This window comes from Meles meles, chromosome 9, assembly GCF_922984935.1.
Source record: "Meles meles chromosome 9, mMelMel3.1 paternal haplotype, whole genome shotgun sequence".
Lineage (NCBI taxonomy): Eukaryota > Metazoa > Chordata > Mammalia > Carnivora > Mustelidae > Meles > Meles meles.
Genome location: NC_060074.1, coordinates 72,427,383 through 72,565,483, shown reverse-complemented (window position 1 = coordinate 72,565,483; position 138,101 = coordinate 72,427,383). Strand labels below are relative to the sequence as shown.

Below are 138,101 nucleotides of genomic sequence, written 5' to 3'. Positions count from 1 at the left end.
GGCAGAAATTCTTTGGAACTTGTTTTCATGAAATGCTTATGGATCTTTTTACTCCGAACAGTCCCCAATTACGTAATATTTATCTATTCCTCAACATCTATTCTTTCCTTCTTCTTGGCAGTGACAGGCCTCGTTTTTAGCTGAGCACAGGGCCACCTGGTATAAAACCATTTCCCCGCTTCCTTAGCTACTAGGAATGGCCATATGACAGTTATTTCATCTAATGTGATAAAAGCAAGATATATGTATATAATATCCTCCTTTCCTGTTGGCTGGAACGCAAATGTGACAGCTGGGGGCTTAGCATTCACTTTGGACCAGGAAAGGGAACATTAAAGACAGTAAAACAGAAAGACAGGAAGAACGCAGGCACTGCTTATTTCTAGACTTTTACATGGAGAGGAATAAAGCTCTATCTTGTTAAAGCCACCATTATTTTGGGTTTCTGTTACTTGCCACTAGATCTAATCCTAACCGATAGATTTTCTTCTAGATGCTTGTTTCATCTGTCTTAGGTGAACCCAGTCTATTTATACTTATAGTTTTTTTCTACCTTGAAAATGATTGCTCCTTCTGCTAGAGATTCCTTCAGGAGAGTTACGCTTCTCACAACTCCAGTTAAGTCTAGTTTTAAAAAGGACTCAAAGAGCATAACAGCTGCAGTGGCTACAAACACGGGTTATGGTCTTCTGCCGGTGCATATTCTAATTCTGCTAAAGAATTCCATCTAGTCTATATTATAATTCTATCTAAAGCACTCGGTTCTAAGACCACCTTTACCTTAGTTTCTCTTTCTATCCATCCCACCAGCTTCCACAATTTGACATTCAATTAGCAATAATAATAATAATAATAATAATAATAATAGGGGCGGCTGCGTGGCTCAGATGGCTAAGCATCTGCCTTCAGCTCAGGTCATGATCCCGGGGCCCTGGGTTCAAGCCCCACGTCGGGCTCCCTGCTCGGTGGGGAGCCTGCTTCTCCCTCTCACTCTACTGTTCCCCTGCTTGTGCTCTCTCAGTCTCTCTGCCAAGCAAATAAATAGAATCTTAAAAAATAAAATAAAATAAAAGTTACCAATAAAACAATAATAATATTGTTTTTGATACGATATGAATGATATGATAATGTTTTTTAAGAATTAGTGCATCTAGATTCCACTTCAAGACCGGACTAAGTCTGATAGAAGCATCATTTCCCATCCTGGAGGTCGGAAGAACATTTCCTGTGGCAGCCACTGAAGCTGTTGCTGGAATTGGGGAGTCCGCAGATGCCAAAGTTGTGAACCAGGAGACAAGTGGTATGCTTCCAATCCAAAGGACAAGGTGAGAACCAGACGGATAATACAGTAGATGGGTAAATTAGTTATGGAATCCCTAGTGGAGAAAGTCTCAATGAGCGGGGCAGAAGGGGGCAGGGGACCCCACTGGGTCTGAAAGAGCAGTTTAAGATTTAGTTCTGTGGCAGAGTAAGCAATAGGGAATCCCTTTACCCAGTTCCCTGCAGACACAAGTGAGAGAAGTTCCAATGGCCTTAAAATTCAAAATAGAATTTAAAATCATAAGGAAATTACTATAAATAAGAGCTGGGCATGATGGCAGGTTAAGGTGACAATCTTAAGGAAAAGTCATAACTGTGGTTAAGATAAATGAAAATTAAGGTACCTAAATAGATAACTGCATAAAAATTAAAAATTGGAAGAAATGTATGACTGCAATTATGATTCCAGAATTGATTTAACTCTTAAATTTGAATTTTGGGGGAGTCTAGACAGAAGAGGTGCTATTAATACCAAATGATCATCACCAGCGGGAGAGCTACTATTCATTTTAAGCTACTCAGTTTCCTGACGAAGAGTCATTTCAAACGTCATGCAAATCCTGATGCATTCAACAAATGAAATTCATTTTAGCTGAAAGTGAAAAAACACCAAGAATTTTAGAACAAACCATTCCCAGACCATCTCAGAATATACTGGTTTGAATAATTGGGCACTTTAGTCCCTAAAAAAAAGCAAGAGCAAAAGATATCAGCCAGTAGCAATAAATATCCAGAATTTAGCAAGAAAACTAAAGAAATGGGTTGTGACGGTACATCAGTGATCCTCAGATAGAGTCTTTCCTTTCCTGTTCCCTTTAATGAGGTGATCTGGAGAACGATTCCTTACCCCTGAGGGCCAAAGCTGGTTTGGTCACAGAGCTTTCTGTTCTTTCCTCTTCGTTCTGTTCTTTACTGGGAAGTGGTTCTTAGCGGTGGGCCAGGGAGGCTCATCAGTGAGGCACACAGCTATGTCTCCCAGAAAGAGGACTGCGATGAGGGAAGTAGCCCAATCTATTGGACATCTGGAGCTATCTAGTCTGATATGACAGCGTCCCAGTGTAGAGAGAGAAACAAGCATCAGTTTCCAATCTGATTTCCATCCTTGCCTCACGGCCAGTTCTGACACCGTTGACACAGAGGCAGGCAGAGTAAGAAACACTGAACTATTAGCAGAAAATGTATAAAATCAAGTTCCTACTGCGTGTCACCTGTGTGGTGCTTGGATACTCCATGGATACAAACCAGAAGAGATGAATTCTGTCTTCCACTCACATGAAATTACAAGACAAGGAGCGACCGTGGGTAATTATCTTTTTGTGTATCTCTATCTTCCACTAGACTAGGCTCTGTGACAGTAGGGACTAACTATATTCATCATATGCACAGCTGCCCATTATTGATTGTCCGGTCCCTGGGCAATAAATACTTGAACAAATGAAAGAACATACACTATCGAAGTAACAACAAAAGGCAGCCTCCACATAACCACGTACCAAAGGGTGGGGTACGGGAGAAATATGCAAGAATCAGTTAGAAAAGAGAAGATAGCTAAGTGAACAGGCAAGGGGTTTGGAGGTTATCACTGTGTGCAGGATAAAAGAAGCTCTCCCAGCTAACTAGAACCTGGCAGTTCTGGGGCTCTGGGTCCTATCAAATGTATAAAGCATTCTCAAGGGGTGCCTGGGTGGCTCAGTGGGTTAAAGTCTCTGCCTTCCGCTCAGGTCATGATCCCAGGGTTCTGGGATCGAGCCCCGCATAAGGCTCTCTGCTCAGTGGGGAGCCTGCTTCCTTCTCTCTCTCTGCCTGCCTCTCTGCCTACTTGTGATCTGTCTGTCAAATAAATAAAATCTTAAAAAAAAAAAAAGCATTCTCAAGAGACGACATAACACGGCAAGTGCCCCAACTTCAATGTCAAAACTGTCTACCCCATATGGGACAATAAAAAATGGTGGTATCTTACCTAACACCAGTTAGAATGGCCAAAATTAGCAAGACAGGAAACAACGTGTGTTGGAGAGAATGTGGAGAAAGGGGAACCCTCTTACACTGTTGGTGGGAATGCAAGTTAGTGCAGCCACTTTGGAGAACAGTGTGGAGATTCCTGAAGAAATTAAAAATAGAGCTTCCCTATGACCCTGCAATTGCACTGCTGGGTATTTACCCCAAAGATACAGATGTAGTGAAAAGAAGGGCCATTTGTACCCCAATGTTTATTGCAGCAATGGCTACGGTCGCCAAACTGTGGAAAGAACCAAGATGCCCTTCAACGGATGAATGGATAAAGAAGATGTGGTCCATATACACAATGGAGTATTATGCCTCCATCAGAAAGGACGAATACCCAACTTTTGTAGCAACATGGACGGGACTGGAAGAAATTATGCTGAGCGAAATAAGTCAAGCAGAGAGAGTCAAGTATCATATGGTCTCACTTATTTGTGGAGCATAACAAATAACATGGAGGACATGGGGAGATGGAGAGGAGAGGGAGTTGAGAGAAACTGGAAGGGGAGATGAACCGTGAGAGACTATGGACTCTGAAAAACAACCAGAGGGTTATGAAGGGGTGGCGGGGGGTGGGGGGGTGGGGGGGTGGGGGGGGTGGGAGGTTGAGGAACCAGGTGGTGAGTAATAGGGAGGTCACGTACTGCATGGAGCACTGGGTGTGATGCCAAAACAATGAACACTGTTATGCTGTAAATAAACAAATAAAAATAAATAAATAAATAAAATTTTTAAAAAAATGGTGGTATCTTGGTACAAGTTTCTAGAACAACCTCTTCTCTGGAGTCCAGAGACCTTCAAACAAATGACACTTGCTCATGAGGCTTTCTTTGATCGCTAGACTATTCTTTAAAGTACCCAAAGCCTGAAACCTTGGGTATAAAGCTTAATTACAATACCATAATTTAGATGCCAGTGATGGTTCTGAAATGTGAGGATTTGGTTGCTTTTAACTCTAAGACTTTTGAGAATTGGTAGGTAGATGGCTGGGCAGCTCAGCCCTGGATGGCCTGACTACTCTTGGCAAGAGGCCAGGCCACACCCAGAGGTAGAACATAACCGCCATCTCTCCAGAATGGCCCAAGACAACAGGACATCACTTCAGTCTGGGACTCTCTTCTCAACCTGGTGAGACCGCACTGAGGGAAATGTCATCTCACCTTCAACTAGGAGAGGAAGGAGCCAGTTTTCTTGAGGATTCAGATACTGAAATAACCCCACTCACCTTCCTTTGCCATCTTCATAGGCCATCCACAGTCTGAAGTGGTGAGAAGTCAGATCCTTCTCTGGTCTAGTCACCTCCTCTTTCTTCCCCAAAAGTTCTGCTTAGTGGCCATAAAGCTTGTGTGTCAGTCAGAGGCTCATTAGAAAACAGATGGTACACTTGAAGTGGGATAATTTGGGGAGAGTTTGGTAAAGGGCCTATTTACAAAGATGTGAGCAGGATACAGACAATCAACAAGGCATAGTACTGTAGTGCCCAGGCACTGTTACCACCCTGCAATAACAAGGGTATAGAGAGAAGTTACTGGAAACCTGAAGACTCTGTACAGAGGGACGCCAGACAGGAGCCAGGACACAGCCAGCGTAATGAAACCCCTCAGGGAGGAAACCATAAATACTCTCTTTCCTCTAATCTCCTTTGCCAATACCAACAGGAAGCTGGGGGCAAGCTCAAGCGCACTCCAAGCCAGCCCTTTGATGCACTCTCTACAGGTCAGTTCTGATGCAGACAGCAGGATGGAGAAGCCCAGGCACGGATCTCTGGGGGCAAACCGAAGCTCTCCGGCACAGCTGCGCTTTACTCATTCTCCATGGGTCTGTGTCTGGGTAAAGACTCATTCCTTTCAAATAGAAAAAACCTACTTCTAGAATTAGTCCTTAATCACACGAATGCAGTGAGCCACAGACCAAAAAAATCATGGAATCCAGAGCCTAAACTGCAATCCCACGTCTGCTAATCACTGGCTGTGTGACGTTCGGGACGTTAGTTTTCTGTACTTAGGCTTTCTCGTTTGTCTCCTCGTTACTATCTCACGAGAATATTGGGAGGATATCAGCAGCACCTGACTCTCTGTTGACCACAATCGCTTCCCTCAATTGCTCAATAACCAGGAGCTTCCCCGTGTCTTTCTACTCATTTCTTCAAAATCTCAGTACCTCTCTCCACCCCACCTCTCCCATCATCGCTTTACATTCTTTCCCCCTGCATTTCATCCGATATCAAAACCTGCTCTGTGGTGATGTACTATGAATACTGCTGTGGTTTGATTCCACGTTCGTCGCATCTGTTGTTGAATTCTGTAAAAAGCTGATCCATCAGGTTTAAGGAGAGCCACACCGATAGCATCTTTTATAATCCTGATAGTATCCCAACTTGTTCAAAACACAAGTACTGTTCGCAGATATTGTTGAAAATCTTCTTCCAGAAGCAGCAAAATGCCAGAAGCCACGTATATAAAGAATAACTGATTCTACGGGGTCATGAATATGACGATGATAATGATCATAAATAACAAGAGTTTCCATTTATGTAGGTTTACATATTGCAAAGGAAATCATGGACGTTCTGTGCCAGGCATCATCCTAAGTATTTTAGATATACAATATCATACCAATTATTATTTGGTGTTATTGGGTTCCACTTTGTAGAAGAGGAACATGAGACTTGGAAAAAGTAGATTCTTTCCCTGGGTGCCTGGCTGGCTCAGTCGGTAGAGCATGGGACTCTTGGTCTCAGGGTTGTGAGTTTAAGCCCCATGTTGGATGTGGAGATTACTTAAAAAATAAAATCTCTGGAGTGCATGGGTGGCTCAGTCATTAAGCATCTGCCTTAGGCTCCCCAGAGTCCTGGGACAGAGCCCTGCATCGGGCTCCCTGCTCGATAGGAAGCCTGCTTCTCCCTCTCCCACTCCCCCTGCTTGTTTTCCCTCTCTCGCTGTGTCTCTCACTCTCTGTCAAATAAATAAATAAATAAAATCTTTAAAAAACAAAAAAAATAAAAGAAAAATTAGATTACTTCCCAAAAGTTGTCAAGTATTACTCAGATTCAGGATTCAAATCCAGTTTGAATCTATAGCCCATGTTCTTAGACACTACAATATAATTGAATTTCATAAAAGGCACACCGGGTACCTGGGTGGCTCAGTCTGTTGGGGGTCTGCTTTCAGCTCAGGTCATGATCCCAGAGTCCTGAGATTGAGCCTGAGTAAGGAGCCTGCCTCTCCCTCTCCTTCTGCTGCTCGCCCTGCTGGTTCTCTCTCTCTCTCTCTCTCTCATCCAACTAAATAAATAAATTAAATCTTTAAAAATAAATCAATTAGGGGCGCCTGGGTGGCTCAGTGGGTTAAGCCTCTGCCTTCAGCTCAGGTCATGATCTCAGGGTCTCTGGGATCGAGCCCCGTATCGGGCTCTCTGCTTGGCAGGGAGCCTGCTTCCTCCCCTCTCTGGCTGCTGCTCTGCCTACTTGTAATCTCTCTCTCTCTCTCTCTCAATCTGTAAAAAAGAAAAAAAAAATAAATAAATCAATTAAAAAACAAGCAAAAAAAAAAGGACATGTAATTCAAACTCTCTGACCCAGTAATCTCACTTACAAGAAGTTTTCCTGCTCCAAAAGAATATCATTCTAGAAATGGAGAGTGGTGGTAGTTGCACAACATAAACGTACTTAATGTTACTAAATTGTACACTTACAAATTATCAAAATGGCAAATTTTATGTTATGTGTATTCTACCACAATAAAAAAATATTTAAGAATTCAACCAGAAAAAAAGAAGGCAGTAAATCAAAATTTTAAAAAGTGATTTTTGTAATATGTTGATTTAAATGCTTGTGTGACAAAATTTAATTATAAATATATATTACCTATATTGTTTCCATGTCTAAAATAGCCTGCTCAAGCTGGCTAAAAACTTTGAAGTTATATTTTTATTGGAGAGGTGGGATTTTTCTTAGGTTTGATATTGCCATATATTTGGGTATGGCAATATTCAACCAAAAATCAATAGCCATCTAAATTAATATTTAATGAACAGAAAAACAAAGACAGCTTTAGCATGAAGTGACTCAGAAATTTTGCCATCCACCAACCACTGAGAATACTCTGAAGAGCTACTATAGCAAACTGAGAAATGTACAAGAAAGAGAAAGACCTGGGAAAAATTAAAGTGGTAAGAGGAAAAAAAAAAAAGAACCACATCCACAAGATGATTGTTGTCACATTATTTTTAATTGCAAATTAAATAGGAAGTAATGGAAATGCCCAAAGAGAATGAGGGAATTAGCTAAATTATGAATTATGGTACTCCCTCTTGAATGAATATTATGTAGCCATTAAAAATTGTAAGTACAGGGGCGCCTGGATGGCTCAGTGGGTTAAAGTCTCTGCCTTCAGCTCAGGTCATGATCTCAGGGTCCTGGGATCGAGCCCCAAATCAGGCTCTCTGCTCAGCAAGGAGCCTGCCTCCCCCTCTCTCTCTGCCTGTCTCTCTGCCTACTTGTGATCTGTGTCAAATAAATAAATAAATTCTTTAAAAAAATAAATAAAAATAAAAAATAAAAATTGTAAGTACAGAAATTCTTCTTATTTTTAATTTTTATTTATTTATTTTAAGTAATCTCTATGTCCAATGTGGCGTTCAAACTCATGACCCCAAGATTAAGAATTGCATGCTCTGCTGACTGAGCCAGCGAGGCACCCCTTAAGTACAAAAATTCTTATAACAACACAGAAATACTTATGGTTTAAGTGTTAAATGAAAAAAATAGAATGCAATATCTGATTCACATTATGCTCATCAGCAATAGAAATGTATGTTTATGTGTGCAGATTGAAATGAAATATGCAAAAGTAAAGCCAGAGTTGTGACTGAGCGTAGAATTATGGGTGACTCCCCACCCCCACCATTTCCTAAACTTTATGTAATGCCATTTCATTGTTGTATCAGTTATCCATTGTTATGACACAAATTATCCCCAAATTTAAAGGCTTATGACAACAAGCATTTGTTTCCCCACAGTTCTTGTGAATCAGAAATCCAGGCACAGCTTTCCCAGATGCCTCAGCCTCTAGGACAGCAGCCGCCTCGAGGCCTGAGCAAGGAAAGATCCACCTCCAAGCGCACTCAAGCAATTGTTAACAGGATTCGGTTCCTCTGAGGTCCTGGCATTGCGCGCCTAGGTTTCAAACTCTCTGCCTGTGCCCCGAAAGCTGTCTTTAGTTCCTTGCCATGAGGCCCCTCTGTAGGGCAGCTCAAAACATGGCAGCTGATTTTCATCAGAGCAAACACATGCGGGCAAGTATGATGGAAGCCAGAGACTTCCTGTGGCCTAATCTCAGAACCAAATCTCATTGTCTTTGTCAAAAATTTTGTTGGTTGGAAGCAAAAAGTCACTAGGTCTAGCTCACATTCAAGGAACTGGAATGCTTGTGGCCATCTTAAAGGCTGCCTACCACATTGGTCACCAAAATAAAAGACTCGAGGGGCGCCTGGGTGGCTCAGTGGGTTAAGCCTCTGCCTTCAGCTCGGGTCATGATCCCAGGGTTCTGGGATTGAGCCCGGCATTGGCATCGGGCTCTCTGCTCAGCGGGGAGCCTGCTCCCCCCCCCCCCCCCCGTTTGCCTCTCTGCCTACTTGTGGTCTCTTTCTGTGTCAAATAAATAAATAAATAAATAAATAAAATCTTTCTAAAATAATAAATAAATAAAAATAAAAGACTTGTGAGATAGAGCTCTTCTTTTCTTTTTGTCATCCATGACCCATTATTTTTGGGGAATAGAATTCAGTAACTTCTTTTAACACACATGCCTCTAGAAACTGGAAATGCCAGCAAACCTGCTTTCCCCTCAGGTCTCTAGAAAGGACCATACCCCTGCCAACACCTTAGTTTTAGGCCAGTGAGACCTGCATCAGATTTCCGCCTCCGGCACTACAAGATGATAAATTTGGGTTGTTTGAAACCACAAAGTTTGGGATAATTTGCTAAGGCAGGAATAGAAAAGCAGTAGAAGCCACAAGCCAAACGAATCACAGAAGTGTAGCTTATTCAGTCTCCGTTAGATTGAATGCTATTTTCCTTGAAGGGGTTACGTGGAAACATAAGAATTCTTCGGGGCCTGGCTCACAGGACTCCTGTGAAAGCAGTTTAAGCCTGTCATTGCAGTCATTAGAAGGAGTCACAGAAACAGTGGTCTTCAATTTCCCATTGACTTTTCACACTGAGTCGTGATAGTTAACTTTCATCCAGCACAGAAATTGATTTTACTTAGTGAAGAAATTGGAAAATATATGCTTGTTTATTTCAATAGAAATGAATGAAAAAATAAAGACATTTAACTTCTTCTGCTACTCTAGGAATACAAAGCCTGTTCTTGGCTTTAAGTCCAAGAATGCAAGGACATTTTGGCAAAGGCAAGGGCAGGCAGGCAGGAAGGAAGGAAGGAAGGAAAGAAGAGAAAAGGCTATAATGTCCATGTAAGGAAGAGGGATCTGGCCTATAAACTATAAACTATAGATGGAATCCCATTAACCTATATATTCTAGAAAGATAAAGAAGCAAGTCCATCCTCCAGGGATGGGAACACATGATTCCAAATAGTTTACCCATTTTATTTTTAAGATTTTACTTATTTGACAGAGAGAGACACAGTGAGAGAGGGAACGCAAACAGGGGAGAGGCAGAGGGAGAGGAAGAAGCAGGCTTCCTACTGAGTAGGAAGCCTGATTCGGAGCTTGATCCCAGGATCCTGAGATCATGACCTGAGCTGAAGGCAGATGCTTAACTGACTGAGCCACCCAGGAGCCCCTTGGTTTGGCCATTTTAAAGCCAAGGCTGTAGTGTGGTTGAACGGGTAAGTGCAAAGAGATAGACTTCTCTTCCTTGAAAATTCCATGGGATTTTTTTTCCTTTCCACTCCATGTCAAGGGTCTGTGAATGGAGACTGACAGATGAACTGGGATGTTAAGAGGTAGATTTGCCTGCTGATGGACTTGCTGAGCTTCCATTAACACTTCAGGGAATTATGTGGAACTATCAGTGGGTGAATATACCCCTAATACTCTATTTCTATTTTTTTTTTTCAATGAACAATTATGTTTAGTGAATTCCCAGCAGGATTTGTTGGTTAGAGTGCTGGTTTCCTTTTTTTTTTTTTTTTTTAAAGATTTTTATTTATTTATTTGACGGAGAGAGAGATCACAAGCAGGCAGAGAGGCAGGCAGAGAGAGAGGAGGAAGCAGGCTCCCTGTGGAGCAGAGAGCCTGATGCGGGGCTCGATCCCAGGACCCTGAGATCATGACCTGGGCCGAAGGCAGCGGCTTAATCCACTGAGCCACCCAGGCGCCCCGAGTGCTGGTTTCCTAATGCAAGTTTCTTTTCAGTTAGTCAAGCTAATGCTGATGACCTGTGTTCACTTGGTGATGTACTGTTAGATACAGTCAGTGTCTACCTAAATGCATTGTTGAATTAAATCTTGTCTGGGAAGATTTGCTCATTCAACCTAGGGATTAGAAATTATATTGACCCAAGAAGCAAGACTTGCTATATTTAGTCTGGGATCTGTGCCAAACATGCATAGCCAAACCAAGGGATTGGGGAACCCTGACATCATTTTTACTCCAACCCCTTATAAAACATCAAGGTTAGCAATTATGTTACAGCATCTGAAAGATACAATTCCCAAGTTTCAAATTATTTTAAAATTTTTTTTTGTGTGGTGCCTCATACTCAGATCGATAATATTCAGCGCAGGAAGGGAAAAGAAGGGCCTAGAAGGAGAAAGAAACTGCCTTTAGAAGGTGCTTACTCCCCTTCTGTGATGAGAAAAGCAATACACGGAGAGGCTAATTATGTAAATGATAGAAAGGTACAATCGAATTGGTAGCAGGGTTAGTATTCCAGCCCATCCCTATCTGGCTCCAGAGCCCATGCTCTTATCTTGTTTCCATTCATTCTATCTTTGTGGGAGACAAAGGGGGTGTGTATGTTTCATTTCAGTTGGAGAAGTAAGTGAGAACTTTATAATAATGGAATGAATTCAGAATCTCCCAAGAAAAGCTGAATAATAACTTCTGACTCAAACTCCCATCCCTTTTTTAGACAGTCATTTCCCTCCTCTTCTGCCTTTCCTTCCTAATAAAAGCACGAATGAAATTAAACATTAAAACTCCAGGAGGAAAAATATCTCCAGGAGGGCACAGATTGTCATTTATCTTTGTATTTCCAGCGCCTTGTACTTACCTGGCCCAGATTAGGTGCTTGTCACCAGCCTGTCATAGGAAAAAGAGAATGAATTAATAAACCGGGGAAGATTGTTCTATTTATAATGCTTATTGGAACTGCTGTTTCACTTTCAAATGTAGGTAAGTATTTTGTTATTATTTTAAGCCAGCTGTTTTAAATATGTTAAATACTCCAAATTTCTGAAATGTGTTACTAAAGACTGATTCTGGACATGGGATTTTTTTTTCCTCCCTCACTACACACAGACACAGAGACACATTTATCTGTTTTATATTTTTATTATGCTCCCCAAAATCATTTAATTCAGTTTATATTCAGAGGTATAAACACTCTGAGCTCCAAGTAACATTCTCAGAAAGGGGCTTTTTAAGTTTCATTAATCAAAAAGATTTTCAAAACGGGAGCCTTCATAGGTCTCTAACCGTAGGTAACTCTTAGGAACGATTTATAAACTGTCCGATTGTAATGTAAAACACAGTTGAAATTGTGGATAGATGTGACAGATATTACCATTAACAAGGAAAAAGGAAAAAACAGTAGTTTCTATTTAAAATCTGGTTGTATTTGAAGCAGCTAGATATATACAACCCGAGACAACAGTCAAAACCTTTCAAAGTAATATGTAATGATGGGCTGAGATTCTACCCCAAATACACACCTAAGGTTTCCTGCATTAAACTTTTATTTAGAAGCAAGTATGGCACCTTAAGTGTCTTCTAGCAAAAAGCAAACAAATTTTAGAATTTTTCTTGTAAAGCATTCCATGAAGTGCCTGGTTTCCAAGTGAAAAAATCCCCAAGGAATTGTAATTACAGGTAAGTCTTGCTTCAGTGAAAAAGCCCATTTCCAGAACATTCGTTCTACCAAAAGTGGAACTTTTCTATGCAAGACTTCAGTTTATATCCTTGAGAGTAGAGATTTTGTCTCATAATTCCACCTTTGGAGGATGCATTGGTATAAAGAATGTCAATGCACGTAGGTCACACAGGAGGTGTGTTTGGATGGATTATATATTCCAACTGTACTTCCCACAACACGCTCGCTCTCAACCTAAATGAAGAGCATTTTTAATAAGAAGGTAATAAGACTATAGAGATCTTTGTATGGCATAAAAATACATGAGGAGGTGTATTGTAATGTGAATAAGACTAATTGATCATCTTATTGGAGAAACACTTATCTCAAGATGAAAAATGGCCACATTGTTGTTTGACATTTGGATTGTCGATGACTTGACCAGAAGAAACCTTAGTCAAACACTCCAGAGACACGAACAGTTCAAGAGAGCAGCTGCTTGCCAAAGGTCACTGAGAGAATAATAGGGTTTTTCCTTCATGATCTGGAGAAAGGCCGGTGTTGCTTATATCCCAGGGAAGGGGAAATAAAATGATGGCCAAAAGTCATGCTTTTATTTAAAATACTACCACTCATGTAGCAATAGAAAAACTCTAAAATTTCTCTGTAATAGAATCCCTAGATAGTATACATAGGCATGTAACTTATTCTCTGCTCATCTGATATACAACGAAAGTAAAACATTCAATTCTTTTTTGAGAGAATAGAAACTAAGAAAATACCAAGTTGATTCACTAGTCATCAAGCTTGAAAATCATTCAAATGAATAGAATTCCTCTTCTGTTTTGTTTATTTATTTATTGACATTTTACTTAAATTCAATTAACTAACATATAATGTATTATTAGTTTCAAAGGTAGAGTTTAGTGATTCATCATTTGCGTACAACACCCAGTGCTCATTACATCAAGTGCCTCCTTAATGCCCATCACCCTGTTACCTCCAGCAACCCTCAGTTTGTTTCCTAGAGTTAAGAGTGTCTTATGCTTTGTCTCCCTCTCTGATTTTGCCTTATCTTATTTCATTAATTCTTAAGTTTAAAAGCCAAACTGTTTCTAACTTCCCATAATAAAAACAGACTTTAGGTAGGCATAAAAGTATTTTTAAAAAGAGACAAAGAGCTCCAATGGGTCTCTCTTCTCTCCCATAGCAGTTTTAAGGTCGTCTGATAGAAGGGTTGGTGGATGTTCTGAGTCATTCCATGAACCTTTGCTAATTTCAGCATTTCCCATCTGCTAAAGCTGTTCACGTGAAGAATTTTAATTTTTAAAACTGTTCAGTGTGCTCTCTCTGTCTCTCTCTCGAATGAATTTAAAAAAAAATCTTTAAAAAAGGGAAGGCGGGGCGCCTGGGTGGCTCAGTGGATTAAAACCTCTGCCTTCTGCTCAGGTCATGATCCCAGGGTCCTGGGATCAAGCCCTGCATCGGGTTCTCTGCTCAGCAGGGAGTCTGCTTCCCTTCCTCTCTTTCTGCCTGCCTCTCTGCCTACTTGTGATCTCTGTCAAATAAATAAATCTAAAAATTAAAAAAAAAAAAAGGGCGGGGGGAGGCACATGAGTGGCTCAGGTTATGATCTCTGGGTCCTGGGACAAGACCACGTCAGGCTCCCAGCTCAGTGGGGAGCCTGCTTCACCCTCTCCCTTTGCCTCTCCCCCGCTTGTGCTCTCTCTGTCTCTCTGTCTCTCTCTTTCAAATGAATAATAATTTTTAAAAAAACTAAAACTGTTAGAGATTTCAATATCACATTAGCAAATACAACGCAACTAAATTAATTCACACGATGTTGGCGACAATGCTAAGATGACTGGTAGACATGAGGTACTCCTAAACCTTGGCCTTCTCACTCCTTACCAAGGAAAAGGTTTCACAAAACTACAAATTTTAACCAGTGTAGTGAGAGATACAAAACCAAGGACCATATCATGGGAGGTTAAAATTTACCCCACTACATGCCTACCCCAGAATTTTTGCACTGTGGATTCAAGTTAAAATATATAGCATGGGCAGGGGCGCCTGGGTGGCTCAGTGGGTTAAAGCCTCTGCCTTCGGCTCAGGTCATGATCCCGGGGTCCTGGGATCGAGCCCCGCATCGGGCTCTCTGCTCAGCAGGGAGCCTGCTTCCTCCTCTCTCTCTGCCTGCCTCTCTGCCTAGTTGTGATTTCTCTCTGTCAAATAAATAAAAAATTAAAAAATAAAAAAATAAATTAAAAAATATATATATAGCATGGGCAGACTTGAAAGCAAAAAGAAGTCAAAACAATTTAATACAAGGCCTGAATTGCATGTACGGGAAGGAGGAAAGGCAGAACCATTGCCCTTTAACCTTGTTAATGTCAGGCTTCTTACCCGAACACTCCTCCCACACAAAAGATGTACAGACTGTCCTTGCCTATCTTGATCACACTAGCAACCAAGGACTTTCCAAACAATGGTACTCCAACTCATGCTACCCTCATAGACTGTTCTGAAACTTACCTGCTGATGCTTGTAATGGATGACAGAATTTTGGGGGGACCACACCAGTGTGAAATAAATTTTGAGTCCTTTTAGGTATGAACAGCCTCATCTTTTTAACTTAATGGCATTATTTATCAGTAGGCTCTGAAAAGTACAGTATACTGTGGGTAGAGACAAAGACTGACCTAATAACCAAATCACCGTAAGATTCAATTTCTCCCTAGCACTTCATCCCCAGGGCCTAGGTGACCCCCACATAGCTTGAAGACCATGGAAGAAGCTCAAAAACATCTCACCTGTCCTATTCAATGGGGGAAATCCATGTTTTCAAGTCCCTGGGGAAAAGGCATGGATTCCGAGAAATCACTAACATTTCCCAGGTGACTACCAGTTCCACGAATTGAGTAATACTAGGTTTTCGCCACCATTTCTTTTACAAGATTCTCTGCAGATGGATATACTACTTGCCCTCAAAGATTGTCAAGATTCCAAAGCTTCTTATGATCTATATGGGGCGTGACTATAGGATCCTCTGCCACAGAAACAGACTTGAGTCTGGAGAGCCAACCACCTTTGAAAAGCTGCAGGATTACTTGAAAACAAAGAGTCCTATAATACCAGCTTGTCTACAGAAAGGTGGTAGCATCCATTCTTCTATCTGATTTTGAGGCTGGGTCGCATCCTCGTCAAATCCTTCAAGCGCTTTCATAGTCGCATCCTTGCCATCTCTGAATCCTAAATGTTAAGCTAAAAGTGGTGACTCAGAGCTCCCAGAAGACACCCTTGTCCACCAGCGTGGCTTTTATCATTAGTTTCCGTATTGCTTTTGACTACTTCTTAAGAAGTCCATGTAAATATTCCCAAATGCCCCCTCCTCTTTCTCTTGTCCCCTACCTGTTAAAGCTTACAATAAATACACTATTTAATAATCAAGTCCTCAATAACAGAAATTTTGTTAAGAATAAAGAAGTGTTCTTGAACCTTCCATTACCTAACTGTGTGATACTGGGAAAATAATCTAACCTCTCTCAGCCTGTTTGATCCATCTGTAAAATGGAGATAATAATACCACCCTCCCCAGGGATATTGTAAGGATTAAATGAGATATAAAATAACTAGAATGTCATAGGCGCATAAGAGATGTTAGTCTTTTTAACAAAAGTCCAAATTTATTTACATAGAAACTTGTAAATGGATGTGTTTTTCTTGTGCCAGCAATGTCTTTACGGTTAAATTATCTCTTCACCATTTCATTATCAAGCTTATTTACAATCTGGGATATTAAGGATGGATTTAAAGTGTTTTGCATATTAAGAACTGATTTAAAATGTTTATACAATATTACATTCTGCTGCTACTGTCCAGTTAGCTTTATATTTTTACAAATTTTATATAATTGCATTGTCTTTATAATATTCATTTTGTGCATTCTCTAGAGTGATGTACCGTAATTACTTATTTCTATCTTGGGACTTCTGGTTTGTTTGCATTTCTTCAGTAATATCATCAAATAGGGTTGGAAGGGAGGGAAAATTTTGTGCACAAGAGCTTTTTCTAATTTGCTAGTGTTAATGGTTTAGGATACAGTTCTAGAAATGGTATTACTGGGTTGAAGTTTTCATGGTTTTGATTTGCTTTTGTTTTAAGTGTAGGGAAAGAAGCTACCATGAGGTAGGATTATCAGAGGTCTGAATATGGAGATTTGAAAGGTAGGAAAAGAAATATTTCAGGAAGAAAAAAAAAAGAAACATAAGCAAGTAAGAACCTAATATGGGCGGGGGTTGGGGGGGGGAGGAAAAAAGACCCAAGGAAATTAACCTGATTGAAGTAGAAGGGTTTTTTGGCAATAGTGGGAAATCAGGCCGGATGAGTAGATTCTTTATAGAGGCAGCCCTTGACCTTGAGAGTGAGATAAAATAGTTAAAGCTTGCCGTCGATGCCTAGAGCCCAGGACAGCAGCACAACAGAGAGGGAGAGGGTTCCTGAAGAATTGCTGGACAGGACTGAGGCTGAGCTAGATGGGAAGAACACTGGAGAACAACTAGAATCAAAGCTTCCTATGTGATGTCAAAGGAGAGGAATATGGAAAGCGAATCCAAGTGCTTGAAGAGAAAAATGAATAAAGGGACTTAGAAAGAGGTTAGTGTAAGAGAATGCACAAAATTGTACTTCCCCCAAATTCTCAGATACCTGAGTGACTGGAAATGAGAAGTTGGTGTCACTAAACTGGCAGCAGTCAGGTAACCAGGAAGGAGAACCAGTTTGCTGGAGGGGTGGACTGGGCAGGGGATACTGATTTTGAGTTGACAGTAGGATATTCAAGTGGAAATGTCGCATAGAAACAGTTGGAAGCCCTTATATTCTTTAGGACTTTAGTGGTTGAAGCTGGATATTTACAAAACAAGGAGTTTGTCTTGCAGCGTAGGACATTTTACCAGAAGATGGAAAAGGCACTGAGGAGCTTCTGAGATGGTCATATTAGCCATGGCCTTGGACCAAGGCAGCAGGTCATCCTGAGATCTGCCCCTGGCCTCCCAGGACCCCAATGTGAGAGTCAAAATTTCATCAGAAACCATGTTCCCTTCTCTATTTCCATGATCAAATATGTGGTAAAAACACATTTGTGGTGAAACATCAGAGCAAAAAGGAATGGAATTTAGAATTATTTCATTTACGGTACTGTAGGCACAAAACTGGCAATGTTATTATAGGGCTCAACCCATTTCACTTGGGGGCCAATAACATAGCTTTCTTAATTTTTTACTTCACAAGATACCTGTGTGAAAAGACTCCTCTAAAATACATGGCAGAGAACCTGAAACTCAGAAAATCTCTGAAGAGCAGTATGAATACCTTTCAAGAAACTACATGATACTGAAAATTTGGCAGGCCTCACACCTGCAAAATCTTACAGATGAGCTCCAAGGTCCGCACCAAACATGCAGAATTCCGGATTCATCTTTCAACTGTAGAAAATTCCACAAGAAGAACCTAATAATCCCCTGGGTCATCCAGAACCACTGAACACATACCCTGTATTCTAAATATAATCCTTTGCATTTTTCCTTAGAGGAATACTAATCACATGTGTGGGCCATATGTTGCAGTTTAATATCTCCCCAATCAGCAAGAAATTTCCTTAGATTTTTCACAGGATCCCTGAAGAACCCGAAATAGACAGCAGGAGAATCCAGTTTGAAGTAATCATCTTAGATTGAATTAAATATAATCATGTATGTAATGGTACCAGGATCTGCTGGAAGAATTTGAGTGTACTAAGTTTTCCTGAACTTGTGTGTTATCAATTATTAATTATCGCTTTTAAATTTCTGGAGAAAATTTTCCATCAAAACAGTTTATAATTCAAGAATCATAAGTAAGACTGTTGGTGTAAGGCCATAGTTAATCACCTCAAAAAATGCTCATGCTGTCTGCAAGGTAAGTAGAGAAGGCACCAGAATAGCTCATAGATAGTGAGACTGGCTGTGGCCCAAGAGTCCCCCAACACAATCTGTCTGCTGAGCATTCTCAGTCTGATGAGAAGGAAGGCTCTGGAAATCACTGGTGGTGAGCCACCCTAAAGCCCTGTATCAGAATCAAACCTGGAGCATGTTCAATACATCTGTCTCCCTAAAGTCCTGAGCCATGGGTCTCCAAGGCCTTCTAGGGATAGATGCCCTGGATTTCCTGCTTTCTCAACGTCTGTGAAGTCGGAGTGAATGAGGATGGAGGGGTGTGGTAGAGGACAGTGAGAACAACGGTTTTGATTCTTTTGAACTGACAGACGTTCACAGAATTACCTATTTTTTCTTTTTGGTAACTTCACTAAATTTGTTCGCTGCAATCGAATAAGATTTTGCAGTCCATTACCCTGTAATGGATGTAGCCTTTGGGTATTTTTGAAAACTAAAATTAGAAGAAAAATGAGCAAGTAAATGTGTTGATTAATGCATTTATGAGGATCTTTATGCTCTCTTTTAAACAAACTAATGAACATGTTAAAGCAAAATTATAACATGAAAATAAATATGCTTCATATTTGTAATGACAAACCTGGTTTTCAGAACAACCACCAATGAATTAGTATCGTCAAACCCATTTCAGAGATGGGAGACAGTAAGACCTAAAGAGATGGACTTGTGTCCCACACACTCAGTATGTTGGCTAGAGCAGTAGTGGTTGTCTAAAACCCTAGCCCGGGTGCCTGGGGGGCTCAGTCAGTTAAGCGTCTGCCTCAGGATCCTGAGATCATGACCTGATCTTTCCTTTGGCAGAAAGTCTGCTTCTCCCTCTGCCTGCCACTCCTCCTGCTTGTGCTTGCTCTCTCTCTCTCTGTGTCAAATACAGAAAATCCTAAAAATAAATAAATAAAACCAGTGGCCCAGCCAGGGGTTAGGGATAGGACATTTGTCAAAAGTTTCAAAGTTGCACCCGATTTGCTTGAAAGAGGAATCATTTTATCAGTATTTTCCAGGCACGAGCATGTTCCTGAGGTCTGTAGCTCCCTTCAGGGGCTGCACCTTCTGGACTCAAGCTGCGTCCCGGACCCTCTGTTGGGGCAGGCAAAGGTGGATGAGGCTCACTTCCATGTCTGCCAGCCTCCCCACTCAGGGCCAATTTCAGGCCTCCCTCCAGACCTCACTCCACCCCCATGCTTCTCCGATTCCTGAGGTAATTCATAACTGGAATTGGAGCTGAGGATGGGCATGGTGGTCAGCCTCCAAGGTCCTCCCTTCCTGCTCGTCACATCTTTGTGGAGTCTCCTCCCACACTGGATCAGGGCAGGCTTGTGTGTCTAGTAGAAAATTCCACAGTGTAGTGTGTCATTTCAGGTGTGTTAGGGGATTGGGGTTTTACCTTGCTGTCTTGAACTGTTTGTTTTGGAGGGGGCCAGTAGCCATGTCATGAAGGCACTCAAGCTGGCCCACAGAGAGACCCGCATGGAGAGCCCTGACCAGGCAAAACTGAGAGGCAGCCATGGTAGGAGTGAATCCTTCAGGCCCAGCCAAGCCATCAGACGACTACAGTGCAGCTGACATCTGGCTGTACCCTTGGGAGAACTCCAGAGCCAGAACGACCCAGCCAAACCACTGCAGAATTCCTGACCCACAGAAATGGTAATGTTATGGATGATGACGTTGCTCTAAGCTACTAAGTTTCTAAATACAGAAATGCTTTTTACACATTGTTTTATTTAATCCTTACCATGATCTTACGAGGTAGATACCATTTTGTTCATTCCCCCAAAAGGAAAGTGAAGCACAGAGGAGGTCAAATGGCTAGCCCAAGGTCAAATAGTGAAGAGTGAAGTCCAAACTTGAACCCAGGTCCTCTGATTTTCAAGCCCATGTTTTGGGACTGGAGTGGAAAATCGTTAAGGCTCTTTCCAGCCCAAACAGAGAGGATTCTATGCTGTGAAAAGCTCCTTCTCTCCTCCTTGCTTAATGCCACCCAAAGCACCATTCACCTTTATTGGCCTTTGCTGGGACTATACAGCCATCCTATCTGCACGAAAGATTTGGGAGGGTCCCAAGCCTGCCCTGGCCAAAGTCTCACATCCTCTCTCTTGAAGTTTCCATTTCTGCATTGTCTCTAGGACTCACTAGGGTCCAGTAAAAAAAAAAAAAAAAAAAAAAAAATCCCTGATTAAAACCTAAATATGTTACCTGGGAAATGTACACCAACCCGTCGTCATCATTTGACCTATTAGCAAAGAACAGAGCCTGAAGGAAATAGGAGACCTGGCAGATATATTGGCGCTTAGGGAGAATTTGAGAAAGATCTGAAACTGCCGCATTTGCAGGCGTTGGAAGGCCTCTGAGAAGCTGAATACCTAGAAGGTGAAGCAAGAGTAACTCCTACACACACATCCCACTCGCGTCCCAGACGTAGAAAGAGAGAAAAGTTCAGCTTCAATTATCCAAAATTTGCAATCAGAAAACCCAGAGATAGGCTTTCTTAAATATAAGCATATGTATAATTCAGTGTCATTTTGAAAAACACAATTTTATCTTAAATGACTTGTAATGGAGGTGAGGCACAACAAAATCATTTCTGTTTTGAAAACATTATGCTAATTTAAATAAGTCAGACACAAAAAGATAAATGTGATATGATTCCACTTATGTAACATATCAAGAATAGGCAAATTCATAGAGACAGAAATGAGAATGGTGGTTTACCAGGGGCCCGGGGGAGGAGGGACTGGGGAGTTAGTGTTGAATGGGTACAGAGTTTCAGTTTGGAGGGATGAAAAAGTTCTGATGATGGACAATAATGATGTTTGCCCAACAATGTGAATGCACTTCATGCCTCAGAATTGTACATTTAAAAGTGGGTAAAATGATGAATTTTTTGTTTTTAAGATTTTATCTATTTATTTTTTTGACAGACAGACATCACAAGCAGGCAGAGAGAGAGAGAGAGGGGGAAGCAGTCTCCCCGCTGAGCAGAGAGCCTGATGTGGGCCTCAGTCCCAGGACCCTGAGATCATGACCTGAGCTGAAGGCAGAGGCTTTAACCCACTGAGCCACCCAGGCACCCCGATGAATTTTAATTTATATATATTTTATCGTATTAAAAAAAATTTCCCCTATCTTTTCTATTGCTAGAGCTCCAAGGTCTGTATCTGGTCTAACTCCTTCCCATTTTTAACTCCAAAATGTCTGTCTAACGTTCTTCCTCTTCTTCCTTGCCTCAAGCCTTCATCATTTCTCGCAAAGCCTATTGGAACAAGCTCTTAAATGGCCTTGCTGATTCCGCCTCTTCCTATCCAATGCTTTTCTGTCATCCCAGAGTTAAAAGTTTCTCAGGGCCTCTTGCCTTTACAGGAAGTTTCACAGATATTAAAAATCAGTTTTCTCGCTTACTCAGTGGGAAACCCAGGCTGGACGCCTGTTTCCAATGAGCATTGTTCCACTTATTTTTTGAAATCGCATTTTAGGTAAATTCCATGCCACACACGGGATTAGAACTCACCACCCTGAGATTAACAGTCGCACACTCTACTAACTGAGCCAGCCAGGGGCCCCTCACTTATCTTGATGGCGAAGTTCCGCCTCCGTGCAGAAGGGTACATTAAACTTTCGTGTAGGGTTTCAACTGCTCATGTAACCAGGTTTAGAGAGGACATTGACAGTTGGTGCTTAGAGCTGACTGGACAGTATGAGTAGATGAAGGAGTAGCAAAACATGCTTCAAAAAGAAGATATAGAGACAAATTTCTCTGTTTTTTATCACCTTAAACCCAAGCATGTGAGGCAGTACATTCCAGCAGGATCAGAGTGGGGCCCATGGACTATTCCTTAAAAAAAAATCTGTTCAGGGGCACCTGGGTGGCTCAGTTGGTTGGACAGCTGCCTTCAGCTCAGATCGTGATCCTGTAGTCCTGGGATTGAGTCTCACATCGGGCTCCCGGCTCCGTGGGGAGCCTGCTTCTCCCTCTGACTTCCCCTCTCATGCTCTCTCACTCTCTCTCTCTCTCTCTCTCTCAAATAAATAAATAAATAAATAAATAAATAAATAAATAAATAATTTTTTAAAAATCTGTTCAGGGGTGCCTGGGTGGCCCAGTAGGTTAAAGCTTCTGCCTTCGGCTTGGGTCATGGCCCCAGGGTCCTGGGATCGAGTCCCACATCAGGTTTTCTGCTCAACAGGGAGCCTGCTTCCCCCTCTCTCTGCCTGCTTGTGGTCTCTGTCTGTCAAATAAATAAAAATCTTAAAAAAAATAATAAAATAAAAATTAAAAATTTTTTAAAAATCTGTTCAGTAATGATGGTGTAGGAAACCAGTGTAACACTAAACAGCTCTGGTTAGGGAGTCCCGAATTAGGAAGGTGAACAGTACAGCTCCTTTCCTGGAGGGGACAGACATGGATGCTGTCAACAGCAGTTGTTTTATAATAAAGGTGTGTACAAAATGCAAAGTGGAGTGAAGAAAGGTTTAGAAGCGGAGAGAATTAAAATGAACCAAACTACGAAACAAAGCAAAGCAATTGATAGTGGGATCTTTGTTATCATTTCATTCCCAGTTCCTACTAGGAGCTGAGAAAGTTCTGGAAACCCAAAGAGACGGAAGGAGAAAACCTACTCCATGTCCCTGATGCCTGTCTAGGAAGCAACTCACAGTGCGTTTCCCGTGGAAGCTGTGGAAGCCCTTCTCCGGAGATCTTCTGCTGGACTTGGAAGTCTCACGTATCCGTCCAGCTGCCAAGTTTGTTAAAGCAAGCGGGATGCATGCCAGATTGCCACTTCCTTTTGTGCTGTGTAGACACAGTCCGAAGCAGGTGAAGCTCCCCTAAAGCACTTAAAGTTATTTTTGGGCTTGTCTGATCTCCCTTACTGGTGAGTTTTTAAGTTCCTTGAGGGCAGTGCGTCCCACAGGGTTCTGAGAGGCAAACATGGGCCCCACGCAAGCTGGCTGAAACAGGGGGCGGAAATGACTGGATTTGGGTAATCCCAGGAGGACCACGGATCTCCACTCAGACAAGGCGCTACCACTCAGACAAGGCGCTACAGGAACACCTCCCTCCGGGTAAGCCAGCACAGGTCCCGGAGCCGGCCTTGCTGCCCTGGGCCCGGGAATCAGCCATTCCTTTACCTCCAGAAAAGGTGAGAAGCTGTTAGAGGAAGAAGGAGTAGGCACTAGGGCGGCAGAAACAACCAGACCAAGGCCGGAAGCAAAGTAGATGCTCACAGAATTTTACTAATTCAGCCACGTGAAAGTACCTGGTACAGTTAGAAAGAACACATCTCTATTTTAAATTTTCTCACACATACTTAGAGGTATCAAGCTGCTCTTCCAGTAAGCCAACTTTGAAATCCAGCCGACGAAAGAACTAGCATTTTCTCATGGTGGTTATCTAACCTTTCGCCAGCCTCCTCTAGGCTTAACAGGACCTGTGTTTTTGGTGTGTTTCTCTCATAGACCACCATGGAATTTCCTAGGTCTTTCTACAGCATAAATGAACGATAGATATCAAAGGATATTTTGGTGCTCTCCAGAAAAAAGTGCGAAGGATATTAAGAATATTCATTCTTGGGGTGCCTGAGAGGACCAGTCAGTTAAGCGGCCAACTCTTGATTTGGGCTCAGGTCATGATTTTGGGATCCTGGGATGGAGCCCTGCGTTGGACTGTATCCTCAGCGGGTAGTTGGCGTAAGGATTCTCTCCCTCTCCCTTTGTCCCTCCCCCTGCCCGCTCACGCACATGCTCTCTCTCCAAAATAAATAAATCTTTAAAAAAAGAGAATACTCATTCTTATAAAAAGTTTGCTTGTATCTTTAGAAACTTGCTTTTAATATAAAAAGCAGCATTTCTTGACTTTTGCTTTGTAAGTATGGAAAAATGAAAAGTCTAGCTTAAGAGGGGTGGGGGATGGGCAAAAAGTGTACAGGGGATGGGAGATACAAACCTCCAGTTTTAAAATGGGTAAGTCATGGGAATAAAAGGTATAACATAGGGAATACAGTCAGTGGGATTGTAATAGTGTGCTGTGGTGATAGATGGCATAACGCAGACTTGTCTGTTACTGTTGTACACCTGAAACTAATGAAACATTGTGTCTCAACCATACTCCAGTTAAAAAAATAAGTTCCATAAAAAAGTATCATTTTCCATATTTCTTGGTTCTCCATTTTCCTTAAGCTAAAGATATTATTTTCTTTTTCTTCTGCTCTTCATGAATTCTGCTTTTATCAGCACAATTCAGAGCTTATTTCCAACTGGTAGGATGAAAATTGAACATATGTGACACGGGAGTGCTGAATTCCCTGTTGAAGAAATGAACGATAGGCCTTATCTATCATTTATTTGACTCATGTGTACACCCATGTATATTATAGACATTTTTATTTAATTATTCAGGAATTGGCACATGAGATGCATTATCTAATTCCTCTGGGGTCTTCCACTGGCAAAAAATAAATGCAAAGACTGTGACTATCAAATGCAATTTTCCCTTTTTCATATATTTTGGGGTAATGACTTTATTATCTCTACATTTAATGATTCATTATTTGAAGATTTTAAGCAATATAGAAAAGTACTACAAGTGAAAAAATCAACAAAAGCCCACCATGTAGAAAAAAAAATCATCATTAACATTAGGTGAAGATCTGTTTTGACATCTCTCTATGTAGACATGCAGATAGGAGGAATGGTAGATGAATACATGGAGAGATAGTTCGGTACACAGAAATAATTGTTTAAAACTGGGTACCTACCATGCACATTATTTTTTAAATTTAAAAATAATTAAATTTAACAAAAAAGAGAAGCAGATGAAACTAACAGGTAACTATATCTTCTTCACTGGAAGAGTAGCCTCCAGAAGAGACTTCTGACAATAAGGGGGGAAAATATTTAAAAGTTTGGACTTTTTAGTGACCCAAATGTGTTCTTCAATTTTGTTAAAGTGTCCCTGGAGCACCTGGCTGGCTCAGTCAGGGGAACGTTCAACTCCTGATCTTGGGCTTGTGGGTTCAAGCCCCATGTCAGATGTAGAGAGTGCTTAAAGTCAGAAAACTTAAACAAAGAAACAAAACTAGGGCACCTGGGTGGCTCAGTTGGTTGAGCATCTGCTTTGGGCTGAGGTCATCCGTGGGTCTGGTGATTGAGTCCCTCATCACACTCCCTGCTCAGCAGGGAATCTGCTTCTCCTCTCCCTCTGCCCCTCCCCGCTGCTCGTGCTCTCCCTCTCTCTTTCAAATAAATAAATAAATAAGACTAAAGTGTCCCTGATACTACATAATCTTAATTGAGAAAGCTTTAAGCTAACTCTATTTGTTCTGAGTTCAAAATGGCAATTATATTTTACAACTAAAATTGGAGGGGAACAGAATTGGAAAATCTGCAACTTTTATTTACAAATAATCTGGGGCTAGCTTGCTTTGTCTTTGTGATGCTTATGAAGTTAGGGAGAGGTATTAAGTAATATCTTTATTCATCTTTGATCGATTAGACTGAAATTCAGTCCATTGGTATCATAAAATACATCACTTATAATAGTTTTTTTATATGAGATCAGTTAAGAAATCCATAGTACTTTCTTGTAAACTATATAATTTTCAGAATTCAGGGCCAACCAAAAATCACAAACTTTCAATAAAAGTAAATTTGGACTTTTCTTAGGTAGTATCACCTTGGAACAAATTCCAAAGCTTCTTCAGAGACACAAACACAGCTGTTTTTGAAGTTTCCAAAGGAGCCATATGCTGCTAGAAAAATAGATTATTCTGGTTGCATGTGGGCTTTTATTTGTAGTCAAAAGAGAAGAATAAAGTGGGCTTCTTGGCAGGTTCACCTAAGGAAGTTTTTTTCTAAGATTTTATTTATTTATTTATATATTTAAGAGTGAGAGAGAGTGCAAGTGGGGAGAGAGACAGGGGGAGAGAGAATACCAAGCAGATTCCTCTTTGAGCGTAACGCCCGGTGCAACGCTCAACTCAGGGCTCGATCTCATGACCCTGAGATCATGACTCTGAGATCCTGACCTGAGCTGAAACCAAGAGTCAGGAGCTTAATGGACTAGGTAGTTTAAATTGTTTTTAAAGTCAATTAAAGATTTTTAGAGACAAATAGTATGCTGTCCTTGTCTGAATAAGAAATATTATACTTTTAACTTGTCCTTTGTAGCTCATTATATTTATTTACTGGGAACTTATCTTTTCTACAATTCCTTTATAAGCTAGTAATTTCTTTTCTTGCCCCCTATAGTAAAGCCAAAACACTTCACAAATTTGAAACGAAGCCCAAGTTTCAAATGTAAGAGGAGATATAAACATTTATATATGATAGAGTAATTATTCATACAAGCAATTGAATACTAACACTATTTTGACTATTAGGTCACAGGCATTTAGGAAAAATAAAATACTTTCTATTTACATAGGACTGTCTTACCATTAATTAAAGCTCAAAATGTCCCTCTGCAGCAAGCCTTTTTTCTTTTTTTTCCCCCCCAGCTTAAGGGCAGGCTTTCATAAACCTACAATGGAAATAGTTACAGGTTTATGCACAGTTAAGAAAATTCGTGATTCCTCACTGCCAGAGTAAGTAGAGGGAGGAATTTCTTCTTTCTGCAGCAACAGAGTCAAGAATGTGGTTGATTGTACTTTAACTTTGATGTCAACAGAACATAGTAACCAGAATCTCTATTTTTAAGGATGATAAATTCAAGCCAGGGGAAGTGCCACAATGTAGGAAACTCATGTAACTCATCACTGCAATCTAATTATGACACTGTCAAAATGCCTTGCATGTGAATTCACATGTCCTTTCAGATAGGGAAAAATTAGGTGGATGTGTAGTGGATTTAAGTTTTCTGCATTGCCTGGTCAGTAAACTGGAAACAATGGTCAGTGGTCCAATGCCTCTCTCATCCTTATTTCTTCCAGATTGGATCTTCTAAAGTCTTGGGCTCTTAATTCAGTGCATGCTTAGCCATTGCTCTCATCAAGTATTCATTAACTACTATGTTACTTTAGTCTTTTATCATGTACCACCTATATTTTGCTAATTTTATCAATAACCCTAGAGCTTTACTTATTCTCTCCAACCTGATTCCCCGTGATTCTTGTTTCCTTCTCAATATCACTCCAATTCTAGTGTTTAATAGTCTTTCTGGTACCTAATAGCTTAATAAATATTTGTTTTATGTCTATATATGAATATTTCTCTCCCTTAGCCTGTGTCTTTCTGCCCTAACTACCCATTAGACCTCTCATCCCGTATTCATAATTTGTGAATGATTATTAAGCATCAGGCGTTGTGCTAAGCAATCTGCATGTATTACTTCTGTTCGTCTGCACAAGTCAATGAAATAAAGATGTTATTATTCCCATTTTTAAGGGAGGAATGTAGAGCTAAGTGACATTGCATTGTCCATTTTAGGATTTGCTCCCAAGCCTGTCTGCCTCCAAGATGCACTCTTGTAACCACTACATTTATTGTCTCCAGACCCTTCTTGAGAAACCCCAACACTAGACGTTATTTCGTTTCAAAAATCCCCTTCCAGTAGCTCTACTCCCATAAGGTACTCAAGTTCACATAAGGTACTCAAACGATTACGGTAAGTAATGAATGCAATACAATATATTACAAAGCCTCGAACAACAACCAAAGTGCATTGTACATTATATTCTATAAAGAGGTTCACATAACATTCCCACTCTCCATTGGTTTACAAGTAAAGAAGGAAAGTCTGTGGTTCCTCCATTGCCTCTCAGCCTCCTTTTCGTATTTTACTGTGTGGTCAAGAATAGCTTATGTTCTACTATAAATAATGAAATATAAAGAATACTTAGTAAAAGGAGCCTGGCTGACTCGGTGGGTAGAGCTCGTGACTTTTGATTTTGGGATTGTGAGTTCCAGCCCCCGCTGGGCGTAGAGATTATTATTAAAACAAAACAAAACAAAACAAACAAACAAACAAAAACTTAGCAAATAAATTGTTATAATGTTCTTCACCTGGTAGAAGAGGTGCTTAATGAGTAGCTGTGACTGTGACGATTTAATAACACTGCATTCAACATTCAGCAAAGGATATAGAATCGCTATTAGGTATAAGGCACTCAGTGAAAGATGAAATATACACCAGTGGTGAGAAAACTAACGGAGAACAGGGACGAGGGAGACAGTGGCTGGGAAGGAGACCAGAGGCCAGATCAGCAGGGTCCCTCCATCGCATAGCTGAATGGGAGATGGTTAAGCCTGAGTCAACGGAGAAAGGAAAAAGGCATGAGACATCCTGAAGAAAAAATAAGCAGGGCTTGGAAACTAATGGAAAGCAGGAGCAAGTTGGATATTTGTATCTCTTTTCTGTAACAGAACAGAGTATTTACTTTGGAATCCCACATATCTTCAAGGAAAAGAAATTCCAAATTATTTCTCTATTCTGAAACCTGTCAACTTAGAATTAAGAACAAAGAGATTGAGAACCAGAACCTGAAGCACTGACACCTACTTAGAAAGTTTCTTATTCGACCCTAATTTATCTGTTCAGAGGGAAGTGGTAACTTCGGGGGAGATTATCACCATTGTTAGCTCTTTTGTTCAAGTCAAGACCAATGAGAAACATCACCTAGTTCATACTTACACACACACACACACAAACACACATTCTTTTCTTTTTTTTTTTTTAAAGATTTTATTTAGGGTGCCTAGGTGACTCAGTTGGTTAAGTGTCTGCTTCTGCTCAGGTCTTGATCCCAGGGTCCTGGGATTGAGCCCTACATCGGGCTCCTCGTTTAGTCGGAGAGGGTCTGGTTCTCCCTCGCCCTCTGCCACTCCCCCTGCTTGTGCTCTCTCTCTCAAATTTTATTTAAGATTTTAATTTGAGAGAGAGAGAGCTGAGAGAGAGCACAAGCCAAGGGGAAAGGCAGAGGGAGAAGCAAACTCCCTCTTGAGCAGGGACTCCCTCCACCCCTCCCATGTGGGACTTGATTCCAGGACCCTGGGATCATGACCTGAGCCCAAGGCAGAAGTTTAATAGACTGAGCCACTCAGGTGCCCCTATACACACACAAGCTAAGGACAGATAGCTTAAAATGTAAAGACCTTTTGTTGATGCTGATCTTACACAGCTAATTATTATTAAGTAAAATTTTCAGTAATAACCAACAAAGTAAGGGATTGTGGCAGAATACTAGGGTGAAAAGGAAACTTAATGATCATCCAGACCAAACCCCTCTGTTTTATAGAAGAGACTGAGACCAGGGAAGTTATGTTCCCTTTTCATTGGAAATCACAACTGGGGGACGCCTGGGTGGCTCAGTCGGTGAAGCATCTGCCTTCTGCTCAGGTAATGATCCCAGGGTCCTGAGATCAAGCCCCACATCGAGTCCCACATCCGGCTCCTTGCTCAGGAGGGAGCCTTCTTCTCTCTCCGCCTCTGCCTGCCACTCTGCCTGCTTGTGCGCTTGCTCTCTTTCTCTCTCTGACAAATAAATAAATAAATAAAAATCTTAAAAAAAAAATTCACAACTGATGCTAAAATCCACATCTCCTTCCTTAAGGATAGTGTTCTTCTTTTTTTTTTCCCCACAGCCCTTTCCTCAGTCTCAGTGATTCCATCCTTCTGGGAAAAACTTAGAAGTCAGCAGCGTAGCTGTCATCTCTGGTTCTAAGTTTGTATCCCTGAGAAGGAAATACAACAGAAAAGAACCGCTGGGATGAAACAGAGCCCCATTACCAGAAAGTGAAACAGTTCAGCCAGCCAGTAGCCCAGAAAAGGAGAGTGGGATTGAGAGGCTCGGAGTGTAGACCAAAGCCCCAACCTGCCTTTGTCCACATTATCTAATATTTGATGCCTTTAAGAGGTGCAAACAGTAATTCTGGTTCCAAGATCCTGGGAAAAAGCAGTCACTGCTATCATCTTACAAATAATGACTAGGTATTGGGAATGGAGCAACAGTTTCAGAAGGGGCAGATAGGGTTTTATGATGAACCAAAGACACTTGGGGTGCCTGCCCAGCTCAGTCAGTAAAGCATGAAACTCTTGATCTCCAGGTTGTGAGTTTAAGCCCCACATTGGGTGTAGAGACTACTTAAAATAAAACATTAAAAAAAAAAAAGAACTAAAGAAACTTGATCTCCACTCACTTGGGCTCTTCCAGATCCTGGAAGATACTCTAGCAGTTTTGTATTCACGATTTTTTTTCTTAAAGGTGTTCCTCAAACTGTAGTTTAGGTTCAACAAACCCTGAGGAATGGGATGCACTAAATAGTCTAGCGCCCTTTGAAATCCCTCGAAGGTGTCAGTGACTTGTTCTATTAGCTACTTATGAGTCCAAATGACTACTCTGTGGCCATTCTTTATATTTATTAAATTATATCAGTAGGGGGCACCTGGGTGGCTCAGTTGTTATGAGTCTGCCTTCGGCTCAGGTCATGAGCCCAGGGTCCTGGGATCAAGCCCCACTTTGGGCTGCCTGCTCAGTAGAAAGCCTGCTTCTCCCGCTCCCACTCCCCCTCCTTGTGTTCCCTTCTCTCTGTGTCTCTCTCTCTCTCTACCAAATAAATAAATAAATAATTTTTTAAAATTATATCAGTAAGACTAGCACAAGTGGAACAGATAATGTTTAGGGCTTTTTTTTTAAGATTTTATTTTTTTTTAAGACTTTATTTATTTGTCAGAAAGAGAGCAGTAGCACTGAGAGCTACAGGAAGAACAGGCAGAGCAGGCAGAAGGAGAAGCAGGCTCCCTGCTGAATAAGGAGCCCAATATGCGGCTCCATCCCAGGACCCTGGAATCATGACCTGAGCCAAAGGCGGACGCTTAACCGACTGAGCCACACAGGCATCCCATGCTTAAGTCTTTACAATCTAAGTAATAGACCTTCCTTTCATGCCAATATTCAGGAATTCTTTCCTCTTGGTTCACAATTGAATTTAAAAAGTTTCTATTTAATTTATAGTTGCATAACAATTAGAACGTCAGAAGCAGTTATAAGATGTTAAATAGAATCCTTTTCATATCTGTTGCATGTTCATACTCTGGAAATATGCTTTAAAGGACAAAAACATGAAAATCTTTATTTCTATTCAGGTGGAGATTTATCATTATTTGTGAGATATGTTCAGTATGGTTTCACTTTAAAACCACAAATAAAGTTTTAACAATCGGCATTTTTCTTGTCAAGAGGTCTGTGGCCAGACTCAACATTTCTCTGAACTTGATTAGGTCCTGAGGTTTTTCAATTCAATATTCACCAAATATAGAGCATGTGTTTGGCCATAAGAAATAATTAAGAAGTCCGGAGCTGATACAACTCTCCTGAGTCTGTCCGTCTTTTCTGATGACATGGTAATCGGACACAACCTCTCCAGTCTCAGTCCTCACCATATAGGAGACTGGGGCAGAATGCATACAATTGGTCTTTTGAGGATTTAGGTGACATTGCTTTAGGTTTTTACATTAGCAACTCTTTTGGTTGCTAGGACTCAAGTAATGGAAATTTAAATATTATTAAATGCTTTATTTCTTCTTCCTCACTCCCAACTATCCTGAATCCAGAAAAATAGACACATGGTCATTCTGTGAAGACAAAGGAACATTGAGCAGTAAATTATACAACAGCCAGAACTGTCCACTGTGTATTCATTCTTGAAACGGACCACTGGAGGGGAAATTAGCATATTTAGTTTGAATTCTTATAAAATAGACAAGGGTGGTTTTAACAGTTTCACAGTTTGCATAGTAACCATCATACTTCATGGATGATCTCACTCAAAATAACACAAGGCTCTGAACAATGGGAAGGGGAATGTTCTATAAACAATCCAGATGGGTTAGGCACCTCCACGGACAAGATGTATTTAATGAAGTCTAAAATCCATTTTTCCTGTACAAACACGTGGACTGCATCCCATGGACTGCATTTACTTTCTTGGGGCTGAACTCTCTTTTTTTTCCCAATGATAGGCCTAAAATAAAACATGCAGAAGTCATTGAATCATTTCTGTAGCCTCTTCATTGCTGAAAGGGACCTCCAGAGGTCACCTCGTTCATCCCCATCTCCAGTCAGGACTCTCCCTAATACTGAATATAGCTGTATAGTGATCTACATTAAGAAGGCTTTTTTTTTTTTTTTTAAATTTGACTTTTTTTTTTTTTTAATATTTATTTGACAGAGAGAAATCACAACTAGGCAGAGAGGCAGGCAGAGAGAGAGGAGGAAGCAGGCTCCCTGTGGAGCAGAGAGCCGGATGTGGGGCTCGATCCCAGGACCCTGAGATCATGACCTGAGTCGAAGGCAGAGGCTTTAACCCACTGAGCCACCCAGGCGCCCCTACATTAAGAAGGCTTTTAAAGATCCCTGGGGTTGGTCAAAAAATAGCTAATATTGGCCTGATTCACAGAACAACATTATACATATATCAAAATAGCCACCTTCATCAAGGAAGACATCCATCAGGGTTAAGTGCTAGCAGGAGCTTCAAAAGGAAATCTTTATTTTCTCAGAGAAAAGGATGGTAGATTAAGGAAATGACCCAGCGTGTTGGCATTTTGTTTGTTTGTTTGTTTGCTTAGGTGTACACTTAATGCTTATCAAAAAGGAAACATTGTCTTGTCAAAGACCACTGCAGGGGAAGGAAGCAAGCAGATGAGGACAACTCCTGCAACAAGTCCTTTCAAATAGCTACCAGGATGGGGTAGGGGTGGGTGGGGGAGGGTACTGTTGTTTCAACCCAGATCTGACTAGCTTCAAGTCCAGGAAGTGCAGATGGTGAAATGTAAGCATAATATTGACAACCTGAAATGACTACTATACTGTATGTTAACACATTGGAATTTAAATAAAAACCTTAAAGAAAAAAGAGAGTGAAACTGTGAAAAACAAACAAACAAAAAAGAATAATATTGACAGACCTGCTTTTTAAGTGATATCTTTTCCCCTAATTGGCTGAGTTTGTTAGAGCTTATCATTTTATTTCTCCAACTCCATTAAACTTTGAGTGCGAAGGACAGGAATTTAAGTGTAATTCCAGTCTTCTAAGACAATTAATCATATCGTGGATAGTAAGCCTCCACAACTGTTAGACTTCCAAATACTTGGATTTAAAGCACTACACTAGAATCTAAAAGTCTAGTTAAAAGGAGAGCTGAGGTTCATATCTGGATTATTTGAGCCTTGAAACCCTTTGGTTGAACTACAGAGAGATTTTAAAGATGAAGTTCTAGCTATTCATAAAGGGAGGGAAAGGAACTGCCCTGATAATTGTCCCAAGTATCTACTTGGCTTTGTGTATTCATGTTGCATTTTTTCACATAGTATTTCTGTAAGGTTGCCTAAAAGCCTGGCCAACCACGCGTGTTTCCAGGGTTAGGAGCTGGGGGGCTGGGTGGAAACAAACTTAGAGGCTTTTTACCACAAACCCTCCTGCCATCCTTCAAATTTTGTGCTTTGAAACTTCTTTGAAAGAAGTCACTTGAATGTATTTCGTTTTTAAAAACAGAAAGTTACCTCTATGCTCTCTTATTAGGCCAGATGTCAGTCTGGGTTACAGGAAGTGGAAAGCTCTGACGACTGGCCCTGCTTGACTTTGGGAAAGGGAAGTCCGCCATTGAGAACTTTTGGATGTGCAGCTGCCTTTCTCAGAGAACACTAACCAACTAACAAAACCTTCAGGTTGCCTTTTCTTGTCATGAGAGCAAGAGACAAAAGAATAAGGAGCACTCTCTACAGTGTCTTCTTGGCTTTACAACATTACACAGTGGACACCTAACCTTTGAGTTAATGGGCAGTCTACAGTCACCCAAAAACGTGCAGACTTTAAGTACAGCAACTCCTTAGTTAACTTGAGTATTTGGCAGAGTAGTTCTTCTTCTCCCTTAAACTGCTCAGATTATTGTCCATTACCTATAGTTGGTATAGACAAACTATAAAATGTGTTATTTTTTAGAGTTATTAATCTAAACAAATTCCCAGAGCAGAATCAAGAAATTAGAAGAAACCTAATTAGCTTTTAAGAAAGATCATGAAAATGAAAGGAGTGTAAGGAAAAACAGAGAGTAGCAGATTCTGTAATTTTTATTACAAAAAAAAGTTCAAACCCTTTACATGCTGACATTAAATGTCATATAGAAGTTCATTGCAAGCAAACCTGTTTAAAAATATACATACTGTATATATTTACATTCCAGTCTGAGTAACTGGTGTCAAGGTGTAGTTCAGGTTCTAGTGTTCACCCACCCTGTGGATTTGTTCCGCTACTAACTAGACAGCCAGTGATTGTATCTTCACTCAGGCACATGAAGAGGTAGAAACTGCTTTTAAAAGAAAAGGAAAAAAAAAAAAAAAAAAAAGCAAGTGGAGTGCAAACGTGAAGATCACCTTTGAAGCAGCTTAGCTAGATCAAGAAGGTCCTAACTAGCTTTGGTCATCTCGAGCTGAATACAGGTAGCCTGTCCTTTAAGTAAAAATGAGAAAAACTTTGGGTAGACGTTCTTCTGAGCATATCCGGGGTCGGCAGAGATCAGCAACGAGTGCTCTTGTCACTCTGCACCGAAGTACTGCATAGGACTAAGTTAGGCAACACAGCAGCAGGGCTGGGCTGGCACTTGGATACCTTTTCCCTGATAAGACACAAATAATACACAAACGAGTGGCTTAAGCGACTTCAAATTGACATCTGTACACCTAAGCCTGGAACTCAGAAGCCCACTAAGATACTTCCTTTCCTGAGAGAAACCTCTGTTAATTTCGGCCCACGCCCACCTCCATCCCAAACTGAGCATACCAAGTCTAGACAGGGGTGAGGCAGCCTATGACTTCTGCAGGCCAAGGTTTCTCAGCCTCAAGACTAACCCTCATGAGGGCTTTTGGGCCTGAGAAGGGCTCCCTGGCTTCTTGCCAGACTTGGCGGTGCTCGTTCCTGAGAGGGGGAGTTGGAGGGAAGCCATAGGGGTGGCCGAGGGCAGAAGCCCTTCCCGTTCTCTTTTCTTCTGTTTCATCCTGCGGTTCTGGAACCAGATTTTGACCTGGGTATCATTCAGCTGCAAGGAGTTGGCTATCTCGATGCGTCGGGCTCGAGTTAAGTACTTATTGAAATGAAACTCCTTCTCCAGTTCTGTCAGTTGCTTGGTGCTGAAATTCGTGCGGATCGCGCTGGAGGGGCTAGCGGCTCCATATTCGGCGAGTTTGCCTGCAATGTAAAGACAAGGCATCAGTGGGGCGAGAGGACGCGGGCACACTGGTTAGAATCAAAGTTACAAAGCAGTTCTCCTGGTTCTCTGTAAACCCAGAGCTCCACGGAGAGCTCCCTCCTAAAATTTCCTCAATGCCTGGCCCATTTTCGAAGCATCTACTTGGGACACGCTCAATGGAGTGCGCCCACTTTAATAATGCATCGGAACGCATTTCCCCCATAAAGCTAAATGGCCGTCAAGAGGGGCAGCTACCATGCGCTCCCAGCGTAATTCTTCGGAGGGGGGCTCCGACCCCAGTAGCTCGGTCCGAGGCCCAAGCACTTACTTTTCCTAGGGGCGTTCCTCTTCACTTTCATCCACTCGAAGGTGCTGAAGGCGGCGGGGAGGCCGGAGGCGGGCGAGGCCGACTTGGGGTAGGCACCAGGGGCGGGGGACGCGGTCTGGAAGGTCCCAGGGTGGCCGTCGGCTGGCTCCTTCAGACACGCCGGCAAGGGGCTGGGCTCGCCGAAGGCCGCATAGTCCACCTGGCCGCTGAGCAGAAAGGAGCCCCCGCCCGAGAAGACCGCTGAGGTCGCGTAGTGGACGTGAGCCCCGCAGTCGTCCGCCGGCCGCCCGAGCGCGCACGGGAAATCGTAGGCCGACCCCGGCCCCAGGAAGCCGTAGTCTGCACCCCCTGCCACCGCAGGTGCGGCGCCCGGCTGGTAGGCACCCTCCAGGGTGCACGGCGCGAAGGAGGGCGCGGCCGGGGGCGGCGCGGGAGGCTGCGCGGGCGCGGCTGGGGGCAAAGGCGCAGGCCGGGCGGCGGTCAGGGACAGGCAGCTGACGAAGGCGCCGTCGCCGCTGCCCAAGGAGAAGGCGGGCTGCAGGGCCACGGGCCGGGCGTCGGCGCGGCAGAACTTGGGCGCGAAGCTGAGCACGTCGCCGCCGCCGCCCGCCCCGCTGCCGCACGACACATACTCCAGGTAGGAGCTCATGGTTCCGGCCCACCGCCTCCGCGCGCAGGCCGGGGCCAGAGTGCGGGGCCGGGCAGGACCGCCGCGGGCTGCGCCGCTCCACCTCTGCTCCCTATCCGAGCTGCCTTCGCCGAGCCACGGCGAGCGAACCGGTGGTAAATAGTGGCCTAATATAGCAGCGGGGGTGGCCACGTGGCGCTGGCCGGCCAATGGGCGCCTGCCCCGCACGGCCGGGGTCCCGACTGGCGCGCGGCTCCACGCGCCTGCCCCGCCGCCAACTTTGCCAAGCCCGCGGGTGGCCGCCGTCCAGCAACCCCCGGGCCGGGTAGAGAGCCGGCGCGACCCAGGGGCGGCCTGGGGAAGGGCGGGGCGAGAGCGCCGACGCCTGCTACCCGGACAGGTACTGGACGGACCGGGAACAGAAAGGCAGGACGGGCGTCTCCGGTGAGGACAGAGGGGGAGAAGCTTGCTCTTCTGGATCGGTGGGTGGCTGACCCCTCGGTTGCGGATCGTGGGCACTAAGGTGGGGAAAGGGTTAAAAAGGAGTGTGGACTTCAGCCCTTGGGGACTGCTCATAGCCTCCCCCCACCCCCAACCCCGGGAAGGTCAAGTATTCCTCCCCAACCCCCCCACTCTGAGTCCTATGCGCTTTCGGTTTTCCTGGCACTGGTGTTATTCCTCTCCTAAACCTAGGGTACGGATTTAATTTTCCCTCGTTTTCTCCCTCCTTCCGATTCCCGGGACTAAATTGTATGCCCTGGGTGCTGTGTACCTGGGGCGGCAACGTCTTCACGGTTAGATTTTCACGTTACTTCGCAGCATCCCTTCAGTTGGCCTTCCTTCCATTTGTGGCGGCGGTGCGATGGGGGTACGCGTTGGGACGCCAGAGGTTTCTGCCTTGTGGGAAAGTCTACCAGATTTCCCCTTCTAACTAGGATGTCCAAAAAGACTCTGCCCTTGCGGTGGAACGCCGGTGGGAGGCTGGCACCCGCATCCGGACTGCGCACGTTTTCTCTGAGGGGCTTGGCTCCAGGGCGCAAAGGCTTCCCAGGGACCGGTCAGATCTCAGAGGTTTGGACGGGCTTGTACCTCGAAGCAATTAAAGCTTCTGTTCCATCAGATAAGTGCTGCGTCGTCTCTTGCGAGTGAAATCTGAGGGCTCACAATGTTAATGGGCTCACATCTTTCCCTTGATAATATGGTTTTGTTTACTGAGCGCAGAGAGACGGGAAATAAAAGTGCAACTGGCACAGGAAACGAAGAGAAGAGTTACAGAGACAAGCCTCCCATTGACAAACTTTCCAACTTCCTTGAACATTTCTTATAATGTTTTCCTCTTTGGGGCTGTAGGAAAATAACAAATTAAATATATAAATGTTATTTACACACGGCAGTCTTGAAAGAGAGTGGCTTCCTAAAACTATGTGAATAGGGTCTACTCTTGGCTTATTCAAGTGCCCTTGAGAATTTGATCTAGTATAGCCTCTTAGTTATGGTGACAGAAGTTTTATTATTGTTTTACTGATCCACTTGTCATGAAAGAGCGATTGAGTCCTTGCCTAAAATTCTGCTCTCAGGAAGCCTGGAAAGTAGGAGCCACCACAGTCAAGGCAGCCAGTCCCTACTGGGATGTGAACTTGTGAATAAACAAAGTCACACCAAACGTGTTGCTGGTGAAGCTGAAGTTGAGCCAAGGTGGGGAGGGGTAGGTAGAGAGTACACACCTAGGAATAAGCACAAAATCTAAGAGGTCTGGGGTTCCGACACCTCTGGAGTTCTTGGATTTGATTGGGAAACAGAATCCTGTGCTGAAAATCGCCCTTCAACCTTGATGTTGCTACTTCAGTTCTCTCCTAAAGTCAATCAGATGACAACGGTCCTAAACAGTCTTAAAAGGGAAAAATAGAGGCTCTTTTTTTTTAGCTCCCTGATCAGGAAATGATAGAGCCCTTCAGAGCTAGCTCAGGCTTCATATGAAGAAGTATTTCTTTGCTGTCCCTCACTCTGGGCTCTTAATACAAAAATACCAGCAACTCAAATGCTGCTGAGGTCACATAACACTTCATTCACAACTGCCTAAACTTTAATAGCCAGGTTTTATCAGCATAATGATCCAGTGTGCACACTCCTATCTCAAAACTATAAGTCTTTCTCTCAAAAAGTACTTGTTTAATCACAGCTCCAAGGCCCAGAGGCTATACTTGCTAAGACCAAGTCAAGAAGGAGGATAGACTTGCAAAACTTTCTGGAGAAGACATCCAGCCGGCTGCAACTCAGGATGTAGGACAGAAAATCTGGCCTGATTGTCTGGCCAGTCTGACCAAAGCCTGTCATATTAAGCACCTTTGCTCTAACGTTTCAGGAAAAACAGGCAGCCTAGGCACCTTGGCAAACCTCATTGCAACAGGGACCAGGTTTCTGCTGTTACGCACTGGGGGCAAAAGTTGGGTCCTCACTGTCACAAATAAGCATTGACTTTGATGCCCCCATAAACTGTCCACACTATTTCCCTGAAGCAAAATTTTAGAGATTGAACTTTTGCTGATGGAAGAACATGCCCTAAAAGAGAATGAGATTTTTTTTTAATCGCATTGTTTTGTTTCCAAAACTATGAGTGAATGTGGGTGGGTGAGATGTTTAATATTCGTCCAGACCCAATTGCTGTTATCTGGTAATTGCTCACAGAGAGCTACAGTCTGTCCATCCTCTCTACTCCCTTTAATCTCTCAGGCTTTGGTATGTCCTACACCTGGGGGCCCAGAGTTGCCATCTCCACTCCTTGACTGGTTCTTGACTCGTTCTGTTTGGAGTCAAGACTCTGATTATCTCAGACTCAGATTCAACATTTGCCAAGAACCTACTGTGTAAGAACGTTTTGTTAGGGAAGATCTGGGCTGGGGAAAAAAAAAAATATTCTCAAGCCAAAGGAACAAGAGATTCATTACTGGCACAAGTCTCAGATATATTATAAACCTACTCCAGAAGAATCTGAATCTATAGTTTTCTATGGAGAGATAGGAAGATATCATTGGAGAAAATGTATGTAGAAAGATGTGAACCTAGGATAAGGTTTGTCTCCTAGGTGTTCACAGGGTATGAGAGAAATGTCTTACTAATTTTATTGCTTGTTCGAGTCATGAATTCCCAAGGGTCACTTGCCCTGCTAGGTCCTGGTGCTGTGAGTTCTCAGCGGGAGGCGACAGCAGAGGAGCCTGATTGCCAGGTTGTGTTTGATGTAGGAATGCTTTGAAATCTCTCCCATACTGCTAACCGAGACAGCCACCCCCCACCCCCACCCCCATGACAGCCTTTGTCTCCCATCTGAACAACAAGTTTTTTTTCTCGCAGACAGAAGACAGAAGTGTTGGAGGGTGGCACTCTGGTCTTCTGTGTGTTTACAGTTGTTCCTAAGAAGTCTCTTACAACCCCTCTCCACAAGCCTCATCCTCTTACCCCTTGGAGATGCCTTGAGCACATGCAAACTCTTGGCTTCACCGCCCCAAAGGATAGAAAGGCCCTGGATTGTTGGGGTGAAAAACAGATGAGGAGGTGGGCTTTTCTCTTAAGCAAGATTTGTAGTTCTCTGCAGCAGACTTCAGTCCTCCCATGATGGAAGGGATCCTAAGGATAGGAATTCTAAACCTATCAGAAGATTGTTAACATGACTCTCCTTGAGGAAGACAGTTTAGAGTGCTGTGCCTTTCCCTGGGAGCTTTGTGAATGAAAGGCTCGTGGGTCAAGCCCTTGCCTGGCACACAGTAAACATCCAAGAAATGTTTGTTGGACAGAAATAAAAATGGACAGGATGATGTGTTTTCACCATGACTAATATTGGCTAAAGGATGTCCTTAGATTATTGGCTCCCAAAACTGCTTCGTGTGGGTAGGAATCATCACAGAAGCTTCTTTAAAAGTGTAGGTTCCTGGGGTGCCTGGGTGGCTCAGTGGGTTAAGCCTCTGCCTTCGGCTCAGGTCATGATCCCAGAGTCCTAGGATCAAGTCCCACATTGGGATCTCTGCTCAGCAGGGAGCCTGCTTTCCCCCTCTCTCTCTGCTTGCCTCTCTGCCTACCTGTGATCTATCTCTGTCAAATAAATAAATAAAATCTTTAAAAAAAAAAAAAGTGTAGGTTCCTGAGCCCACCCAAGAGATTTTAATCCAATATATCTGACTCCAGTAGGAGTTTTAATAAGCCTCTTGGGTGATTCTAGAGTGAGGTTCCTTGGAATCATACTTCGAGAATTTCTGCTTCAGGAGCTGGGTTGGGGTGGGTATTGTTGGGAGAGAGGCGTGATTCTGTGGGAGAGGCCCTTGACTAGCACCAGGAGAGCTCATGGCTAGCTGGAACATGAGAATACCTGAACAATGTTAAGAACCCGTGGTAGGGGTGAGAATGTTGAGGCCAAACCTGAGTCTAGTTGGGGCGAAGTTTCCTAAAATAACCTTAAGCAGTAGTCAGTAGGAGTTTGCCAAGTTTTGCTGACAAAGTAGTGTTTTGCAGAGACCTGGCTTCTGCTCCTTGCCACTTTCCTAACTTGGCTTTGGGGATGCTAGTAAGGTAGGAAGTGAAAGGGTTTTGTCCCTCCCAGTGTCCTCAGGGAAACTTTCAAGTGGTTTTGAGGTAATGGAAAGAAGGAAGGTGTAGGAATGTTCTCAAGAGGGAGGAGCCAACCCTTCCTTCCTTCCACCTCTCCCAAATTGGAATGAGCATTAGAGCTCCGGGGATCCAAAAGGGATTAAATGTCTGTTGGCCTAAGCTGTAACTCTCCTTTTGGTTAAAGATGGACCTTTCATGTCATAAAATGTCAGTGCAAGAAGGCTCCTTAGAGGGGGCCTGGGTGGCTCAGTGGGTTAAAGCCTCTGCCTTCGGCTCAGGTCATGGTCCCAGGGTCCTAGGATGGAGCCCCGCATCAGGCTCTCTGCTCAGCAGGGAGCCTGCTTCTTCCTCTTTCTCTCTGCCTGCCTCTCAGCCTACCTGTGATATCTCTGTCAAATAAATAAAATCTTTAAAAAAACAAAACAAAACAAAAAAAAAAACAAAAAAAAAACCGAAGGCTCCTTAGAGATAAGTGACATTGAACCTCTCATTCTAGAAAGGAAATCACTTTATTCAAAGGTTGAAAGACAAAATCGTCCTGCAAAAAATGACAGTCAGGTCTCCTGACCACAGTCAGCTTCCTGTCCACAGTTTACGAAGAGGGATGAGTAAAGCAGCCCCTCCTTCACGCCATGGCAGCCTCAGTGCTGAGCCACAGAGCAGTGTTCAAGGAGACACCCTGGTTTCTGAGAGACCTTACAGCCAATGTGGCTGACTGGGAGGCTTGCCACCCCCCCCCCCCATTTGTAATTTGTTTCCGAAATTTGTGCTCCAGACTTCTGAGGCCCCACAAGAGATACTCCTGCAAGAGAAGGCAGAGAGGATCTGGCTCCCCACCCCCTCCACAAAGCAAGGGTAAAGGATCCCCTCTTCTCCTGCTGAGCTTGATACCTGGGGGAGCAAACAAGAAGTGTCCTTGGGTTAATATAACTGGACAGTTCAGATTGAGGACATGTGTGAACACATACAGGTGTACCCAGGTCAGTTACAGTCGTACTAATCTTTTTTTTTTTTTGCTCCTTTATTTTTTAAATAGTTAATTTAAATTTACCTCCTTCAAGATTCAAAGTGTACACTGTGGTATGCAGTGAGAATCTTTCTCTTACCCCGTCCTCAGCCACCTAGTTCCCCTTCACATAAACACCAATAATTGGTTTCTTGTGTGTCTTTCCAAAGATACTTTAAACATCATCTATCTATAAATTCCCCACATTTTTTGCATAAATGATAGCATATTAGATGACTCTTTTGCCCCATGCTTTTCCCCCATTGTATATTTTTTTAACATTTTATTTATTTAGGGGCACCTGGGTGGCTCAGTCAGTTATGCATCTGCCTTGGGATGGAGCCCTACATTGGGCTCCCCACTCGGCGGGGAGCCTGTTTCTCCCTCTCCCTCTGTCTCCCTCTCCCTCTGCCTGCCACTCCCCCTACTTATATGCTCTCTCTCTGTCAAGTAAATAAATTTTTTAAAAAAGATTTTATTTATTTGTCAGAGAAAGAGAGAGCTAGCACAAGCAGGGGAGAGCAGAAGGCAGGAGGAGAAGCAGGCTCCCCATTGCACAAGGACCCTGATGTGGGACTTGATCCCAGGACCCTGGGATCATGACCTGAGCTGAAGGCAGATGCTCAACTGACTAAGCCACCCAGGTGCCCTCCCCTATTGTATCTTGAAGATCATTTCATATACATGCATACAGAACTTCCTAGTTTGTTTTTACAATTTCATGCTGTTCTACTCTACCTACCTACCACAATTTATTTAACTAATCCCCTATTAATGGGGAGAGAAAAGTTCTTGCTTATTTTCAGCCTCTTGCTATTATAAACACATGTTCAAATTTTTGACTTATTAGATAAATTCCCGGACATGAAATAACTTAGAAGTATGTGCACCGGCAATTTTGATACAAAATGCCAAATTGCTCTCCTTAGAAGTGAATCAGTTTACCCTTCTACTAGAAACATAAGAGAATTTCTGTTACCCCATACCCTTGCCACATCAATGGGATAGTAAAATTTTTTATTTTTGCCAGTCCAATAAGTAAAACACAGTGCCTCTTACTTAACCTTAGAGCATCTCCAAAAATGCCGTTCTTCCTTATCTTGTTTGATCCTTTCATAATTCTGTTTTACAAATGGTAATACTGACACCGAAAAGATAAACTACTTGTTGTCATCACACCCAATGTAAATGGCCAAGGTCAGATGTTCCTACACTGCACTGTGCCACATGGAAGCCTAAAGAGGTTCAAAGAGAGTGGGTGGCTTCAAGCATTCTGTGAAAGACACATGATATAAAAAAGCTTTCCGACATCTGCTAAGAGGCCTCCTCTTTAGTGGTCTGATACCAGGACCACATTTCTGCATGTGTCCCTGGAGAGTACCCTCCAGAAGCAGAGGAGCTCTAATTAGCAATATGATCTGACCTAGTCCTAAACATTAGCTTGGATTCAATATCTGGGAAGCAGGAGGGTGTTGTTTGTAATTTTCCTGAGGCATATTTCTCACTAGCCACCCAGGATCTAAGTATTGATTAGCATGGTGTGGGTAAGAGGATGTTTTCCCTAGGTTTTAGCTTTGCATACAACACTCCCTTGGACCTGGTAAAGGTAATACCCAAAGTGGATGTGTGCACGCGCGCGCGCGCACACACACACGATAAACTTCTGAGGTAGATATCTATTGACTGTTTGTTATATTGGTGATGAGACTGAAAGCCAGAAAGATTAAGTGAATTGTTTAGGGTCATACAGTGTGTCAGTTAGCAAAACAGAAAACACAATGTAGACCTAAAACGGAATTCTTTAGTTTCCTCTGCAAAGTCTTCTCTTCTCCTCCTGTATTCATTTTGGTGCATGACCTGAGTACTCACTCAGGCCCTCTAAACAGAAACCTAGGGATTAATATCTGTAACTTCTCCTCACTCATCCAGTTATCACCAAGTCCTGTGAATTTGTCCTCCTAAATGTCTTTCCTCTTCATTGCCATGTCCTTAGTTCCTCTCTATGCTGGATTATTGCAACCTCCTTTTTTTCTTCTTGTCTCCTATCTCTGCTTTCTCCAGTCAGACAGTTTCCCAAAGAGCAGTCTTTCCAAATATACAACCTCACATCCCAGCTTAAAACCTTCGGTGGCTTCCCACTGCCTATGGGTGAGGTCCACACTCCTTTACATGAACTCCATACAACCTCTTTTTCCAGCCAGATGTTCTACTCCAAGGTACTGTTCTTGTTCCAGGGCCAGACTTTGCTCTTTCTTTCCTTCTTGTTTTGCATGTGCTGGTCTCTCTGCCTGGCAGAGAGCTCCCTCCTTCCTTCCTAAGAAACTCTAAGAACCCAAATTCATTTCCCCTGAGAAACCTTTTTTTTTTTTTGACACTACAGTGGTGTTAGCGGCCCCTTCTCTTTATTCCAGGAACATCTTGGCCACACCTGTGTTATAACATCTGTTACACTGTTTCAGCATTATTTTCCTCCCCTAGTAGATGAAAAGGTGCACACTATTAGTGACTACTTTTTATATCTCAGAGCCCGACACAATACCCACAGGAACTGTTCAGTGGGTCTTGCTGAAAGGCAAGGAGAGAGGGAGACACTCTGAGCCAAGGAAAAGACCAGTATTTCAGTTGCTTAATGAGTTCAGAACACTGTGCAAGGCTTAATGCTTCAGGTTATATCTATCTAAAGCAAAACGATAGTAGAACATCTCTCCAAAGCAAGTTAATTTCCACCCAAGAGGATGCTGAAAGAGAAGAGTGGAGGGGGGAGCTGGGATTTTCTGTCTTTCAGGGGCTCTTTCCTATAGGCTGAGGCAAGACTTAAGGAACTCCAGAAACTTCTCAGCTGACGTCACTTAGAAAAACAGTAAAAGGGGTGGGAGTAGCCCGGAACTTTCTTAGATTTTACAAAGAGAAGTACAAGCACCACTCAAGAAGGGCTATACGAATGCTTCACCACCCACTTACCCAAGCCCTCCCGCGGCAAACAGCTCTAATGCTAATGACCCCCGCCCCCGCTACGCGCCGTTTTCAGTCTATCCCTTAGTCTATCCCTTTATGGTATTTCTAAAATGAACCCCCAAAAGAGCTGATGTAAAATAGTTCAGTCCTTCCTTCACACCAGAAAAGAGGAGAGGCTTATCATTGTGGTTGGTATTTTTATTGTTCTTTTTATATGGCACTCAAGTTTAGTTCCAAGTTCAACCCGGGTGTTACCCTGCTTCTTCCCACACAAATCACTCCTCCAGGTAAATAAGAGAACGAAACTAGCTCAGTCTCTTCCTTGAAGTCTAGTCCCTTGGGAATCTTTTTAAAATTCTTAGTGTCTGCAAAAACCTTCTGACCCATTGGGATTTTTCTTGTTCTGCCTTGGGAGAGATGGAGTTGCCCGTTTCTAGGCGTAGAGTGGCGTTGAGGGTGACTGGATAGGGAGGAAGCAGGAGATGTCGGTGGCGGGGGTTGGGAGGATGGATACCGAGTCACGGTGCGTCCGGGACGGGCGCTGCCGGCCTCTTGGAAGGGCCGCGGGCCGCAAGTGGTCGGAGGGCGGGCGGGCAGGCGACAGGAGGGACCCGGAGCGAGGGGGTGACCGGCCTCGCACAGCAGAGCCTGGGGCGGCGGGTCGCACCCTCCGTGAGCGCTCACCCCTCGTGCCTGCGTCTCCTCTGCTTGCGGTTTCTGGTCGGCTCCCAGCTGGCCTGGACTTGCTCTGAAGTAGGAGGAACCGCTGTCGAGCGAAAAGTGCACACCGGGTGATTGATGAATTCTTAATAGGACTAACCTCTCCCGCCACCCCCTCCCCAGCCCGCGACACACACAGAGTAATCCTCCTCCCCAGCCCCCTCCCCAGGCCGCCTCGCTGGCGAGAAGGGACGCGGCCGCCAGCCTGTTGGGTGATTAACTCACCGTTTGTCTCTCCGAAAGCGTGCCAGGTGGATTTCGGCAGCCCAGCCGCGGCCCCGCGGCTCCCGCGCTCTGCTGGCTGCGCCCTGCCGCGGGCCGGGGGAGCGCGGAGCGAGCGCGCGCGTCACATGGTGGCGCGGCCCCAAGGCGGCCTTTGTGCCGCGCGACCGCCGGGCCGCCCGGGGGAGGCGGCGGCTATTGTTCCCCGCAGGGGAGGGAGGTGCTTAGACTCGGGGTCCAAGCCAGCCTCCTCCCCAGAGTGTCCCCACGTCTGAGGACGGGTGGGGGCTTCCTTTGTGTGTTCTGTGCCTGCGACAGGAATGGCGCGGCGTCGCTGCCCCAAGGGGCAGCAGAGATGCTGAGGAAGGTTGGTGCCGGCTCTGCCACTACCTCGAGCTCTGCTCAGTCGACCCAGTTTCCCGCTTGGCCCTTGCGGAGGAGGCAGAGAGGCGTGTGGTATTTGTAGGCAGCGCTTGGAACAATAGAGCCATCAAAGGGCCTTCTTCCCCTCTCCTCAGAAGTCAGCAACGCTCTTCTTCCCTCCTTCACAAAGGCCCTGGCCCAACAAGTCCTCTTGGCCTGGTTTTAGGCCTGCTTTCCCAATAAAAACATTTCATCTGTTCCACCAGGGTTCTCCATGAATCCTGATTTAAATTAAAGTCTCCTCCTTGGGCTCTTACTAATGTTAAAATCCCATTTTCATTATTTTCCAGATATTACTCTTCCATAAAAATGATCCAGACTAGCTATCGGAACCAGTCCAGATGTTTTGCCACCCATAGGGACCTTTTGGGGTCCCTGGGTGGCTCAGGCAGTTGGGCATCTGCCTTCAGCTCAGGTCATGGGATTGAGCCCCACATTAAGCTCTCTGCTTAGTGGGAAGTCTGCTTCTCTCTCTCATTCCCCCTCTGTGCTCCCTCTCTCAAATTAATAAAATCTTTAAAAAACAACAACAACAAAACACCATTAGGGACCTTTCACCTGCTTCTGCTACTGCAAATGATTGGACATCCATTTACATTTCCTCTTCCTTCATGTGGGGAAACCTTTTGTTCACTATGATTGCTTCAGGCTAGACCTGGCTTGAAAGTGCGTCCTTGAATTACCTTTGTACTATTCCAACTTGCCAAGTGGTTATGGGATCTGAGGGAAGTGTTCAGGCATGGGCTGTAGGCCAGGTATATATAATCCATTTGGAACCAACTTTGAGCCCCAAAGATAAGGGCATTTGTAGCTGGACCAGAGACAAGGGAACAATGAAAACTAAGATTTCACCCTCTGTGATGATCTTCACCTCCAGCACCACCAATGCGGTGAGTACAGAGGATTCAACTACCCCGCCTTTTTTTCTCTCCATCCAGGCTCTCTGCAAGAGAAATCTAAGTGAGCTAGTCCTCACAGCTGGTGAGGGTATGGCTGGCTCTCAGTCTTAGCTCTCTTTGCCCAGAGTGTCCAGGGCTAAGTCTGTTCACCCAGGCCATAGCTCTGTCCTCTCTGGGAAGTTGCAGTGCCCCGAAATGGTAAGGCTATAGGCCTGTGGGGACTGAGGCCTTCTGCCCCTCTTTGTATTTTTATTTAATACTCACAAAGTTCTGTTCATCCTACATTTTTTCCCTTACAGTTTCTGAAAGAAGGACCAAATTCATGCCAAGAACACCCAGATGAAGAGGACCTTCCTGGATCTGTAACTGGGATTAACCAATTCTTTACTTTAAGAGAAAGGTGCAATGAATTCTGAGGATAAAGCCGATCAGGCTTGTGGCTGTTCCTTGAGTACTGACAGCGTAAACAAGCTTCTGGCTCCTCCAGGTCAAGCGAGAAACACGTTTCATTAGGATGTTGGGTTTCTTCTTTGTTATTCAAACATACACCCACACATATCCTCTTCACCCTCCCTAATGAAAAACCTCAGCAGATGGAGAGCCTAAGCTCCCAAGACTTATGGCTGAGGAGATGCGCTTCACTCTGGGGTGGGTTGGCTGGTGCAGAATGGGGGAGGGAGAAATGAATAGCTAGGGTAGGTAATCACTATCTTTTAATACTCCTTACAGATAGAAATTCGAAAAATCCTGTTCAGCAAGGTTAGCAGCCTCTGGGGCCTAGGAAACCAATTTGGCTGATGTGTCTGTGATAGGGACTCGGCCTGGGGCTGCACCAGGGGGAAAGTACTCACTCTATATTCTCTCTCTCTCTCTCATTTGAAAGCCTGTATAAAGAAATGGTACAAATGGATGGTTAACTTAATGATTCATCAGAGGCGGATTTTTCTCTGTCAGGTCCGTGGATGAGGCTGAGGTCTGAAAGCCAGGAGGCAGAACATTTACTTAATCGCCCTTTCTTACCACCTTTCCAGGGGCCAGGACTACTCTTCAGACGTTTCCTCTGCAACTGCCCCACACCCCTGGCTAGCTCAGTGGGGTCTCTTTACTCCACTCCAGGCTGGATCCTGAGTTTCTCCTGGAAGCCAGGGCAAGCTCTCCCTCTGCCTAAATCTCTTTCCCCACCCACACCTCCCAGTCAGCAGTGGGCCCTCTGGGCAGCCTCCTCTCCACCCTGCTTTAATTCACGTTTGATTGCCTGGACAGAACAACCAGGGACTCCCAGACGGCTGCTACCCCCATCCATGGGCCTGGGTTTTTTACTCTGAGCCCTTTCTTCAAGCCTCAGGGGGATCCCCCACAACCTCCCTGACCCCTCCCCTCCCCCCACTTCACCCTTCAGGGGTCTCTGTAGGAAAAAAATAAAATAAAAAAAAGAGCTGATCAAGGCCTGAGCCAAAGAGCCACTTCCTCTCCTGGAGCAGCAAACGAGGTACACATCCCAGAGACCAAGGCTCAAAGCCGGCCCAGCCCTTCCTCAGCGCCAGGCGCAGGCCCAGCGGTGCCATTGTGAGGCCTTCCTTACCCGACGCTGAGACCCTGGAGAAGCCTCGCACACAAAGGCACGGGGCTCCCGGAAGCCCTGGCTGCTGCGAGCGCCCGCAACCCCGCGCCGGACAGTGAGGGACCAGCAGCCTCGAGGCCTGGGTGCGTTCACCCTTGCCCCCGGTGAGCCTGTCTCGGGCCCAAGTCACGGGCTAGGCTGGAGGTTTCCTTATCCTGCCAACTTGCCCCTTCCCGCTGCAAGACACACACTCCCCCACTTCCCCGGGGATGGAGAAGCCTGGGCTTAGGGCGCCATTGCCCAGTGCAGGCTCCCCTCCCCCACTCTCTCCTTTCTCTGCTTCTCCGAGACCCGGGAGGGAGGAGGCGGGTGCCTCCGCCGATAGAGCAGCTATTGTGACCTTCCCTCGCGGAGCGGGAACCCAACCGAGAGTGTACCGCCGGCGGGGGAGGAGGCGACTGTGTGTGCAGACCTCGGGGTGCGGAGGCGGTGGGACTGGGAAATAAATAAAGGTTTGCAACCTTGGGCAGTTGGGCCCTTCAGAGGGCGTTTGGTTGTGTTTAGACTCCAGTGCTTCCTAACACTAATTGCAGGCTCAAAAGGAGCAGAATTTATGGCGAAGGCCAAGGCGGCTTGTTTATAATTTATGAAGTTTTAAATGGCTGTGCGCAGACCCCCCTCTCGCTCGGCCACCCCCCCCCCCCCCCCCCCGGTCCCCCGGGAGCGACCTAGTGCGCCCATCACATAACACTCAGGTCAATGGCAGGAAAGAATCCGAGCATCCGAGCAATTCTCAGAAGCCTCGGGGAAGCTTTCTCCAAAGGTGAGAGAAAGCCGATTTGTCCAAAGCGAACTCCCCCACCCCATGAGAAAGGGGCGCCTCCGGGCCCCCAGCCCCGCACTTCTTTGGAGCCTCGGTGTGAGAGGAAGCTGATGTCAGCCGGCCCAGACACCGTTTAAAGTCTAATCCATGAAACCCTAAGCCGCAGATGACACTTGGGGCCTTCGCAGACACCCGCAGACTCAGCAGATACTCCTGCGGTAACACACCAAGCTGGAAAACGCCTGGAGCCATAATGCATTATGTATTTTTATTATTATTTATGGTAGGAAGAGGAGATGAGGGAAAACCGGGCTAAATCTAAACAGCCTGATAATTCATCTATTTAATATTTAGCCAGTTAAGAAAGGTTGTTTTAATCCCTGCAAGGCAGCAAGCTCTTCTTTGACTTCCCTAATAGCTTAAAAAATAATTTCTTACAAGACAATTAGAAATTCTGCCTATGGATGCAAATCTCATAGAAAACAATTTTAAGCCTTGAAAGTGGGTAAAATATCCCTTCAGTTGAAGTCATTTATTCTGTTGATACACTTCTACAACATGGATACTCTAAACCTGCTCAGATAAAGTGAAATTGAGCAAAAGAATAGTCCCCTCCCACCCCCAATCTAACATGCCATTTTAAAAACAGCACAAAGGAACAAGGAAACTAAATATTATTTGAGCCTTCATTTAGCGAAACACAAACATCCAAATAGAAATGATTGTTGTTCCACCAGAAGATTAGAAGTTAAATTATTTGCACACAATGGGAATTTCACCTCGTGTCACGGGGATGTAGTAGGAGTTGCATTATTTGTCAAACCAAATAGAGATGCGTGGGCCGACGTTGCTGAAATACAAAAGAATTGAACCTTATCTGAAGGCGCTTTCCAAGTGTCTCCTTATAGAGAAGCGGGTGGACGTTGTCCGCCCCTGGCTAAAGCCATGCTAATATTTACAAAATAGATATAAATCCTTGAAGACATTTTTGCCCGTTTTGTACAAAGAAACAGGAATAAACAAGGTGTTTATACTTGTTATGTTCCATTAATGAAACTTTTATTACTTTACATCGTGGGGCAACGTTTGTTTACTTTAGAAATGAACCACCAACCATTAAAAAGGAAAACGCCCTGACAGCATTTCCTAGAGAAAAAGCTTAGGTGCGCGTCTCCAAATGACCGTTTCTTTTTGTGCACCTTAGCTTTTTCATAGCTCAGATCTTCCTACAACTTCATTTGTGTCTTTTCTTTGATTGTCAGTTTTCTTTTAAAGTTTATTTTGTTATTAGCGCAGAAAAGTGAGTGCTGGCCTCCCCAATGTAAATGCAATCTTAAAAAAAGTTGATTTGTGTCTAAAAAGAGGGTGATGGAAACAGCACAGCAGGCAGAGCAAAAAACCCTACCCAAATTATCCCGTCCAGGATGTTTCTAGGCTTGCATCCTCAGATTCCCGCCCCCAACCCTCAGGTCAATGCTGCAGTGTAATCAAGTATCCCCAGAACCAGCTCATGTACCAGATTCCAAATAAATGGAAAAAAATATATATATATATATCAAAGAGTCAGCCTATTTGGGGGCCTTCTACTGGGATTCTACTGGGATTGTGCGAAAGATAAAAAGGCAGAGTGATCTACTTCCAAGTGTGCGTGATTAACACAGATACACTTCGGACTGAGAAATTTTTTTATTCTAAATATTTGTTCAAATAGTACCAGACAATTTGAAATCAATAAACTGTGTCGAGTGGTGAGGGCTGCGGCTGTTCAGAAATGAGTAACTGGTGTGATGCCACGCCGCGGGGCCGCCTGACTCTACCCATGAAGGACAATTTGCGGTCTTAATCCTTTACATCAACTACAAACACCAGCCACGGTTACAACTGTTCAAAAACTACTCTCTCAACTAGTTCAGACCAAGGGGACTACAGAGGTGAAACGTGGCCCCCGCGGCCTGGGAGCGCGTTCCTAAGCTTGGCTGGAGAATTCTACAATTATACACATAAATACATTAAGACGAGGATAAATAATCAGGGAAACGAAATGACTCGCTTCAAATAATAAATACAGATCGTTGAGTCCGTTGCAATCCTTAAGGGACGGAAGGAGCATATAAATTAAGGTCTCCGCAACTAAGCTAGACTCGGGCCAGGCCCGGGGCTGTCCGGGCGCTGGTCCCTCTGCAGAGCGCGCCGCCGATGAATCTCAGACTTACCTTCGGGACACCATTACCAGATTAGAGTCCCTCGGTCCGCAGTATATGGCACTGTCAGGGTTACAGAGGAGAATCCGTGCGGCTGATTTATGGCGAGTCACCCAAAGGAGGGCGCGCCTGGAGGGGAGGCCCAGTCGCCTGCGTCTCGGCCGCTGTTGGCCCGAGACCCGGGAGGCGGCGACCGGGCCAGGGCGAGGGAGGGGGTCACCGAGCTGCCCCGCGGGCCCCGCCCGCCACCCCCGCCACCAAAGCAAAAGAGGTAATCGCGCCGCGAGTTCCGGCCGGTGGCGGCCGCTACAGATGCGTCAGTTTGGGGGCCTCGGGCAGGCGTCCCTGAGACGAGTGGTGGGCCGAGAGATCTGTGTAGGTGGGATGAGGGTCGCACGGTCCATGGTGATGGTTGCCGGGAATCTGCGCGGCGCAGCTGTAGTCCACGCTGGCCGAAGACGGGTGCGAGAGGTGGCCCAGGTTGAAGACCGGCCCCGACGCGGGCGCCATGGAGTCGACGAAGTTGCCACCCACGTACACCGGGCTGCCCTGCAGGTTGGCGCTGGCGAAGCCGCCGCCGTTGCTGGCCATGGGGTGGGGCTCGAACTCGGGCGCCGCGTAGCGCTTCTGCTGTGGCAGGCAGCTGCTGAGCGGCGCCGTGTAGGCGGCCAGGCCGTACATGTTGGGTTGAGATTTGGCGAAGGCGGGCGGCGAGGGCGCGTCGTAGGCCAGGCCGGGCACGGGCGGGAGCTGGCCGGAGTAGGCCACGTGGCCGGCGGCGCTGCCCAGCGGCGGGCTGCGCTCCGGGGACTGACCTGCGGGCGAATGCAGGATGCCCTTGGCCTTCTGGTCCTTCTTGTACTTCATGCGCCGGTTCTGGAACCAGATCTTGATCTGGCGCTCCGTGAGGTTCAGCAGGTTGGCCATCTCCACGCGGCGCGGCCGGCACAAGTAGCGGTTGAAGTGGAATTCCTTCTCCAGCTCCACCAGCTGTGCACTGGTGTATGCCGTGCGCACCCGCTTGGACGCGGGGCCCGGCGGGCTCTTATCCTCGCAGCTCTCTCCTGGGCAGGAAGGAAGATAGAGGAGATGCTGAGCGGGAGAGGGGGGTTGGGCACCCAGGGCCGGAGCAGGGTGCTTCCCTGGCTCCCTTTTCTTCTTCCATCGGTCCCCCAACCTTAATGCTGGCTGGCTGGAGTGGGGGAGGGGCGTCTGAGAGGTGAGGCTCCTAGCGGGACCTCACATGCCCCGGTCCTACCTATGAGTTGCACCTGAAACTCCCCCCCCCCCATAATCTGCCTTCTGAGGTCCGATTCACTCTGCCGCCTCTTCCCCTCCAGCCTAGTCCATCATCCTGTCCCTAAGGCTAAGGCTGTGGAGGAGTTTAATGAGAGACTAGTAGCCGCTGGTAAGGCCTAGCCCCCACTCCCAGCCCCCATTAAATAAGGGCCAGACTCCTTTGACCACTCTTCCCAACCTCTGCTGGGGGGTAAGGGACGAAGACACCCTCCTCCGCCCCCTTGCTCTGGGGCTGGCTCCTGGGCAAAGCACTCCAGGAAGCACAGAATGAGGGTGGAGATATGGGCACCTCACTCCTGCTCAGCTGCACCGAAGGGCTCTGCACCCCAAATCAGGGAACTAATAAACCATAAAAATACCGCCCCACAGTTTCCGGGGCTCCAAGGCCAGCCTGGGTGCGTTTTGAGTATTTCAGGGCTAGAAGCAGCAGTCTCAACCTGGGTTTCCATTACCCACCTCCCTCAGCAGCTTGTCCCTCCCTCCCTGGTTGTACAAATGGATTTCTCCTGGGAAGGAGGGGCCGGGCTCGTAGCTGGGAAGGAGGGTCCGAAGAAGTTTACAAGCTAGAAGGCACTTTCCCCCTAGGAGCTGCAGCCCCAGAGATATCCTGGCTAACCAGAGACTTGATAGCAAGCTAGCTACATCTGAGGCCTCAAACTAGCCCTAGACCTGGAACCAAATTCATCTACCTGAAGATAAACTGCATCAAAGGACACAAGACCAGAAAATTTTAGGAACCAAGAAAGGCTGCAGGCCTTAGAGCAGCAGTGAAGAGAGGCAGCAGGCCTTAGAGCTCCTGGGCCTGCCCATCTTCCACATATCCTGAATGGATCCACAGAAGATCTCAACTCTAGGATCTCCCTTTTCAGGAAGAGAACCCCAAGGCTGCTCCCATTTCAGAGCACTTCCTTTTCCCCTAGGATATGCCCCTTCCCATTATGGATTTGCTGGGATGGAGAGAACTGAGCTGGGGTAGACCAAGTAGAGACCATGGCTAGGTCTTGGAGGCTCTGGTTGGATTCAAGTGCGCCATTCTGTGGCTTTGAGATCTTGGGCAACTCACAGTTTCCTTATCTCTAAAATGGAGCTGTTATATACCTACTTCAAAGGGGTTTTTTTGAAAATTAAATTAGATAATGCTTATAAAGCATTTAGCCTGGTTGTTAACATGGAACCAGATTAGCACTCCACAGACTTTAGTTTTTATTAATTAAAGGGAGTGGGATTCCTGTGATTTAGGCTACATAAGAACCCATGCTTGGAGAATCATAATACCTGACTTCAAGTTTTGAGGAGCCGTCAGACGGAAGAAGGAGTTAAGTCATGACCAGCAGCCCAAGAAAGCAGATAGAAGGTCAATATAAGAAAAAGGCCACCTAGTCATAACTGTGGGAGTTGTCCAGCAATGGCACCAGCAGCCTGGAAGGGAGCGCCCTGTCCCTGTAAGGGTGTGGCTCCTATCGGGGACACTAAGAAGAAAGGCCATTTCTGCATGAGTACAAGTGTAGACCTATGGCCTCCAAAGCTGCACTTGCAGCCCCAAGTCTCTTGCTTCCTAGGTGAGCTAGCTTCTTGGGGTCATTCTGGGGGGACTTAGCCTAGGAGGAGCCCCCTCAGAGAGCTACCTGCAGTGGCACAGCTGTTCTTCTGCTTGGAGTTCTGTCGGGACTCTTTCATCCAGGGGAAGATCTGCTTGCTGATGGTGGCTGAGGAGCCAGAAGCATTGGGCCCACCCTTGGCCTTCTTGGCAGGCACTCCACCTCCAGGATTGGTGGGCGAGGATGGGGGCAGGGTTGGTGGCGGAGGAGGGGGTTGTGGTGGTTGCTGCTCTGAGTTCAGGCCAGGAGGCTGGCTACCACCACCCCCACCCTGGCTGTTCCCAGTGCCAGGCCTCATACAGCTGCCATTGAGTTCAGTTCCTTTGTGGGCTGGGGCTCTCAGAGGTGCAGAACTCTGGATGGAACAGGCAGAGCCCGGGTAATCAGTGTCCAGGGAGCTGGCAGCAGCAGGGGGTGGGTAAGGCTGATGGGGGGTGCCATAGCCATAGGTGTCCTTGCTGTAGCCATAGCCTCCGAAGAGTCCTGGGTTTTCATAGTAAGCAGCCTTCTGCATCGTGCACTCAGGAAGTTCCAGGGCCTGTTGACCCGGCTCAAATAACATTGACCACCACTGTCTCTTTCACCGCCAGTTCCAAGGTCTGCCGAATCCTGAGAGGGCTGGGGTAGCCCCGGGCTCCAGGTGACCTGTGGAGAAGAAAAGTGAAAGGCCCCAGAGGGACTGTAAATGACAAGATAGTCAATATAGAAGGACTAGCCTGTGCTCTCCGCTGCCTACCCACTTCCTAGGGGGAGCATCTGAGATTTTATGAAGTTCAGCTTTTTGAACCTTGCAAAAGTTAGAAGGAATTTCCCATAAACATAAGGAAAGACCTTTCCTTCTCTTGAGCTCAACTCTATCCAAGAGAAGGGGCTTCCTCTCCATCCAGAAACTATTTTCTTTCTTCAAGATCGTCAATTTAGTTTTAAGAAAAGCACTTACGGCCTTATACATTTTAATGGCTGAGTCTCCCGCTGTACTTTGAGCTCCTTTCAGGCAAGAACTGTGTCTTATTCATCTATATATATTCCTAACACCCAGCCTAGTGCCCTGTCTGTAGTAAGTGCAGTAAATGCTGTTGAATGAGTGAATGTATGGGTCAATCAGTCAATCACTGGCACACCCGAGGGCGTTGATGAAAAAAGAAAGCTCTATAACACACTCAGAACAGCCAGAACTCTCAAAAAAACAAACAAACAAAAAAGAAGAAGAAGAAGAGGAGGACGAGGAGGAAGAAAAAGAAGAAAAAGTATCTCCCCCACCTGATTTCAAAATCACAGCATCTTTCATGAAGACCCAGATAGTCCACTTTCTGGTGACAGGGTGCGAATCCGCCCAGTGAACTCTGTGGGTCAGCCCTGTGAAATGGACTAGGAGATAAAAACCAAGAACACTTAGACTCCCAAACTTATTTTGAGGTTAGAAAATGTTCCTTCTCTTTCATCTACATTTTTCTAGTCTTTACTTTGTCCTCTACTACTTTTAAATGGATACTGGAAAGGGTGAAGAGGTTTAAAATTTGAAATGCATGAAGCATGGGAGAACATAGGATGCTTTATAATATAACTATATCATTTTTATCTTGCATCTATTGTGTAAATATATATTATTATTGACCTCTGCGGCCCAACTCCACCCACTCTACAACCAATGAGAGAACTTCTCATGCCATGATGAATGGACCCAGAATTAGAAGAAGAAGGAAAAAAAAACTAAGAAAAATTCTATCCCTTTTGTGTCCTCTGATTCTTAATGGGGGTTTCCCTTCTCACCCACTCCACCCCCTTCTCCAGACTCCTAAGGAGTTAAAGTATAACTAATACCATTCAACCACTTTTGTCTGCTTGATAAAGAAAACTCATAGGTCAGCTCCCTGGTCTTCATTCTTGATCTCCTCTTTCAGGCACCTTTCCTTCCTCAAAACTCCCCAGGCTTCCATCATGGTCATCATGATGGACCACATTGTCTAGACAACTTATGTGGCCTAATGGATTTGACCACTGGGATCAAAACCACTCTTCCATTCACTCATTTCTCCTCCACTTTCACCAAAGAGCCCAATTTTAATAATTCTTCAGATTAGCCTTTGTTTGGTAGTATTGTTGCCCTTTTTGTTTTAAAATATAAGGGAATCTGGCATTTATCTTGTAAAGACACAGGCCCTTTTCAATGGGATAACAGAATACTAGGATGTGTTTTAGGAATTATTTCTTTTATTGTTCTTAAATGTATTCAGTTAAGATATCTACCTAGCAAAGCTGGTCTTAATCTTTCTTTCATTCATTTTCTAGATCATCCTCTGACTATTAAAGTTACTGAATATCAAATGGAAAGTTACATCCCCATCCTGTGACTAATATTGATGTGTTTGTCCCCAAGCCAAAGAACTGGGTATTCCAGCTTTATTTGTTTCTGGAGTTTTCTTGGATCCCAGTTCTAGTCTTAATCCATGGGCTCTCTGGATGTCAAAATGGTCACATCTGACACTCAGACCGCCAGAACTCACTGCTGCTTCTGTCATTTCATTTACAACAGTGGAAGCAAAATACATGCCCCCCCCCCTTTCCTCCCAGGTTGACTAAGTTTATCTCAATAGGTGGACAAATCACATTAAAGTAGCTTCTTTGGCTACTGACCAGGTCTTTGAAACAGATGGTTTACATATATATTTGTTCCTATGGCATATTCCTGAAGAAGCTCTGTGTACTGGGCCTCAAAAGTGTAAATACTTGGCAGCTTCATGAATAACCTCAGCGCCTGTTCTCCTGCATCTGTTTTCATTGTCTTAAGGAATTTCCAGGCCTATTCGATGACACCCCAATGTCTATTGCCCCAGAAGCAAGGGGAGCAGCCCTCTCCTCACCAGGAAGGGCTTTGCAGCCTTCCCCCACATCCATATTATAATGTCCCAAAGAAACCAACTGTCCTAAAACAGAACCGGAGAATATTGTTACAAAATTGGTTTAAAAAAAAAAAAAAAAGGCTTATTTCTTTCCAGAAATCCCTACTCCTTGTGAACTCTGCTTGAACCTAAAAAGCAGGAATGGGTCATAAATCACTTGGACAATGGTCAACTGTTCAGTGGCTCATCTTTTCGATCACCCCCCCCCTTTTTTTAAAGGCTTTCTTTTTTCCGCCCTTTGGTACCTCTGCTCATTTTTGCTCCGGGACCCAAATGCCTTGGGGTGAAGACTAGCCCCTGTAGGGGGAGGGGTTGTTCTGCGAAGTCCTCGCTGCCCTTTTCTCTCATTCCTCTTCCCCTCAACCTCCCCCCCCCCTCCGGCCTGGGCATCCTCCCCAGAACCCCGCCGGCACAACCCCTGGTCCCTTCTAGGGTACGGACACTAAACTGGGATCCGGCTTGACCTTTCTCGCGGTCCCGGGAGCTTGCCCAGCTCAGCTCGGAGGCCCAACCGCAGGCTGGGAGTGCAGGGCCGGCCGAAGGGTCCCCAGCCAGAAGGAAGGCGGCCTCAAAGCGACCACCCTCGGCCGCCTGGGCCGCGCTGGACCGCCGCACCCGCCGAGCGTCTGAAGCCGCTGAGCCCTGATACTTCCTCACTGCACTTAATTCTGCCCGGGATCAATACCTAATATGATACCGAATAAATAAAAGGCGCTCACAGCGGCCAGGGGACGGGGTTATTAAGCAGCTGGAGCTCTCACGGTGCATATCAATGCACCTGTCATTGTGGTTTGTAACAAAATTTATGACTGCAAGCAAGGCGGCAGTAAACGCTTCAGTAAGGAATGAAAAGAAAAACACTTCCCAAGGCCCGGCACTTTTCAGAAGTGGAAAACAGGCTCCGCGTAGGAGGAAGAGCAGCAAAAGAATTCCCTACTCCGCACTTTGGCCGGCCCCGCGCCCCGCGAGCAGGGGGACTATATAAAGTGGCCACTGCCCGCCTCTCGGAGCAGCTCTGCCGGGACGGGACGCGCGCTGCCTCGCTGGGGGCCGAAGACCTGCTGCCCGCCGCTGCCTGGGGACGCCGGGAGGCTCGCTGGATGCGAGGAGGCCCGCCCGGCGCTCGCTCGCCCGCCGGGGCCGTGAACACACCGAAGGGCTTGGGGAGGGAAGGGGCGGCAGTCGCCGGGCTGGGACTTGGTCTGTGGTCGCAGTAAATTATGGACTGGTAGAGTCAGGGCAAGTTGAAAGAGAAGGGGGAGGCGATGGTTTGCCGGTTGTTTCTGTTGTCTCAAACGTTTCTAAGGTTCCAGTTGGCCTTGGTTCCTCTCCCCGTTTCTTCCTAAGCCAGGGGCCTCGGAAGCCCACAGATCTCTTTTTGGCGGACCAGACTCTTGCTGGGCATCCCCGTTAATGCGCTGGAACATAGCAACGATTCTTGCTCCCTGTTGGCTTTGCTACTTCGGGATTCCGAAACCACCCCTTTTCGGGTTTGCTCCGTGGGGCTATATTTGCTGCAGAGCTGGGACAGCTTTCTGCCCGAGTTCTTTCCAGCTCTCAGCCTGAGCCTCTTCTGCCCTATGGGAAGTTCTGAGCGCGCCTTCTAAATCATTCTTATTTAGCCCAGATAACTCAATACGTAATACACCCTGCATTTAAGGCACTGGGTTCACCCCATTAAAGGACCATAAATTTGAAGGCCGATGATCGGTTATCATGTAACGGGCAGCAGTTCACACTGAGGTGATCCACTTCAAAGCCGCCCTTTGTTTTATGTCTTGATGTATGAATCCTGAGATGGCTACCTTGAGTTGTAGGACAGATGGAAATGTAGTGGAAATTATTATTTTTTTTTTAAATCACACTACTCACCACAATTTGTGTGTGTGTGTGTGTGTGTGTGTGTGTGTGTGTGTGTGTGTGTTCTCAAATTTTGTCGGTAACTCTTTTTAGGTTCTTCGGGTTCCTTTTGATATTCTGTTGAGGCAGATCTGGAACAAAATGGAAAACTCTCAGTGGCAGTTGCTTCTTTCTTACCCAAACATGTTGAGAGGCTTTACCCCTTTTAAGGGTGTCTTAATCAATGTGACTATTATATATGTTACCCACAGTCATTCCAGGCACCTTCTCCCAGGCAGAAAGGAGACTTGATTGGCTTCTAGAGAATGAGTGGACTTTAACACAAAGTCTTTGGCGGGATGAGGGAAGGAAGAGCTCTGACCTGAGGAAAATGCCAGATCCTCAGGCAGGGGATGGGATAAGTGAGTCAAAGGCACAAGGTGAATTAATTCTCTCCTCCTGTGTCAACCAGGCTCTAAGTACGCTATGTGCCCTAATCCCCCAGGCCAAGCCCACCCTCCTAGGAGTGAAAGAGAATTTGCAGAATTAGGGCGTGAGGAAGGCTACCGAATAGGGCCCCAGAAAGAAGAGGAGGAATATGTGGATGGGCCTGGGTAGGTCCTAGTCAATGGCTGTCCTACTCAGCCCCAGCGGAAAGGGAGCTGGGCACTATTTCCTGGTTTGTACGTTGTATCTTGAATGGTTCCCCTGAATTTATTTTATTACAGTAGGTACCCACCATATTCCTGGCCTGGGCTGCTCACCCACTCCTGGGTAGGGATTAGGCTGCAAACCATCCAAGAAACAAACATCCCTTCCACCTTCACCCAGAAGCAGACCCAAGCTGCCCACCACTGTGGGTGCCTAATGGGTGCCTGTTCAGGTCAGGCCAAAGGAGAGTCACAATCCCCCCTCTTGCATCTGCCCTGTGCAATTTGTCGACTCAGTAGTTTGCAAACACTAAACCATGCAGGAGAAAGCCCCACACAAAGCGATCTGGTCCCTTCTAAAGACCAGAGCACGAAGCCATAAGCCTTTGAAGTGACCTTTGGCTCACACGGCAATAACTCACCCCTTAATGAACACCCAACGGAAGCGCCTCAGAGAGATCCCGGCCTGGTAGGGCTCCTAATATCGCGCCGGGGGCTTGAGCTTCCAAGCCAGTCTCAGGCCCGGGGCGGGGTGGGGGGGGCGGCCCGGAGGGCTGTGCAGCAGGGACACACTTTACCCAGGTCCTAGAACCTGACTGGTGGACCCCGAAGCCACTTTATATGATACATTCATGGGATCGGACATCAACTTCTGCCGCTTGACTGTTTTATTTTATTTTATTTTTAAAAGAGGGTTCTTTGAAAGTAGGATCTTCCCCTCAGAAGAGAGCTAAATTGGGAGGCCACCAGGGCCAGCCCTGTGCTGCCTGTAGCTTTTGTTTTCCCAGCCATGGAGGAACAGGGTAAGTGTGCTCCTGGGTGCTCTGAGATGCCCCATGCACCCTGTGCTCTGGTGCAGGAGGCTTGGGAAGGGAAAAAGAAAAAGGACCCCAAGGGGGACAAAGTTGGGCCACCCAGAATCCCCGCTGCCTTCTCAAGCTGTTTCCTGCTCAGCCCACCCACTGTCCAGCCCAGGCCCAATATCAGCCTCCTGCTTGCCCAGAATCGCAGGCTGAACCCGGCTGGCTCTGGTCCACCAGCTCAAGTACCCTTTCCACAGCCAGAAACTGGGGGAGCAGGAGGTAGCCCTATCTGTGAGCTGTCAGTGAAGAGCTGGTCTGAGGCAGACCCAGCCCTATACCCCAACCCCCACCAGCATCCCCCCCCCCAAAAAGTCTTTAGGATAGGGAGCCTTGGTGCGGATTATTGAAATTTTCGGGGAAGTTATAAGTGAGTGCTCCATGGGGCCAAATGAAATGCTGCTCGCAGTAATTGGATTCAGCTGACTAAGTTGGCAGGCACGCTGCTCCAAGGCAGCAGGCGAAGAAAAATGTCCAGCGACTTTAAGTTCTGATGGAGCCAAGAGCAGGCGATTGACAAAACAACTTTCCTGCTCTCCTTTAATGGCGATGCCCTTGGAAGTCAGTCCCTCTCTAGCTGGGGCCTGTCCCAACTTAGGCTAAAGGTCTGCTCCTTGCTTTTTGGGACCCTTCCCTACAGAGGCCCAGTCTGGCCCGGCTGTGTGGCATTCTCCTGAGCCCGGAGCTGCTCACTTGGACTCATGGAGCTGCTTACTTGGGCACTGGACCCGGGAAAAACCCCAGGATGAATTGTCCTGTTCTCCTCCAGCCAGGAGCCACAGGATCCAGTAAACAAAAGGATGCGAGGAATTTAGAAGCCAAAATATGATTTAGCTTTCATCCTAGGTTCTTCCGGGAGAAGAACTCAGGAGCCCTGAATCTTTTCTCTGACACTATGGAAGTCAAAACCTAGATTAGTGAGGGGGCATGTGGAGGAGCCTCTCAAACTCTTCTAAGTAGTTTAGGGGTTCTCTTGAATTTGGGGGAGAAAGCCTGAGTAGCACTTTAATCTCTAAAGGAAAAAAAATATTAAGCCAGCAGCAAGAGATAAAGGCGTGCGTATGTGGAGCTAGCTCCCAGAACAATGCAGGGAGCTGGCTGGTCACAGAGTTTATTTTAAATACATATAAATCAACCTGCCTGTGCCCAGCCAGGCAGCCCAAGACACGGAATTAATATGATGCTCCATCTTACTTTGGCAGTGACAGTGTAAAAAAGTTTCTTTTTATTCATTTCATTTTCCAGCCCATTCTCATAACTGCACATTTACCCCCAAAATACTTCCTCCAGCCCCCGACCCCCTCGCCAACCCTCTCCTCAAACTGCCACCTCCTCCCTCTCCAACCCTACCATCAGCCACCCCCCAAACCTGGCAAGGTAGTGTGTCCTCCTAACCTTTGGGTAGGCGGGGAGCACCCCCACAAAGCGCACCTCCTTACGATTAATCACCGTCCTCCATGTATATGTAGAAGTGTATCTAGGTCTACGCGGACTGCCTCACCAATTGGCAATAATCAAGATCACAGATTACACAAAATAAATCATATTTAGTATCCCATTCAGGGCAGCAAGCAGCCCGGCGCCCGAAGATTTCCATTTTGTCATGCAATTGCTTACCTGGATCCCAATTTATCATAAACCTGGTGTCCTCGGCCTCAGAGGGGGCGCCAGTGGGGGGCAGAGCTAGCCTTCCCCCTTTGTCTGCAGACAACACTGTCCCAACCCTGGTCTTGCGCGCTCGCAGACGCGGCCATATACCCGAGCACACAGAATTCCCGGTAGAACGGAACCAGGCTGAGGTTCAACTACCAATAAACGCAGGAGGAACGAGTTCGTAGTCCCCGAGCTGGCTTCGCCCGCGCTGCGCGCCGTCGGTCCACCCGCCCGCCTGTCCGCTCTCAGGCCCAGAGCGGCGGCCACCCGAGCCCCCACCCTCTCCTGGGTTCCTGCCCAGCCCTCCCAGACCCCCCAGAGCTCGGGGTTTGTTTTGCTTTCGGAATGTGGCCCTTTCTGGATTTGGAGAGAGCCCCGGAAACCCCCTCATAGTCGGGAAATACAGACGCTGCCTTCAAATGCGAGCATATTTGTTCACGTGACCCCGAGGGAAGAGTGTACTGATTGAGGCTGAAACTTTCACGCCATCCAGCCCCGGAGCGCAGCCAGGCCTGGGGGCTTGGAGGAGGGGCAGGAAGCGTGGGATCTGGGCCCATTCCCCGGAGCAGACACGGGTGGGCATGGAGCGGAAATAAAGTCCCCGTCTCGCTGGGGACCAACCCAGCCCCAGCCTGGCCGCTGGCAGTGGGATGGGGGCGCTGGAGTCTCTCCCCCCACGACCTCTGACCCTGGCCCGGCCTTCCACCGGACTGGCCCACGGAATGGAAATTTTAGTGGCTGCCTCTCAGAGCCGTCTCCGGAGGCGGCTGTGGAGCATCAGACGCCCAGGCTTCCCTTAGCAGCTCCCCAGCCAGCCAAGCCCGGTACCTCGCATCCGCACGCACCCAGGCAAGGCTCTTGCCTAGGCAGACGCGCTGCTCTCCCCTTCCCGGAACGAGACAATTAGTTGTGGCACAGCGGAGGCTCCGGCCCTAAGGTGGGTGACTCCAGCTCCCAGACCAGGCCAGACACCCCGGGGGAACCCCACTCCCCACTCCCATCCCCCACCCTCACCACTGCTGGGTCCTCGGCTCGTTCAGCAGACGCGGCGGCGGGGCCACCACTCCCGAGAGCCAGAAAAGGCGCCTAAGCAGCAGGCCAGGCCGGTAGCGGTCTCCCTCTCCGCGCCTTGCGCACTCCACTCGGGCGCCGCGTGGCCTGGAGCCGCCGAGGTGCAGAGCGGCTGTTTGCCGAGACCTGCGCGCCTCCCAACCTGGGCTGGGCCCACGGAATCCGCAGGCCCCGCGACTGACAGGCCGCGGCTTCCCGCTTCCTGCGGCGCCTCCCAGAAGGCGAGCAGCCTGCGGTATCAGTCCTGGTCGGGCTGATCTGGGAGTCAAGGGAGCTTCTGTTTAGAAACAGCACGTCGGGACCTGTTCCCAGCACTCTCCAAGTGGTCGGGCGGAATTTACAGTCACAATTCTACGTGTGAGAAAGAGTTAAGCTCCCAGCCAGGGTGAGCGACCAGCCTCCAGGTCTGAGCCTGCCAAGAGCCACCCTCTTCCCATGGCCCTCTCCCGGCCGACCTGCACCCCGGAATCCCGCACCACGCGGGAGTCTCCACCCCATCCCCGAAGTATCGTTGTCATGGCCAGTTCTGCTTCTCAGTAGCATCGGGCATGGAGCAGATGCCCTGTCACCGCTTGCAAAGTGTCCGACAGGCGAAAGAGAGCATGAATGTGCTCGGCAGCCCCAGAAGAGCCAGGGAGAAGGGGGTAAAGTCCTCCTCATCCCCCCTTCAGAAGCACAGAAGTCCCCGAGGACAGGTCACAAGCTCGAGCCCCTAGACCTGTCAGGAGGCTCCTCCTTTTGTTCACCTGGCCGGGCCTGGCTGGAGGCCCACTCAGGACGCCTCTTGAGGCTGGGCTGTAGGTGCCCCCAGCTCACCCCCACCTGGAGGATCCTGCCCCCCAGCCTCCCTCCAGGGGCCGAGCAACGGGCCCGCAGCAAGTGTTAATCTCCTGCCAAAGAGGGGGGCCGATTTGCGGGAATTTGTCTCGAGGAAAGGATCTAAGCCTTCTTCAATCGGAGCATATGTTCATAGAGCAATAAACCGGAAAGATTTACAGTCCTCGCCCGGCCCCCAACAGCCTCGCACCCTTTCAGGAATTACTTACGATGATTTATCACATCAACCCGGGCAATTGTCACACTGATAAAATAGCCCGGGCCGGTGCCCGCCAAGCCCAGGACTTGGGAGACTGCTGGCTGCCGGACTGCCAGTGGGGCTGGGCAGGCTTTTGTGGGTTCCTCTCTGGGCCTACCTGGGGATGTTGAGGTGGGTCGGGGTGGGTGGGGTTGGGGAGGGAGGGGAGCAATTCTCATTGAGAAAAACGCAAGCAGCTCAGAGAAAGCACCCGGAATCTGTGTCGGAGTCGCTTGCAAAGCACATAAACATTTGTCATCTTTGAATAATTGAATTAATGTATTATTGTTTGAATGTATAATTCATAGCGGAGGAAACTTTGTCTCTATCCTGACGGGGAAATATACACAAACCAAAAAAGAAATCAAAACATACACACAATCCCCAAACAACTACCAAACACTGCCAACTCCAGCTAGCTAGCGGAAACCATCCTCAAAGCCAACGGGAGCGAAGGAGGCGAATGGAGGCTCTCCTCCCCGGAACCGGCCCTGAGCTGCGAGTTGGAGGAGAAAGTCCGCTGCTGTCCCAACCCAGAGCCCCCGGCGAGCTGGGGGTGGAGTGGGTGGGGTGGGAGCCTAGGGGCTAGAGGGACCTCAGGGCTCCTTGGAGGGTGGGAGAAAAAAGGCTAAAATGGGAGGCGACAGGACAGATAGCCTTTGCACCACGACTTGGCCGCTCCCGCATATTCCTGCCCCAGGCTTCCTTTCGCCCCCGGGGTCTCCCACTCCCGCGGCGGGGACTTCTAACCCGCGCCTTTATTTTAGATCTTCGCCCAAATTAAAAATACAAAAATAAAGGGGAAGAAGGGGAAACTCTTTGCGGGGGTGACAGAAGCAGCAGAGCTTGGGTGGGAACGGAGGGGAGTGGGAGAAGCAACTCGGAAATCATTATCTGTTGGTTAAAACCTGCCTGGGGTAAAATTTCAACTCGATTTTATAGCCTTCTATTATGACGCAAAGAAAAATTTACGACCCTCGCTTGAAAAGAGGGCCGGGGCCTTTTCTCACCGGTTTAAGAATAGGCAGCAGATGCCGTGACAGCGACCATTGTTCCCGGTAGACACAGGCGACCGGGCAACCTCGGCCCGCGTGCGCCAGGCGCGTCCCCCAGCCGGGCGGGTTTTAACAACTCCTGTTGTTTCGGAGCAGCTCGCGCGCACCCTCGCCCCTCGCCCCTCGCCCCTCGCACACCCCCACATGCTCACACACACCCTCTCGCGCGCTCGCAGACACACACTCGGCCGCTCTCAGTAATTTTTCATAAGTGCAAAGCTTTGCTGAACCAAAGGTCACCATCCAAGCCACTAACAACTTCTCGCCGGCGCGCGGTTCCAAATCAGGAAGCAAAGGGAACTATTTGTCAGCGGCCCTGACAGCTAAGTTCATTAAGGGTTTAAATCTGAAGAAATAAAAGTCGCCAAAATATTTACCTGCTGGCCGCGCTCCCGCGCCCGCCACTGGGGGCCCGAGGGTGGAGGGCTTGGGGGCGCCGCGCGGCCCCCCTCGGCGGGTGATATTCTTGGGATCCCTGCACTTTCCAAGTCGGAGAGAGCCCTTTGCGTGGCAGATTAATGACGACTCCGTGTTTCTTAAGGGACGTGCTGAATTAATTATTTCGCCAATCACGTGGTCGGGACTTGTAGAAATCTATTCTTATCATCTTCCTCGCACTTTGAAAATTCTCCGGGTTATGAAAGGCCCTCCCCCGGCTGCCGGCGAGCCCCGGCCGCCCAGCCAGGCGCGGGGGGCAGGGAGGGCTCCCCAACATGGCGGGCGGGCGGGAAGCGCCGTCTGCCGAGGGTCCCGATTTACTGTACTGTACTCAAGCGGGCTCGGCTATGGACTCGCTTCCTGCTCGTCCCCGCCGGTGATTCAATACACACCACGGTATTGATGTATTGGTGGGCACAGGAGGAGCCATTAACCAGAAGACGGGCAGAGGACAATCATAAAATGTGTCTGAATATTTAAACTTCTGTCTGCACACTTATAAATACACATGTCCACGCGTCTGAGGCGAGCCCTTCCATATATTAAGGACACATGTCTGATTTTATGCATTCTGCTCATTTCCTGTCGCGAGCAAGCCCCCCCTTCCCAGCTATTTTGGGACTCCTGTCTTGGCCCACTCTTCCAGGCCAGGCAAAGACCAGAGAAAGCCCTCGTGGGAAAAAAAAAAAAAAAATAGCGCACGCCACTTTTTATAGTGGGGGGTGTTTATTGTCGTCTCAAGGGCGGAGGGGGCTCCAGGGGAAGGAGGGGCGGGTGCTGGAGGCCTCAGTGGGGCTGAACAGCACAGGAAAAGTAGGAGTCCAAGACTGGAGGCCAGAGGGGTCTGGTCCCAGTAGCCACTGGCCAGTCCCAGCTTGGCCCAGAACCCAGCACTCTTCCAGAGTTGGGGGGGGGTGGGGAGTCGTGCAGGGAAGTCTCTCTCCCACCACAAAACAAAGAGAGACTGAAGGGTTCTAGGGCTAACCTGGGCCACACAGAGAGCCAACCTGGAGCCTCTTTTTAGCCTAGGAAGTTACTTATTTTCCTTCCAAAATAATAATAATAATAATAATAATAATAATAATAATAATGCCCTGCAGCCTGAATCCAAGCTTAGGCGTCTCGACGCCCACAAAATATGGTGGCCAAATGGGAGTGTGTACTTGTGGGGGAGAGGTCAATGACAGATCTGCTAACCCTTACACAGTTTAACCTTCACATGTCAGGCACAATGCAGAAAATAATAAAATAAATTGTTTATATCGAATGTTAGCTTTTAGAAGACTTAATGAAGAATGCTTCTGTGGAGGCACCAAACAGGATGGAAGTTTCGCTACACCTTTTTATTATTTCAAATATAGATCAATGAATTACATCAAAACTACAGGCAACAATTAGTATAAATAATACTTTAATCAGTGGTAGCAGAACAGTGGTCAATTCTATTAAAAAAGCATCTTGTGTGAACAGACACCATGGGGCTGACTGACAATGTCATCTCCCAACAAAAGGCTCCAATGGACAAAGTGAGATGGGAGTCTGAGGAGCAATGTCTTCAGTAAACACTTCACTCCTCCCCAGTCACGACCCCAACACAGTTTAAAAAAAAACAACCACCAAAACAAACACTTCTGGCTCATATTTGGGGGAACAAACTGGAAACAAATAAAAGCAAATGGGCACTGTGCCTTTCCACATCTAGGTTTCTCCAGAGTACGTTCCCAGATGGAAACTCATTTCCTTCCCTTCCCTGGGTGGTGGTAGTTGCGGGGGAGACACTGCTTCTTCCCTGCCCCACTCCTGTGGGCCCAAATGGACGCTGGGGTCCAATTGGGACCACAGGGTTGAGGGCTGCCCCCTGGGCCATCCAGGCTCCATTAACATTTCAAAAGACAATCCCTGGAAACTGAGGAGAACTGGGACTTATAAACAAAGAAGTTGTTTCTCTGACTAAGTTACTTTTCAAAGTAGCGGGGCTATGTTTGAGAAGAAGCTCGGGTTTTCTTCATCAAAACATGCCTCTTGGCTTTCCTGTGGGGTATAAATGAGGGCAGCTATGCAGTTTTGGCATTTGGTCTAAAGCTGGAGTGAATAACCTGAACTTCTGGAAAGGGGGAAATCTATATAATAATCTTTATAATATACATGTAGTTTGGTGTTGTGCAAATATATTCTTTTTCTCCCTCCCAAGGAGAAGGTTTAATATATTCACAGATTTGGGCTTTAGGAAAGAATCTTAGCAACTTTCCAACTTGCTTAACCATAGCGGCTCTTTTCAAATGCTACATCCAAAGACTGCTCTCCACGTTAGAGGGGGAAAAAAAGAAGAGAAGGGTAGTTAGAGTCCAAAAGGTTAAGGGTTTAGAGGTCAGTCCTCCCGGCTGAAATACAGCTAATCGAATAGAAAATTTGTCCTCTGGATGAACCTGATTCTGTAATTTAGCCGAACTTCAGTAAAATACCTTTTCAGCTTCTCAACGTGAGGGCGTCAGAAAAAAGACGTCTTGACTATGTATGAACTCTTTGCTTTTTGTCATAGAAACAATGATGTGAATAATGCAGGAATATCCATCTTTAATATCCCGACGTGGCGATATTCAAGTATTGCCATGTGCAAGTCTGAGAGCCAGGCTCACCCCAAGGAGGAACAAAGAGCTGTCCCCAGGGTCTAATACAAAAGACCAAGGCCTGGAAGATACTTTAGAGAAGTGGAATTTCAGCCTAGGGACTCAGTGAATACCTGCTCTCAGCTCTCAGGAGACACCAAAGAACACGCGTGCAGAAAAAGTCTTTTTTCTCCTTCCACCTAAATATATTTTTTAAAAAATTATCTCTGAAACTTCTGAAGCATTTTGAAACACTGAAAAAAATAGCTACAGGTCTGAATCTCTCTTTCAAGCTCATTCTTCTCCCCCACCCTCTTTTGCCACTTTTCCGTAGCTACAACCAAGGGGTTTCTTTTTGGAGCCTGAGGCTTTGGGGTTTAAACTTCCAAAGTCTTGTTTCATTTGAATATATGAACTCTGGCCATTACCTTTGACTCTTTCCCCCTTATCCTTAAGGGTCAGTATTTTAGAAAAATGAGCTTTGAACCCTTCTCAGGCAAGGCATAAGAAAAATGACTGAAGAACATCACTCCTGTTGTTTGAGAGTGATTGTTCTTAACCCACTATTCTTTAAGGCAAGGAAGAGGGCCTGAAACTTTTATACTTTGACAATTTCTGGTTCTAATTAATGTGTTGAGGAAAAACTTCCTTACATTTGTTTAAAAAATAAAAACTTCAGGGAAAAAAAACCCTAACACCAACTTTTGTGGACTTCTAGATTCAATTAGTTTTCTCTCTCTTTTTAAAGCAAGATTTCCCCTACTTTCCCACTTCTTCCCCACTACATACCCCCTCTCCCATATAGGCCGTACACCAATTCCTATTTTTTTAAAAAACTGCTATATGGGTTATTTGGAATCCAGCATTTGGAATCCAGTTGGAACAGAAAATTCAGTCATTATCTAATGACCCAGAACATAGAGGTTTTGTTTTCTTTCCCCAGAAGGAAAATGTTGGACCATTTGTTTCTTTCTTTCCCCTTTTCTTTAATCACCCAGAACTAGTTGTAAGCACAGTGCTGAAAAAAGCACACGTGGAAATATATTTTCAAGAACTCAACTTTGAGTTGACCCTTTCCTTTCCTCTAAAAGGGTTAAGGGCCCCCTACACACATTTCCGGGGAGTGGGGAGGGGGTGGAGTTCAAAATGCCACTTACAGCCAGAAGTTAGTCCACACATCTCTGATTCTTCTCCCTGAAACTCAGCCCCTTTCACCTTCTTAAGATTTTTGGCATTAAGATGTCAGTTATTTCTGTACCATCCCCCAACAAATAAATATTCAAGCAAATATAATCTAAACATAAAATAACCCGTTTCCACTTTCTTCTTAGACTCATTTCTTTGGGCCTGGGGCCACTGGGAGCAAAATACTCTTTTTTCACACTGGAAATTATACAGATAACCAACCCAGAAAGTTCAGAAATCCTGGCCCACTTCTCCTGTTTCCACTGAAAGCACCTAGTGCAGGGTGGGGGCGGGGGGGGGGGGGGCAAGCTCCTGCCTCAACTCCCCCACGTTATTAAACCACAAAGATCCCTGGAGGGGTGGGGTGGGGGAGAATGTTCAACTTCACACTGGGATAAAGTATCCCACCTTCATTTGCAAATTCAAAATCCAACAGCAGAGATTTTCATAAGTTTAATAACTCGCCAAGGTTTATGTTCTCAGTAGCTCCTGCCATATGATAATGTACTTAGGGAGAGAATCCCGCCCCCCTCCCACCCCCATTCCGCTCCAGGGAGGGGGCTGTCCTCAGGCAGGATGCTAACCTAGTCCGAGGGCGGCCTTCGAGTCCCAGGTCCACCCCACAGTACCTTAGAGCCCAGGGAGGTGACAGCAAGCCCGGCCTGCCCCCGCAGCTTCGGCTCAGCCGGGAGCGCAGGGAGGAATGGGCCCAGGGTCCCCACTTCTATAAGGTCGTCAGATCCGTGTGGTGGTCCTTGGCCAGCGGCTGCAAATGCTGGCCGGGAGCAGATGAGGAGGAGCAGGAGGAGGAAGAAGAGGAGGAGGAGGACGAGGACCTGCCTTTGGTGTTGGGCAGCTTGTGGTCTTTTTTCCACTTCATCCTCCGGTTCTGGAACCAGATCTTGATCTGGCGCTCGGACAGACACAGGGTGTGAGCAATTTCAATCCGACGGCGCCTTGTCAGATACCTGTTAAAATGAAATTCCTTTTCCAGTTCTAGGACTTGCTGCCTGGTGTAGGCCGTCCGGGACCGCTTGGGCTCCCCGCCAGTGTAGTTGGGGTTCACTGTGAGACAAAACAGACAGCACAGTCAGGTCAGCGCCCAGCCACTCGTTAGGCCCCTTGCCACTGCCGCTCACTTCCTGGCGCGCCCCGAAGCCCCGCCGCCCTCCCCGCACACTCCCCAGCCCGCTCCCTTCCTCCCTCCCGCCCTCCCGTCCTCCCTGCCCAGCTCGCGCACACACGCTCACTCCCACCCACCCTCCCACCCACCAACTCCCCCAGGCTCCCCGGGAGGGGATCCCCAAATGTGCTCCCATCTCCCCGGCCCGAGCCGCGAGCTCCAGAATTCCCAAGCATTGGGCAATCCCCCCTCCACTACCAGGTTCCCTTGCTCTGAAAATGGAGTCCTCCCCCACCCCACCCCCATCTCCACCCCCTTTTTCGCCCACAGCCAAGCAGCCAGCCACATGGTCCCGGCCTGCTCCCTCAGCTATAAAAATTTATGGAGAGAGTAATTGCAGCGCCCATTGAAGCCCCACATGCCCCCACCCACTCGCACCCCCTCCTAGGGGCCCAGGCCTCCAGGCCGGGGTGGGGACTGAGAGGTCGCTGGGCCTTGCCTTACCGGAATTCACGTGCACCTTCTTCATCCACGGGTAGACCACGGCGGGCTGCTTGAGGGCCGTCCCGGGGGGCGGCTGCTTGGGGCCGCCCGGCTGGCTGCAGGCCCGGGCGCTGGGCAAGGGCGCGGGCGGGGGCGCGGGGGGAGCGGGGCACGGCTCTCCTGGGGCTCCGTAGTGGCTGCCGGGGCCACTGGCTTCTTGCCCGTGACCCCGCGGGGGCAGCGCGGAGCCGGGCCCAGGGCCGCCGCCGAAGGTCTGCTCACCGAAATCGGGCCGTGGGTAGAGCCCCGGGGGCTGGAAGTCTGCACCCTGCACGCCACCACCGTAGTAGTCGGCGCCCTGCTCGCCTAGGTAGCCGCCCTGCAAATACTCCTCGCACGGAGGGAACTTGGGGTCCACATACTTGGAGTTCACCATATACGAACTCATGGCCATTAATTTCAGAAGGTAGAAAATACTAATTTTTCTCGTGTTGTCTTTTTTTCTCCTTCCATAGGGCCCTCCTACTTGCTGTCAACTGAATAAAGTTGGTGGCCATGTGACCAGGCCAGCCAATAGCGAGGGAGGGAGTTTATCACCGGGTTGGTGAGCATCTCATAATTTTCACAAATTTAACTAAATAACATACGTGTAATCAAGTGACTCGCCATGGCACATTCGAAGGCCCCCACCAGATGTTAATGTAGTTCTAGAGTCCCCAGCACCCTCGTTCCTGGCAGGTAATCCCAGCTTTTGTCTGCCACTGACTTTGTTAACCTGGAGTGCCCTCTCCACTGCCCCCACCCGCATGAAAACAGCCCCCCAAAATGGGTACAGTTCAAGGAGGGGGATGAAAGCCCAAATTTGTCAGGCTGCAGAAAACTACCAGGCCGGTGGGTGAGGCAGCCCTGGACTTAGGCAGAGTACCCCAGGCAGGCAGGGCTCCCGCCCGCGGGAACGGGGACTCTGCCATACAAAGGCCGAGTCCTGGCTTTGTCTTCGTCAGGGTCACCCAAAAGTTACAACAATCTGGCTGGCCTGAATTGAATCAGGCAATGAGTAACTGCCAAGCTTTCTGTGAGTGCCTAGGCTGGAGCGTTTCTGGCCAAAGCCCCTCTCGCAGGTATGGCAAGACTGCCACCCACAGCCCCCCCAGCTGCTGCAGCTGAGGGGTGGGCTTGGAAGCCGCGGATGGACCCTCACCTCACCCAGACGGTCTCCAAAGGACCCTGCACCCCTTCTTCCCAACTGGCTTTTTCCCACCTGGCAGTCCCTGACCAGTGAGTCCCCCTCACTGGGCACCCTCTGACCTCACCTCATACTCCCTCAGGGCAGAGCTGGGGCTGGGGCTACCTGGCCTTCCACCTTGCTCCCCAGTCCCCCAAAACCTAGCCCTTTGGCCCTGCATTCATGCAACCAATTAAAGGATTACACTGGAGCCTCGGAGGGGCTTCTCCAGGCAAAGACTCCATTATGTCACCAGGCTCAGCCCATCCTCCTGGAGTCTAAGGTAATGCAACAGAAAGAAAACTGACCCGCGCCGCTGCCTCTGGCCTCTGCTTCCGACTATGGCCATTTCGGAGAAACATGAAGTTTTTGCATCGACCATATATTCCCCTAGAATCGAATCTGTGACTATGTGGATACCACACAAATTCGGTTCTACAGGGTATATATAGACAACGTTACTAGCTCCGGGTTCCGGCCAGAGTGGGTACCCCGACTGCTGCCAGCCCCGGCCTCTGCCTCAGAGCTATCACAGCCCGACGCGGCCACTCGCACTTTCAGAGAGGGCTCAGGTAGCTTGAAGAGCTTGGTGAAAATTTGCAGCAACGAGTTCCCCATCCTCTGTACCAGGGCCAGAGGGACCGAGCAGCCAAGGAGACGGGACAGTCATCTTAAGAAAGAAGGAAAGGAAAGGAAAGGAAAGAAAAGAAGAAAGAAATAATCCATCCCAGAAATGGCGGCTGTATTATACCCCCCCTCTCCAGATCCAAATAACACCCCCTCCCCTTATCAAGTGGTATTTTCCTGAAAGGAGCAAATGCCCTCAGTGGCAGAAGAAAAGATGCAAGAGGGGAATATCCTCCACCCATTCTTTTTCCCAGCGCGGAGGCAAGCCAGGTTGGCTGACAAAGCTAGTTCTCACAGAAGTCTCACGTTTACCTTCCTGGGCCCTGTGCCGGGCAGGCCTCTTGGTCCTGCTGCTGCTGCTGCTGCTGCTGCTGCTGCTGCTGCTGCTGCTGCGGACCCCGGGGCAGGCACTGCTTGCAGGCACCGAGCTGCCCTGGGCTAGGGTCGGCGTGCTAATGGTGAAGGGCAGGGCGAGGGGTCATTCGAAATCATTTACAAACATATCACAAAGTTTCATTATTTTTGCTTTGCCGACAGCAGCACACAAGAGTACAAAAGTTCATGAATTGCACCCGCCCCAGCGCCTCAGCGCCGTCTAGGGCTCAACCCTCTGTTTGGGGCACGAAGAACACAGACACTCTCAGGGCCCGGTTGGATTTCAGGGGCGGAAGGATGCCTGGGCTCAAGAGGTGGTTTTTGCATCTCTGATCGTAGGCCAGAGGTGGTAAAAAATTTTTTTTTGATTGTTTTGATTTTCTCCCTTCTGATTCAAAAGTGAGTTTCTCCTCAGCCTGAATCCTGTCTTAGAGCAGGGAAACTCCCCTCTGCGGCCCCCCTCCCCACAGCCTGGCTAAATTGGCTCCCTGCTTCTAGTCTGCACTTTGGACACTCCTCCCCACCATCCTTTGGTTCCAGGGCTTTAACTACTTTATAAGGACTTCCTGGGTGCCAAATCTAAGGAGAGTCTGAGGCCGCCCCACATCATATGCCCCTTGTTGGGGGGTTCCCCCCCAACCTCCCCTAAGGCCAAGCATTCCCACACACCCACCTGCCTGGGGACACTGGGCCTAGGCTTTATCCAGACAAATTGGGGGAGCTGCTGGGCTGGGTGGGGACCGGATGGGGTACACATTTTCATATTTGTTAGACGCTGTGACCTGCATTTCACCTTATTGCTCCACTTGCTCAGACAGGTCAAAGCCAACGAGTTATTGATGAACAAAAGCGTTAAATATTCACCTCCCGCTCAACTGCCCATACAAATGCTTTTGATCTCTCGGGCTTTTTGTGCTGTGTTCAGCTACAGGGTGCCCAATGTGGGTCTGCAAGTGAGGAGCACTGGCAGAGATAGCACCCAGAGCAAGGGCAGCGGCAGGAAGGGGGCAAAACCAGGGTGTCCTGGGGACACCAGATTTTCCAGCCTGGAGCCCAGAGCTGATTTTATTGGGGCCAGCCTGAGCACTAGAGGGGAAGTATGAACTGGGCAGACTCTCCTCTTCTGGGGAGAAATACAGCCTCCAGGAAGTCAACTAGGCTGCCCACCCTGGAGAGCAAAGAAACCTGGCCCAGAGCCAAGCCCTGGCTTCTTCCACCCTGGAGAAAAGGTGTCTCAGCAGAGAGGAAGGGTGCCCTCCTACATTCCATCTCCCATTAACATAAAATAATCTCCATTTTGCAGTGAGGGAGGAGGTCACTGTTTTCTTCCTTCATTCTCCTGCCACTACCATCACCTTAATGAGATAGTCTTCCTGGAGATTTCACAGGCCTCCTCAGAAATCTACCTGTCTTCGGGGCACATGCAACTCAGAAAGATCCAAACTTCTGAGCTCGGGACTCCAAGCATCTCTGCCCCCCACCGCAGCCCTACCACCACCACCAACAACACCAGCAGCTCTGCCGCGAAAATTCTGGAACTGCAGGTTAAGAGGACCAGAGGTGAACCAGAAGGGTCGCATCCCTCCCTCCTCGCTCAGCCCGCGTCCCCAAACCTCTGGGCATGGGGCCTAGGGTGTGTGGGGGCGGGGAGCCAGGAGGGATTTCCACGTAGAGCTCAGAATTCGCAGCCCTTCACGAAAGCGGACCAACTCCCCGCACCCGCAGCCTCAGAGGGTGACGTTTTCTTTCTTCTTTTTTATTCAAAAAACGAGAGACGAGAAGTTGGGCCAGGCTGGGCAGCGGAGGGGAACCGTGATGCTTTGGCGTTTGTCAGGCTGGTTCGAGCAGAAAGCGATGCTCCGGAAACTTGTAAATAGGGCGGGCTGCTAATTAGCTGCAAGCTCTTCACGGAAGCGAAGGCGGCAGCGGGGCTGCACCTGTGCGTGCTGGGGAGGCCTGGGGAGGCCCAAGGAGACCAGGGTGAGAGCCTGCGGTGTGTTCTCTTGGTTGGGTGACTGTGAACTAGGCCCCATAAAAATCTATCCAGGAGCGCAACTTCGAGCCTCCACACCCGAAGAGAGCTTCCCTCGCACCGCCAGGCCAGGGCGGCCAGGGCGGCCAGGGCGGCCAGGGCCCCTCTCGCACCCGCCCAGTCTTGTGGGCCGGCCCTTTCGCCAACACCTCCCCAGTTCTCAATACCGCCTCTTCGCAATTCGGAAGAAACGGGAAGGTACTTACAGCAGCAGTCTCGCATGGTCTCGAACCTGTTGCAATGAAAACGGGGGTCACTTAAATTCCACAGGATAATAAAGCAGAGACAAAAGATACACAGAAAAATGACAAGGCCCAGACACCCCACCAATACCCAGACCTCCCCGCTTCGGGTGCCGCCCCCAGGAATTGCGCCAAGTTCTCCGCGGAGCAGGAGACGGCAGTCCTCAAGGGCAGAACCAGGGAGTAGGAGAGTATTGGCCCCATCACCTCCCCGGCTCCATGCACCCTTGGGCAAAACCTTACTGGTTGCTTGGCCCGACTCAGGCTGCCTGTAACAGGGTTTCCCCAGTGGGAAAACGGGAAGCGAGGAGAAAATTGGGCCTTTGTGCGTTCCCTTCTGCACAATCAGCCGGGTGGGAGCAAGTTCACCGGGGAGGGGGCAGCCGCTGCATCTGTCCCCTGCCCCAGGTCCTGGTCTGGCTCACTCTGGCGCAATTCAACCCCCTTTCCCAGTTTCGGGTGGGTTTCAAATTCCCCAGCCCCAACTAGCGCCCCCCAAACCTGGCTTCTCCCCTTTCCAAAGAAGGACCAGGCACTACAGGGACTTGCCTTCCCACTTCTGCGCCAATTCAAAACAAAGAGCAATTTCCAAGGGAAATGAAGACCTAAATGATAACCAAAGGAGGAGGAAAAATCGATGGGTTGGAAGGTAAATAGCAATGCTTTAGATTGTCCTGCAGCTCCATGGATGTGGCAGCATTTTGTCAGCATTGCTACTGGAGAGCCCACAAAGCAATCTTACAAAACGGTGCTCCTCACAGGGGCTGGTGTCCAGCTTTAAGTTTTCATCTATTCTAGGATGGCAGCCTTCCCTGAGAAATCTCAGAAGCAAAGCCCTCTCCATCCTCATCCTTTCTCTCCTTCCCCTTCTCTCCCCCACTCTCTCACTCTCTCCACCTAGACTACCACTGTTTAATTCCACGTCTGAAACAGATGCTCCATTGGGAGGCGGAGAGAGACAGTAAGTCCCCTTTTGTGAGGTAGAAGCCCTCAATTCCTAACTTTCTATGTGCAGAAGGGAGGGGAGGAACCCGAGATTCCCATTCCATTTGTTAATTTTGGTTTGGGCTAAAATGAAAATTCACTTCTCTGGGACTTCTGCTCACCCCAAGGCAGGAACGACAAGGCAGAGAAATCCCCCACCCCTGGAGCTGTCCTGGAAAAAGTAATAAGGGACTTACTGGTTTTCTCTCCTAGTGGGCAGGGGAACTGGGAGTAGCACTGTCTCCTTCTGAGCCTGGCGCTAGCTGGAGCCTCACACTTCCCTATCGCTGCTCCAAGAACCAAGCATCTGCACTTGTATGCTCTTAACCTAATTTATGGTGGGAATTATATTTTGGCTTGTCAACTCTCAAGCCATAAAACAAAGTTTATTGGAATCACGTGCTCGTAAATAGCCACTCAGGTCTCATCTCTGCACAACCATAAATAACCTTCGGCTTTAAACTTTTATTCACTAAATAAAGGTTCACTGCAACTGTTCTCTCACATTTAAATAGTTCCAAATATTCAGGATGCAAGGGGGGTCATATTCATATCAATACCCTGGGCTTTTCAAATAGCATCTTTTCAGACAAGTCTGTTTAGGTTGGGAGGTAGTGCTATTTCGAAAAGACTGGTTGGTGGGCATGTCTTATGATTCTTTGGCTGCATTCACTGTGAGTACCTTCAACTGCTTTCTTTCAATCATTTTCTAGCTCTAGATATGGTAAATAAATAAAGAGGAAAATCAAAGGCTACTTCTGACTCCCTTATACCAGGAATTGTTTGAGATTTTGTTCAAACTTCAACAGAAAATAGTGTGGTTAGAGAGAGGCTGGGTGGGCTTGGGGTGGGGGGCGGCAGTTGGAGTTAACACTTGGCTCTGTATTGTTGTGGATGGGCTCAGTGAGAAAGGTGAAGGTAGCTACATGCCTAGAGGTTTCTATAATTTGCTTAGCTCTGACAGGGGAGCCTTTGCAAGTGACCAAACTGCTTAAAACAGCAAGACTTGGGGTTTGGTAAAGTGAGAAACTGGAGAATAGCCCCATCGGGATCTTTGGCAACTGAAGCTCTAAAAGAAGGTTATAAAACAATAAAACAGCCCTGGTGTGAAGGGGACAGGGTGTGAGGAAGCAAATGAGGTTCTAAAGGAGCCCAAGCCCAGGAAGTCAGATGTCCCTGCTCCCACTGGGCTAGGGGCTCCTGGTCCCTGCCCTCAAACCTGAGTGAAATGCTACGGCCCCACACTGCCACTCCCACTCCCACTAGAGGGTTAGCCTAAGAGAGGAGGAGGGAGTGTGCTCTCCTGCTGAGAAAGCCCAGAAAAAGGAGCTTGGGCCCAAGCAAGCTCAGTTGGGGAGAATGGGACCTTCTATGCTGGGCGAGGTGGGGGTGGGAGCCATGTCCCCAGCTCCCACCAAGCGGGCAAATCAAAAGAGAATTGACCTCCAGCACCCTTCCATAGCCCGCCAGAGTTTCTACCAATCAGTGTGAAGACATGTATGATTTTGACGATTCTGATGAAAAGAATGGGGGTTATGTGTAGGTTTGTAGAGCACACACAAACATACATGGTTTCTAAATCAAAGTCATTTGCAAGAGTTCCCATCAGCAAGTTCCACCAAGCCTATGAAAGAGATCTCTCTCTACAAAGATCTCTTTGCATTCTAACTTCCACCCATTCTCTGTGTATTTCTAAGCCCTGTGTATTTCTAAACTTCCATCAGCTGAAGGCAGGGAGCTGTTGGCTCACACTCTATGGCATTTATTTCTTCTCCCCTCCCCCACTAGCCTCTCAGGAGGACCTTTTTCTTTTACAGTTGGTAGCATTCGTTTTTAAAACACGAGTAAAGATCAACCCTTTAAAAAAATGATTTCTGATTCTGTTAGGACTAGGTGAGCAGCTTCAAAATTAGTCCCAGCTAATCCACTGTAAAAAAAAAAATAATAATAATTAGAATTTGAGAGATTGAGAAAAGATTTCTTTATTTTTCCTTAAGTTAATAAAACAGAATTAATCAAAGGATGTGTGACTTTCTAGGCAATTGTGTGAGCTTTTCATGAGGGTGGGGTACAAGAAGGAGACCAGGCTGGGGAGGTGGTTGTTTGAAACAATGCTGAGTGCCTGATCTGGGCTCGCTGGATATATTTTGAATGAATGGCAATGAAGGACGGTGACTGGGCTTGCTTGCAGGCTTCACTGTGGCTCACACAAGAAGAATAAAATGACACAGCCTATTCTGTATTTTGAGATAATAACAGGAAAGTAACTAGCCATGCAGAGGAAAAAGGAAAGGAAGACTCTGAGGCAGACATCTTCAATTAGTTCCTAATCTTAGGGCAGTCAGGCAACATGATTAAGGAGAGAGTGCCCACCTTCGTACAGTCTTCCCTTGCCTCCGAGCCCCCAGTGTTCTGGGCTTCTGTGAATGAATGAGCGAGTGGGGATAAGAAAGAACAAATTTGGTCTAATAAGAAAGCTGAGTATCAGGGAGAACAGCATACTAACTTGGGCCAATTTACTGGAGTTTTCTCAAGGAGTTTCAATGGTGGTGGTGGTAGTAACAGAAGAAGAGGTTTAGAAGCAGAGGTTGAAGTCTTCTTTAAAAACCTGTAATGAATTCATTTTGGGGAAAAGCAGGACTCTGAGACTATCCCTTCTCATTTGCCTGGAAAGGGCCAGTCCTGGGAATTCCTGCCCAGAAAGTCCCATGAGGTAGGGCTCCACCAACCTAGAAGCCAGAGCAGCTTCCCAGGAAGGAGGAGAAAGTGAAGGGGCATCTGCAGGTATCAGCTACACTCTGAATGTAATGAGGCCTGCCTGCCCTCTGTCTACTGGAAGGGCCACAACTATGTGGCCCCAGGGAAGAATAGTCTGACATTGACTTTTAAGAGGCCTCTTGCCCAGAGGTAGTTTTGAGCTTTCCTCTTAAACTAAGTGTCTGCATAACAAGAACTTTGAGACTTTGGGGGACTTTGAATGAACTCCCAGGTGGGGGACAGATGATAGAAGACTACCTAGGCCTGGCACATGGGAACACAGAATGGGGGTAGAGTCAGGGAGGGGCTGAGCAGAGAGTCCCAAGCAGGGGAGAAATACGATCCCACATTCCTGGCACTATACTCTATCACTGAAAAAGGAACAGTTTTCCCACCACCCTGAACCCTATCTCCTACAATGGAGCCTGTGCTTAGGAGCTCGGACTTGGTCCTCTGAGAAGAAAAGATGACCCCAGAGCAAAATTCCAGTAGTGAGAGATGAGATCCAAATAAACGGGCCCTGAGACTGGGCCTTTGATGATGGAGCCTGGAACTAGAAAAGACTCCAGTGGTCTCAAGAAGGGTAGGGTCTGGGATGGCCACCTTAGTACTTTGAGAAACAAGAGTGGAGGTTAGATGGCCCAGGAGCTGGGGATGGCTGGGGACTGCAGCGGTCCTCTATGCCATAGGCCAAACTTCATCTGGCATGGTTGAAAGCTAAAGAGATTATATATGTTTTGAGAGAAAATCTGCCCCAGGTGAACTCCTGGTTAAGCCAAGAGAAGTAGCTTGGCAAAGGGCTGCGGAGGCCTTGTTAGGAAAAGTCTATAAGCACAAGTCATGGAAACCAGGACTAGGGGTTGGAACCTGGTTGCAAGGGGTCTGCACAAGTCTGTGGGTTGTAGCATGAAATACTATTTACATAGCTCTTTTAAAAAGAAAGAATCTCAAAAATCTGGAAAGGCTGATGGATATTGAGGGGATAAGTCCTCTCCAAGATACACCTTGATATCACTGTGGCGCAAGTTGGGCTTGCCCAATTTAGCCCTGGAGCCTAGATCTTGGAACACAAACAAGTTAAGAGGGAGTAGGACACTTCTGGCATCCTCTGCTCTTGCCCATTGGCCTTTTGCTTTTTAACCCTGCTCCAGATGTCAAGAGGCTAGAAGGGGGATACATGCTTTGGTGCGTGGGACTGACAGGTGGTGGTGAAGGTGGCTTTCTCAAGAAAGGCCTGAAGCCTTTGGTAGGAGTCACGAATGGGCCTGCATGGGTGCAAGGCCTCCTTGGTCTGCCCGTATACCCACTGAGGGCCTAGGGGCACTTTCCTTCCAGAGGTGTCCCTGAAGCCCACCCATAGGCAGATGCCACACACCTAAGACCCAAGGGGGCAGGGCCTACAAGGCCCATTACAGCAAGAGGAAGCATCCCCGAACTAAGTTCTTCTGGGTATGTCACTGTCTGTGTGACCAAGCCTAAGGTCTGTCTTCTCCTCTGTAGAGTTCAAGAATTGGTGAGTGAACCAGGTCTCTTTCAGCTCTAAAAGTCTAGGCCTGGGGCGCCTGGGTGGCTCAGTGGATTGAGCCGCTGCCTTCGGCTCGGGTCATGATCTCAGGGTCCTGGGATGGAGCCCCGCATCGGGCTCTCTGCTCCGCGGGGAGCCTGCTTCCCTCTCTCTCTCTGCCTGCCTCTCTGCCTGCTTGTGATCTCTCTCTCTGTCAAATAAATAAATAAAATCTTTAAAAAAAAATAAAAGTCTAGGCCTGATGTTGAGCAAAAAAGAGAGAAGGATAGAAGCAACATGTACTGAGTGCTTGTTATGTGCCAAAACACTGTTTCAAGTACTTAGCCAGTGAGTTAACATACATAAGGTAGTTAAAATAGTGCAAGGCACATAGTATTGCTATGTAAGTAAACAAAACAAAACAAAACAAAAAATCTTCGTAACAGCCCTTTAAGGTACTCTTACTCCTACTTTTGAAATGAGGAAATAGGCCCCTGGGAATTGTCCCTACTTGCCTAAGGTTACATAGCAGGTAAGTGTAAAGATTTGAACCAAGGCGGTCTGGACTGAGAACATACCTCTTTAAAAATCTCCAAGTTAGCAAGAAATCAATGTCCCCTTCCCTACAAGGGAGCAATTAATTAATTAGCCTATGGGGTAGTGACATTAAAAAACGCAATTAGGGAGGAAGCTCTAGGAACCATGGGGGTGGCTGCTGCACGGTAAAGGGAGCCTAGCCCCTGGAAGCCAAAGAACATTGAAGAAGCAGGAGAGACACTTGACCAGTAGTTTGTAACTATAAGCATGCTTTTTTTTTTTTAAGATTTTATTTATTTATTTGACAGAGAGATGACAAGTTGGCAGAGAGGCAAGCAGAGTGAGAGGGGTGAAGCAGGCTCACTGCCGAGCAGAGAGCCGGATATGGGGCTCGATCCCGGAACCCCAGGATCATGACCTGAGCCGAAGGCAGAGGTTTTAACCCACTGAGCCACCCAGGCGCCCCATAAGCATGCTTCTTAATTGCTTTTGGGAGAGTGTTTACAAATTGCAGGTCCCAGATATTCTGATTTAATAAGTCTGGCCTTAACCAGGAACCTGAGTTATAAACAATTTGAACTCAGGTCTTTATTAAGAATCATTGCCCTGAAGTACGAAAAGAGGGAAGAAGAAGGCTGCATTGCCAACAGACAATGGGAAATCAGTGGGGTTGGATCTGGGCCGACTGTTGAAGTTGGGTGTCACAGCGGTGCAAGAAACGACCCGTCGAGTCCACCAAAGTTCTGAAATGGGCGCGGGGGTTAAAGAAGTGTGTGTGGGTGGTGTGGGAAAGAGCTGAGCTGAGCAACTGCAGTGTTCTCAGGCTGCAAAGTCAACGAGATTCGCCCCCTCCGAGCCTCAAGGACACCCAGAGGGAATTCCCTTGGAACCCAGGCCCTGCGGTAGGAGAGTCATGGCGAGACCCATCCGCCTGCCTGGGGAGGCGCTGGACGTTGTGCTTTTCAAGGCTGCCGATTCTGGGTACCAAGGATCGCAGTTAGGGTAGGTGGCAAGAACAGCAGCCCAGCCAGGGGGTATGGTTAAACACGTCCCGTCCTACCGCGGGGCCCTAGTGTCCTGCTTTTAGGAGCCCAGCGCGCGGAAATCGCGCCACCTCCGGGAAGACGGAGGAAGTGAGGTGGCCCGCCACCCTGCAATCTGCCTTCAGGCTCTGCGGCCTCGGGTTGGCCTAAACTGTCCATCCCGGGAAGCAGCCCTCTGGGGTGGGCGCAGTAGCTCCGAACCTCCACAGATGCCGAAAACACTAGGAGACCAAGAAGATAAGGGAGGAGAGTCACGTGTCCTCCTCTACCCCCGCCCGCGCCCGAGGCCTCACCCGCGCCGCCGCAGCGGGCAAGACCCTTGTCCTACAGCGCCTCCTCCTGGACAAGGCGCCAGACAGCTGGGCAGGGGGATTGAGCCTGCCGGGAAAACCCGAGGCTGAGGCTTCTTCGCGCGGGTGGTGGTCTTTTGGCACCAGAGGCTGGGAGCCGGTCCCTCAGTGTCCCCTGGGGGCGGCCAGAGGTCCAGAGGATCCTGAGACACCCCCCTCCCGTCCCACCCCCAAGGCTCTCGGCCCAGGAGCATGCATCCCCCATTAATTAGGCAAGTTCAGGCAGAAAATCCCTTCAGTTTATCCGTTTATTTATTTATTTGACCAATCTCTGCTGAGCCGCTGGACCCCACAGAGCCCTCGAACGTGCTGCACTGGCGTAACAAAATCCGGGAACGCTATGGCTGAAGGACTGGCCTGAAGTTTGGCGGTTTGAGCAAACGCCAGGAGAAAAGGCCTTTTCCTAAAGCAGAAGAACCAGGCTGAGAAAAAAAAAAAACACCTGGGGATCACGCATAAAAATTTTCTTTTAAGGTGTTAAAAGTGTGTGTGTACGTGTGTGTGTTTCTTTTAACACCTTTCTTTGAAAGAAGATTTGGCTTCCCTTTGGCCACTAGCTCGTATTTGCAGACTCCTTCTAAATTGGGATGGGATGGTGAGTCAAGATGATTGAAAATAACGTAGTCAAGGACAACATGTTTGGCTATATTTAGATTGAAGGCTGGAATAAAGGAAAGATGAGTAGTGCATAGGAGGGAGGAGTGGAGAGATCGGGTTCTATCTTCCTGCCCTGGGTCCACTCGCCCCCCCTCCCCCATCGTGCCTTATGGCTGGATCCCCGGGCTGGGCTATTTCACTGCACATGCGCCAGACGCCAAACCAGCGCTTAGGGCGCTGAACTGCAAGAGCAGCTCACGCGCTGCTATGAGGTTTGCGCCGCCTCGCACTGCTTGCGTTCTTACCTGCGGAGGAGCTTGGACGCCCCATCTCAGAGAGAGAGGATGCGTTACTTTCTCTTTTCTTTCTTTCTTTTTTTCCGGGAAAACCTGTATTAAAAGCCCCAGCCATCCTTTCTGATTTGCAAGCCCTGTTCCACCAAACTACCCAAATCGCCATGTTGCCAATGCACACTCTCAAGGTTGTCATCTGGATCAGCAATTTCACATCTAGTGCACGGCTTCCCTTGACCGGTTCATCGAGGCGGGGAGAAAACCACCCTACGTCGAGAAAGCACAACTTATCCCTCTTTCGGCTCAACCATCAAGTCTAAGGGACTCGTTCCTAGAAAGAGGGTATCTATTCACACCAATTCCGGAAAAGTGGCCCTAAATTGGACTTAAGTCGGAATTCCGAGTTCTGGGTGGCTTCTCCCTAGCTTCCGGTGCCCCCGCGTGCCCTGCCCCGCGGCCGCACTGCGGCAAGGCCGTAAATACCTCTAACAGCTGCCTGCCTGCCCAGAGTGAAATACTGTCTTTGTTCCGATTTCCCCCGCTTCCCTAGCTCAGAAAACAGAATTCTGGCGAAATATATTTATTTGAAGGCGCATCTGACTGGAAAATACGTTTGGTTTTCAGCCCTGGTGCTTAGCCACATTTGTAACAGCGAGATTTGCGCTTTTCCCTGGTCCCCATGAAAAGTGCAAGCCCAGCTCTCAGCCTGACCCGTAAAACACCGAGGCTCCGACATGTCAGCGACCCCCTGAACTGTAAACGGAAAGAGGTTCGGGCTGAGGACGCTGGGAGTTACACTTCCTGGCCTTCGGAGCTTTCAGAGTCAAAGTGTTTCTTACTTGATTTTTTAAAAAATTGAGTTTAATTTTTTTTAATTGGGTTAACAGGGACAATGGGGGCATTTCCGGCAGTAGCAAAAGCGTTAACTAGTCTCCTCCTGGCCTGAGTTCAAATGTGATTTGCAGATTATTTATTCCCTTAAATGCAATCGACTGTTAAGTTCCAATAAGCTCTTAATGCTACCACAGGACTTACAAAGAACCCTTCAGTCCTCCATATCTGCCCATGACCTCACCCTCTGCTGGGTAAGAAGACCTGCGGTAGGCCTAGGTTTTTAGTCACTTGGGCACACTCAGCCACCCAACCCACGGAAAAGCAACTGAAGCTGCCAACACTAGGGTTTGGTCATCATGGTCACAACTCCTCCCCACCCCCACACTTGTCCCAGCCCATCTAGGGGGCTCCTTAGGCTTTGGAACTGCCAGGGGACAGGCCTACGTGCCCCTGAGCTGGGGCCTGCTTTTCAATAGGTAATGCTTTTTACCAATATGAGACAATGATCTCAACAGCCATTGTACCGTAGTGGCGAAATAGTTACAAAATACAGGCATTCCAAATAAAAAATATCACTCAGTTTCTTATTTGTGAGACCACAGTGAGCCACGACAATTCCTCAGACGTCAACCGGCCACAAATAGTGGCCCTCCATTTTGAAGCCAGCGCGATTCCATCGCTCGTGACCACAGAAACCTTTCTACACAGATGTCATTTATTGTTTAGGAACACTTTTATGGCCAAAACGATTACAAAGAATAGTTGGAATATTATTAGGATCTGCCGCTGGGTGCTCTGGAGGCGGTATTCAGCGGTGCGCAGGTCCACGCCATGCGCAATGCGGCATATTGTCCACAGGTTTCACTGTCTCACAAGGTGCTCATGAGGGAATAGTCAAGAGGATTTGAGAGATGCATCCTCAAGTGCTGTTCAAAATCGGTGGGATAAAAGAGCATTCTTTTTTTTTTCTGCAAAGGCTTTTCTTTTGATGCACGGATAATGTTTCAGTTCGGTAATTTTGAAGAAGAGGGTAAAATGTTACTATATAACGTTTATTGGAAGGCAAAACAAAACAAAACAACAAACAGACAGACAAAAAAACCCACCAGGCCAGTGCAATTAGAGAGCAGGATATCTACTCTTTTCCTAGTCTGCTAAGTAAGAAACACTCGCGATATTTGAACTTAGACATGCTGTGAATTTCTTAAATATCTGTTGATTTTTACCCAAGACCTGCACCGGATTTTCTGATCCCATTACCTCCCAAAACATGTATTCATTTTGTGACATCAAACAATCCAAATTCATCTGATAGATTATTAGATGTGGGAGGAACCTTTCTTAAATTGTTATAAAAATTCTCTAAGAACGAGAGAAACGGTTAAAAATATTTAAAATTCCATCTCATACCTAAGGCCCAGTAAACCATAAACCCTAGAAATTAACCAGCATCACTCACCAAAGCCTAGATTAACAAACCGAACACATCCTGGGTACACAGAATCCACCCCACCCCCACCCCAGCCCCAACCCTCAACCCTCAAAAAACACCTGTTAGCCTCCCAGATACCTCTGACACAGACATGCCGCAAAACACTGCTCTATACTATCGAGTGCCTTTAGTGACCCGCGGCACAGCTAAGACGCCCAGCAACCATCTACAGATTCTTCCCAGGGTGGGGACTGAGGGGCTCTCAATCCAGTGGGGTCCGGACTCCACCTCTCGGAATCTCAAGGGGAAATGAGGCTTCCCTTCGACTTCCGAGCTCAGCTGGACCCCACCCAGGGCCCCAAGGGACGCCTCCTCAGAGATGGAGCGATTAGGAAACGGGGGCGCAGACAGCAACCCCAAGGTACCGGAGAAGTATAGGGAGTCGGGCCAAGCTCACCGGGCTGCCCAAGGAGGTGGGCGCCTGGAGCTCCTCGGCGGCAGTGCTGGGGCGCGGGGAGGAGCGACTCTTACCCGGAGGCTGCAGAGCCGGAGGCTGCTGTTGGCCGGGGCGGTTGCTGTAATCCATTAAGCGCTGCCGGGCGACGTGCACTGGGGGCTACAGGGATCCGCTCACGTTGCAGAAGGGGTCGCCCCGGAACCGCGCGGCTTCAGTCCCCCGGAGCAGGCCGGCTGCTCCAGGCGGGCGGTGTCGGCGCCGGCGGGGGCCTGAGCGCCCCGGGCTCCTTCCGGGCTCTCCCGCCCGCCGGGCTCCCCGCCGACTCCGGAGGCGGCAGCGGCGCGGCCGGAGCGAAGCCGCGGTGGGGCCACGTTGGGCGCGGGGCGGGAGCGGAGGCCGCCGCGGACCCCGCAATCCCGCAGCCCGCGACTGGATCCCACCTCTGCAGAGACAAAGGTTAGAAAAAGAGGGGGTGAGGCTCCAGGAAGGCAGAATGCGGGGGGAAATTCGCCTGGGAAATCAGGAAAAAGGCCGTGAAGGCGAGCGGCGCCTGCACATGACCAGCCGCAGCCAATGACGACCGCAAATAGGTCATAAAAAGGTCTATTACCAAGTTGTAAATTTTCTTCAAACAAAAAGGAATTTGCTGCAATTCCTTGCGGATTTTGCACATACAGCTCGCAAGCGCCATGTTTTTTCCTCTTTCTCTCCCCGCTATCTTCTGTTCTCTCTCTGTGTGTTCCTCCTCCTTTTCCTTCCTTCCTCTCTTTCTTCCTTTCTGCTCCTCTTGGCTCTCTCTGCGTCTCTTGCTCCATGGTTCCTGACTCTCACCTTTTCTAGGAAGTATTTCTTTTGCTCTTTTTTGGTTTGGCTCGAAACCTCTGCTGAATAGAGCGTTGTGTTGGGAAATGAATGCGGTGTACTGCACAGGCGCTCCGGGAGGTGCTCCTGGCAGTCACCCCCCTCTGACTCTCCTTGCGCGGGTCACTTGGCTTCCCCTCCCCTCCCGTCACAGAAAGGCCCGCTCCCGAGAGGCAGCCAGGCACTTTCGGTTTTTGCCCCTCTCATCTCCAGGCAAGCCAGACCCAGTGATCTAGCACAGAAAACCTGGGCTCTGCAGGCCAAGAAAGCCCGCCCTCCCCCTAACAGCTCTCCAACACAAATTGGGGTCCCTCCCTTTTCTTGGGGTTTCTGGGGGTAGGAGAGTCACCAACCAGCTCAAAGTCTGGAAATGGTTTTAGGTACTTGTCAACTTCTCCAAAATAACATTTGAACTCCCAATGCTTGGCATTTATCTTGGCAGAAATATCCTCCTGGAGAGTGCTGGGTTCAAGGGGAGGCAGTCTTTCTGGATCCCCTATGAAGCCCCTTGCTATGTCTCCCCTAAGTGCAGTTTTTATTTCTATGCAATTTTCATTTCCCCTTCTTCCATTGCCCCCAAATCTGTCCATCGAAAAGACTGCTCAATGCAACATTGAAGAGGAGAGGGGCTCCATTTGTTCCAGTAAAGAGCAGACCCTCAATTTCAGCCTTGGGAAAAAAAAAAATAGTCCTTTTTCTCCAAAGGCAGGAGTCACATTCCTTTTGTACTTCTGATAGGAGCTGCTCCAGAGAACACCAGCTGAAAGTGAATGTCCTTGAGGGCCCCAACATTCTCCTCATCATTAATGCATGGGCATGACCATCCAGGCTTCAGAACCTGCCTGAAAGAGGTAACCCCTTCGCCCATCCTTTCAAGGACACCGTCTTTGGACTTCTAGTAATGCATTTACAAATGCTTGCACTGGATGTCTACGGGTAGATTTTCTGCTATTAAAACCATCATATCCAGTAAGTACCTAAGTGAACAGAGACTTAAACAGAAAATACACAGCACCCTCTAAAGCAGGCCATTTGTATCCCTTGAAAAGGTTTCGATGATCTTGGATTTTTTTTTTTTTTATTAAAGGAATTCTGTTGCCATCTGTCAGCAAAAGTGATATTCTTTCTAGAAACAGTGTGCTCTAACTTTGCTGGAGGGAACCACAGCAGTATCCAAGGTCCATTAAAATGCTCTATTCCCCTGTCCACCCCCAAATTCCAGAAGAATCAGCAAACACCAGGGAAGCAGAGGACACAAGCTTGGATGTGAAATAGTGACATCTTATACATTGAAGAATAATAAAACAATGTTTTTAATTACGAAAGAAAATGTATAAGAATATGTGGGGCAAATATTGGGGCCCTTTCAAGCTAGAACACTTTACACTGATCTGTACATATGGAACTGAACAGAGATTGCTCACTTTAAAATTTTCTAAGAAATTATCTCAATTGCCAGTATTCCTCTAGCCACATAAAAGCGAACTTTATGACCCTCCTTTTCAGCCTGGGGAAGGGGGTCTGGGAAAAGACTTTGCACTTTTGAAAAGGCAGCCATATTTGCACTTTCTCCCCTGTGCAGAGTTGTAATCCAGGCGATGTGCTGGGCTTTGTGGAACCTCACAAAATGGCAGTCTCCGAACTGATTTTTCTCTAGAAGCCTTTGAGACCCACACCCTTTTGTGTGTTTCTGGTCCTTGCAAACAGAGAACCTAAATCACTTGGAAGGCTTGGTTCTTTCATTCAGTGTTAACATTGGAGGGTCCTATTTTTCTCTAAACGGTTTACAGACCTCTCTAAGCAGACTCTAAGCAATCCAGGGCCAAAAAGCAACGCTCCATTTTCAAAGGACTGTCTGAAGGTTTATGCAAATTTCTGCAGCAAAAATGTTTGCTCGTTTTGCTGCAAGCCTCAGATGTTTACAGATTTGAGCCAATTAGAAGGGTATCTTCTGTGCTCCTCACCTCGAGTCTGTCTGCATGAAACACCATGATGGGGAGTTTCTAGCCACTAAAAGAAGGTGGTGTGTGTGTCACACACACACACACACACACACACACACACACACACACACACACAGATGTAATTCCCCAAGCTCTTTATTTGAAGGCAGATCTATGATTTTCTCAACTACAAAAAGAAACATATATACCTACATTTATTTATGACCAACACTTCCTGCAATGTGTAATCTATGTGTAAGTACAAATACACCAAATATATACCCAGAATACCAAATTTGTATATGTACAAATACTCTGCAGTGCATCACGTACAACAAATTTTTTTCCGTACAAGAGCTACAATTTTACTATGGGTTGGGGGCGATGGGTCAAGAAGATACAACGCTTCCAGAGCAACACGGAATATAGAGGAAATAAGGACATTGCTACCTCCTCTTCATTTCTTGATTACCACATCCATTCATGCACCAGGTCCCGAGTCTTGCCCCAAATCAGTGACTCTAAAACTGCATTTTCAGGAGCATTTTTGAGCAGGAGACAGCGAATTTTGCTAATAGAGGAATCACTTAAATGGAAGGCAGCTGGAGTTTAGCAGCAAGAAGCTCTAGCCAGCCTGTGGCCACCACCACCATTGCCACCGCTACTCTACCAACCCCCACTGCCACCACCCCACAGGCTGTTTCCTAGCCATGCTTTCAGGGGCTTGGCATCTTTGCTCTAGAAGCCAACAGCAGAGTCTCAAGCAGCACACGGAGCAGAACGTTTCCAAATCCAGCATGCACAGTTGCAGCTGTCTCCTCTCGTGCAAATGTTTCTTAAGCTGCAGGCCACCCGTGACTTGAAATTGTCTTTCCTGGCTCAGGTCAGTGAATGCCATGGCCACAGCCTCTTCCCTGGATAGAAAGCTAGGAGGTGTTTCACTTCTGGACCCACCGGTGCCAACATTTCCTAGGTCCTTGAAGTGACAGGCAAATAGCCCACCAATGCTTGAGGGGCTGATTCAGGCCTAAGAGAGATTCCATTTTTTTACCTGTGCAATAAAAACCACCCTGGAAATTAAAATGTACCTCTTTAAAAATTAACGCATCTAAAAAATGCGAAGAGCCCGTCAATGTCTACCTTATGAGATGCTTCCCGTTTCTTCGGGAGAAGTATTAGTTTACTTGAATTTTTCCTCTTCTCTACTACCCATCTTCCCCCTCCTCTTCCCTCATAAAATGGCAGCTGCAGGAGCAGCCTCCAATGGAAAATGGATATCTTGTTAATAACAGATCTCAAACCCCAGCATCAGCACAGGCTCAGCGGAATAATCTGTGGTGTAACCCAGACTCTGGGTCTTCCCCCACTGGGCCCACAACTTGAGTCCTTGCGAAGTTCAAAGCTTTCACAGTATCTTAGCAAGGTTATTTAGAGCAAGATGCAGCTATGATCTTGAGCCTAGCTAGCCTTCTCTGGAATGAAAAAGAGACCCCTCCCCTGCATTTATTTCTTTATTTTTACAAAGGAATGCTTGTACCCACTCCTTTTTTTTTTTTTTTAAATCAAATAGAAGCTTTAGTTAAATGTCGCCTTCTAGTAGCCCAGGTGGTGGTTCCTGACTCAGGGAAAGGATTATGTGCGGCGCTCAAAGACACTACCTCTAGAAAAAGATTCATTTGTTTATTAAGGAGCTAGCTATGTTCTGGAGCGGTTGTTTACACTCAGATTTTTCTGCATTTGCTCTCAGGGCTTGTTTCAATAGGTGAGGCCATCCTGGAGAACAGCAGAGGACGTACCAACCGACATCTGAGGCGCACACAAGTTGGCTCAAAATGGGCGTGCAAACAGAGCGAAGGAAATACAAATAAATATGGCACCTATTCAAAAAAACGGATCACAGCAGCGGCCACAGCATAGAGACGTAGCGATTTCAGGCGATACCAAGCGCAGTTCAAAACGAAAGCAAGTTGAGAAATAAGAGGCATTCCACAAGACGACTTGCCAGAGTGAAAAGTTAATGAGTGAAAATGTTATAATTGGCTTTTCAAGTATTCATTCACTTTAGATGATTAAATTGCCACAATTTGTGTAGACTACAGAAAATTATTAAACATCAACTACGACATTTTCCTGAAACTTTTGTCATTGGCCCAACATCTTCCCCAAGTTTAAGGAAGCTGCAGAGCCGGACGACACATTACACTCTTCAGCTAACATGTGCTTTATGAATATTTGGCCCAGAATTTTCCCAGAGATATTACATTTACAAAATACTCAAAGAAACCTTGTAGGAGTAAACAAAAGTCACCCGAACCATTCATTATAAAAGCAGAAAAAGAAAACATAAATAATATGCTTTAATCAAATAAAGTAAATATTCTGCAGGCATAATTTTTTTAAAAAATTAATAGATCTCTTTTAATTTACTCACCATAAAGAAATGATTTTAAGTGTTCAAGTGCACTTGTTTGAGTAATAAAGCATTTTATATTCAATTATTTAGTGCTAATCATTAGGAAGTTTATGTTGTTGAGGCAAATCACCAGCTCAGACATTAAAAACTACCATTATAAAAATATAGCAACAAGGTCAGTATCAAATTACCCTTACATAGGACAGCTCAGGGGCTGCTTCTATGTGATACTAGAAACTTTTAACACCCAAACCCCTCTCAAAGCGCAGAAACCTCAAGAGCAGTGACATGAAGGTAGCTTGAAATACAGGTAAAGTCCTTTCCAACAAAGAAAATAGATGGTGTCCAATAGCATGTGTTGATCATTAGTTTTAATAGTCTGTGGTAAAATTTTAAAGGTAGAAGTTAATTTGTCAGGCCTTCAGCTCTGTCTTCCTCCAGCTCTTGGGCTTCCTTTTTGGTTTCCCCATCCTTTGCCTCCTGTCGGGAAACTGGGAATTTGTCCTTATTGTTCTCTTTTTTCCATTTCATTCTCCTGTTCTGGAACCAGATTTTTACCTGTCTCTCCGTGAGGGCTAGGGCGTGGGAAACCTCAATTCTTCTCTTCCTGGTCAGATAAGGGTTAAAAAGGAATTCTTTTTCCAGCTCTAGGGTTTGGAAACGACTGTAGGTTTGTCTTCCTCTTCGTCTACCAGGAGCTGCTGATTAAAAAAAAGAAAGAAAGAAAACAAGCGTTTTAGAAATGTAATGGTGCCTCTGCAGGTTGCTGGAGCTTTCTCGAACGTGTCTAAAGGATGAAATACAAACAAGTCTCTAGCTCTGATATATATAGGATACGCAGGCAAGAGGAACAGAGAGAAGGTCTTCACAATTACTGTCCCCATCATCTTTACGCGGTTTCTACTTTATGGGGGGGAAAAAGTATTACTTTATGAATAAGAGCTACGATAGCTACATAAGAAAAAGGAGAGGGCAAGGAAAAGGTAGTTTTAAAGCTAGAACGTGAGATGAAAGCAGATTTCTCCCCCTCTCCCCGCATTGAAAAAAAAAAATGCATCCCAACCTTGTGGTCTCATCCAGGGAAACATTTGAGAAGGAGACGAGCTCTGATTTAAGTGGTCTGGGTCCTCGCCAATATTACCACTGGACGATTTACAGTCAGGATATTGTACCAGCTCGGCCTCTTGCTGGGTCGTAAAAATCGGCTGTCTCTGTAAGTTATCGTATCCGTAAAACTTCGTGGGCTCCCCGTGACAGGCAATCCCGCCGCAGGGGGGAGGCGGCGGCGGAGGCGGAGGATGCGGAGGAGGAGGGGGGGCGACCTGGTAGGCTGAGGCCGGGCTGCCCCCGCCGGGGTGGAAGTAGTCCTGGCCGTGGCCCGGGCCGCCCCCACCACCGCAACCCGGCCCGGCGGGCGGTGGCGACGGATGCGGGTGCGCGTGCGCCTGCGGGGGCGCGTGCGGGAAGCCGGCGGCGCTGTTGCCATAGAGCTGCAGGGCGGCTGCGGCGGCGGCGTGGCGGCTGCCGACCTCGGGCGCGAAGTGACAGTCGTAGTAAGTGGGATTGATGGCCTCGCCCGACGCGGCCGCCGCCGCCGCCGCCGCCGCGGCCGCCGCCTTGTACTTGGAGTACAGCGGGTTCACGAAGTAAGAGCTCATCGGGGCGGCGGCGGCGGTGGTCAGGGGCCGAGGTAGGGCGGCCCTGGGCGGGCGGTGTGCAGCAGGCAGGGAGCGCGCCTTAGCGCGGCCGCACTGCCGCGGGGGCCTCTGGGGCGGCTGCTCGCTCCGCCGGGGCCGCCGGGCTACGTTGCTGCTGCCACCCACCCGCCCGCGCCGCGTCGCCTCTGAGGCCCGGCCGCTGCGGGCACTTGGCTACTGGACGCTCATGCCCGGCTCTCGCGCCCGCCGCGTCGGCCTCGCGCCGCCTCCCTCGCGGGTCGCGGGGCCTCACCCAGCCCCCGCGCTCACCACCCGCCCGGGCTCTCCCGGCGCGCGCCGGCTTGGCCGCAATATAATCGCCGACGCCCCGGGTGACCTGCCCCGCTGCCTCCACTGTTTCCTCTCAGGCACCAGGCGGCCCTGAGCGCACCGGGACAAGAAAAAAAGTGCGCCCGGCCCACGGGGACACTCTTTGGCTTCGGTTTACAAACGCCCGCTCTGGAGGGAGAAGAAAAAAACACCCTCTACCCGCCACCACCTCTCACCTCGGCCCCCCCGCGGCCCCCTCCCACCGCTCTCGCCGCCGCCGCCGAGGCTGCCGCCCCGGTGCGCCCCGGCGAGGCATTTTCGCACCACGCCACTGAGTGGAGAAGATGGGGGCGAGATAACCGCGCGGAGGGATCCGCGCGGAGGCGACACCGTTGCTCCCGACGGGACTCCTCACGCTGGTCGGGAGATGCCTCCGCCGGCCTTAAAGGGGGCCCATAAAGCCGCACTGCCAAGGGCTCGCCTTGCCCCCCGGGGCCTAGGGAATGTGGCTCGCGGCTGGCGTGGCGGGGGCGCGAGAGAAACTTACACTTGGCGGGGGGGGGGGGGGGGGGGAGGAAGGAAGGCCACTCCCAGGAGGCCAGGGCAGCAAATGACTCCCTCCCCTGGCCCCTAGAACAACCCCCCCAGAGGTTGGCCGTGGCTTTTGCGCTTCTGGACACGCGGGCGCAGACCGGGGAACAAGGGCAAGTGGAGTAAACTGACCCGACCGCGTACATTTGGGTTGGGTCTGGAGTGGTTTGATTAAAGGCCACAAAGGTGATCCCCAAACCTGGCATTATCAAAGCGAATCTACGGCCTTCTTTTCCAGGCGGGCAGGCTTTGTGGAAATGAGATGTACATTTACCCTTGACGCACTGCACGCCTGGCTGAGGCTCCCAGGTTAATTGATATTTAATGGAAATCATGCCTATGAATATAGTTTCCATCATTTCACCCTTGATAGACGTCAGCACCAGGCGCAGGGGGAACTGAGGAATGTGGGGGCGGCGAGGGCGGGCAGATTAGCATTGCTGAGGGAGTAAATAGAAAAGCGGACAGAAATGTTCCAAGGCGGGAAGGAGAACTCACGCTCGGGTGGGTGATATTTCCTCGAGCAGGACGCGCGGCTCCCGGGTCTCAGCCCCGGCACGGAGCGGACCAGGGCAGGCGGTGGCCCCGGGCGAAGCGCGGGGGGCCGACGCCTGAGAGTCCCCACTTGGAGCCTCGGGGCCGGTGTTAGGATCGCTCCGGTTCCGGGCAGCTGCAGGCGGCGCCCATCGTCTGCTCATGATTCTAGTTCATCTGCCAAGCCTGTGAAGTGACTGCTGAGAGCGGGCTCTGGATTCAGCTTAAAAAGTTACTAATTTTTCCGAAAGAAAGGAAAGAGAAGGGTCATCCTAGCTTGAAGGATGAGGAAGAGAAACGTCCCGTGTCATGTGGGCAAGTCGAATGTGAATCGGCAAAATATTCCTGATTTTACAAGCCCGCTCGCCGTTAGCCGCCGTTTTCTCTTGCTCATACCCCCTTTTTTCTCCCTGTCTACTCCCGTATTAATGTCCAATAAGTATAATAAGTCGATGTTGAGTGCGTTTTCCCTTGCCAACTCGGCATCTTTCGTGGGCTTTTCAAATGACCCGGGCCCGTTTTCCTTAGGGATTATCTATTGTTGTGAGGGCACCAGGCCCACACCAGCCTTAACCGACCTCGGAAACATGCCCCGAGCCCACGGAGGGCGCTCCCGCTAAAGCTAAACCACACTACGCCGGTCTCTTACGCCAAATGCAAATATCTAAAAACCCGAGAGGGCCCCCAAAGGCGCAGCAGGCGAGTCATTTCCACTACCCCCTACTCCTTGTGGGTTGGTCCAGTCTGTGACTGCGATCCTGAGGTCAGTCCGTGTGGACTGAATCATATTTTGCAAATGGAGAAAATGAGATCGAGACGGAAAGGCATAACAAGATTATGTTTAATACTCTTTCAATTGTTTCTACACAATGGCTGATAATGGTCAAGGTAAACGGATGGTTAATGAATTTCCAGATGATAAAGGGATGCTTTATTTTTTAAATTAGTGGGGAGTGGAGGGTGCGGGGTGGGGTGAGGGGAAGGGGGTTTGTTGTTTTCTGCAGGATATCCCCAGGTAAAACTTCCTTAAAATCCGAAGGCGAACAAACCTATGCTGATAGTTAAAGATTTGTACTTCAGCCTTGCAAATACCCAATTAAAAGAGAATTATTCTCAATAAAGCCTTGGAACCAACTTTGTAATTGTGGCTTTTTAAATTTCCGTGTTTGGTGGGTGCGCTTATGCGTATTTAAACTCTGGATCAATAAATGGGGTTTTGGAACAGAATGGGAAAAAGAAGAGCGAGCCCAGATCTCAATACTACAACGTACCTTCCAGAACTTTGTTTTTCCTTGGGGGGGGGGGGGGACACAAATACTACGAAATTCATTTCTACATATTCTGGCCTAATTAAGAAAGCATTACAACACAACATTTCCTCTTGGGACAAAACACTAAACTCCCCCTCGCCCCCACCCCAAGCATTCTGTTTATAATCGGAATGGGAAAAGAGTGCGATTAACTTTGTAAATAAAGATCTATGCTTTTTACATGCTTGTTTTGATAGACTGCATTAACTTAACCATAACATTTTATAGTTTCAGCTGTGCCATAGTCCAAATTTTCTGAAATCCTGACTAATCCAAAATTTTATACCTAACAAACACGCCTGGAGAACTTAATAGTGTACACTGCTTCTTTTGGTTAAATTTATCCTGATTAAGAATTAAAAATAAGATTGTAAATATTTTAAATCAAAACCTTCCTCGCCTCAACGCCAGCTTTACGAGATCACAAAGTGGAGCAACAGCGCTCTCTAGTGGCAAAATGCCGCCTCCAGTCGACCGAGTTTAACGTCCCTTTATCCGACTCAGACCAGTTCTAATCTTGTTCTTTATTTTGACTGGGACTTGGATCGTTGACACTAATAATGCTTCATCCCTTTGATTGTCAACAAGTCAAGTGAAGCAAGCAGGGGCTCCTGAACGCCAAAGATATCTGTACTCCCAAGAGCTTCCAATAGTGTCTTTTTCAAAAGCTTCCAGACCTTCTTTTGCCAGACACAGTAGGTCCCCATTCTGTAATCGCCCACAATTACAGGACGGGCTGGACTGAAGAAAAATTACAGCTTTCTAAATATCAACTACAGCAGGCTTTTTTGTCAGAGGAGCCAGGCACTTCGAAAACGAAGAAATGATAGTTCATTTTATTGGTATTTTCTTTTAAAGCTTGTTGCTCAGCAGTAAATCTTGAATATTTGCTATTTTAACTTATTTTTAATCCTTCAGGCCCATTTCACTGGGCAATCTGGGGACAAGGGAAGGCAGAATTAGAAACCAAATTAAAAGCTTTTTGCTGGATCTCTGAGCAGCTGTCTGGAAAGGACCTGTTTGGCTGTGTTTATTGGCATTTCTATACACAATAAATGAGATTTTAAATTTATATCACAAGTCACAGAGTGAGATAAACAACTAAGCATTCCACTTGGATTTTTGTTAAAGCAAAGACTTTAATCAGCTGAGGCATTTCCTTCGAGGTTAATCTTTTTTCTCAATTTCAAAAATGTTTTCTTCCAATTCAGCTGTAACGATTACATTTTTTATAAGCAAGGAGAATTTGGAACAATACTTTTGCTGCAAAGTTTGGAATGGAGGGCCAGGTACTTTTATGAAAGGGCATTTAAATACATTTTTCCTGCCGACCCTGCCACGATTCGGCTGGGAGACCCTGGGTTCCAGTAAATGATTCAAGATCACTAACTTCTCCCCAAATAACAGGCCAATTAAAAAAGAAAGAAAACGAGCTAGCCCGCCATCATAGTGAAATATTATAAAGAGCCACCCACCATAGGCTAATTCTAATACCCGGCCCGTTTTAAAAATCAGGAATATATCATCTCCTCTTTCCTACCCTCCCCCATTTTTATTTCCTAGGTGCTCACACCTCATGGGGGACTCTCAAGTCCCTGTCTTCTTGGTCCAACACAGTCTTGTTTATATTTTATTGTCCAGATTTTAAGACCCAGTTTTGTCTGCATTTTCCCCTTCCTCCCACAAACACAACATCAAAATGAGATGGTTTCAAAGCGAAGCGCCGAGCCTGTCGTAAACTCATTACCTCCAGACGTCTCGCCGGCTGGATGGCTTTATGACACCTTGGCTCTTCCTGTTTTCAAAGAGCCCTAGGTATCGGGTTGGCCGCAGGGGCGGGGGTACGCTGCACCTTCTGCCAGATCTGGGCCTTGGCTTTCCCTCCCAGCCCCCGTCTGCTTTTCCTTCAAGTCCCCTCTTTCATCAGGATCCCCCCAAACTCTGCCATCGCCACCCCCCTTCTTCCACCTAGCCCAGGCCATCCGGCGCCACCCACTCTCCGGCCTCCAAAAGCTGTGCTGGGCCCGAATCTTCACTTACAATGACCTTCATTTTAGCCCCTGAACGCGGACCTCAGAGGGCCAAGCTGGGGGCTAAACTCGCACTGGAACTGAGGGGGGCGGGGGGAGGAGGCACTGAGATGGGGTGGGGGTAGCTGCGGAGGAGAGCCTTGACCATTTTGATCTGCTAAGGTCACTTTGGGGCTCTTGAGTGTGTGCAGGTCGGAAGCTCGCAGCCTAACTGCTCAGTACTCCAGGAGCCAGCCAGCCTTTGGAGGTGGGGGAGTTGCTCCAGAATGCAGTTGGTCTTTCCCTTGTTTAGAGAGGGGAGGGGATGGCTTGGTACCCTTGAGCAGGGGGAGAAGGGGTGCGATGTGCCAATGCCCCAGCGAAAGGGTGCCTGGCTTCTGGGGCCCGGGGGCTCCGCTGGGCACTGCTGTGAGGCTGACACTGGGCGGAGGGCCGGGAGTTGGCTAAGAAGCTGGAAGCAGGCTGGGGGAAGGACAGAGCAGCCAAGGGCCCCCCTCTGCCCACACAAAGGGTAGACTCAGAGGCACATCGGACCTTAGGTGGAAGGGCCCTAGATTTTTAGCAGTGTCTCCCTCCCAGGGATGGGAGAGAAGTCCGGGGGTGGGGGGGGGGGTGGTATCTTGCAGAGACAGAGAAAGCAGGCACACAGTGTTCAGGGCCAGCGTCTGGGCTCCGTTTGATCAGGTCAGCATTTATTGGTAGGAAGCGGTAACATTTACAACTGGTCCTCAGGCAGGAACCCGGAGGGCCTACACCCGCGGCCGCCCACGCAAGCCGAGCCCTCCCCAGGAGCGAGCGGCCCCTCCAGTGCACTAAGAATAAACCCCCCCACCCACCAGAGGCCCTGGGCTCCCGTCTCGGCCTCATTTCAGGTCTCAGTGAAGGGCCCGCGGGCTCCCTGAGGAAAGGGGACTTTCGTAACTGGTGGGCAACCTGGGAGGGCCTCCCACCATTGTCGCTCTGCCTTCATTCTCAGAAGTGGGGCGCCCTTGGCCCCTGCTTGAGCAGCGCTGGGGGCTAAACTACAGCACTTTTCAGAAACATAGGGGACATTTACACAGGGGAGGGCTCCTCAATCCAGCGTGCACTCACAAAATATAGCATTTCCTATGGAACCAACGGTTCAGGAAAGGGAGGGGGGGGAGGCAAAACGCAAAGCCACTTTGTTTCTCCAACACAAAAGCGAGCAAATACAGAGTCCCCCCAAATACCTCACAGAGACCAACCACACAGTCACTTCTACCTAAAAGGGAGAGGGGGAGGAAATGTCCGAATCGCTGGAGAGTTTCTGGAAATCAGCACCCACAAACAAAATCCCCACTGCCTTTGCAGCGCACAGTGGTCCCGCCAGCGCCGCGTCGGGTCAGTCTCCTTTGGGGCATTTCTCCTTGCTCATCTTTTTCATTTTCATTCTACGATTCTGGAACCAGATTTTGACCTGTCTCTCTGTGAGGTTCAGAATCCTTGCCACCTCGTAGCGCCGGTCCCGGGTGAGGTACATGTTAAAGAGAAATTCCTTCTCCAGCTCAAGCGTCTGGTATTTGGTGTAGGGACAGCGCTTTTTCCGGGTGGAGCGAGCGTGGATCCAGTTTGCTGCAGGGTTATCTATGAAGAGGGGAGTTTGGAGAAAGGGATAGAGGGGTGGAGGGGAGGCAAGGAGAGACGACAGGGTGGGGGAAAGAGGTCGTTAAATTAATTTCACCGAGGATGGCCGCTTTTCACAACTTGGGGGGAATTATCATAAAAAGCCTTAATGCCCGCGCTCTGTTTACCGTACAAACCGCGCGCCTAGGGTAGGTGGTTATGGGAAGCTTTTTATGGATGCGTGTTGCTCGCCTAGGCTAGAGTAGGCGTCTAGACGTTTTTATAGGTTAGTAAAACTATCAGTTTTGCACATTCGAGCCTTACAGGTTTCAGCAATAAATCAGGGGGCAATTTCTTTTGCACTTACTTGGGTCAAGTTGCTGCTGCGGCGGCTGCGGATGCTGCTTCTCCTCCTCCTTCAGTGGGCAGCCTGGGCTCGGGTGGTCGCTGCAAGCCGGGGGCTCCGACGAGCCTCCTGCCCCGGACCCGGACCCGATCCCTGCCCCGGGTGCGGTTCCCCCAGCCGCCACTGCCGCCTTGTCCCGTAGGAACGAGTTGCAGGAGAACTCGGGGCCGCCGCTCCCCTGGGACTCCCGGGCCGCGGAGCACTCAGTCCTTTTGGAAGAGGAAGAGGTGGAAGTGGAGGAGGAGGTGGAGGTGGCGGCGACAGGGGTCTGGGCCGCTCCGGTTTCAGGCTTAATTCCGTAGTGCCGCCCGTTTGGTGGGCCGCTGGGGCCGGGGCTGGGACCAGGGCCCGGGCCACCTCCGCCCCCGCCGCCGCTACCGCCGCCGCCCGCGCCGCCAGGAAAACCGGGCAGCGGCTCCATCCAGGAGCGCATGTAGCGGCCGGGCTCGGAGGCGGCGGCGGCGGCCAGGGGCGGCGGGGGCACGTACGGGTGGTAGAGGCCGCTCATCGTCGCCGCCGCCGGGGGCTGGGCGGGCACCGCGGACCACGAGGCGGAGAACACGGCCGATTTGGGGGCAAAACTACACGAGGCAAACTCGGCGGCAGCAGCGGCCGGGCTGTCGGCCACACCTGTGGGCCTGCCCTGCGCGCCTGGCCCCGGCGGTCCAAAGCGCGCGGCGAACACCTCGTCGCCCTCATGGCCTATGAGCGAGTCCACGTAGTAGTTGCTGAGGGTGCCACTGGAGGACATTTTGAGGCGCCGTGCGCTCCCACCCAAGGTTACACTGCCCGCCGCCGCGCCGCTCCCCGCCGGCGCCGGAGCGGCCGACTAGTTCGCAGGCTGCAGCTTCCACCATTGGTCGCACGGCCCACGTGATCATATTTACCAATACCGGGAGTAAATCAGTCCGCTAAACTGGGGGCTGCTGTGATTTTAAAAAAAAAAAAAATCATCATCAACATAAGCGCCGCAATTAGAGCCCATGGGCCCGGTCCGTGCGCCCGGCTCGGTCCGGCCTGGCTCGGACAGCCTGGCGGTGGCTGGAACTACTACGCTCGACCGTGGCCGCAGGAGGCGCTGGGGACTATTTGTTCGTCTCTTCTTGCCGTCCTCGGTCCTGCTTTTCAGACCCAGGCGCTGCCTCTCCAGCCCGTGGACTCAGCCCCCGGCCGTGGGTCCCGGACGCACCGAGCGCTGGGCCAGAGCCCCGGGCGGGCCAGGGCAAGCAGGGCGGCGTGCGGCCCGAGGCAGGCCGGCCTTCAGAGGCGGCCCCCTGGCGCCCGAGGGGAGTTTTTTCCCTGTGCCTTTCTCGCTACCCAAACGCACCCCTCCCTACACATACCCACACACGCTCTCTCACAGCTTGTCGTGTTGTTTAAAACAGGTGGAAGACCTCTGTAATGATATTATGCCTTTCAATAAAAATTTTATGAGGTGTATTTGATTATAGATTAATGTGTCCCTAATAAAACGGACGGATGGAGCAGCTCGGAGGGCCTCCTCCCCCTAGCACACTCACACACGCCCGCGCAGCCACACACACCCCCGACGTGAGGCTAAGCACACGCCGCGGCCCGAGGGGTGAGCTGGGGCAGCCCGGCCCGCCGGCTGGGTGCTGCGGCGGCCTCCGCTGGGGCTTCTGTGTGCCCTCGGAAGTGCTGGCCGACTGCAGCGTAGGCACCGCGGGGACGGTGGCGGCCAGGATGCCGTGTCTTTCTCCGGGGCCGCTGGAGAGGCCCTGGAAGAGAACACGGCATAGGGCAGGACCCAAATGCTAGCGCAGGCCCGCTCCCGCCCACCTCCCGCAGCCTGCCTCAGAGAGGCCAGCGGGAACCGCATCTCCCCGGGGCCGGGCCGCTTCTTGTGGCGCCACTGTCTTCCGAATTCTTCTTCTTCTTCTTCTTCTTCTTTTTTTTTTTTTCTCCAGAAGTAAGGTTGGGCAGCCTTGAATCTGAGGGAAATGCCCATTGTCACTCCCAAATCCATGGTACAAAGCCTCGGAAGCTCGGCTGGGAGCCGAGACAAAAGCAGCCCGAGAGCAGGCGGCAGAGGATATATTCCTCACTCTACAAGTTGCCCAGAGCACCCTTGGAGGGATCCCAGCCCACCTAGAGCCCCGGAAAGGAAGGGGGTAAATGGCTACTTATGGCCTGATTGATTGCCTTTGCCAATGGCTTTCTGATTTTGTTCCAGAGGCGATGCCTTTGCCTGTAGCACGGGTTTTCCTCTGAGACATGGCCCCCTGTCAACAACTAATGGCGCTCCCCACATCGCAGGCAGGAAACGGATAAGTTAAAATTGCCCTCCTTCTCCTGCCCAACCAATGGAGGTCTGGTCAAATCTACTCTTGTGTTTCCAACCTGGCATTGATTCCCAGTCTTCTCTCTCCCACCCTTAAGAAATGGCTCCCCTAAAGGGTTCTGACTTGGAACTGGGAAAGGTTCTTGGTTTTCAGGAGGAAGTTTAAAACTCTGAATAAATACTGAATTTCCCAAAGACTCCCTTGATGGAAACTGTAAGGCTCAGAGCCCCTGAATAAATAGTTTCATGGGGAGAAAAACTGAGAAGGATGTTTGGTGAAGCTCCTTGAAGTCGGTGGAGACCTTTTGAAACCACAACACAACATGAGGAAACGAATTCTCTGTCGGCTCTTCCCTCTAAGGCCTCTTCTCCTTTCTCCCACACAGGACTAGATAAGCCTGGACTCTCTCAGTGAAGGCTGGCTGGAGTTTTCCAAGCTGGGTCAGCAGCTGGAACATTGGACTCATGTGAAGTCATGTTCATTTGCAAAGTCCCTTTCAGTCACCTTTTGTACATTTTCTTGTCTCTCCGATACAGTGGCTCCACCCAGCAGTTTATAGTTAAATAGGGGGAGCATTACCTGGGAAGGGGGAATCTTTTTAGAAAATTTTACGAAAATTTCATGTGGGCCACTGAAAGCTAATGACTGAGCATGAAATCCTTCCACAGGGAAACCAGGGCAGAGTGGGATGGGAAAACTCACCCATCCTCGGCTTCGCTGTGGCCTGGCTCTTCTTGCGCTTGGGATAGGGTGGGGGTGAGGACAAGGAAGGGGGCAGAACTGGAACCGTAGCAGTGCTAGCTGCTGTTTGTCCTTGTTCCTGTAAGGGAGGCCGGGCGGCTTCCAGGTGGGCCAGACTGGTTTCAACCTCGCCCCTGATGATGGCAGGCCAGTCAGAAATCACCAAGACCCCACTGAAAGTGTTAGAAAATAACAAAACCAAAACCAAAGACAGGAAAACACACAAAAGGGGAGCTGTGGGGAAAAAAGCAGCGGGGGCACCGTCTTACTAGGCTCTGGTTAGAGGGAAACATACACCCATCTAGAATTCAATTATGTTACTTCTTGGGGAGGTGGGGAGAAGACTCCCCTTCTTCCCAGCTAGGAAAACAGCACACCCAGGCTGGATTATCACTTGCCTCCATCAACCACTGCCGAATTTTAGCACCCTAGGCCTCCTTCAGCATCTCCCATCTTCCTTCTTCTTGCTCTCTGTCACCATCCTCAACTGCCCCAAACAAGCAATTTAACCGAAAGATAATCTCACCAAAGACTTTCATTTCTACCGTAACATAGGTCCATTTCAGAAAGCAGAGGGAGCGAACTCGTTTCCAGAGTTTATTGCATTATACATGCGACCAGAACATGCACAGAAAGGACAGGTTGCTGTTGTACTTCTACCAAACCACAGATGCACCACAAGGGAAGGCTACAAGGCATAAATCGTCAATATTCCATCTCACCAAGGACAATTGCTAAATTCATTTGCGAAAAGATACATTGTAATGTGCTTTTTTAGTCCCCCTCCCCCCAAAGCTTGTGGGTTTTCTTAATCTTTTTTTAAATATATATGTAATTTAAGTACTTTTAAGTACTGAATGTATTCAAAACGCCATGAGATCATGGACTAACCACACACAGAGACCTTTTGCGTTAGGAAAAACATGAAAAAGTCACATTGCTGGATGGATGAATGAACTGATGGATGCTGTACAGTTCCAATAAGTTAGGACCCAAATGAAAATGCGCAGTAATAGTTACCCTGCATTACGATGAAAAAATAATAAATTACACGTGCTAGTTTTTTTAAATATATATATATACTCATAGGGATTACAGATCACTTGCAGCACGAACAGAATGACCCCAAAGTCACATTCTAGCAGGAAACAAAACAAAACAAAACAAATAACAAAGAGCAATGAAGGTTTTGTTTCCGCCTTCCCAGTCCTCCAGCACTCGGCCCTGGAACGCGGTGCCCCCTCTCCGATCCTGGCCTCCGACGGGCCTGGGACCTAAGAGAAGGTGAGGTTGGCGGTCAGTTCTCGAATCCGGTTCTCTCGGCTCATCTTCTTGAGTTTCATTCGGCGGTTTTGAAACCAAATCTTGACCTGCCTGTCGGTGAGGTTAACGCTCTTACTGATCTCTAGGCGGCGCTCGCGGGTGAGGTACATATTGAACAAGAACTCTTTTTCTAATTCCAGCGTTTGGTGCTTAGTGTAAGGGCACCTCTTCTTTCTGCCACTCTTTGCAGTGAGCCAATTGCTGGTTGGAGTATCAGACTTGATTTCCTCTAACAAAATTAAAGGGAGAAGAAGAAAAAAAATCAAGATTTTTTTTTTCTCTCAGTCTTTTCAAATGTACCCTTGGCCATGACCCCGCTGGCAGCCAGGCCACTTTGGGAAATGCTGGTATTAAACATTACTCATATGAGGTGGGCCCTGGAAAGGATTTGTAATTGATGCCAGATTAGTTTAAATGCCCAAAATGACACGATGGGCGGGTACTCCTGCCCTTGGTGTCAGGGTTTTCTCTCTTTCTCCCTCTCAACTTTCTGATCTGCACAAAACATCAGTACAATAGTAAAGTTTCAGGATCTCCCCAACAACATTCTAACTGGGCAGCTTATAACTGGGCTGGAGTGGAAGAAGCAAACTACAGCCTGAATAAGGCTACCAACCCCACGGCTGCCTCACATCCCCAAGTCTGCCACTTCTTCCCCACTTTTCTTGCCCAGACAAGGAGCCCCACAACCAGGTTGATAGTTGCCCTTCTCTTTCAAAAGATAACCAAGGAAGCCAGTACACCTTCTCCGACCTGCCTGGGGCATTGTTGTACTCCCCAGAATTTCTTGCATTCTCATGCTTTCTTGTCCCCACACAAAAGCATCCTCCCACTCCCAGAAATGTGGCTCCTTACTGTGGCCCACCTCTGGGCACTGAGGGAGAGGCTTAAGGGCAGGGCTCCTTCTCAAAAAGCCAGCACTCCTGGCTCTTTGCCCCAGCCCAGCCCTAAGGCTGGCCCTGCCGGGTGGGCCCTGCAGATTCCATTCTCCCCCCTTCAGCCTTTGGCCTCTTTGCAAATGGATTGCAAAGCTTACGGCACTTTCCCCCAGACAAAGCCAAGGTTACCTAGCCCCGCAGAGGCTGGGAGCCCTGTTCCCCAGTCCCAGCGCCAACCAGCCCAGTCATTTTGTTCCCATTGCCGCCCCCAAGCTCGCAGGATGCGGGGAGCATACACTCGAACACGAACACAGTGCCTTGGACCGCCTTAAAATCATCATTGGGTGAAAGGCAAAGCTGCGACTGCAAATCTGAACAAGAGAAAGGAGGTTTTGGGGCCGTGTTTACGAGCCGCAGGTCTCATTTGCCCTCTTTTGTTGCGTTTCAGGTCTAGCTCAGGAAAAAAAAAAAAACCCCGGCAAGCCCTTCCTCTGTCCAGGCGCCATCAGCGTGGGGCCAGGACTAGCCAGGAGGGCCAGGGCAGCCGGGGAGAAGCGGGGACCATCTCGAGACTGAGACTGCCCCTCTAAAAGCCAGGAGGAGCGGCACCTGCCAGTCGGGCCCCGCCTCAGCTGCCCCGGCTCAATGCTGGGCACCCAGGCGCTCCCTCTCCGCCGGGTTCCCGGGCTGCACGCCCCGCTGGGGTGGCAACTTGCTCATACCGACCTTTGCTTTCCTTCTCCTGTACTTCGGGACTGGACACGGAGACCTCAGCCAGGCAGCTCCTTTCTTCCGGAAGGCCGCCCTTGGCCTCGGGGCTCTCCACCTGGGAGACTTTGGTGGGCTCTTGGCCGCTCACAGGCTCGTTCATCTTCTTTTCCATCTGTAGCTGGGCGGCCGAGAGCTGCGGCTTGGCCGCGCCGCGAGGGTTGAGCTGGAGCATGACTGTGGAGCTGCCTTCGGGGCTGTTATTGTACTCTTGGGTTTTCCCGGTGGCGTAGGTCTGACTCAGTCTAAAATATCCAGGGACAGGAACTTCGGGGTTCTCAACGGGACAGGACTCAGGGACCAGCCTCTGGTACGAAGGGACCTCAGCAGAAATGAGTTTGTTGCGCTTATCAGAATACATGCAGCAATTGGATTCTTCCTTAATGTTGGTGGTGAAGGAGCAAGTGGGGACTTGCTGTGTAACAGGTTGCTCTATTCGACAAGATCTGTTCGGGTCTGTCCAACTGTCTACTTGAGGTATATAAGGATGCACATTCATACCCATATTTTGGTGGTTCACTTCTCTTTTGGCCAGAGACGGGAGCAGTCCACAGGTTTGCATTCCATAGGTCCCCATGTCTGCGCTAGGTGGTGGCATGTACATGCTGGCGCTGCTCGAATAAAAACTGTCACTCCTGCAGGCACTGATCAAGGAATCTACTAAAAAAGTATTAGCAGCAGGAGAGCTGTTGGGAAAGGACATTTTGGGGAGGAATTTGAAGAAGAGAGATTGTGTCCTTTGTAGGCTGACATCTCTAGGAAAACATTCCCCGTGTAATTGTGGATGCCTCTGCCGACCACATGACAACCAAGCCAATGAGATTTGAAAATGGCCTTGAGCCGCAGCCTCCTCGCAGGTCACGTGCTCCAGAGCCCGGCCGGCCGGCCGCGTAAGCACGGACAACAGCGACATCTACTACGCGCCCGCGATAGTGCGCGCTGGAGACAACCGGTCCAGCGCTCTCCGTCGCCCGCCAGCCTCCCCCGGGCTCGCTCAGCCGGCCGGCCCCACTCGCGTCCCCCGCTCCGGCTTCTGGGCCCCGCTAGCGGAAGGAAAGCCTCAGCCGGAGGGGCGTCCGGGAGAACCGGCGGGTAGGGAAGCCAGAGTGCCGTGCGCCTGCACACAGAAGCATGCCCCCGCACACACCCAGTCAGAACGCGCCCGAAAGCCGGGGCACGGGCAGGGAGGTGGGGGCCCGGCTGGTTAATTTTCTCCCGGGCAGCGTGGGAAGGTGAGTCGGATTCCCCCGGCTCAGAGACATCCCACCCCAGGGAGCCACAGGAAAGGTGTCTCACGCAAAGACGCGATCAAGTTATCGTGGGGAGCGGAGGCGAGAAGGGCGGCGAGGGCTAAGAGGCCAAGCTGGCCGGCCCGGAGCCCCGAGGACTGGCCGGCCTGGCGCTGTCCATTCCCTCCTCCAGCCCGAGGGAGATGCGGGATCCAGGCCCCTCCGCGCCCGGGCCGGCTGCCCAAGCCATCCGCTCTCTGGGCTCTCTCGAAGGAACCACACCCCGACCTCTGCGGCCGGGCCGCTGGGAGCATTCAGCCCGGAGACAATCCCTCGCCAGCAGTTGGCTATCCTCGAAAGCGTCCCTCCGGTTCCCAGCGGGAGAACTAAACCGAGGTTTCCCTCCCTACACACCCTGATAATAATGAGCAAAGAGAAAGGAAGGAAGGAAGGAAAGAAAAGAATTTGTTCAAGGAAAGGGGAACACTCTCGCCCTCAGACTCCAGAAGTTTGAGAAAACTGGCTGGGCCGAATAGGAGAGAGAGAGAGATGCAAAGGTGTCATTTGGTTCTTCTGCAAAGAAAAATATGTTTTCCTTTTATGGATTTTGTAAAAGCATTGGTTTCTGACAAGTGCAAGGTACAAAAGGTTGTGGAATTTATTAATACATATTAGGAAGAATCAGGGCGATCAATAAAATTCTCATCTACATTCTTGGGCTACTTGGTAATTTTCTTGCTTCTGAAGGTTTTTAAAGAGTTATACCCGCTGTTGCCACACACGGGAAGATATTTTATTAACAAATCAATCGAGACTTTGTAAAGGATAAGATTAATAGTTAAGATTTAGCATAATGGCGTTCGCTTTATGAATTATTGAAAATTATACTATTGATTTTTCCCCTTCACTACTAACCAAGAAGGTCAATTTTTGTTTTAACACAAATCGTCAAATATTAAAAGCTATACTTTTGTCAGAAGTTGCGTTTTATAGTTTTGGACAATTCCTAAAATTATTTGACACCGTTTTGCTTGGGAAAGGGGAGGGAGAAGAAAAAAAAAGGAGGTGGGAGAACCTTAGTCCTCTGTTTCCTTTGGTGATGGAAAGTTCTGTAAAGAGGATTTGGTCTGGGGTTGTGGTCGAGCTCATTAAAGAATAACCACCATCACCACCATGGAAACTCAGAGTTTTACGAGAAACTTCTCCAACAACTTCCTTTCTTGTTCTCTGGTTGCAGGCGGGTGAGCCGCCCTTCGGAAGCCCTGGCCTCCGGGCAGCAGCGGGGAGCTTTAACCTTGATTTCCAAAGGCTTGCCCTGGTTGAGGGACCAGGCCAGGGCACAGGAGCCGTCCTCAGGCTTCCCAGATCCCCTTCCCTGCATCGGAGAGAGGAAATGGGCCCCAGAAACCCTGATTGTGAAACAGTTCTCTGTCCAGAAAGGCGTCTGTGTTTTCTTCTCCCCACACTCGCCCTGCCATGGGCTGGCCTTGGGTTTCAGGCCCAGAGACTGAACTTGTGGGCAAATTGGGTTTCCGCCTCAGCTGAACATTTCTTTGGAGCCTGATGCTCATTAAAGCGCCTCAGCATTCTGGGGTGGGGGAACTAGGAGCCTGCTAACTTCTTCACAAAACCCTTTTCCAAAAACCCTCTGTCCTCCTCCCCAAAAAGAATCTCCCCCGGCCTGGTGGAAACAGGCGCTGAACATTATTTTCGGCCTTGGGACCACTTTGCCTGTCCCCTCAAAGTGCCCTCGCCCAAACAATAACCCCTTTTAAAAAACTTCGCGGTGGCAATGAGACAGACCTTTTAAACCTTTACGCAGCTGTTCAAATACAACATCATTGTCAGGTTAAAAGCCTGGTGCCTCTAACTGCTCCGGCTGCGGGATGCCGGCCGGCGAAGCCCGAGGTTTAAACATTACCTTTCCTTAGGGGTGGCGGTTTTTAAGCTTGAGGATGGGGGTGGGGTGGGGTGGGATGGGTGGAGAGGAAGGCAGGGAAAAAAAAAATCCAATTTTTGACTCTAGTCTGTTGCTGCTCCTGTTCAAAGCTAACAGCCACGGACCGGCACCCCAAAATTGTTTTATCAGAAGGTGGAGATCGTGATCCAGGCCTCGGCTAAGCGTGCCCAGGGCTGGACAAAGTGCCCGCTGTGCACGCTCTCGGCAGGCGCCCTGACGCCAGCCTGGCGCTCGGGGACTCTCGTCGCTTTGCCTCTCAGCCAGGGTCGCTGCCTGGAACTCGGTTCTCCAATTCTCCGTATCCCACTCGTGAGGCAAGACTGTTCAATCTAATCGGGAATTTTATGCCCATCAAATGCCCTTTCATAATCTTTATTTATACATGAAGAAAACATTCAGGCTAAAACCCAGCAATTCCTCGCCGAGCGGGTAGGTCTATGGTGAGCCAACACAAGCAGGATCTGCCTTCCGAATTTGGGGGCCTTTCTGTTTCAACTCTCGGGGCCGTTGGGCTCTAAGTCACCCCCACATTACATTTGGCTTTACATGGTTCTTCTCCATTCACAGAAAATATGTGTCTCGGCTCTGATTTTGAACCTATTATCACAAAATTCTCTTTTATTCCTTCTCAAGTATCTGTCTTTAGACCAGTTCCTTGAGGCCAGGGACGCCAATATTTCGGAGGAATTTTATAATAAAAATAGAGCACAATAGAAATAATACAAGGGAATGATCTGGACCTGGGAGGATGGCAAGTTCGGTTAAGACTCTAAGGCTAAGTTGAAGCAAATGGAATGAAAAGACTGGCTTTTAAGGCCAGCCTGTATTTTGCTTAGGAGTATTTAATGTAGCTGCATAGCTGCTGTTTTCGATCATCTTTAGATCAGTTGGAGCAGTTACCATTAATAATAAATCAATATTGCACTATAAAGGAGATGAATATCCATATTTGTACCAAGACATCCTTCTCCCTGGCACAGCTCTTTCCAAAGAAAAAAATTAATAGGGTCGCTTTAGCAAGAAATTAGCATTTGTAATCTAGAAGTGGCTTGCATCTGCACTCTTCTGTCACCAGGAAGAACAGTGATCCTGGGCCTGAGTAGACTTGGGGACTCCTAGGCTAGCCCTGAATTTGGGCCCTGAGTGGCCTCAGGGCTGTGCCGTTCCTTGGGGGCAGATTGGATGGGGACAAATTTTAAAGGCTGTTTCCCCACGGAGCCCCTCCGGGTTGCATTGAGCACCTTCCAGCCAATCTGAAAAGGAATCGAGGGGCAAATGGGCAGGCTGTGGAAGCCACCACCAACTCAATGAAGGGTCTGTGGAGACTCTGCAAAAGGGCAGGCGGCCGGGAGCCTCTTTCCATCTCAGACACAAAAGACTCCTACTTGGCGCACTTTCCCTCCACCTCAGGATCTGAGATCTCAGAGATTCAAAAATACATGGCTGTACTCCAAGAGCCCCACAGGCTCTGAACTATCAGGAGGGGTCAGGTCCGCACCCCCCGGAAGTCCTGGTCCAATTCTCTGTCCTTTCTCAGGCCCATCTTGGGCACTGCGGGTAAGAAGGGAACTGCAGACGCTGAACGCCTGTTGTCTGAGGAAGGCTGCCAGCCAAGGCCAAGGGACTTCGAAAGCCCACATGCACCCTTGCTGGAGCCGCCTGAAGAGGAATATAATGGCATTTGGGGAGGAGGGTTCTCTCCCCACCTGGACTGAGACCCAGGTTCCGCTCGGAGAAATGTCGCTTCAGAGTAGCTTAGCAGGACCCGCGGTCAGACAGGCGGGAGCCGGGGGTGCCCATGGGGAACACCTATGCCTCTGGTTGGTGCCTCACTGGGGGGCTCATGGCGCCTCAGCCTCCACTGCAGCTGATGCCAGCTCCCAGGGGTGGACCCAGGGCCTTTGGTTCAGGGTTTGGAGAAAGGAGACAGAGGCAGCAGAGCCGAGGAGGCCAGCACTAATTCTGGGCGTTGCGGGGGCTTCACAAGAACTTCGGGAAAGAAGGGACAGGCACTCTCCCCCAGAACAGCCCATGCCTGTCCTGGAGCCCTCCCTTTTGGACAGAGGATGGCGACGCAGGCCCTCCCCAAAGTCAGGGGCTTTGTAAAAGGAGGTTGGGGGGCAGGAGGGCATGCAGCAAGAAGACTGCTTCTGAGAGCTAGTGCCCAAATCCAACTCCATTCTCAAGGCCAGCAGGCAGCTGAAAAGAGTGTCCAGGGTTCTATCAAACGCAAATCTCATTTGCTTCAAATGCAATCCCCATTCTATGCCGCCTTGCCTCTTGTAAAAACGTTTCCCGTGACAGTCTGCCACTTCCTGCAGCTGCATCAGCCCAGCCCGGCCCAGGCGCCCCCGGCTCATAGTTCTGCCTGTGCTTCTCGCTACTGGCAGCCCCGGTGCCAGGCATGGCCGGGTTCGGGGGCACTCCCTTGCCCAGAACGACCCCCTCAGTCCCGACGCATCTCATTTTCTCTGAGACCACACTCAGCTAAGTTGCCGGCGCCCGGATCAGTCTTAAACAAAAGCCTTTTAATCATCCCAGGCGGTCGGACAGGGTTATCAGGCGGATGCTGTTTTGGGGAGGAGTTGGTCCTATCCTCATATTGTTCTCCATACTCAAACCAACAAGACAATTAATTTCTCTAATTTAATTAGCTCTCAGTGGCATGACCTATTTCGAGATGTACGCATCGGTCTTTTAAAAAAATCTCTCCTTAACACCACCAGGTTATACCAAGGTATTCTTTGCAACAGCGTTATCTTGAAGGAGACAACGATTAGGTGATTGTCTGTTTCAGGAATATGGGTAACTCCTTTTTCTCTGTCTTTATACAACTTCCCACACCTCGTCGCTGCTTAGAACAAACAAACAGCAAACAAATACCTTAGTGGCCCCGTGTTTCTAACCGGCTGAGATTGCCTATCAGTATTGGGAAAGATAGGGTACCGCGGCCTCTCCGCCAAACGCGCCTTCTGGAACGTGAGCGCGCCCCCGTGTGGCTCTCCAAGACCATGCAAACGGGAAATGGTATCTCTTGGTTCGGCTTACCTACGGTACTGGACACACAAGCTTGCTACGTTTAGACGCAGTTAAAAAAAAAAAAAAAAGACAGATGGAGAGAGAAAGAAATAAAGCAGTTTTAAGCTCCTGCAACGATCATACTAGTAGGGCACTGACATTTTAACGGACGCCCAGAATTCCACACAAAGGAATCCCCTTCCGAACGAAATTATTCAATTATAAGCTTTGTTTCTCTTGCAATTTTCACCAAAGGTTGAAGGACGCTTTGGAAAACAATATAAATATTTTTAGGTTTGTTCCATATCATAGAAAGCACAATAACTTATCTGACGGTGCAGCAGTTTTTTTCAAATACAACGAAGGAGTAAATCTGACTAAAGCTTCCTCTTTCAAATGCCTGCTTTGAAAGCCGTGGTTCTTCATTAGAGCAAAGAGGACTGCTGTCTGTGACCACCCCCCCAAAAAAACCCCACCTCAGTATATACTAGCTGTATAAAAAAACATGCATGCTGGTAGACACTTAAATCTAGCCAGTATTTTAAAAAGAAGTCAACTGCTATTGAATTACACAAATGTTTGAAGGGAAATTAAGGTTATTGATCCTGAAATTAGGCATTTGCTTAGATTTATGGTGAGTCCCTGATATGATGCTGTGTGGTCATAAATGTATATGGGGGTCTGGATATGTGTAAGCATGTCTGTGTGAGAGTGGGTGGCGGCTGAATATCACAGAAGAATCTTAAGGCGCCTAATTATTCAGAAAGGTTAAAGGTGATGACCTTGACATTTTGGAAGTTCAAAGGCATACACTTATGCACTTATGTTTTTCCTCCCCCCCACCAAACTTTGGCAATTAAAAATATTTTGCATTTGGAAATGCATACCTCCTCTGAAGATGCATGGGGTACTGTACATCTTATGGATTTCTTTCTTTCTTTCTTCCTTTTTTACACTTTGGGCTTAGGAGAGGTTAAGAGTCATGATTCACTTTACCTTTTTTCAGAGAAAGAGATGCTTTTCTCACTCCTACAGTTTATTGCACATTGCGGAAATCTCTTTTGGGCCCACCAGAAGGTGTATAATATAACCCAATTAAGCTGTTTAGAACTTTGGCTTTTATGGTGTTGTCTAGACAGTTCAAGGTTTTGTAAACAGCCTGGCCTGGCCTAGCAACATAATGTGCAGTTCAGCCCCCACCACATTCTTTAACTTGAAGCGATAAATGCAGTGAGAAGTGGGTCTGCAGCCTCAGGCCCTATTCCAGGGAGGGGTCTTACCTTCTCCTCCACATGCCTGCTGTGACCCTAGCAAGGATCCCAAGCCCTCTTGACCACTGGTAACTCCCTTTTAGCAAACTTTTTTTTCAAAGAAGCTTTCTAATTTTGGTTTCTTTTTTTTTTTTTAAGGGAATTTGGGTCCTGACACCTTGTTAAGATTAAATTTAGATTTTCTAACAAGTTTTTTAAAAATGAATTTTGTCTCTTCAGAAATTCCAAGTTCACTAAATTGGGGGTGGGGGGAGTAGACTTCCTTCTTGGGTTCCTGCTGCCCCAGCCTCACTGCCTACAGAAAGCAGCACCAGAATGGCTGGGTCACAGCCTAATTCAGAAATTCATCCCTAAAGTGATTTTTAAAACCGGTGTAGCCTAGACAGGGTGGGAGAGAGCTACTCTTATTTCAGCGGGATTAAAAAGCATTTCACCTGGTTTTCAGTTGCATATGGGAGAAGGTTCTGACCACCAAAATCCCCTAATCAGACACTAAACTTCTTTAAAGAGTAAAAAATCATATAGTGTGTTGAAGCTGTAACCTCCATTTTACCAGAAACCATTTATTCACACAAAACACAGTGACTTATGCCTTGATACGACAGACCAACAGGCCGAAGATACATTTCCCAGAGTTTAAATAATCTGCATTCACTAAGGGGATGATCAGGTCCCTTAAACTCAGAACAAAAACAAGCACCTTCCAGCCTAGCGGCCTAACTCTCTACAGATCCCACAGCGTCCCCACCGGGACTCTGAGAGAAGGAGGGAGAACAACAGCACATTGGCGGTAAAATTGTAAAGGGACGTTTGCATTTACCATTTTCCCCTTATTAGGATCCATTCGGCCAAGTCCCCGGCCTCGTCCGCAGGCAGCAGTGGTCGCTGGGAGGTCCCGAGTTGACCGTGGGAAGGAATCGTGGAGTTCCACAGAGAAGAGGCGTCATTAAACCCAAGGACACTGGGCCTGCCCAGGGCAGGCTGATGGGGAAGTGGGTGGGTGAGTGGGGCTCGGGAAGAGGGATGCTTCCTGGAGCTCTCAAAATAAGGGGTTTCCAGTGAAATACTGCAGACGGTCTCTGTTCAGTTTCTTTTCTTTCATTCTGCGATTCTGGAACCAGATTTTGACTTGCCGGTCAGTGAGGTTGAGCATCCGAGAGAGTTGGAGTCTTTTCTCTTTGTTTATGTACACGTTAAAGAAAAACTCGCGTTCCAGTTCGCGGATCTGGTACTTGGTGTAGGGACAGCGCTTTTTCCGGGACCGCTGGGGGGGCACTGCAAGTCAAAGAAACCAAGAGGTGAGAGAGGCCGCTGGCTGCCCACCCCCGGACGCCCGCCGGCCCAGGCCCGCACGAGGGCCAGGCCTCGGGCCCTTTGGGGACGTCCCCTGCCGCTACTGAAAGGCCCTGCCTGCGTCGTGGGGGATGATATATGGGCGGGCACAGGAGAGAGTGCGGGCGTGGACCTGTGTTCACGCCCGGACACACACACACACACACACACACACACACACACACACCCTGGCACGGAAGTGGAGAAGCAGAGGGCAAGGCCGGTTCTGAGTTGGAACCCGAAGGGAGAGAAACACGAGCGCGCCCAGGCATCTGCACTACTCCAGTCAGCAGCGCGCGTCAGCCAGAGGCTTGGATAAAGTCCAGTTCAAGGATCTCCCCACCCCCCCACCCCCCCTTTAAAGCAGGAGGCTCGAGTGTCCACATTCACAAAGTGGCTTGAAATCTACCTCCCCTTCACTCCACGGTCTCTAGCACCACCACCCCCCTCCAAACTGGGGAAAAGCTCTCTGCAGCGATTAATGTCCCCTTCGAAGTCTACCTTAAGCCCACCTAAATTGGTTTCCTATCGTAAACACACTTTACAACGGCCCGGGAAATCTTATAGGATGTATAAACCCCTTCGAACGCTTATAAAGTGGCACATAAAACGGCGCAAGCACAGGGAGGCCCCCGCCCCCCCCCGCGCCCCCGGCCCCCCGGCCCAGCAGCCCACCCCGCACCGGGTGCCTACCTGTGCCGCCACTCTTCTCAGCCCCCGCCTCCCCCGGGGGCCCCTCGCCATCGTCGCCGCCGCCTTCTGCCGCCCCCTTGGGCTCGGAGCCGGGGGTCGCCTTGGTGCAGGGACTTCCCCCGCCGCCACCGGCCCCAGTCTTGGGGTCGCCCTTGTCGGCAGCGCCCTCGGGCTGCGGCGGCGCAGGAGGTGGAGGGGGCTGCGGCCCTGCGAACGGGGGCCCGGGCGCAGCCTCGTAGAACTGATCAAAACCCTGCGGCAGGATGCCATTTCGGCCCACGGCGCTGTAGAAGTTGGAGGCGGCGCCCGCGGGGCCGTGTGGCGGCCCGGGTGCGGCGCACACCGGCTCCGGCGCCTTGAAGAGCACGTCCGGCCGGCGGCCCGCGGGAGGCAGCAGCTCGCGCTGCATGGCCGCCTCCTCCGCCGCCGCCGCCGCTGCCGCGGCCGCAGCAGCCGCCGCGTAGTAGGGAGCGTAGCCCCCGGCGCCGCCGCTGCCGCCCCCGCCGGGGCCGCCCCCGCCGCCGCCGCCCCCCGCGCCGCCGCCGCCGCCGCCGCGGTACGGCCACTTGGCGCGCTCCAGGCCGTAGTCGCGGAAGGCCACTTCGCGCACGGGCTGGACGTGCGGCGCCAGGTTGGAAGAGTAGGGGAAAGTCATCTGGCAGGACGACGGTTGCGATAGGAACGACGGTTTGCTGGCGAAGTCCGACGGGGCCACATAGTAGGCGCAGCCGGGCAGGTACATGCTGGCTGCGCTCGGGCCGCACTCATCAAAGTCGTTCATGGCTCCGCGGCGTGCGCGCCGGCGAGCCCCGGGCCGCTCCCCGCGCCGCCAACCTGAGCCATCGATTGCACAAGAGGCTTGGGCCAGGATCAACTAAGCAAAAATCCCCACCGGGCGCTGACGTGCAATTCATCTTGATTGATTCTGGTGGTAATTATGTCACGTGACGCCATGGAGAGAAATGTCCTTATATCTATATCAGCTTTCGCCAACACGCCCCGGGACGGCTCCTGGCGCCGAGACACGCGCGCGCTGGGGGCGGATCAGTCTCCCGCTCCAGCCAGCACTCCCCGGGCGCTCCCCGACCTGGCTGAGCTGCAGGCCGGTCACCTGTGCGCCGCCGGCGGCTGCCACTGCTGGGTGCATCTGCCACCGCCCGGCTGGGCCGCCCGCCCGCGCCCGCCCGCCCGCGCCGCTTTAAGTACGCGGACCGAAGCCGGCGGGGAGGAGGGAGGGGGAGGAAGGGGGAGGAAGGGGGAAGGGAAAGAAGCGGAGAGCGGAGGGGGGAGCCCCAGCCTGGGGCACAGGGGACTAGGTGTGAGGTTGTGAGGTTCCCACCCCCACACCCCTTCCTGCAGCCGCTCCCTCCCCCGCGACGCCGCCACCCTCTGCAGCTTGCGGGTCAGGAGCTTGTTGCTTCTTGCTCAGGGGGCGTAATTGCTCCACTCTCGGGGCACACGGAGCCCTGATTTACATATTTCTCAGCCCTGCGCGTTCATCGCAGAATAACTTGGCTCTCTCCACTACTGACCCCGGAAGCGCGAGTGCCAGGCTTGAAAAAACCTACACCAAAACCTTACCAGGAGCTCACTCAGGCCAGGGCCTCGGTGCGCACTCGGATCTCTTGCCCTCGCTCCTCCTCTCTCTGTTCCTGTCTTCCTTCTCCTTCTCCGCCTCCCTTCAGTCTTCTCACTTCTTTCTCTCCCGTCCACTCTTCTCGCACTCCCTTCTCTTGTTCCCTCTTGCCTTCTTCCTTCTTCTTACTTTCCCCGTTTCCTCTCCTCTTTCTCTGTCTCCTGATCCTCTCTTCCTTTCCCCTAGCTGTGTGTCACCACCTCTGTGTTCTCCCTGTCGCCTCTCTGCCTTTCCTCTCCTAATGCTAAAGCAAGGAGGAAGTTTAGCCAGCGGAGATGCCCCATGACCCTCTTGAAGTTGGGGGGTCTGGTGAACAAAAGGATCTGGAGTCCTACTCTAAAGGTGCCTGGTCTCCCACTCCCCACCACCGGAGACAAACTACTGACATCTCCACCCTCCTCACCCTCTCTGCTTTTTGGCCTGAGCTAGGACCAGCCCGCCTCACAACCGACCCCTTCCCTGGTCGGAGACCCGCCAAGGCCTACGAATCCACGCTGCCTGGTCTCCCCTAGGCTCCTATGGTGCCCTTGAGCCAGCATGGTCCCTGCGGGGAGTGGGGGTAAGCCCCCCCAGAGGTCCGTTGGCTCTGGGGAGGGGAGCAGAATGCTCTCAGCAGATTTTCCCTCCTTGGTTGAACTTCTCTGCAGCACTTGGCTCCGAGAGATCCCCATCCATTTGCCAAGGCCTCACTTTCTTCCACCGCCAGGTCCCTTTTTCCTAGCCCAGGGGTCCAGGCAAGGCCTGGACTCCCGCTTCCAGGAGAGCCAGCACTTTCCAAAGGTAAAATCGGTCTCTCAGAAAGAAGCTTTCAAACCCAAATCCCAGAATCAAGGGCAGGAAGTTGCCCCTCGCCCCAAGATTCCTCAGCCCAGGCAATCCTAGCACGGGGTTCTGGGACTCAGCCCTATGCCCAGAGCAGGCGGTGCAGGCTGTGAAGCTGGTTCCCTCCCTGGCCCCGCCGCCGCAGTGCCCGTGTGGTGAGCTCTGCCCACCATGCCGACAGACAGAGAAAAGGCGGGTGATCGGAACTCATATCTATTTTCTGGCCGCTGTCCCCCCCCTTCTTTCTCTCCTCCCTCCTTTTCTCCCTCCCACCCTTCTTCCTCCGCCCCCCTCCCACCTCTGCTTTCCTCCCAACACTGCGCAAACAGGTCTGTGGCGACTGGAGGGCAAGGAGGCTCCCCCCGCCCCAGAACTGCCTATCGTTTTGTGAACCCTCCTTCCAGCTGGCACCTTCGCCCAGGTTCCTTCTCGTCCCTTTCTCCTCGGTCCAGACCGCCAGCACACTTATCTCCCTCTCATCTCCATCGCCAGCCAAGCCTCTCACTTTCGGGCTCGGGCTCGTGGTCGACGCCCCTGAATCTCTCTCCTAAAATGGCTCCCCGGACACTAGCCCTGCGGCAGCTCAGGACCCAGGGCAGCAGCTGCAGGGACGCACCCCCCCCCCCCCAAGCCGGGTCTTTACGTGTCTGGGAGTGCGCGAAATTCTCGCACCTTCTCTTTGCACGGGGTGGGGCACAGGCAGCCCGCTGCCCCCAAAGCGAAGCTTGCTGACCGCTGAAGAGGGAAATGGGGAGAACGGAACCATTCAAGTTCAACGACATGGCGATGGCGGCTCCGGTTGGAGCCGCGCTTTGGCGGGGGAGGGTGAGCCATCTGCAGCGGCGCGCGGGTGCAGAGGGGAAGGGGCAGCGGACCCCTCTCTGCGCGTTTGCGCAGATCCCCGCCCCCACCCCCAACACTTGGGCTTTCATTTTGGGCGCAGCCCGCTTGGGCCTTTTGCCCCAGCTCCCTCCTGGATCCTCACTCCGAAACCCAAGGAAAACCGCAGCCTCCCGACCCGCGCGTCCCGCGAAAACCTACCATGAAGACTCCAGCGTTGTGGCCTTGTCCTTGCCTGCGCGGCCCCACTCGAAGCACAAGCGCATCCGACCCTTCCCGCACAGCCAGCTGCTCCGCGAGTGGTAGCTTTCCGCGCAGCGCCCAGAGGCGATGCGGTAATTTTGAGCCACCCAAGATAAGACACTAACTTGACCTTAACTTTGTCAGGGCGCCCCTGGTATCTGGAGAACGTGAACAGACACTGTCTGGCAGCCCTCGTAAAAGCTGACTGGGGAAGGGATTCTGAGTCATTTCATTTATTGCCACTACAGTTCTGCAAGAAAGCTTTTCCTCCCTGCCAAACTTTAATTATTTATGCTCTTTTGGGAAACGAAAGAAGAGGAGAAACGCGGGGAAAAACACCCAGAGCCAGTCCCTTCCTTGCAGATCCTTCGGAATGGGCTCCCTAAGTCAAGTGACTGGAGAACAAAAATGTGGGGAGATCACCTTTGTCCAAGGATGGTCGGACAGGCACTGTGCACCCCCCCTCACGAAGGGGGGTGTGTGATTGCAGCTGGAAGAGGCGGGGTGAAGAAGCACCCCCCCCCCCCCCCCCCCCGCAGACATGAATATTTACAACGGTTCTGGATTTCTCCTCCACCCGCCGGCCTCCCGGAAACCTCCCTAGTCCTCCTCCTTCAGGGAGAGCCCCCAGGCCTTAAGAGTCCCCTGATGGGCCCTCTGAGCTTGCAGCCGGTTGAATGCCAGCCGAAGCCATTTTTTCTCGTTTAAAACCTTTTTTTCTCGGTCAAGAGGCCTGCCCGGACTGCAGCATTTCAGACGACGTATTTGTCTTTGTGCGAGAGAAGGTTGAGCCCTCAGATTTCAGCATTTCTCTCCGCATTTGTTTCTTAGGAATTTTGCCGTGGTTCCGAATCCCTGCCAGAACCTTGGCTAGGAGAGAAGAGAGGACATCACTGCCTTTGTATTTGTGCGGATCAGTAAAGGGGATAAATTTGAAAAACACTGCTGAAGCTCCAACGGACAACGAGATTTTACACTTAGAATAATTTCAATCTCTTTGGGGAGTGGTCTCCATGAATTTCTCCTCCAACCCCACCTCCCAGACTAAAGAGAAAGAGCACGATGATTTAATGGTATACATTGGAAAGAAACTGTTTCTCCGTGTTATCCTAGGGCCTGCATCTAATTCCGGTTTCCTAGTCCTTTACCCAGCTCTCTGGACCTGAGGTCTGCGTGTGGCCTCCGCCTTTGTTTGGCTGTTTTGGGGAAGAGACTCAGCTCCTGGTGCAACTAGCTCCCGGAGCCCCATCAGGTGGGAAGACATTTCTAAAGATAGGGCCTCACAACCTCTTGCTTCTTTTTTCCCTGCTGTTGTATTTTTTCTTAAAAGAGCTGTTTTTAAAATGTTTTAAATTACACATCAAATTTGCTTCAGGAAAGGGGAATCGGAGCCCACGAATATTTGGTATTAGGGATTTAATGGTTTTACTAATTCTTCCACTATCTAAAACTAGGAATTCTCTAGTTTTCATTTCAAAGCTAGCTGGGATCTGAGGTCTGCAAGCAGGTAGTGAATGCTGAGCAGAATTTAACTTCTCCAGCTTCAGCTAGAGGCTCCTAAGGACTACAGTGGGGTGTGGAGGCCACATTTCCCAAGGGAATCTGCTGGGCTCCAGACAGAATTGCCAGGATGTAGGATTTCCACAGGGCATAGCCTGTTCCAAAGTAGCCTGACTGAAACATGGCAGGGAGAGATGTTTTGTGTTGAAATCTGATGAACCTCATATCTAAACACCCTCCCCCAACAGCAAGCCCTAAAGTTTGAGAATTTAGGCAAAATATAGAAGCACTGGCCTACAAGCTGAGAGTTCACTTAATACCTTCCAATCTGCCCCAAGACCCCCGTCTCCTCCCACTTGGATGCTTCATACACATTTTGTTCATAGGCTTTTATACACCATTTTCGGACTGACTTGGAAGCCATTTTCTCATTTAATGAACAGTCAACACCTGCAGTGAAACCACAACCAGGAAAGAAAAACGAATTTGGTGGCCTCAAATCATGAGGAGAGAATCTGGATTGTTTTTGAAAAATTGACATCAGTCCCTTGACAGCTTGGCTGGGACCTGTATATTTATTTCCACTCAAAACATTTCGATGTATCTGATATATACAAGCTATTGTTTTTTGGACAAAATCAAAACAACACAAAACATGCACAACAAGTATTAGATAGCAAAGAAAATGTAATTAGTCTAAACATAAACTGTGGTCTGTTGGAGTGAGGCTTGGGGCTCTCTGGGAGGTGCGTGCTCCAGATCTAGGGCCTAGTCCTCCACTGAAAATAAGTCACTGGACTTGGGGAAGGAATCGTCAACTCTTGGCTGCCATACATCTCAGTAGGAGCTGGGGGGTGCTACTTCTCAGAAGGAGAGAGAAAAGAGGTAGGAATGGCAGAAGGAGCTGGAGGGGGGGTGCTCAGTTTCTCTGAGGGTAAGGCAGGACACCCCAGCACAAGCAAAACAACTCCATTTGGCATCAGGAACCCCAGTTTCCACAAAGCAAACCCAGCAGGGCCCAGGGCCTTACAGGCACCCCTGAGGCAGGCCAGACGTGGGCTCAGAAAAGGCACAGTGGCTGAGGCACAGAAAGGCCCCCTGTGGAGTTGTGCGGTGGTGAAGAGGGTGAGAGAGGGTGAACTTCTCTCTACTTGGTCAACAGCAGCGACCAGGGGCTAAGGATTTGAGGGACCTCCTTCTTCACCCCCTGGCTGATGGAGGAACTTTCGTCTCTCCCTATGGTGGCCCATTACCTTTATTCAAGAAAGACATGTCCACAACTTTACCCATCTGAAGAGGGAAGCCATATTTACAGTTGGAATGTAGGACACCCCTCTCCTTGCTCACTCCCTTCTCTTCCCCCTGGATATTTTTCCCACCTCCTAGTGCAACTCAGCCTCAGAGCAGATTAGCAGCTGTCCTCACCAAAGCCGAGTCCAATTACAGAGTGCAGGGCTCTGGCCTAGACATATGGGAGGAGATAGAAGAAGTAGGAGAAATTTTACCAGTCCTATCTAGAGACCGCAGTTTGCCCTGGAGCCTCAGCCTCCCTGGAATCCACGGAAAGGAAGTATCCACCCTATTCTGTCCAGCTGGAGGGGCCAGCCCAGCCCAAACTCCGAGGGGTTTTCAAATTTGTCCAGCCACACCGTCCCTCCCCTCCCCTTTCCTCCCAAAGTCTGAATGTCTAGGGTGGCTTTTGTCCTCCAGAACCAGCCAGGGCAGACAGGAGGGGGGCGGTGCCCTTTCTTTCCCCAGATCCAATTTTCTGGCTTTGCCACAAGGGGCTTTGGCTGCCAAGAGACAGAATTGTGCCTGCAGCCCTTTTCTACTCCTTCCTGAAGGACTTCCCAGATTTAATTCCACTCAGAGCTCTAGCGGGGTGCCTACTAAATTCAAAAAGGACTGGGGAGAAGAGGAAAGGGAGTCTAGGTGGAAGCAGAAATCCAGTACAAGGGTGCTAGAGTGAGCGCCCATGTAAATACCCCAGACAAGAGCTAGGACAGGTGACCCCAGACCCCCACTCAGGAAGCCTCAAGGCCAAGGTTATACTTCGACTTCTGCAGAACCCTCCCAGAGAGCTGGAAGCCTAGAGGCCCGACTGGCCCTGTCTCCAGATCCTCTGCTGGCTTCCGGGGCGGCAGACGGAGCGGAAGGGTGCTGGGGACCAGCGGAGAAGGAGCGGAAGGAAAGGCTCCTATCCGCAGCTCTTCCTACACGCCAGGCCTCGGCTTTAAAAAGACAGGACTGGCCAGCCGCGACCTCGCGGGGAGCTAGTATAGCGCCAGTGCCTGCTCGCGCAGGACCACGCGCTTCTTTTTCATACGCCGGTTCTGGAACCAGATTTTGACCTGCTGGTCGCTGAGGTTCAGCCTGTTGGACAATTCCTTGCGCTTCTGGCGGTTGATGAATTCGTTGAGGAGGAATTCGTTCTCCAGCTCCGCAATCTGCTGCTTGGTGTAGGGTTTCCGCTTCTTGCGGGTCCTCCCTGGGGCTGCCCCCCACGGCAGGCCTGCAACACAGCCCCAACCCAAGTCAGCCCGGCCGGCCGCTGCTTGTAGCCTGCCCGCCCTCCGCGGCTCCCTCCCCCTACACACTCTCCCCTGCACCCCGCCTCCCAACCCAGCCTAAACTGGCCCAGGGAGCGTGGCCACCGTTTACCGTCGGGCAGAGAAGGTCTCAGGCAAGAGGCGACGCTCGCCGCCTGCACTGTCATGTTCAAGTTGAGCGGGCCCTTGGCGTCGTCCTTGAAGCCGGCAGCGCAGGGGGTCCCCTCGAGTAGGGTTGCAGAGCCCGCTGCCGCACGGCCCACACCCGCGTAGTCGTACTTGGCCGCTTTGAGAGCAGCGGCCGCTGGGGCCAGGCTAGACTCGGGGACGAAGGGCGGCCGCGCACGGCCACGGTCCTCCGGCCCGGCAGCCACATCGGGCGCATAAAACTTGGCCTGCTCTTCGGGTCCGTCCTTGGCGCCCAGGGGCTGCAGGCCGAGCGGCCCGGAACCAGCCAGGTAGGGCTGCGAGAAGCTGCCGAAAGCGGTGGAACCGGCAGGCTGCGCTGGGGCGCAGGAGGCGGGCGTGGTGGGCCAGGGTAGCGCGCCTCGCGGGTATGAGATGGGGGGGAGTGCGGCCAACTGGCCGCCATTCGGCCGCAGGTTGGAGAAGTAGAAGGAATCAGGCGACTGCAGATTCAGAAGCGAGCCCACATAGCCCGCTCTGTAGAGACTGCGCTCACACATCTCCAACAAAGGGCTTCGGCTGGGCTTGCAGCAGTATTTAGTTACAACCGGGAATAAGAGGACAGGCTCAGACGATTGGACGAAACTTTGCCTGCAGGTTCTTCAAAGCCGGTCATTTCAGCACCGCCTACATCCCCCCGACCCGTTTCCCCCCCTTCAGGGTATTATGATAACACCCGCAATATTGGATGGCGAAGGACGAGGCTGTCAGGCAGAGCCAAGGAACGTTGAGCAAAGGTGAAACCACTGGGAGTTCCCAGACTCAGCTTCAGGATCTGGGGACATTGGGTGCCTTTGCCTGAGTGTCCCTTGGGATCCTTATTGGTCTTGATTAGCTTTGAACTCCCTTTTTCCACTGGCTGCCTGGGCCAGGCTTGCTTCCACCAGCTTTAAGTTGCAGCTAAGGCCTTTTCTAGTACTGTGCACCTCTAGGCTTGCACGGAGAGTGCACGGTGTGGTGGGGCTACCAGCTCTGTCTCTAGGCCTGAGCAATGCTTCTCAAACGCCGATTCCTCCCTGCCCTGTTCCTCTGGAGAGGATTCTCTGCCCTAGTGGTCTAGCAGCGAAGATCCACACACTGCCTGAGCCTAGCGCAGTCCAAGAAATTTGCTGATGGAGGAGAAATGAAACACAAACTCTGCCCAAGTTTGGCTCCCAGGAAGGTGGTTTCACACCAGTTCTGGTGTGCTTCTCCATGGCCAAGCCCTCTGCTCCCAGGAAAGTTGAGGCCAACCAAGTCCATGGAGAATGCTGGCCAGGGAAGGGGCAGCTGCACTGGCCAATCGTTGCCAAAGGCTACATTCCTTTTGTCGCCTGGAGTCACCTCGGTGACTACATCCTGCCAACCAGAACTCCAAGCTGCTCAACTCTGCAGCAGGCAGATGAAGATGAGCTCCCCCGACCTGTTCTTCTGTGGAAGAACAGAAGAGCCAGAGTCATTCGGCTGGGAACAGCGGGGCCCACCGAGGCAGCAGGCTGGCGGCATTCCTTGGCTCAGTGCCTCCAGGGTGGCTGACGGGTTCGGGGTTCTGGCGAACAGGGATGCGCTGGGGCCAATCTCTCTCGCTGGGAGCAGTGTGGCCACCCCCCTCCGCAGGCCCTCCGATTTAGTTTGGCCAGAGGGCTATGGGTCCTCCTCTCCTGCCTGGGTCCCAAGAAACCCAGCAACGCGTGACTGGAGCCCGCCCCAACCTGCAGCCCGCCTCGCCGGTCCCAGAGCCAAGCTGGAATTGGTTAGACCGCCAGCTCCGGCACGGAGACCACACAGGCGCCGCCGGAGGGCAAGGCTGACCACCGCGCTGCGACTTTATTGTGTGAGTCATGGCGACCGATTGGGCGGCTCTGGGAAACGCAGTCGTCTCTTCCTCCCGCTCTAGGGCGGGGGCAGGGGGTGGGCATGGGGATGTCTGGGACTCTTCAGGGTTCTGTCAGAGTTTCTTTAGTTCAGACTGAGAGACAACTCCGCTCCCCGTCCTTTCGCGGGGTGTGGGGTGGGGTGGGGTGGGTGGTGTAGGCATAAGCTGCAACCTCAGTTCCTAAGGACTTAGGGGATCCAGGCTCTCATTTTGGGAGACTCTCCCTATTTTCCAGGAGCTCCAGTCTCCCCAGGCCCGAAACTCCAGCTCCAGGGATCCCTGTAGTCTCATCTCCTTCTGTCTCAGTATACAGTGATGCTCCGGTATTTCCAAGTTCAGAGGTGTCTTCTCTGGACCCTTAGGCATCCGCACAGCTGCGCGTTACCCCTGGGGACTAAAGATATAAAGGGACTAAGTGAGAAACAGAAAGACTAGAATAACTAGACTCCCTCTATTTCTCCTTGGCTCAGAATGGTGGCGCAGCCGCCCTACCTTATCTCTTGGACTTATAATTTCCGAGGTCCAGCAAGCAAAGTTGTGCGCTGGGATCTGGGAGCTGGAGACTGCGCCGAGGGGGCGGGGCGCGCGGGGTGGCGGGGGAGGGGAAGGGCAGGAGGCTTGGCGGGTGAGCTAGGGAATGGGAGAGGATTTGGCCGCGAAGCTAAACGGCGAGGTCTGCCAATGCCGCCGACCGCCCAGGAGATGGCGAGCGAGCTCCACGCCTGGCGACCGGCCGCCGCACGGTCAAGATCAACAGTGAAGGGCGGCACAGCCGGCCTGGAGTCGCCAGCCCGTGCGGTCACGGCCCGCTGCCAGGCTCCGCCAAGTGTCTCGGAAAGCCGGAGATCGTGGCAGCAAGGCTGGGCGGGACAGTGGAGTCAGAGGCATCCAGCAAGCTGCCGGACACGGGGAAGCGTCGCGGCCGCCTCTTTGTCTGGCGGTGCGTCCCGGCTGCAGAGCGTCCTTCGGCTCCTGCCTCGCGCGGAGACGCGCGGGCCTCGAGTCTCCACCAGTGGCGCTCGAAACCTGCCGGGTTTCGGAGGTGCTATCCCTGCGGCCTCTTAGTTTCCACCCGAAGGAGAGGCCTCTCTCTGAAGCTCCCTTCGCCCTGGCTCCCCGCGGGCCTTCCTTCCAGCGCTTCGGCCACCTACCGGCTCCTCTACTCTCACCTCACTTCGGAATATAAAAGGAATGCACATAAATGGCAAAGTCTTCATCTGTTATTGATTTAGCCATCAATTCAAATTCCACCGGAGAGCATTTGAGCAGTTTTAATCTTCAGTAAACCTCCCATTTCTCTTGGGCGCAGGGAAACTGACCGGCACAATACAGATGAAAGGAAAACCTCGAGGCGATCCCCCCATCCGACAGGAAACCTTCGAAATGGACCTAGGATTGGAGTGCGGCCCTGGAGTCTGGAATTTACCAAAAGAGGAGGGAAAACGACGATGGAAAGGAAGGGAAAACAGGCCCGTTTCACATGAAAGCACATCTTGCGAGGAAAACAGAGAAAGTGTTAGAAACTCTTCCTGAAAGTGGAAGGTGGGGGTCCGTGTGTCCCCATTTTCAGGGGTTATTTCTTCTCCAGTTTGAGTCATAGTCCCTTCTCGCTCTCTCCCTCCCTCCCTCTCCCCCCTGTCTCTTTCTGTCAGTTAAGATGAAGTTGGCGGCCCTCAGCCAACCATCGGTCCAAGATATGAAAGAAATCAAGACGGGCCAGAGAAAACGAAAGTAGCTTTGGACCTTGGGGCTCTGCACCTTCTCTGGCAGATCCATAAGGGAACCCTCCCGCTAGAAGAGTTTACATATTGTATGAAGTTTTAAACATCTGTATTTAACTTACATACCAAAAAGTTAGCAACCACTAAATTGATTTGTGTCCCAGCGCTAACAAAAATGAGGCACCCAGTTCCTCAGCGGCCATTTCCCGGAGTGGCAAAAAGGCCTCAAAAAGAAAGTTCACAGTGCCTAAAAATTGCGACTAGAGGTTTAGGGTGTATAATTATGGTTTCAATCCTCAAATGCTGTTTGGAGGCTGCTCAGAGAAGGCGATAAAGGATCAGCTTGAAATGTTTCTTTTTCAATTGCCAAATATGGATATGTCTAATTTCAAGACCTTCCAAGAGTAGATATTTACAACAGCCTTTCTAGGAAGAACACCTTCAAGCGAGCACAATTACCTATACCAAGACACAAACATGCATATTGATTAAAAAAAAAAAACTATTTGAATAAGGTGGTAATATTGAAAGAGAAGGAAAATTTTTATTGGAGTTTTTTTTTTTTGTCTGGCAAATAATACCATTTCAGACACCACAAATTATATTCTCATTTAAAGACATCACTACTTATGTTAAAGGCACAGGGAAAAGGGCAGAGAGGGGTGGCAGAAATGGAAAGGAGGTTTCAGACAGCAGAACTGGGGTTGAGTGTTCTTCATCTATAGAGAACATCGTAATGTTCAAGACAACTAGATTTTATAATAAATAAGAGCACAAGAGGTAACACAAGCTTGGAAAAAGAAAACAAATATATAAAGACATAGAAGAAACAAGAGAGTTCTGTTTATTTGCATCTCCCTAGGAATTAAAAAATGATTTTTAAATGCCTGCAGCACTGCACACATAGCTCACAGACATCACATCTACAAAAATAATCTCTCAGTTGTATAAATATGCAGCACTTTAAAAGTAGTTTTTTATCATCACTTTCAGAAACAGGTTTTTTAAAAAAATATTGAACTATAGAGCTCCACATTTTTCGTATTTGTTAGATGTTTTAAAACTCCATGAGAGGCTCAATACATTTGTTCAGACAGTCGAGTTCTTCACTGGGTTCTGGATAAACGTTCCCACCCCTGGCCACATTGATTCAGTCTCTTTCAGGGGGCTGAGGAGATCACCTCATTTCTAGTCCCACAGACCCAAGGTCAAGGAGGAGGCGTACATTTATACCATCCACGGATCACTGTCACACTTGCGGCCATTTAAATATCTGCATCTAGGGCTGGGGAAACGAAGGCATCCATGAGGACACATTATTTTCAAATTGAAGATTATAAGAGCACAAATTGACAGGGTATACTAAACACATAGAACTACAACAGCAAATGAAAGATCCGAAGTAGGAAAGATTGTCTTCATTCCAATATCGATACAAACTCTATTTAATAAGGTAGCTGCTTTTAAAGCCATCACAGTACCTCTAGCTGCCTGCTTTTAGACTTTCCCGGTGACCCAAGAGCACTGTCTGCCCAGAGCTGTTTCCACTTGCCTCAGGGTGACTGCTGAGAGCTAATGATTAAATAGCCCAAATCACAGGATAAAAATGACTGCAAATCGTTCTACCCTAATAGATTATGAAGATAATCAGTGCTAGAAACAGGCATACGAAGTGATTTAAGAAAATAAAACCCTAAAATCATAATGGCACTTCTGAAATTCTTTGGGGGGGGGATTATTAAAAAATACTTCAAGTCCTTTATACTGGCCTGGAGGGAGAAACAGAACATAAAAACATCATAAAAAAAACCTAGACAAGAACAAAATCAATAATAAACAAGTAAGAAACAGAACTACAAAGTCAGGTTGGGCAGCAAAAGGTTTTAGAGCCAGATAAGGGAAAGAAAGAAAAACAATTCACAAAATTTGCCATCATTGGCAGGGAGATGGGGGGAAATTAAATACATATTCAAGTCTTTCCGAAGGTCTTTTGCAGACAACTGAAAGCATTTAAACTCTCTTTGGCCAATCTGGTCCACATCAGGAGACGGTGTCTTTGAGCTTGGAGACGATTTTCTTGTCTTTCACTCTTCGATTCTGAAACCAAATGGTCACTTGTCTCTCGGATAGGTTCGTGGCCGCCGAGATCCGCCGCCGCTTGTCCTTGTTAATGAACTTGTTAATGGCATACTCGTTCTCCAGTTCTTTGAGCTGCAGTTTGGTGTAGGGCACCCTCTTCTTCCTCCCCCGACGGTAGACACACATATCTGGCTGATTTAGAGCCACATCCCCTGGTGTAAAAAACAGCATGAAAAAAATTAGACCAGGGTTTCTGGAGCACCACTGGGGGTTGTGTGTGTATGTTTGGAAGGCGTATAGGAAATAAAGAAAACCAGACTGTTTGCATTTTATTATTATTTACACAGACATATTATTTACACATTATTAAATAAAGATATTTACACTTCAAAGTGAAGGCCATTTGATGGGTCATCATGATTTCTCAAACCATCATCTTAACAAGCCTTCAATTTTATGGCATTGTTATTGGGGACAGTTATAAGGATAGTTTTTGCAAATGTCTGTTGCACACATACAAACATATACAGACCTAAAAAAAAAAAATCCAGGGTTTTTGTTCAAGCTTTGATTTCTTGTGTTTGTGAGCCCTTAGAAGCTTTAGTGGTGACCCTGGGAGAGTCATATCCTTCAAAAGTGAGACCCAACTGTTTGACACTTCTTTGGGGAGGAGGAGCCAAGGCCTGAGCAAAGGGCATGCAAAGACCCTCAGCTGTGGGAGAAAAACAGGCTTATGCCAGCTCAGGAGAAGAAAAAGGTTGTGAGGGGAACTGTTTAAATCAAAGGAGAAATTTGCAAATTTCAGGCAAACCACAGGAACTGTTTCATCAGGTTAACCTTGGCTGGGCAAGGGGCACAAGCGCAGCTTCCAAGTAGGGACCAACACGCCTGGTGCTTTCTTTTCCTTCTCTCTCTCTTCCCTCCCCCCACTCCTTCCCTCATGGCTTCCCCGTCCACACACCCCCCACCCCGCCCCATCCCAACGCTCCTACCTGGAAAGGATGATTTCCAAAAGTGGGAGCCCTGTGGCTGGTCCTTGGCGCAGTACACCTGGCTGTTCCACCCGTTGGCCAGCGTCCAGGACTGGTAGCCCTCCATGGAGATGTACGCCTCATGCCGAGGCTCCCCGGAACCGAAGGTAGACACCATGTCGATGTAGCCAGGCACATGCTGGTAAGGGCTCGTGTAGCCCTGGTAGAAGGACACCTCCTTGGCTCTGGCGGGCACCTCGTTGGCTGGTACGCTGCTGCTTGCCAGGCCCGACACGTCCATGTACTTCTCCACCGGGAAGCCTCCCAGAGAGGCGTGCGGCGACGACTTGAGAGCGTTTTGCTGCAAGCCCACGCCGTGTGACATGCGGCAGCTGTAGTAGCCGTTGCCGAAGTGGTAGCCGTATCCCAGAGCTGGGGCGCCCGGCGGCGCTGCAGCGGCCGCGCCGGGCGCCGGACACTCTTTGGCTGAGGGAGCCTCCGGACGCGCTGCGACCACAGCCGAAGATGACGACGACGAGGCGGAGCCCGCACGCTCAGAGGTCCCGGGGTATGCGAAGCCGGAGGCCGCCGCCGCCGCCGCCGCCGCCGCCGCCGCAGCAGCCGCTGCGCGCCCGGAGTGTGTCCCGGCGAATACTGGCGCCGAGAGGAAGCCGCGACACTGGCCCGGCGCCGCCGCCGCCGCCACAGACGAGGAGGAGGAGGAGGCTGGGGCCGCCCCGGCGGCCCCACCGTCCGCCCGCAGCCCGTCCATGTCCCAGCTCCCGGAGCGGCTCATGGCCCGGCCTGGCCCGGCCCCGGCCCCGGCCCCGGCCCCGCGCAGGACACCATGGCGCGGCGCGCTTCCTCCCTCCTCTCCTTTCTCTCTCCTTCTCTCGCTCCCGCCCTCTTCCTCTCGCCCTCTCTCCCTCTGCGAGCCTCCCGCCTCCCGCCCGCCCGCCCTCCAACAGGTTAGCTCATCGCGGGACGTTTATAAAAACGAAGTTCAGGTTGGGAGGGGGCCTGGGCCGGTCGGGGGGCCTCCTCCCTCCCCGAGGGCTCCCGCTCGGGGCCGCGCCATTGGCTGCGCGGGGCCACGTGGGGGTGGGGGCGCGGGAGAGCCTGGCTCCAGGCCGGGGCCCCGCTGGACCCACCCACCCAGGCCCCTACCTCTTCCCAGCCCCTAGTGCAGCCCACCGCCCCTTCCCGCCCTCCCCCACGAGTTGATTGCGCGACCGCCCATCCTAGGCCCTGTCTGCGACTGAGACGGGAGCCGAGGCCTGCGCCTTGTTTCGGCCACGGCTGGTTTTGCCACCTCTCCTCGGGTCCCGGAGCTGCACAGCTCAAGAAGGTGAAGGACGGAGATGGCCAGAATGACGTGAAAACAGATTGCTTTTGGATCCCGTTGCTTAATCCTTTGGATTAGCTGACCTAGACCCCAAGCCCGAGGAAGTCTATTTTCCCTACCGTGAACAACCGCCACGGGCATTTCACGCAGGTTGTCATAAGGGATCCTCCGAATTAAGACTAATTGGAGCAGGTCCTCCCTAAACACACACATACAGTCCACCAGGAAAACGCCCACGAAGCGTCCTTAGGGACGGGACAAAGACTTACAAGTAAGTCAAGCAGCAGAAAAAGACTCCGCCACGACGCGGCGAACCTGACGATCTGCCCCAGCGACGAAACTCCTGATGCCTGATCCTCCACACTGTTCGCGTTTACACTCAGGCCAACCAGGAATCACTTCTCCAACTGGGCTCCCCAGCCTCGACGCAGATTCCCTGGTCAGCAGAAACACCCTGCAGAGGGCACCTGGAGAAAGCCACTCTGCTGCCCGCCCGGAAACTTCTGCGCCTCCCCTGCAGCCCAACTCCCTCCTGCATTTTGCAGCCACCACCCACCCCCGCCCATTACTCACACCAATTAATTGAAAACTTCACTTTCCCAGGGACCTTTGTTTCGCTTTCTTTTCCAAGCTGCCAACTGCAGAGAACTGAGAGGGCAAATTAAGAGGGTGGTTTTTTTCCAAGCCAAGTTGAGGCTCCAGATAGGAGCAGCCCTGAACAACTGGGTCTGACCTTCAGGGGAGAGAGTGGGCTCCTGGTGTCAGACATCACAGCCCTGACCTGACTCATCCCTTTGCACCATTTCTCTGCAACGGAGCCCCAGCCCACCACCACCTATCCTAGTCGCTGGGGGTGGGGGTGGGTGGAGAGCTGGTGTGTCTCCAGGGGTAAATTTGAGGGTTTCGCCTTAGGAGCAACATTTGATCTGAGCAGTTGAAGGTGCTGGGTGGGTGCAGAAGCCCTCAGAGTGAGCCTGTTTGGTTCTGCAGCGTTAACTCCCCAGGCCAGCCCATGTCCAAGAAAATCGCGCCCATGATCCTGTGATTGATGAAGCCAGCTTGTCACCCAGCCCTGCCATTCCTGGACCCAAGACACGACTGGATGGGGCGAGTAAAAAAAGCCAAGGAGGCCCTCCTGGGCCTGGCCTGGCATTGCAGGGTGGGCTGCTGGTGTCGGGAGTGTTGACATGCAAAACCCAGTAACCATAAAAGGCTCAAATAAAGGGGAAAGTTATGAGAGGGGCGCTGGAAAGGAAAAGCAGGGGAATTTGACCTTTTTGAAGTCCTAGATGTGTTCATGATCAAATTTGAGTCAGAGGGGTTTGAGCCTTTGCAGAAAATCGTAGGGAATAGTAGTTTTCTGGTGCGAACAACTTTGGTTACTTGAAAAATGGAGGCAAAAGTTAGTAACGGAAGCTGAATCTGCATTTTAAAAACACCAGCCCATGCTAGGTGACAGAGGTTGCTGATATTTTGGAAGAGTTTGGCTGGGTCCTCTTCACCCAGCAATTTCGGTACCAAACCAGTCGTGGAACATCACCCTGAAACACTCTTATTTTTCCTTTGTCTCCCTTGCTTTTTCTCAGAAAGGGAGAACAGAGTTAAACATTTTTCCCCCGTGATCTCAAAAAGCAAATTTGTTGAAATAATTTCTAAGGCATAACTGGAACCAATGAACTTTCAGTCTTTTAAAACTAAATATCCCTGTGATTCCTCCCCCTATACCAGAGACCTCTGTGCCACATTCTAATGGATAAATACATTTTAATAGTCAATTATATGTCAAAGTATGAAGAAAATGAAATTCAGCTAGGAAGGAAGAATTTGTCAAGTTTTGCCGATTTGAGACAGCCCTTCAATTTTGGCTGAATTTTCCATGCGACAAATTAAGTTCTGCAGGGCTGGGAGGAAAGTCTGAATTAATGCCCTGGTTGAAAGACACTTCTCAATCATGGCCCTGCCTCCATTTGCCCTGTGGGACCTTCACAGGACTCAGGGTTTCTCTGTCCATCCTAGCGGATATTGGGACTCGGGAGGTTTTAAACAATAAAGAGTATTGCCTCTTGCTATTCTGCTGCTGAACCTGCTTCCAGTACAGCCTTCAAGGTCCTGGACCTGGGGGAGGGAATTCCCCTTAGGAAGGAGGCTCCGACTGGACCCTGTGAGAGCCCTTAAACCCAGCACCCCAGGGCAGCGGCTGCTATTGGATCATAGGGCTGCGGATGAGTACCAGGCAAAGTCAGGGTTGCTCTGTTTATGAACTAATTAGACACATAATTTACAAACCAGGGTGGTAGGTAGTAGAGGAATTTTGAGGCCGAATTTGCGGAAACATTTCATTTAGTTTGTGTACTCTGTGTCCGAGTTGATTTTAGGTTTAAACTCAATGGGAATACTTTCCTTTAATTGGTCAGGAGCACAGACTGAACCCTGTGTATATGTGTGGGTATATTATGCTGGGGCTTTAACAACAGACATAACCTTTGTTAAATGAAAATCTTCTGCAGCCAGACAGAAATGCCTCCAAACACTGATGTGTTATTCAGTGAAACCAGTTTTGTCACATTTCCTGATTTGGGAAAGAACTTCTTATTGAGAAGGGAGGGCAGGGAGAGGGGGAGAGAGAAATCATTTCTGTCCTCCTTTTCCATCACTCACTCGTTCTCTTTTCTCCTCTCTCTCCATAGGCACCCTTTCTGGGAATCAGTAATGTTCTGAAAATCACATCCTCTCTTGTCCTCCTTGTAGACGAACTTTCAAATCATGTCCTTGTCCTGGGTTGGGGAATGGGTGGATGAAGTCTGAGATTTAGACTCACTGAAGAACAGAAGTTCCTCTGCTTGCCAAAACAGTGAGCTCAATTAACCCCATAATCGGTGGCCATTAGCACCAGACAACAATTACCGGCTCCTATCAGAGTGGGGTGCTTGGAATTCCTTTGAAAGTCTTTTCCTTGATGGCCACACCAGAAAGTGCAAGACACCCCCCTAATTAACTTGTAAGAAGCCAAAAATTAAGAGTAGAAATAGTCTTCATTCCAGAATAAAGCCTTAAATCTAGCGGGAACTGGCTGGACCGTGTTGTTCTTAACCAAATTTGGGCCCTGCCAACTTTGAAGCTAATTTTCTCTCTCTAGGCAATACCCAGTTTCATTCAGGTTAGAAATATTTATTAAGAAAAATAAAAATAACAAACCTAGGGTAAAGAAAAGGGTCTCTAGCAAAAGCCAGACAGTGGAATCCTCAGTTTGGTCACTTTCTATGTCTGAGATGTATTCCATTTGGATTTTAGAAAACAGTTAGGCTTTATCAAATGTAAATTGTTTGCAGCAACAACAAAACACTCTCTAAACCCAAAGTGCTATTTGGTGAATCTAGGTTGGCCTCCCACAGAGCAGAGGGCCCTTGTTGGGATGGAGAAAGCTCCAGTCCTGGCAGGAATGAAACAGGGCAAGAGTCTTCCCTCTTAGAGAAGCACTAACCTCGCAGAGAAGGGGGTGCTGGAGGGTGGGCCCAGAGCTGGAGTAACTTGTTGCCCCCCCCCCCCCCCACGAAACAAAAGCTGGGACTGCAAACAGTTTTCTGCTATTTTGCCTGGTGTCTCAAGGCGTGTGGTTTTCCTTGGTATGCACTTCTCTAGCAAGGTCATTGTTAACTGGAGTCCAGCAAGTGCTCACTCCGTTGGCCTTTGGAAATGAAAGAAAGTTAATGTTCCTCTTTCTCCCCACCTTCTCTCTCACCCTCTTTCTCTCTCCCTCTCTCTGTCTCTCTCCATTCCCCAGAGCCCTTGGTCTCTATAAGGAATCCCCGTGTGGACACCAGCAGGGAGAAAGGATGAAGATTAGAGAAATGCCTAACCAAGAAGGTGGGCCGTGGGGGGATGGGCCGTGGGGTGGGTGGGTGACGGCGCGAAGGGAGTGAGGTAGAGAGGCAAGTGGTCAGGCTTGCTTTCCCGGCCGGGCAGCGCGCAGTTCCTCAGGCCTGGCGCTAGATGTCCCTGCAAGTTTTCCCGTGGCGTCTGAGGGCGCACAAGCTTCAGGCAGGCAGCGGGTCTGGGTAGCCCCAGAGCCCGGGAGAAAGTACACCCACCTCACCCAGGGCCGTCCCTCGTCGGGTGCGCAACTGTAGCGGGAAGCAGGAGAACTAGAAGCAGCCAGAGGGACTAAGAGACAGCGCAAGGACTGCCAGCCTAGGGATGGTCCCAAAAAGATGCCAGGAGGGAGTCAGGCCTGAGTCGCCAAAGCGGCGACTCCTTCCCTTATAAACCGAAACCTCCAAGCCATAAGCCATGGGGACTGCATTTAACTTAAAGAAAATGTACCAGGGGTTCGAAGCCTAGGTTTTAGCGGTTCTGCTGTCCCTCTAAACCCAGGCGGCCCCAGTCCTCGAGCGAGCTTGCATCCGGATGCGGGCCCGCGCCGGTTTTGGGCCTGCTTAGCCCAGAGCCTACGGCGCGGAAGACCGCAGCCAGGCCCCGGCGCACGCGGGGGCTCCGTTGCAACTCCGGCTTTACCCGCGCCCCTCCCCTCGGGCAGCCTGGACACATTTATATTACCTTCAGTCCAAGGCCAAAAGTGTTTACCGCTTCACCTCGGAGGACCTGCTGCTGCTCAAGAAACAAGTACTCTGGAGGCCCAACCTCCCCCTCCAAATAAAATAAATAAATAAATAAATAAATAAATAAATAAATAAGACCTCTTTCATGTAATTCCTCCTTTGGACCAAAAACCTGTTTTTCAGTCCATTTGGAGAAAGGCCCTCCCACACCCTCACCCTCAATGCACCTTAAAAATTCTTGACAAACCACGGGGGCATGGGCTGGACTCTTGTCTTGTTTTATTGAGTGAGTCCTGTATTTTGGTGGTGAGTAGAAGGTCTCAATATGGCCCAGAGGTTAGGATAAAAACTGGGAGCATCTGACTGGTCGTTCTCAGTTTCAGCCTCCACCGTCTGGGAGAGGTGCAAGGTTTGGGTATTTCATTAATAAACATTAACAGAACTTTTGTTAATCTTTCTCACTATCCGCGATACAGGCTCAGTGTTTTGGAGGTAGGCTTGTATTTCAGGAAGATGTATGCAAAATGAAAAAAAAATCGACCAAAAATGCTGCCCCAAAGCTTTTAGAAACCTTGTAACTTGGTATTTTCAGAGAAAAGTTTAAATCAGCAAGTCCTTCAACCTCTCTGTGTGGAAAGAGTCCATCTCTGTAAAAGAGATAATAGAATCCATCTCTAGAGTTGCTTCGAGCTTTAGAGGAGATAATATATGTAAAAAGCACTTGTAATTTTAGAGTAAAAGCTACATAAAAGTTCGCCAACATTACTAGGCTAGTAGATGTGGAATCTAAAATTAAGTAAGGAACATTAAATATTGTTATGGGATGTTCATCGTCTCTGGTGAAATATTGTCTGCTAAACGCAGTTTAATGAAAAATTATAGGTGTCTTTTATTGTGAGTAATTTCCCTAACGTGTTTTCCAATGTACCTTTTATAATTAACGTGCTAGAATACGAAATATTAGTGTTATTTAAAAGGTGCAAGATAGTTTTCAAAACCACTAATGAATGAAGGTGTCGCCTAGAAATGGTGTTTTACCTTTTCAACAGACTGAGGTCCGGTTTGGCGCAGGCTTTGGGACCAGAGGCGTCAGGTCCCAGAGGAAGGGAAGAAAGGAAGAAGCTTAGAGTGAAGGAGGAAGGGGTTGCCGTACGCACCTCAGCCCCCAGCTGCGGCTTCTGCGATTCAAAGTGGCTCACAGCTGCCGAAACCGCGAATAAAACAGACGGGGGCGCCAAACGACAGCAATAAAGGCCTCTGTGACTTCCGCCTGGGTCGCGCCTCGGCCGATCCCAACCCCCGCCAGGGCCTCGGCCACCCACGAACCTGAGCCTGGACCGAAGTGTCCCATTCAGTTCCCTAAGCAAGTGGGACTGGGCTGGGGGAGTACCCTTCCCAGGTTCCTGGGGCAGCGACTTCTCTTTGCCCGGCGACCCTACCGGGGGTGGTAGAGCTGGGGACATAGACTGTGGAGCTAGGAGGGAGAGGTGGGGGCACTCGCAAGGTTAATCTTTGAACGCCTTAAGGGCCAGAAAGCCGCCTCAGGGAGGGCTCATAGTGCTCAGAGTCGAGTGGCCTCTGGGACAGGGTGGGAGGTGGACGCCGAGGCCGAGGCCGGTGCTCTTCCGGGTTC

The 138,101-nt window shown here is 49.0% G+C and overlaps 10 protein-coding genes across 14 annotated transcripts; all 10 read right to left on the bottom strand.

Moving 5' to 3' along the window:
- Positions 1-34,456: 34,456 nt before the first annotated feature.
- HOXD1 (homeobox D1) lies at positions 34,457-36,605 on the bottom strand. Its single transcript, XM_046019526.1, has 2 exons — positions 35,853-36,605; positions 34,457-35,523 (listed from the first exon to the last, which is right to left on the bottom strand). The coding sequence occupies exons 1-2, from the start codon at positions 36,499-36,501 to the stop codon at positions 35,189-35,191; spliced, it is 984 nt and encodes a 327-aa protein (XP_045875482.1). The 5' UTR covers positions 36,502-36,605; the 3' UTR covers positions 34,457-35,188.
- Positions 36,606-45,217: 8,612 nt separating this feature from the next.
- LOC123950427 (serine/arginine repetitive matrix protein 3-like) lies at positions 45,218-51,912 on the bottom strand. The gene is made up of 4 exons (XM_046018216.1): positions 51,899-51,912; positions 48,884-49,032; positions 45,983-46,202; positions 45,218-45,803 (listed from the first exon to the last, which is right to left on the bottom strand). The coding sequence occupies exons 1-4, from the start codon at positions 51,910-51,912 to the stop codon at positions 45,248-45,250; spliced, it is 939 nt and encodes a 312-aa protein (XP_045874172.1). The 3' UTR covers positions 45,218-45,247.
- Positions 51,377-56,149, bottom strand: HOXD3 (homeobox D3). The gene is made up of 3 exons (XM_046019838.1): positions 56,044-56,149; positions 54,811-55,428; positions 51,377-52,950 (listed from the first exon to the last, which is right to left on the bottom strand). Exons 2-3 carry the CDS (start codon positions 55,343-55,345, stop codon positions 52,193-52,195), a joined length of 1,293 nt encoding a protein of 430 aa, XP_045875794.1. The 5' UTR covers positions 55,346-55,428; positions 56,044-56,149; the 3' UTR covers positions 51,377-52,192.
- HOXD4 (homeobox D4) lies at positions 56,128-73,310 on the bottom strand. Of its 2 annotated transcripts, XR_006820352.1 has the most exons (3): positions 71,743-73,310; positions 70,745-71,180; positions 56,128-56,151 (listed from the first exon to the last, which is right to left on the bottom strand). XR_006820352.1 is itself a non-coding variant. In XM_046019839.1 (2 exons), exons 1-2 carry the CDS (start codon positions 72,173-72,175, stop codon positions 70,840-70,842), a joined length of 774 nt encoding a protein of 257 aa, XP_045875795.1. In that variant the 5' UTR covers positions 72,176-73,310; the 3' UTR covers positions 70,554-70,839. The 2 variants fall into 2 exon arrangements, 1 of the variants encoding a protein (XP_045875795.1); XM_046019839.1 differs by lacking the exon at positions 56,128-56,151 and having other exon boundaries at positions 70,554-71,180.
- A 16,644-nt stretch (positions 73,311-89,954) lies between these two features.
- HOXD8 (homeobox D8) lies at positions 89,955-95,466 on the bottom strand. Of its 3 annotated transcripts, XM_046017996.1 has the most exons (3): positions 95,284-95,466; positions 93,291-93,438; positions 89,955-92,928 (listed from the first exon to the last, which is right to left on the bottom strand). In XM_046017996.1, exons 2-3 carry the CDS (start codon positions 93,313-93,315, stop codon positions 92,633-92,635), a joined length of 321 nt encoding a protein of 106 aa, XP_045873952.1. In that variant the 5' UTR covers positions 93,316-93,438; positions 95,284-95,466; the 3' UTR covers positions 89,955-92,632. The 3 variants fall into 3 exon arrangements, with proteins under 3 accessions (XP_045873952.1, XP_045873950.1, XP_045873951.1); XM_046017994.1 differs by lacking the exon at positions 95,284-95,466 and having other exon boundaries at positions 93,291-94,668; XM_046017995.1 differs by lacking the exon at positions 95,284-95,466 and having other exon boundaries at positions 89,955-92,925; positions 93,291-94,668.
- A 3,877-nt stretch (positions 95,467-99,343) lies between these two features.
- On the bottom strand, positions 99,344-101,751 carry HOXD9 (homeobox D9). Its single transcript, XM_046019309.1, has 2 exons — positions 100,611-101,751; positions 99,344-100,264 (listed from the first exon to the last, which is right to left on the bottom strand). The coding sequence occupies exons 1-2, from the start codon at positions 101,398-101,400 to the stop codon at positions 100,023-100,025; spliced, it is 1,032 nt and encodes a 343-aa protein (XP_045875265.1). The 5' UTR covers positions 101,401-101,751; the 3' UTR covers positions 99,344-100,022.
- A 3,007-nt stretch (positions 101,752-104,758) lies between these two features.
- HOXD10 (homeobox D10) lies at positions 104,759-107,440 on the bottom strand. Its single transcript, XM_046019274.1, has 2 exons — positions 106,621-107,440; positions 104,759-105,245 (listed from the first exon to the last, which is right to left on the bottom strand). The coding sequence occupies exons 1-2, from the start codon at positions 107,363-107,365 to the stop codon at positions 104,968-104,970; spliced, it is 1,023 nt and encodes a 340-aa protein (XP_045875230.1). The 5' UTR covers positions 107,366-107,440; the 3' UTR covers positions 104,759-104,967.
- Positions 105,217-116,946, bottom strand: HOXD11 (homeobox D11). Of its 2 annotated transcripts, XR_006820305.1 has the most exons (3): positions 116,166-116,946; positions 114,961-115,415; positions 105,217-105,245 (listed from the first exon to the last, which is right to left on the bottom strand). XR_006820305.1 is itself a non-coding variant. In XM_046019275.1 (2 exons), the coding sequence occupies exons 1-2, from the start codon at positions 116,944-116,946 to the stop codon at positions 115,180-115,182; spliced, it is 1,017 nt and encodes a 338-aa protein (XP_045875231.1). In that variant the 3' UTR covers positions 114,712-115,179. The 2 variants fall into 2 exon arrangements, 1 of the variants encoding a protein (XP_045875231.1); XM_046019275.1 differs by lacking the exon at positions 105,217-105,245 and having other exon boundaries at positions 114,712-115,415.
- A 6,533-nt stretch (positions 116,947-123,479) lies between these two features.
- Positions 123,480-124,441, bottom strand: HOXD12 (homeobox D12). The gene is made up of 2 exons (XM_046017975.1): positions 123,868-124,441; positions 123,480-123,718 (listed from the first exon to the last, which is right to left on the bottom strand). The coding sequence occupies exons 1-2, from the start codon at positions 124,439-124,441 to the stop codon at positions 123,480-123,482; spliced, it is 813 nt and encodes a 270-aa protein (XP_045873931.1).
- A 5,116-nt stretch (positions 124,442-129,557) lies between these two features.
- Positions 129,558-131,363, bottom strand: HOXD13 (homeobox D13). Its single transcript, XM_046019841.1, has 2 exons — positions 130,589-131,363; positions 129,558-129,808 (listed from the first exon to the last, which is right to left on the bottom strand). Exons 1-2 carry the CDS (start codon positions 131,361-131,363, stop codon positions 129,558-129,560), a joined length of 1,026 nt encoding a protein of 341 aa, XP_045875797.1.
- Positions 131,364-138,101: the final 6,738 nt, after the last annotated feature.

What these genes read in the sequence shown, in the direction of transcription:
- HOXD4 (XM_046019839.1), bottom strand. Translation starts at nt 72,175, where the DNA reads ATGGCCATGAGTTCGTATATGGTGAACTCCAAGTATGTGGACCCCAAG. An exon ending in GAAGGTGCACGTGAATTCCG is followed by an intron (nt 71,181 to 71,742) that starts GTAAGGCAAGGC and finishes TTTGTCTCACAG; the next exon opens with TGAACCCCAACTACACTGGC.
- LOC123950427 (XM_046018216.1), bottom strand. An exon ending in CTCCAGGGTCTCAGCGTCGG is followed by an intron (nt 46,203 to 48,883) that starts GTAAGGAAGGCC and finishes CCCGAGTCTAAG; the next exon opens with CACCTCCCTCCCCTGCGGGG. An exon ending in CGCTTTCGGAGAGACAAACG is followed by an intron (nt 45,804 to 45,982) that starts GTGAGTTAATCA and finishes TTCGCTCGACAG; the next exon opens with CGGTTCCTCCTACTTCAGAG.
- HOXD9 (XM_046019309.1), bottom strand. Translation starts at nt 101,400, where the DNA reads ATGTCCTCCAGTGGCACCCTCAGCAACTACTACGTGGACTCGCTCATA. An exon ending in GCAGCAGCAACTTGACCCAA is followed by an intron (nt 100,265 to 100,610) that starts GTAAGTGCAAAA and finishes CCCTCTTCATAG; the next exon opens with ATAACCCTGCAGCAAACTGG.
- HOXD11 (XM_046019275.1), bottom strand. Translation starts at nt 116,946, where the DNA reads ATGAACGACTTTGATGAGTGCGGCCCGAGCGCAGCCAGCATGTACCTG. An exon ending in TGAGAAGAGTGGCGGCACAG is followed by an intron (nt 115,416 to 116,165) that starts GTAGGCACCCGG and finishes TTTGACTTGCAG; the next exon opens with TGCCCCCCCAGCGGTCCCGG.
- HOXD1 (XM_046019526.1), bottom strand. Translation starts at nt 36,501, where the DNA reads ATGAGCTCCTACCTGGAGTATGTGTCGTGCGGCAGCGGGGCGGGCGGC. An exon ending in GAGGAACGCCCCTAGGAAAA is followed by an intron (nt 35,524 to 35,852) that starts GTAAGTGCTTGG and finishes TTTACATTGCAG; the next exon opens with GCAAACTCGCCGAATATGGA.
- HOXD13 (XM_046019841.1), bottom strand. Translation starts at nt 131,363, where the DNA reads ATGAGCCGCTCCGGGAGCTGGGACATGGACGGGCTGCGGGCGGACGGT. An exon ending in TTGGAAATCATCCTTTCCAG is followed by an intron (nt 129,809 to 130,588) that starts GTAGGAGCGTTG and finishes TTTTTACACCAG; the next exon opens with GGGATGTGGCTCTAAATCAG.
- HOXD12 (XM_046017975.1), bottom strand. Translation starts at nt 124,441, where the DNA reads ATGTGTGAGCGCAGTCTCTACAGAGCGGGCTATGTGGGCTCGCTTCTG. An exon ending in GAGACCTTCTCTGCCCGACG is followed by an intron (nt 123,719 to 123,867) that starts GTAAACGGTGGC and finishes GCTGTGTTGCAG; the next exon opens with GCCTGCCGTGGGGGGCAGCC.
- HOXD8 (XM_046017994.1), bottom strand. Translation starts at nt 93,885, where the DNA reads ATGAGCTCTTACTTCGTGAACCCGCTGTACTCCAAGTACAAGGCGGCG. An exon ending in TCCCTGGATGAGACCACAAG is followed by an intron (nt 92,929 to 93,290) that starts GTTGGGATGCAT and finishes TTTTTTAATCAG; the next exon opens with CAGCTCCTGGTAGACGAAGA.
- HOXD10 (XM_046019274.1), bottom strand. Translation starts at nt 107,365, where the DNA reads ATGTCCTTTCCCAACAGCTCTCCTGCTGCTAATACTTTTTTAGTAGAT. An exon ending in ACAGGAGAAGGAAAGCAAAG is followed by an intron (nt 105,246 to 106,620) that starts GTCGGTATGAGC and finishes TAATTTTGTTAG; the next exon opens with AGGAAATCAAGTCTGATACT.
- HOXD3 (XM_046019838.1), bottom strand. Translation starts at nt 55,345, where the DNA reads ATGTTATTTGAGCCGGGTCAACAGGCCCTGGAACTTCCTGAGTGCACG. An exon ending in GAACAGCTGTGCCACTGCAG is followed by an intron (nt 52,951 to 54,810) that starts GTAGCTCTCTGA and finishes CTTCCTGCCCAG; the next exon opens with GAGAGAGCTGCGAGGATAAG.